The sequence below is a fragment of the Engystomops pustulosus genome, chromosome 2, assembly GCF_040894005.1.
Source record: "Engystomops pustulosus chromosome 2, aEngPut4.maternal, whole genome shotgun sequence".
Taxonomy (NCBI): domain Eukaryota; kingdom Metazoa; phylum Chordata; class Amphibia; order Anura; family Leptodactylidae; genus Engystomops; species Engystomops pustulosus.
In genome coordinates, this window is record NC_092412.1 from 53246965 (window position 1) to 53361239 (window position 114275).

A 114275-nucleotide genomic window follows, 5' to 3' on the forward strand; every position below is an offset into this window, starting at 1 on the left:
CCTGTACTCCTCCGTTTGTTCCTGTTCTCCCACCCACCCGTTTAGTTTTGTTCCCTTTTTTTCTTTTTTCCTCTGTTTCAGTCTAGAAACCGCTAAACCCTCCTCCTCCCAGAGCGTCACGACCCCTGACCTTCTCAGCATCTCTCAACCCTCCACCCCTTCCTCTTCCAATGCTGCCCCCTCTCTGGTGAACGCTTCCACGACCGGGGGTGGCGAACCATCCTCAGCCTCCACCTCCTCTTCCTCCTCCTCGGAAACACCTTCCAGCCTCCCTAATCCCTCGACTGCCCCTTGTGTCTCCAATCTGCTTGACATGAAACCCGTCCCGCTCCTGGCTCTAAATGTCGTGTCCACAGCCTCTACCTCATCCTCTGCTGCTCCTGCCTCTGCCGCCCAGCAATACTCTAAAGTGAAATCGGACAAGCAGCGCTTCTCTCCTTACTGAGTAGCCTGTGTGGTTTGGGTTGTTCTAGACACCGGACTTGTACATGTAACACTTTAATTTAATTGACTGTCTCTCACCTGTTGGATCTACTGTAAATCCCCTTTTTATGCTACAAATTGGGCCATCTAATTGGTGGTCAGTGTGCAAGATCTGGGTTACTATTGCTAATTTGGAAGGTAGTTTCCTGCCTCTCTGTGCATATTTTACCTTACTAATAGTGTTAGCTGTTTTATGGCTTTGATCAGCATTCACTGTATTTCAATAAAACAGCCAATAGTTTATTGACAAACCTTCGTGCGAGTTATTTCTGGGCAGTCTGCGTGGTGCACATCTTTTATATAGGGATTTGTTATCCTGTGGATATGCTGGAATGTCTTAGATGTGGTTTACACTGTATTAAGGACCCATCAATGTAGAAGTGGTTGTGCGCACGTGGCTGGTTGTTACATCGGAAATATGGCTGGCCACGTATGCACTACCCCCCTCTACATTTACAGTGGCTTTGGTGGGAAAATCCTCTAAAGCTTTGCAGGGGAGTTTGGTCAGGAAAACTGTGAGATTGCAGGTTCTGTCCAGGAAATACAACAAGCAATCACTGAATTCAGTGATCTGTCTGGTCTGAGAAACTGGGGCATACAGCAAAATAACATGAACAAGTCATCATACAAGTTTTGGCAGCACATTCTTGTGTCATGTCTCAGAACCAACAATTGTCTACTCGGGTATCTTGCCTGCAAAAACTAAGTGTTAGTAATGTGATTACCGGGGATTCCTACTCAAACCAGTGACACCAGCCTCATAAATTGACTTAATATCATCAGACCTTTACCAATATGATGCCTCTTACATAACAGTATATAGTAAGTAGTTATAGTTTATAGTTAGAAATGTCTGAACTTCCTAACCTTAATGCTTAAGTAGAAATGCCTTCTTTTGGGTTATCCATTAGTAGTTAAAGGACAATTGCCATCAAAATCGAGCATTAACCAGGGACACTAACTCCAGGCACTGATGCTGGTAATCTTGTGTTATTCATGGCCTCCTTCCTACTAATATGAACTCATAAAATTATGCTAATGTGCCTGGCAGGATGGCTATACAGGCTATTGTTCTCACCCTGCTCCCTCATTACTTGTCCAGTGAGCACTTCCTGTTGTATTCTCAGAACTGAGTGAGCAGGGGGAGGCTGAGTCCGTAAGTTTGTATAGCTCTTTGCGCTCATTAGCATAATTTTAAAGGTTAATTTTAGGAGGCCATGGATAACAAATAATTGTTGCAATCTTTATATTGTACCTGGTTTATCACAATGAATTTTAATGGTAGATTTCCTTTTAAAGATGATGCAGATTGTGCAGCCATTTACAGGACACTAGATACAGCCTGTAGGTGGGTGTATGTTTACAGAATAAAGCAGTCCTACTTTATTTCTAAACTGCTTACAAGTCTTTGCAGGATTATAAAGTCAGATATGATGGGTAATCCTTCCCTGTTGGTAAATGTTACAGGACTTGTTCATTAGGGCAGTGCCATTGGGGGTACAATGGCAGAGACCCCCCTACTTATTGGTTGCAGCAGTGTCCTTGACTGGGACCTGTGACATGAGCCCGTCATAGTCTCCCAAGGGAACCTGATCACTTCTAGGGCAGAATATAACCTATAGACTATAAGATGCAGCTATGTGTCGCTGTAAGTCTTGGTGTTCATACAAGTGCAGGTGACTGCTATATATGGAGAGTTTGTAATTGGCTTTGTACTAAATCTGTTCTGTTCTTTTGTTTAGGCTTTCTTCAGAAGCTGGTGGCATGGGAAGCAGTTAAACATCTTCCAACATCTCTTCCTCTGTTTAGCTCATGTCAGTCTGCATAGCCCTGCAAACAGCTTTTTTTTTCATTTTTTTTTTTCTTCAGGTTTTAACTAGTTTGCAAATTTTCAGTTTCATCGTGCTTTTCCTCATCCACTCGTCAACTTTTTTTTTTAATTAATGACAGAATTTTAACTCAATTTGTTTCTCCTTTTCCCGCTGTTAAAACCTGCTGATACAGATTTTAGTTTTATAAAAGTTTGTCCTGTTGCCTATATATTTTTTTTTTTTTATTTAAGTCACAATGTAAAGAGTGGGGTATTAAAGGCATTTCAATTTAGTTCTGTAACGTCAGGAATTTTTCAGAAAACAAATAAAGATGGACTGAAATTTTGTGTGAGCGTCTTTTGTAATAAGCTGCTCCACGCTTGTTGTGCAGGAGCTTATGTTCTGCAGATAATAGTTATGATTGACTTGTATAACACAGTAAAAGGGTAAGTAAATATTAATTCTTGTGACTGCAAACTTTAAAATAAATTTCTAAACCAAATTTGTTGGGTCATTTCTGTTTCTCTAGGGGATTCTGCACTCTAGCACAGGGGACCCTCGCCTAGTAGAGAAACTTGTGGGTACAGGTCCTATAAAGTGTTGCATTCAATGCTGTCAGGCATGGGGCATACAATTTTATACCTGCACCACCCATTCTTTGAGAGCTCTAATAACTTTCGTGTTACTCTATAGCAGTGATGACTAACCTTTTAGAGCCTGAGTGCCCAAACTGGAACCAAAAGTCACTCATTTATTGGAAAGATCCAGCACAGCAATTTAAGCAGTAATTTATTTCTCCTTGTTCTTTGACAACTTTCAATCATTCAGCCTAATAACGGCACCAACGCAGTTGAAAGGAGGAGGGCAAATTCATCTATCAATGTAGGAAGATTCTGCAGGAAGATTCTTTTAGTCCTGTCTGGTGAACTTCATGCTTGGGTGATGGCCTGGGTGCCCACTGAGAGGGCTCCGAGTGCCACCTCTGGCACCCGTGCCATAGGTTCGCCACCACTGCTCTATAGCATTAAGTGAAATGTATGTCCGGGCTGGGCTAGTGCTAAAAATCCAGCTGGCAGGTTGCCTTAATCTCCATCCTTCCAGCAACTATACCTAAGGGACTTTACCTACATTTACATGGAAGTGTTCCCTCACCACAGAAGATCTCAACTCCAGACAATTGTGTAGCCTGTGGAAGCTGGCCCATATGTCTGCACTCTTTGTACTGGACCACTTATGGATTGGGCCGAGTCCTTGCATAATACATGAATATACCTTCCGATCTGCTATGTCATTGCTGGTAGTCTAATGGCTTATACACTACTGATTCTGACATTCAGCAAGATGGAAAATCCTTGTGAATGACTGCTGTGGTTGGTGCTATATTCTGCAAAACTATTGCTTTGCAGTAAAATATATATATATATATATTTATTATGAGCAACCAGACCCTGCAGAGGGTCTAAAATATGCAGTCCCCGGGTTATGTACAAGATAGGGGCCATAGGTTTGTTCTTAAGTTGAATTTGTATGCAAGTTGAAACTGTAGTTCTAGACTTTTTTTTTTTTTTTTTGCGCCCCAGTGACAATCTGAGTTTTCAAAATTTTTTGCTGTAAGGGGACCAAGGATAAAGCTTCATTACAGACTCCTTACAACTGATCATTGCAGTCTGGGACTATAGTAACATCCAGTGAGCTTCACCAGAGGTCACAGGGAGCAGATGGGTCAGTCTTTAACTATGGGTCATCTGTAAGTCAGTTGTCCTTAAGGAGGGGACTGCCTGTATATAAAAATGAAGTTTAAATCACCCCCACTTCCTCAGATCACATGTAACTATCATAAACATGTTAGGTATAGTTGCCTCCCAAAATGCCTTTTCTATAAAATAAGACTATTCCTGGCCATGAACACTTATGGAAAAAAGCACCCAAATTGGCACTTTTGCCATTTTTCCATCATTAACACCTTCACTCTCTGCGACGGATGTGTCAGCCAGAGAACAATGAAGAGCGTATGAAGAAGGCTGAGCCATCTTCATACAGAGATGGGGCTTTGCTGCAATATGCAGCAAAGACCTTCGCTAACCCATTGCAAACAGTAAAAATCACAAACGCCATGTCCTGATCTATCAAAATATAAAAACAAAAATTTAGCACCCAAATCAAAAAATTTTTATAAAAAGTGATCAATGTTGCCCAATCCTCAAAAATGGTAGCAATGAAAACATTTGTCTCATTTTTCAAAAAATGGTGCCTCAAACAGCATCAGATGGTGAAAATTAGAAAGCTTATTATAGTGCAATAAAACCTATATAAACTTTGTATCACCGTGATTTTACCGAACCAAAGAGTAAAGCAGAGGTGTTTGGAGCCCTGAGTGAAAGTAGTAAAAACTGAGCCCCCAAGAACGTGATGCAATTTTTCCACACTTGGAATTTTTTCCAAGTTTCCCAGTACACTGCATGGAATAATAAATAACAATACTTAGAAGTAAAATTTGTTACGCACAAAATAAGCCCGCACACAGCTCTGTGCACAGCAAAATGAAAAAGTTATGGGTTTTGGAAAGTGGAGAGCAAGAAATGAAAAATCCTGTGTCCTTAATGGGTTAAATAGTTGAATAAAAAATGATCGGACAGACTTATGTCCCAAATTTATATAAATTAAAACGCCTGCGCATACTGCAAAAAAAAAAAAAAAAAAATAGTGAAGAAGTTATTGGCCTCAGAATTTGGCAAAATGGCAAATATATTTTTTTTGTACAAAAGATTTAAAGTTGTTTTTAAATCTACTAACACCTAATAAAACCTATATGAATTTAGTTTCCCTGTATTGTATCGACCCAAAGAATAGTGGTGTCATTTAGAACGCGGAATAAAACCCGTAAAAACAGCCCACAAGCAAACGTTGCAAATCTTGATTTCTCTGCACTTAGAATTTTTTCCAGCTTTCCAGTGCATTGCATGGGATATTAAATGACGCCAGTATAAAGTACAATTTGTCTTGCAGATAACGGGCTCTGTGAACGTAACAAAAAAAGTTAGTACTTCTGGAATGAGGGGGGAGTGAAAAACAGAAACAAAAAAAGGGCTGAGTCCTGTAAGTGTTAATACACAATGACTTGATTTGGCTACTTTGCCACACCACCAGGCATCTTGTGTGAGCTACGGATTATCTGTGTTGGAGTAGAGCGCGTAGTGGGCCTCGGAGCTGTTCACTGTTCAGCAGAAATGATGGCTGCTTATGCTGCTGGGGGCGTCAAGATTGTCGCCATGGGGAGATTTATCATCAGGTTTCTGAGGTAAAACTGTTCTAGTAGCCCATGGAAACCAATCAGAGCTCAGCTTTCATTTTATAAACAGCTGTGGGAAAGTGAAAGCTGACCTCTGGTTGGTTGCAGTCCTGCTCTAAGAAACCTATGATAAATCTGCCACCATGTGTCCTGTAAATACTGTATTGTCCTATATGTTGGTCACTGCACAGTGACAAGTCCCTACTACCTGTAACACATCATTAATCTACTTATTGGGTGACATTTATCATATGATGAAGGTCCCGTCATGGTGGATGCATCAGGTGGCTTCCCAGGTCATGTCTGCCGTAAAATTGCACTGTAGCTTGCAAACTTTCAGGACATTTGCTTGGAGGCTATAGCTAGTTCATAGCTGTCGGCAGCCCCCCTTATACCCACTTGTGGTGGAGATAGGGGAAATATTTGCAATTACAGTCAGTTCTCGGGTTACGTACAAAATAGGTTCTTTCGGTTTGTTCTTAAGTTGAATTTGTATGTAAGTCATGTATATTTTATAATTGTAGCTCCAGAAAAATAATAATTTTTTTTGTCGCATTGACAATTGGATTTTCAATTTTTTTTTCTGTAATAGGAACAAGGATTATCAATAAAACTTTATTGCAGACACCATAGAGCTGATCATTGCAGATTGGGACTAAATTAAAGCATCCAGAGAGCTTAATTAGAGGTCACATCTGGCAGAGAGGTCTGTCTGTAACTAGGGGTCGTCTGTATGTCAGGTGTCCTTAAAGGACACCTGTCATCAGGTCTCTGTCACTTGTCCTGTCACTACTACCTGTTGGAGCAGCTCACAAGGATCCAATCACAGCCTTTATCTTGTTATTTCATACATTAATCATTGTAAAATCATCTATTTATTATGTAAATGAGGCTGGTCACATGGTCAGAGGCAGTGATGTCACCGCTGTTACCCCTCCCCTCTCCTCCCCCTGCTCATGTCTGTGTGTAATGTATAGTAAAGTATTGCTGGTGTGTGTGCTGCATCTGCTGACATGCTGCATCCTCCTAATACACAGAGACACAGACATCAGCTATACATGAATCTGACATGTTCTGCTGTAACATGGCTGCATCCTGAAGCTGTTGTATCTCTCCTAAACACACACACAGGCTGCAGGGGGCGTGGCCACCAGCACCAGGAAGCACATCATTATACAGCCTCACATCATTATACAGACTGTCAGTCATGCACTGGGGGTGTGGCTGTGCCTCCCACTCATGAATAAGCTGGACAGCTTGAATATGCTAATGCTTCATTGGACATTTCACAGGTCATTTGCATACAGCTTTAGGACCTCATTGCTTAGGTTTACAGGCATGTAGAGGGACAATGAAGGGATAGAGGCAATGCTCTCTAATGGCAGTTTATGAAAATATATTTAGTTTAGGGGGGTTATTTTGCATGACGGGTTCTCTTTAAGTAGGGGAGCGCCTGTACTGACAATTCTCCAGTAATTGTGATTATTTCAGGGTTTGTTACACTGAAAAACTTGCGTAACAAACTGATAAATTTGCCTTACAAAGGCAAATAGTCCTGATAAATTTTCCCCTACTGTCCATATGTTTTAAACCAGATGTGCATAAAGGACGACAACAACCCCATGTCACCGAGGTCACCTCTTTGGGGAACAGCTGCTGGATGCTTCAGAAGCTCGAATGGAGTGGCCTGTACTTCCTCCAGACATGAATCCCATTGCAAACCTATGGGGTCAACTGAGCTAAGGTATTAATCACCACTTTTTTGGCATTAAAAATTTGTAACAGTCCATCGTACACCTGGCTATTCACCGTAGAATGGAAAAAGTTATGGGAGTCAGAAAGTGTAAAAAAAAAAAGATTTTGTACAAAAGATTTGAAAAATTTTAGATTTGAAAATAAAACCTACATAAATTTGGTATCTAACTGATCATACTGAGGCTAAGAATAAAGAAAACACAATGGTGCCACCAGGAGGTTGAAATTATTTTGCAGAAATCAAACCCTCGTACATTATTGTAAACTGATAAAGTTCTCGCTTTTTGAAGGAGGGAAACAAAGAATGGAAATACAAAAAAAACTGAAAAAAGCGCATTGGCGGCTAGGGCTTGAAGGTTTTACTCCCATACCGTAAATGCAATTTGTAGTTACATTCCAGTCAAGCTCTTCCCTCTTTATTCTCTCATTCTCGGAACCGCGTGATTTACCGTGCGACAAGACACCTGCAGATTTCCATACTCTGAGTTGACACTCTCTTATTATAGCTCCTAACATATGTGCCACTATATTTAGTTGCTTTTTGCTGCTGCTGTGCGTGATCTTAAAGCATTGTTTAAATTTTACTGAACTCCAATTTATTTGTTTCTCATTACTATTTTTATAACCATTTTTTTAAACATTTTTTTACCTGTTTATTTTTTTTACAAAATGTCTTTGAAACAGAAGTAAGATCAGTCTGTAGTAATGTAACCTCATGTGCATGTCTGCAAATGCGATGTATGACACATGATACATTGTCAGCTCTTTCCAGGAATGACTCCTCTTCCCGGTAGCAGGGATGACTCACCCTGCACAGACCGCTGCTGCATACTTAATTACACTATGTAGAAGAATCCAGCTTATTTGTCCATGGATTCCCAGCATTGCCATTTTTCTGTGACGCATTTCCCAAATTGTCACATTGGTGACACATTTGTCCCATTTTTGAATATTTTGCAGTGTCTGTTCACAGTTGTTTGCCACCTAGCTGCAAAAGTGATTGTGTCGAATTTAGTCCCAAAAAAATAGTTTGAAAAACAGATGCCTTAGCTTATATGTTTAGACAATTCATAGGAGAAAACAATGACTAGCCTACATCTTTGATGCCAGCACACACTGTTTATTTCCTGCACTGCTTGCTTACATGCTGAGACTACAATTCCCATAAAGAATTGCACAGCAGGCTGTTTGTAGGGAACTCCTCCTCCCTCCCAGCTCTTGCAGTGAAACTGTACTTATGTCCCACTCATTTTCTGATACCTTCTGTATCAGATCATTTCATCGGACTCCCTTTCTCATTGCCCTGCTGAATGATAGAATTGACCATCTGAGGTATGGGGCAGAGCTGATATGCCTCTTATTTCAGTCCACAGCTATGTGATAGAGGGCAAGGAGAGGATGATTTATACCAGCTTCTTGATGTACCCCTCTGTTCTGAGTCAGGGCATGACAGAAAGTGCTAAAATAAGGGCCATGAGAGGTCACATGAAAAGCTGAAATTGACATAGAGTCTCAATTTAGATTTTGGACACATTGTGGAGTAAAATATCAAAATGAAGTGGGGCCAATGTCAGAATTTGTCAAAACATTACAAAACAGTTCAGCGTTGCTTCGCAAAGGAAGAAGGGAGTCCTTGCATCATATATCACTATAATGCTCGGAGTCCAGTAAATCTGACCAGTGCACGGTCCTGTGTGACTACTGAAGACTGGTGAACGAGGGGTTTGAGAGAGACACTGTCCATATGTGATTGGTTGAAGAGAAAACAGTCCCCCTCAGGAATTCTCTTCAGCAAGGGGAAATGGAGGGTGAATATGCTGGCCAAAGCTTAGAGAAATACAGTGATCAAACTGCATTTGCATTTGAATATATGGTGAGACATCTTTATAAATAGAAAATGGAACTTTTCAAGCATTGAAATGAACAATATGGGGATAGTTGGACAGCAAGGGGAAATGGAGGTGCAGATGTGCAGGAGATACATGAATATGCTGGACAAAGCTTAGAGAAATACAGTGATCAAACTGCATTTGCATTTGAATATATGGTGAGACAACTTTATAAATAGAATATGGAACTTTTCAAGCATTGAAATGAACAATATGGGGATAGTTGGACTGCTGTCTAATAGTTATAGTATAATTTAGTTAGTATGGGTTAGTTTAAGTGACAAGTTCACTTTAAGTTACTGAGTCCCGAAGGTAGTGACTGTAAAACTCCAATACTAGGGATGGGCCACTCACAGAGTGTGCTTATTAGTCGGTATATTATCCCAAACTAGCTTGCAGATACGGGAGGAGGGATTGTATATGATAATATATGAAGGCTTTTAATATGGCAATTCTTTCCTTCTGTGAAAAGCCAATGACTGCTTGATCTAGTATCTAGTGGCCCATTCATTCACAGTCATTTTTGGAAAACTGTAGTTTTAGATGCATTATTTTGTGCAAAAACCAGAAGAATTGGGACCTATAGCAGAAGGACAGAAGGATACCCAACTGATTGACATAGTACTTTCTTGGTAGAGTTTCAGACAAGTATGATTTATAGGGGAAGATTTACCAGGACTTGTACGCCAGTTTTCTGGCACACAAGCCCAAGAGAATAATTGGAATTTCTAGTGGACCACTAGTAATTCATTTGGGATACAATGGACCCCCATTCTCTTGATCTGTGGGGGTCGCTCACCAATCAGTACATTATCCCCTGTCCTGTAGATAGGACATAACTTGTTGTGACCTGAATACCCCTTAAATGGTTTATTCACATGTGGCAGACATGGTTGCCAAAATGTATTGGACTGTACCAGTCAGTGTCAGCTGGGGGGTGTAATTGGTACCATAACCCATATTCGATGTATTTCATATGTGCATCCAGAAATAACCATTAACAATATGGTAAGTAAGACAAGTAGAAAATAAAACACAGGAGGCTTCTTATTTTAAATACAAAATGCTTGATCTTTAATAGGTAATGTGCAGGGACAATTTCTGGCGGCACCAGGGTCCTGCCATTATCATAATACATACACACTAAGATGTACCAGTCTGGTATGGAGTAGCACTGTGGATGTAACATGTCAAAGGTCTCAACCTCATGGGGCGTGTGTACAAATCTCTTAATCTGTTCATATAACGTCTCTTAACTTGAAGAAGCAAAACATGTCCGAATAGTACAAGACAGGGTGCAGTCACCAGAAAGGATGCAATTGTTGGTGCAGATCTGGTTATTGTGGTTCTCCTCTGGTTACTTATTAAACTACTGATACAGATCGGAGCTAACATCACAGATCATCAGCTTGGTTGATATGGGTGACAATGTAATTTCAAAAAATATCGTGTCCCCTCCAAACTATAGAAGCAACCAAATTGTGGGCTTCACCAGTATCTTATGAGTACACTAGGAATTATAATCCTCAAGACCAGAACCATAATCATAGTTCTGGGGTACAATATGTCCACCTTGTGATATGTGAAGTTATTAATTAATGGCTAACATCGGTTTAGCCCATAAAATCTCTGATTCGGTTGCGTCCGGTCTACTCGCATTCCAACCTGGAATGCTGGGAGTTGTAATCTTGCAAAAGCTGTAAAGCCACCAGTTGGAGCCCCCTTATGTTAGTGTAATGGTCAATAACAATCCTAAACAAGCACCTTTGATAGTAAAAGAAATAACATTTGATGTGAGCTAATAGAGGGTTACCTCCGTATAACATCTATCATTTCAACCTTCATTTTATGATATAGATAAGTGACGTCATGCACCTGCAGACCAGGATTCATGCCCTGCCAGTCTACGCTCCATCCATACACACAGCACATAAGATCTCTGTAGAAGCATTGGCTAGTACATGCTGTGATTTTCATCTCTTGTATACCTCCTCTTTGGTCTGCAGAATAAATACATTCTTTAACACGTTAGGTTCTAGTGATAACCACGTCCTAGGTGAAAGGTCTCTTCTACTTTGTTCTAAATACATATTCTTTCAACCATACTGTATATTCCATGCAAATGGCATTTCTCAAGGGAACCATGTCAATATGTCACTTTGGGGCTACGTATGGCTTTCGGTAGAGATAGCTGTTATTTACACTAGAGCCTGTGATCCGCTTATTGTATTACCTATATATTGTGTTACTGCATTTATTACAAACTATTTAGCACTTGTGATAATATAAAGTGGGTCAACTTAAAGGGTTGTCTCATTATTAAAAAAAAAAAATCCAATTAACTTGGTAAAATATAGGAAGGAATCCTTCATCTATTACCCATATCAATTATTCAGGGCAGAAACTAGCTACAAAGAGTGTGGTCTTGAACTGCTTGAAGACAGAAGACGAGATAAGTCGTCTAAATTAACTAGCTGTTACGGCATTTAGACGATCTATATCGTCATGCAGTTAAAGAGGTCTTTCCATTTCAGCAAATAAATATTATTGTTTGTATGATGAAACTTTATAAAATGTTCCAATACTCGGGTCCTCTGGTTTCCTCCCACACTCCAAAACATACTGGTAGGTTGATTAGATTATGAGCCCCATGGGGACAGGGACTGAATTGGCAGGTTTTGTACAGCGCTGTGTAATCTGAGTGCGCTATATTAATAAAGGAATTATTATTATTATTAATATACTTCCTGTATTAGTTCCATGTGGTTTTCTAGATCTCTGCTTGCTGTCAATCTATAGGAAACTTCATCATTTATTTCCATTAGGTAGAAATGTGTCCCACATCATATGATGTCAAGTGCGTGGCTCATTATATCACATGGCTCTGATTACTCTCTGTGATACTAAGGAGCTATGCACCTGTGTGACATCACATGACCAGGGACAGATTTCAATCCAATGGAAACAAACCATTAAGCTTTCTATAGAATGACAGCAAGCAGAGATCTAGAAATGAGAGAGGAATTGATATATAAAGTATATTGGGAAATTGTATAACTTCTCATTGTACAAACAATAACATTTATTTGATGAAACAGATATACCCTTAAAATACCCAGCATATCCATGCATTGCAAGGATAGGCCAGTCATTTTAATGAGACCTGTGTTAGGAGGACCCAGCATGTCCATGCATTACATGGACAGACCAGTAATAAATAAGAACTGTGTGATTCCTCATTGTTCCTGCAGGGGTGCTGCAGGGAAATGAGACACAATTGATCACTCTGTGATCTGCTTCCTTTTCTGGAATTGTCTAGTTGTTTTGTTAAAAGCAGACAACCAATTTAAGTAAATAAATTAATCAAATAATTACATTTAAATAAATTTACATATTTCAATAACAAAAACTGTAATTAAATTCTTCTTTGATATTTAACAATATTACATTATAATCATATATCCAAGAATAACAAAATCTTTTTCTACAATGTATATCCATTTTAGAGCTGATATGGCATGTAACGTGTTTCGCTGGAATATGTTCTTTAGAGTTTGATGTATCTAAGTATAGCTAAGTATAGATCCAATAGTAAAATGCAGTCTTCAATGTGGGTCTGATATGCAGTCATTATAAATGTCATCAACATCCTCTTATTCTGAATTTGAAGAAAATCCTTTTTAAATTCCTTAAAGCGCAACCGTCACCAGGAATGTGATTTTTAGCTGGTGACAGGTTCCAATAGCCTATGCTGTGCTGATAAAAATGACTGTCAACATTCTGAATCATTTCAGTACTTTATAAAACTTTATTACACATTACCTGGTTCCCTGCTAGCATTGTGTGGTGAGTCCCGAAGGAGGCTGCAGCCTTTTTGTGTGCCTTTGTCAGACTACTTTCCTCCACACTCATCCAGCACCCAAACCCCTCCAGTCTTCCTGTCATGTGGATTGCGCAGGCATAGGAGGGAGGGGGATGGTGTGGAGTAGATGCTGAATGCATGAGGAAATTAAAAAGATATTAAACTCATATAAACTGCTGCAATGATTCAAAATGCTGACAAAGTCATTATGTTTTACATCAGCACAGCATAGGTTATTGGAACCTATCAGCAGCTAAAAAATCACATTCTTGGTGACAGGTTCACTTTAAAGAGTTGTCATTCTGTATAGGTGGATGTGTGTTTCTACTTTGTGTATTTCCAACTTTTCATACATGTAGTAATGAGCAAAATGTGATTACTTTGTAGATTTGGCTAATGTGATAGGTGTTAGTTAAATTGTGACAAGAACATACCACCCAACATCTGTATTCCTATTGGCTGAACAATTTTTAGTCCAACCTAGGAACAGTCCTAAACACCTTTTAGGCATATTTGTACAAATCCCACCTACTTTGAGCCCCATTTCATGGGACAATCCTACAAAAAGTGGTATATTTGGAAGGCATGCATCTATACACAAGTGATATAATTCTAGTTAGTGGCTGACAACCCAAAAATCCTACAATTCAGTTACATCTGTTTTTGAATTTTATATAGATGTTTACTAGGGTTAGCTGTCTATCCATTGTAAGCAAACCAGAACCTTAGTCTGAAGAGAGCATTATGATGATCAGGTCGATAGACCAATAGCTTGGACCGATACATAATGGACACAAAATGGCCGCCCCTTTCAGTTTTTCCCCTCACAGGGATATTAGGGACTACATTATGGAGTTTTTTTTAAATTGAATAGTTACTTACATTTATTTATGTACAGTTTGTCCATAGAACCATTATGTAAGACAGCATATCTACATATCTTGTCTTGATATCCTTTTTGAAGTGAGTGCTCTGATCTGTGATTGCTACAGGTCTGCACAACAGAGCTTTTGACACATTGGGGGACATTTATCAGGGCTTGTACGCTAGCTCTGATATCATAATTCCTTATGAACCCCCAGCAAGCAAGCATGCATGGAGTGGCATGAAGTAAGGCATCCTGATGTACCTAGGGCACCCAAGTGGTGGGACTTTCATCATATGCCCCCCATAAATGTCCCCCATTGTGTGCGACTATATGAAGCCTCAGCATTGTATAGAGGTAGAGTTATTAAATGTTAAACTGGCCATACATACTACATTACTGTTAGCCAAATCTACCAATTTTGGTACAACCAGCCATTGTATAGGGCTTTGCTGACTATTCCCCTAGAAAAGATGTTGAGAAAAATTTCGAGTATCTTACTTACTACTACATTTCTGTAGTACACAGGGAGGTTGGCCAAACAGGTATTCAGGCAAAAACCATTTAATATGTATGGCCAACTTTACTCTGAAGGTCCATATAAGGGTTTTATATAAGGTTAAAACCCTTTGTATAACCCAGCACAGTTTGTTATTTCGGGACTGGAGGGAATTCTCCATGTAGATACAGGCAGTCCCCGGGTTACGTACATGATAGGGTCCGGAGGTTTGTTCTTAAGTTGAATTTGTACGCAAGTCGAAACTATATATTTTATAATTGTAGTTCCAGACAAAAAAAATTTGGGCCCCAGTGACAATTGGAGTTTAGACATTTTTTTGCTGTAATGTGACCAATGATTATCAATAAAGCTTCATTACAGACACCTTGCAGCTGATTATTACAGTCTGGGAAAGCTTCACCAGTCAGAGGGGTCTGTCTGTAACTATGGGTTGTCTGTAAGTCAGGTGTCCTTAAGTAGGGGACCGCCTGTATAACCTAAATTAGCCAAAATGTTTTAGTAATAATGGGGAAAACTTTGGAGAGACCATTACAAAATACCATAAGCAGCATGAAGGATAATCTGTGACATAATCACCAAGCAATCGCACCCTGAAATCTAACACCTGCATAGAAAGCAATGGAGTCACTAGTTTAATGGCAGAAAGTCTGGATTCAAATGGCCATAATATGTCTGTATTAAATGGATCGTTTTACATCCCTATCCCTTATGTGGGTCTAATGACTTGAACACATGAGAGCGTCGAAGCATGGTCTGTATAAAATGTATTATGACAGTGAGAATCTCATTCATCTTTAATTTAAAGTCTATAATTAAAATAACCAAATAGCACAGGATTGTACATTCATCTAATCTTAAACCTCCTAATAAAATGTTCTATTCATTAATATGTATGCTTAGGTGTAATATGGAAACCACATAATTGAATGCAACATTGAGGTCACCCTATCTGATCTTATTAGTTTAGGGTGATGGAAGTAGCTAGAAATCTTTCATTACGATCTAACCGCCTCCATGTGCTTCCGCCTTTGTATACAAATCAGCACTCTCCTATGGCCTACATATATATCAGAGGCATAGCACCTTAAATGTCTGCTTCCTTTAGCACCCTTTGTAGAAATTTGCTCTGTAACCAAGTTCCTACATAAAAGCCTCACAAACCATCTCTAACCCTAAAAAGCATCTTGCAAATTATACCCAGAAGTGTACATAGCTAAGTGGCAGGAAACTGCTAGGCCCCAACTACCAAATATTTGATCTACTGTCTATAGAATCTGTCTCTTTGTATCGAGAGGAGACATCTTACCGGCCTCTTAAGGCTCCAGGGCCTGGGTGCAACCGCACTCAAGTTACGCCCCTTGCTAAGAGGTGAATCGTAATTTACATTGCACATTGTAATTTACATTAGTTCCTCATAGTGCCACAATACAATGAAACCTCTTTGTGAAGACTACCCACGTATCCATATTTGTTGGTTTCACCATATACAATCCATAATACCCATCTTCTTTGCCAAGACCACCCCATTTTCGGTGCACTTTTGGCTAGGCTTCTCAAAGAGGCGTCTCTGTATTTATTAGAATCTATTTAAGATGGGGACTATCGGGTCTCGTCCACAAAGTTTCTGTTGTCATGGCTGAAGGGTATATACATCTGTGAGTATAAATATTTCTAGAGAAAAAAAATGGATGTCAATTTGTGGTTTAATGCAAGGCTGGTTTACAGAGCGTAGCACCAATGAGAATCTGTCACAGGATGTCTATAGTACAGTGTGACTCGTAAGACATTTTATAAAGGACCGATAAGACATAAGGTCCATTTCTGTTTATATAAAAGACATGCTTCTAACAATCACAAATTTACCTATTTCAGCACAAAGTAAACCCGAGGCAGTGATCTGTGTAGGAAGCTCTGTCTGCCTCTAAATCTATAGTAGGATATAGTAGGGAGCCACATGGGGTTAAAGAGCAGATTTGTTCTTCATGCATAAATACAGAATAAGGGCTATTGAAGCTCACCTCATGTATTATGGACCAATAATTTGTGCCTATTATTCGTTGTGCCCCTTTTCGTAACCTGGGCGAGTCTCCTGTCCAATCTAGGTGAGTTCCTATACATTATAACCTCTTATGGGTTAAAACTTCCATTTATAAGGCCAAAACCTGAGCATTGAAAATCCTCTTGGTTGATCAGTGAGAAAAAACTTTGGTTCTTTGAGTAAAATACTGTTCATCAAACCATAGTGAGTATCGTAGAACCAGTTCTAGAAGCCACTAGAGACATGTCTCCAGTATTGTCCTATGTCTGTACATAAGGGACCACCTGGCATGAGCAGGAAATACTCTGAAGCCCTTATCATGATGATATATTCTTACGTTGGGTTCACATGTTGAGATTCACTTCATTGACACCATTGCACCAACCTGTGCATGCCCTTTCTGTGATGGAAACTTGTGAACCCGACTGTAGAGAAATTACAGTAATTTTTGTCATTTGGTTTTATAACCACCTAGTATTACCATACCATCACTAAGATTTTATTCACCAGGAGAGAAGATAGAATTCACTAGCGTTGTATTTAAATATAGCACAAATGCCCCCCCCCCATATGATCTCTGCATAATGGAGGCAGGTCAGTAGATAATGATCCTTATGATGTCATGTCATGATCATCTTACAAATGACATCACAAATCACTTTCTGCTTTGGTATAGGTGTTAAATATAGACTTTTTGTATGACAGCATTGTACAGATCAATGTGTACAAACTGGTCAACTCATGGAACATGACTGGTAGTGATGAAGAATGGGACCTGCAAAAACTAGTAGACAGCCCTTTTAGACGATTGTTTATAAGAAGACCAACCAATCCATTAGGAAGACTGAATCTCAGAAAAATCACAAATTCTGTATTACTAAGTGAGATTGTAAAGTGTATGGGATATGCAGGTCTCCATTCTCTTAAGGAGATGTGTATACTGCAAGGAACCTTCTGAACGTATCCTGACTACAAGGCATACCCAGGTTTTATCATCCCCCAAAAGAAATATACTTAATCGACATCATGTTTATCTATACGAGAAATTACAAGACACCTTTTCATATCAGATCCGCATGCATTTCAATTGTAAGGTGACCATACCATTCATAGGACTGTTATTTCCACCAATTTCCATCAAATATATGGGGATGTTCTAATTCTTTCCCAATGTCAGATATTAGGGGAAAGAAAGGTCAAATAGGAGATTAATCACCATTAGAGGTGTCCTACGGCAGGCTATTCCTTCTTCCAAAATGAGAACACATGCATGCTTGGTGTATGGCCATATTCAACATTATAAGCAAGTTCGGTAACTCTTCTTTATCAATCTCCGATTAGAATTGCTATATAAACAATATATTGTGCTGTAAAATGGCTCAGCATAGGAGCTTAGTTACTTAAAGGTAAATGTGCACTGTGCAAAATTAGCTGTGGGAATATTTACCCAGCACATGTTCCTAATACTTGTTGAAGCATACAGGTAATTGACCTTGTAGATGCATACCATAGATTCCCAAAATGTTGTTTGGTGATGGGTTTATATGATTCCTACTAAATCGGAGCATAGACAAAGTTTAGTGATTAGTTTAATGATTGTTTTGGCTGTTGCACATCCTTAATGTATTATACGGCAATTTTTTGAGCTAGGAGAACATGGTGACATAAATATGTTACGTCATCTCATCTGATATTGTGACGTTCATATGTTAGTTGCTATTTAGCCCTAAACTTATTGTGGGATATTTATGAAGATCTGCATTTTCTACCCCAGTCTTTATATGACCTGCCACTAGGGGGCATTTTATCATAATTGGGGGCAAAACATGTGGCTGTCCTCGAGCAGATTTTGATAAATCTCTACCAATAAGACTAGGGCTATACAATACTGCAAAAAAGAGGAGTTTTTGTTTTTAGAAATTTTATGCAAATATTAATGCCCCATAATGATATAGTAAATGTACATCACATTGTAAAGTTCTGTTCTGCACAGTGACTCAATAACCTGCCTTTAGTAACTAAGCTCCATTACACTTAACTCCATTAAATGCAGTCTGAATAACATTCTAGCATGCTGTCTTTCTCTAAAGACCCTGAAAATCTGAAGACTATACCATGTGGCGATAAGTCTTACATTTAATGTACAGTATTGAATCAACCAATTTAAAGCACTTCTAACCCAAAAATACGGGTTTATTTCTTTATCCAATAACATTCACAAATCCACATGTAGATGTCTTAAAATAGTAGGAAGGTTTTTTTTGCCAAGTGCAACTAGAGTAAATAACTTTGAAGGTCTCACAAGTGACATATGATCAGGGCTCCATATATATGTGAACCTGCCGATCCTGATGGTATAAAAGACTTCTTAAGTATATGGGGAAGCCTCCTAACTATACCAAAGGCCTCATGCACACGAACATGTGTATTTTGCAGGTCCAAAGGCACATGAACGTTGCTTTTGGTCCAACTGCTATCGGCCCTTCGCCCGGCCGATGTCACCTTGACATGAGAGGCAATCACCCTCGGATCTCCATAGTGAGTGACTGCCCAAGCTGAAAACATAGCAGTCGGCACATTCATGGCATGGTGATGCACAGTGAATACACCCTGTCATGAACATGCCCAATAGAAACCGATGGGGTCGTGAGTTAGCTTCTGTTTGTGTGGCTAGCTCAAGGTCAAAGCACAGGGTAGTGTGCATGAGGCTAATGATGGTGATGAGGAAAGGAAGGTCTAGCTATGTTAAATTTTATCATGTTTTATCCTTTGTTCCATGGGGGATAAACTGCTTCCAGAAGCAAGTAGCAAAGTCCTTACTCCCCTCTCCCCATCTAATGCAATGTATACTTGGCCAAACCAAGAGGTCATATGTATGGAGTTTTGGAGGACAACTACTGAAAGTACATGGGCATATTCACAATTTTTATTAATTTAAAATAAAAAAATCCAAATAGTTTTTTGTTGAACTTCTGGGGCACCTTTGTTGTGTTTGGGTTACTAGGGAACTGCTGGAGTCTTATAGGTGACTTAAATGGGTATTTCAATAATGACATGGGCATGGAATAAATATCTGGAGGGGCCAACAATTTATGAAGTGGTAACAGATCATACAGAAAAAAAAACATATTTATGGATATTAAAATCTTTTTGGAATTAAAATTCTTAGTAGTTATTTCGGGGTTGTTTCTATTCTTTTTTTAAACATATAATGCATTCTCTGTGACAGGTCTCCTTTTTCAGAAAACTGATATCTAATATACATCATATCCGTATAGTGCGCTAGCATTCATGAGCTTCCATTCATGAGATCCATTTCTAGGGATACAATGGAAAATTGAGACGCATGATTGTGAATCTCATAGACACATCCTACAACAATTTGTGAATGTTACAAGATGGCATCCTATTTTGGATCACCTTTTATTTTAGGGGTAGTAGTGCTTTAAGTTAAGTTACACAGTGATTGAACCATCACGACTTGCACAGTGACATTCTACAGACCTGACATGTGGTTCAACAAGAACTGGAGGTAATTTATGAGATTATACCACACCACCCCCTGCAGATATTTGCAGAAAGGAGGCGATTACATCAGTCTGAGCCTTTAACCTCTCACCTGCCAGTACAAAACAGATAGCATTACAGCATAGTAGTCTCTCCTTGGAGTGCAGGCTTATATTTCCAGTGCATCCAAACCTTGATCCCCTGCTAAGTGAGCGGAGACTGTGTGTGTTGTCATTGGGTGTGAAAGGGAAGTGTAGGTCTGCAGTGTGGCTCAGTCTATTCACATATTATGTATTATATTTATAGATTATATTTATATAAATATTTCCTTTATATACAGTCAGGAGGTATCTTTACTCTGGCATCATGACGTCGTCGCAGCCAGTGAATGATCAAGTTCGGTGCTGTCACAGTCGGAGTCATCGTAGAGAACAACATTCTGAAAAAAAAGGGGGAAAAAGTTATATTTACCACTTTTTATGCTGAAGAATCAAATCCTTATAATATTTATTGTATCTGATATATGTTATCTGTTACAAAGAACCTGTCAGCAGAAATTAACCTAATAAACCGTTTCCAGTATGTTGTCAAGCAGATGAATACCTTCCAGATCATACTTCTTTCATGGTCCAGTGTTGGGTATCATCCGGGAAATGAACTTTGAAGTGAGATGTAAATTGGTTGTTCGAAGTAAAAGAGAAAGATAGTTTACCACTAAAGTACAGCTCTCCTTGACACTTCTCTGGCCCTGCATCTTAGGACATCACTAACCGGCTCTTTTGAAACCTGTTGAATGATGTCAATTTTAACAAAGGTGTTGAGGTGGGGAGAGCACGACTTCAGTCTACAATCTATACAGTTTGTATAAACTGGAGTCCTGGGCTGACGAATGGCAGATGAGGTTTGATGTGGATAAATGTAAGGTTATGCACTTGGGACGAGGAAGTGAAAAGTATAATGATGTAAAAATTGGTAAATTTCATGGTAAAACATATGAAGAATAAGACTTGGGGGTATTGGTGGTGGTAAACTTAATTTTTGTGACCAGAGACAGGCAGCTTTTAATAAAGCAAATACAATTATGGGATGTATCAAGAAAGGAATAGATTGTCATGATAAAGATAGTTTTGCCCTTATACAAATCCCTGGTCAGACCACACATGGAATATTGTGTACAGCTTTGGGCACCAGTGTATAAAAAGGACATAGTAAAACTGGAATGGGTGCAGAGGAGAGCAACCAAGATTATTAGGGGAATGGAGTGACTAGACTACAAGGGCAGATTAAGTTTTTGGTTATTCAGTTTAGAGAAAAGACGACTGAGGGGAGACCTCATTACAATGTACAAATACCTGAACGGACAGTACAAGGATCTCTCCAAAGATCTTTTTATACCTAGGCCTGTGACCAGGACAAGGGGACATCCTCTACGCCTAGAGGAGAGACGATTCTACCATCACCATAGACAAAGGTTCTTTACTGTAAGAGCAGTGAGACTATGGGACTCTCTGCCGCAGGAGGTTCTTATGGCTCATAACTTGAACATGTTCATGAGGAGACCAATGATATCACATCTTATGGGAATAAAACTTTTTGTAAGTAGTTACTGTTGATCCAGGGCATTATTCTGACTGCCATATTAGGGGTCTGGAAGTAATTTTTCTCTGCTTTGGGCCAATTGGTATCAGCCTTGCAGCCAAGCACGGGCATATGATAAATAACATACTGCCAGTTTTATATTGGGTCAGTTTCTGCTGCCAGGTTCCCTTTAAAGACATAATCAGTAAATATTAATGCAAAATCATTTTACAGTGCAAATCTTTAAATGTGCATAAGTTTTTTTCCAGTGGCTATACCCTCAGAAGAAGAAGGTAGAAGGTGGTTGTGTACTTCCCTATAAGGACTGACTATATATTAATGTATATGTGAAAGCAGGAGTTGACCCATTGTAATATCACTTTATGTTGAGCCTGTTACACACACTGTATTGTATATTCTTTGTGTTTTATTTTCCAAAATAATAAAAACAGAATTGTAAGAAAAAATGTATATGTGAAAGCATACTGGGGTCTCACCTCTCCTGCAGTCTGCTCATTGCTGAGCTGAGATTTCACTTTCTGGACAACAGCCTCTTTCTCTGACAGACCGTCAGACTGGGTCAAAAGATCCAGTGGAGGTTCTGAGCTTTGAGAAACAAGATCTTCAGAGCGTTCATCAGGTCGCTCATCTGTATTGGTGCTGAGCACATCTGGGGTGACACTGTGGGACAGATCTGTGGTGTTCCCTTCTTCGCCATCTGACAAGTTTTCAGAGCTTGGGGACTGATGTTGAGACATCTCTGCTTGCCACCTGCACAAGAACACAACGTCCAATCATTAACTGTCTCATATATATGTGAAAGTGAAGCTTCTTATTATTATTTTTATTAGTATCATGTTCCATTATTGCCCCCATCTATTTTTCACCAGGAATAATTAATAAAAAAATATAAAATAGTTCTCATCCACCAGCTTGACACATAGGGGCAGATTTACTTACCCGGTCCATTCGCGATCCAGCGGCGCGTTCTCTGCGGTGGATTCGGGTCCGGCCGGGATTCACTAAGGTAGTTCCTCCGACATCCACCAGGTGGCGCTGCTGCGCTGAAGTCCGCTGAAATGCACTCAAGTACACCGGCCTATTCCTGGTGAAGGTAAGTGCAAGCTCCGCGACACTTTTTGTTTTTTAAATACGGCGGGTTTTCTGAATCTGTCGGGTTTTCATTCGGCCACGCCCCCGATTTCCGTCGCGTGCATGCCAGCGCCGATGCGCCAAAATCCGATCACGTGCGCCTAAATCCCGGGGCAATACAGGGAAAAACGGCGCAAATCGGAAATATTCGGGTAACGCGTCGGGAAAACGCGAATCGGGCCCTTAGTAAATGACCCCCATTAAGTGGGGTCACTACTAAAAACCAGAATGAGGGACGCAGATCACCAATGCATTTCACCTTCAGTCTATGGAAAAGTAAAAATGTACCTTTGTCTCCTCTCCAGCTCTAGTTCACTATCCACTTCTCCTTCTTCCTCCTCTGATGATACACCTCGTTTCTAAGGGACAAATAGACATATTGGGTCAGATTTATCAAGCAGTCTGAAAGTCAGAATATTTCCAGTTGCCCATGGCAACCAATCACAGCTCAGCTTTCATTTCACCAGTGCTCATGAATATTTTAAAGCTGAGCTGTGATTGGTTGCCATGGGCAATTGGAAATATTCTGACTTTCAGACACTTGATAAATCTGCCCCATTATTCTATCATACATACAACTTCTATGGATTATGCTTGGCAAAAAATGTTGGAATATAATATACTTTAAGATTTTAGAAGTTTTTCTTTCCCTTCTCTGGATCCAAATTCTTTATCATAAGGTCTCATGCACAGGATCGTGTAATGGGGCCAAGTGAGAGACGCTTTTTATTGCTGCTAACACATGGCTGATTTTACTTTCTATGTGCTTATGCCAACTGCCTGCACCACAAATTATATTGCAGGTCCTATCCCTGTCCGTCCTTGTCAGTCAATTTCTATTTCACCGGCCAATTTCAGACGGGCAATAAACAAGGAATCATGTGCACAAAACACAATTTTCCAATATGCGTTCTGTACTAATTCCTCACAGTTTTATAGATCTCTGCTTGCTGTCATTCTATACAAAGCTTCTACTTTTACTCCCAGTGTACAGAAATCTGACCATGGTCACACAGGTGCACGGCTCGTTGTCATAGAGACTAATCAGAACTGCGTGTTTTAACGAGCCTTGCACCTGTGTGACCATAGACAGAATACTCTAGTAAATGTAGAAGCTTTCTATATAGTGATAGCAAGCAAAGATCTAGAAAACTGTGAAAAATTGATATAGAAAGTTTATTGGAAAGTTGTATAACTTCTTATAATACATATTTTTAATACATACACTTTTATACTACATATAAAAATGTTTTTTCTCTCTATAGTCTATCCAGAGTACTATGCAATATTGAGATGTATTGGGGCCTATAAGTACCTAGATGATCCTAAACAAAGTACATTTTTAAACAGCTTTATTTCAGGCTGCATGAAATAAAGCGACAAGTGTCGATTCCACAATTTTGCTTATTTTCTGACACTCATGCCTTTTTTATTCTTTGTAGCTCAATTTGGGAACAGCCTTTGAACCCCTTTTTTGCACTTCTAGTTTCCCAACACTCTCTTTTGTGTGCCTCTTAATGAATATGGGCACAGGACCACTGGCGGGGGTAATTTTAAGACTAATAAATTCCCCCTCAATTGGTTTTATAGAAGCCTTTAAGGTAATTGAAAACAAATCCAAACACTTTTATACACAGTACCTTCCAAAATAGGTAGTAAATCAATTTTGGATAGTTAAAATTTAATAATTTTGTATACTGTTGTTTCTGTGTTACTGCATTTGGCTTAAGAGTATGATGTACCTTGCTTCACAAAACATTGATTTCTGTTTTGTGTCCCTTCTGTTTTCTTTCATTAATTACATATATAATATTAAGAGAAATTGTTCAACATGTAGTCTATTCTGCAAACATACTAAGCATACTATAACCAGGCATCATGTTATAGGGCAGAAAGAACCGAGTGCATTCTCCATAGTGTCCTATCTGCAGGCAGCATCTTATAGTGCAGAAGCAACTGATTAGATTGTACATAGTGTCCTATCTGCAGACAGCATGTTATAAGCAGAAGGAACTGAACAAATTGTACAGTGTCTTATTTGCAGGCAGCATGTTATAGAGCAGAAGGAACTGAGTAGATTGTACACAGTGTCCTATGGGCAGCAGGGCCAAATCTGCTGTGAGGCAAGATGAAAATCTTGCCTCAGGCGGCAGAATGTAGAACCCTTTACAGAGCGGCGAAATTTGCGATTTGGGAGCCCGTTGACGCCCGAATCGCCCCCCAGCTTAATAAATCTCGCCTGTCTCTTTAAGACACAGGCGTGATTTATATGCGGAGCGACACACCGCCTATCTGGCTGCTGGCGTCGCTCCGTTCTATGCAGCAACACAGGCGGCAGATGATGAGAAGACCGAGCAGCATGCTGTGGGAGCACCCTGCCGCGAGGGGAGTATAAGTTTTATTATTTTTCATGTACTCTTATTAATTAAATGTGGCTAATAAGGGGTGAATACTGATATAATGGGGTATGGGTGGAGAGGTTTCTGTATATATTTATATTATTTATATGTGGCCAGAATCGTTTAATACTGGGGGGAGGGGGGTGCTGCATATATTATATGGGGCCAGAATTGTTTTATACTGGGGGGTGCTGTATATATTATATGGCGACTGAATCATTTTATACTGGGGGGGGGGTTGGGGTGCTGTATATATTATATGGGTCCAGAATCATTTTATACTGGGGGGTGCAGTATATATTTTATAGGGCCAGAATCATTTTATACTGGGGGTGTGCTGTATATATTATATGGGGCCAGAATCATTTTATACTAAGGGGGGTGCTCTATATATTATTTGGGGCCAGAAGTGCCTTAAGCCCATAACAGCCCAATCTGACCAGAAGTCCTGGGGAACAGACCATGCAAGTCTTAAGGGAAAAATTAGGAAACAATTGGAGTAAAATTTTAGGATAAATTTTAAAGATATTCATAAAATAGCTTTCTTTATTGGATAAACAACTGGAATTTACTTTTTTACTTTCTTCACAGACATGCCTTGGATATTCGGGAACACTATGAACGCAAGTTACAGAGAGCTAATACAGGCAGTCCCCGGGTTACATACAAGATAGGGTCTGGAGGTTTGTTCTTAAGTTGAATTTGTATGTAAGTCGAAACTGTATATTTTATAATTGAAGTTCTAGACAATTTTTTTTCTTTTGTCCCAGTGATAATTGGAGTTTCAAAATTTTTGCTGTAATTGGACCAAGGATTATCAATAAATCATCATTACAGACACCTTACAGCTGATCATTGCAGTCTGGGACTATAGTAAAGCATCCAGAGAGCTTCACCAGAGGTTACAGTGGGCAGAGGGGTCCGTCTGTAACTATGGGTTGTCTGTAAGTCGGGTGTCCTTAAGTAGGGGACCGCCTGTACATTGTATGTGGAACTGAATTCACTGATGCTGCAGCTGGAGTTGAAGGAGAGGGAGTTGCTAAGGTGAGTAAGAAATATATTTGACTAGGGCAGTGGTGGCGAACCTAGGGCACGGGTGCCAGAGGTGGCACTTAGAGCCCTCTCTTTGGGCACCCAGGCCATCATCCAGCACAAAGGTCACCATTAGTTTACTATGTATTTTCTGCACTATAACCTGCCTGCAGATTGGACTAAATTTTCAATATGACAGGTTCCCTTCAAGGTTCCTTTTAAAATATCAATTCTCCAGATAATTCTAACTAGATAAGGAATGTATTTAATACATTTGCTTTTTTATAGTATCTAACGTCTTACCTGGCTTCTGGTTACCGCTGCTCTGTATAGCATCGCTGCTGGTGTCAAGTGTTGCCCCCCTCTAGCTGATCTGCTACCAGTTGCCCTCCCTGATGGGGATTCTGGGCTTGGAGGTCCAGGTAATGAACGGACTGGGGAGCATTCAGCACTTTGGCTCTCTCTACGAGCTTCTGCCTCCAGCGGGGTGCAAAGCAGGTCTGGACTGGAGGAAGATAGGGGATGTGGGTCACGTGGAGGTGGTTGACTCTGAGGAGTAGGCTCGGGAGTCACAGCTGCCCTCAAATTGACCATGTCTTTTGCTTTTCGATAACGTGGCTTTCCCCGCCGTCCTCGTCCTGGAGATGGAGGTAATTTCTGGCAGCCAGTTGGAGTTGATGGAGATAAGACAGAGTCGCCTTTAGGTAGGAGGGCTTCAGATTTCAAGATGTCTGGTCTGTAATAAAAGAAACCATGTATGAGATAAACATAAAATGTAAAACAGGTGCATTTTTAAGACACTTTGTACATTTTACCTCTTTCCATGTGGAGATAGTTTCTGTGGCACATTTCGCTTTTTAATGAGTTTTTCCACAGTGCTTGATGGCCGAGGTTGCTGACGCAAAAAGGTAGGATATTTCTTATCAATGACCTGTTCTCTCCTGCAAATGAACAAAAACTTAGATTGCTATTTCAGATAAAATAAATACCAATGTTCAAGAATAGAAATCTATCTCTGTAAATACTCTAAGTTACCCCCTAGTCCAGTGATGACGAACCTTTTAGGGACCGAGTGCTGAAACTACAAGCAAAAGCCATATATTTTTCACAAAGGCCAATTAAAAGTAACAGGTTTCAAACGTATTGGCCCCCTGAGGACACCAATAGAGAAGAAAGAAGGAGAAATTTGTATTATTATTGTAGTTTCGCTCTAAAGTCCCCTTTACCGGATGAATCACAGGTCCAGAGAAGAGGCTACAATGATAATCAAGCTATGTCCACACCTCCTTGATTCAGGTCTTGAGTCCTGAATGGTGACCTTTGTGCTGGATGATGGCCTGGGTGCCCAAAGAGAGGGCTCTATGTGCCACCTCTGGCACCCGTGCCCTAGGTTCGCCACCACTGCCCTAGTCAAATATATTTCTTACTCACCTTAGCAACTCCCTCTCCTTCAACTCCAACTGCAGCATGAGTGAATTCAGTTCCACATACAATGTATTAGCTCTCTGTAACTTGCGTTCATAGTGTTCCCGAATATCCAAGGCATGTCTGTGAAGAAAGTAAAAAAGTAAATTCCAGTTGTTTATCCAATAAAGAAAACTATTTTATGAATATCTTTAAAATTTATCCTAAAATTTTACTCCAATTGTTTCCTAATTTTTCCCTTAAGACTTGCATGGTCTGTTCCCCAGGACTTCTGGTCAGATTGGGCTTTTATGGACTTAAGGCACTTACAGGGCCCATAGCCACCCAAGTCACCTGTCAAGTTTGATACTACCCTTTACATAATAAGGTGAGGAACCTGAATCCTAGCACTCCTCACACATCTGACAAGGCTCTTCCAGGAGCCTTGAAGATGAAAGCCAACTAAAGGGATCATCCATTTCCAAGAATTTTTGTTTTGGTACCATATGTGATCGAACCATAAATACAAATTAGTCTACCAGGGGGCCCACAATTTTCACAGCACTCATGGTCATGTGAAGGATATACATCTTGTAATTTCTATTAGTCTTAGAGGGATCAGATGCCTCAAAACAATGATGGAAGTTTTTGAAAGTGCTGTTTGCCCCATCATATTTATGAAAATATTTTTTATTTTAGGACGCATCTTCTAGACCCTAGTGTCAAGTGGTTTGTCCCCAAATAAATTTAAAATTCTGCTTTCTCACCGAAGCTCTTCACGGCGTCTTGATATCAGCTCCTCTTCTAAACGTTGTAAACAGGTTCCTTCTGACTTTATTTTCTCAAAATGAAGCCGCACTTCATCCCGCCACTCAGCCTGAGATAACAGCAGAACAAATAATTGAAATGATCATGGTATAAATTGTTATCCCAATTAATAAATTTGAATTTCCGCACCTTAAAGCAAATCTACCATTTGATTTGATGCATTATGAATCAAACATACCTTGAGAATGCTGTAGCTACCCTGATGCAGAAACATATCTTGTTTAATACCTGAGGTGAGTGGTTTTGCTGTAAAAACTATTATAACATTCAGGACCTTGGAAAATCTGGATTCCATTCAGCCTGCTGTTGATACATACATTACACATGGAGCTTCCAGAACTGTCCAGATAGGACTAATCAACCTGAGCTGGATCACTCGTACACAGCAGCTGGGGGATGGTGCAGCGATTGATTACTTCTGCCTGTCAGGTCCAACGCAATGATTACATCATTCTCTGGAGCAGTGCATTCATAATGTAAGAGAAGAAGCGCACAAAACTGACAGAGCCTCATTATTATCATTTTATAATTGTTTTTTTCAGCAAAACTATCACCAGCTCAGGGATTAAACAAGATATGTTTCTGCATCAGTGTAGCAACAGCATTCTCAAGGTATTTTTGGTTTTCCTTTAAGACACTGATTAAGTGTATGGCTGTGGTCACTTCGGTTGTAACTAAGACCACAGCTCTGACCAACGATGATGGCAAATAATGAAATACTATTGAAGTAAATCTACGCCATCATTGGCCATCCCAAGTTGGCAGAGCCCTGTCCGCAATTAGCAACCAGAGAGTATGACCGTGGCCTCCTTTATTTGACCTATCGCTACGGTATCTACAATTTTTAGGTGACCCAATACCAGCCCATTTCAATACACAAATTGTAAGTAAATTAAGATTGATTATGGGCGTGATTAGTAAATTCTGTAAAGAACTGAGCCTATATCTATGTTAAGACCCAGGTTAGTATTTGTGAAGACCACCAGTATTACCTTATATAAATATTCGAATGAAACTAGGAAGTCACCTCTGTAAAAATGGGTCTCAGGATCTAATTGGAGAACAGAGGACTAGGAGATTTTTTAAGGGCTTTCTTATCCAGGTCCAATTACTAGTAATGGTTGGTCTCCAGATCTTCAGATGCACGTTATAAAATGTTTACCTCTAGATTTATAAGAAAAAAATGCATACAATATTTAGCAAAGACAAAAATAGTGGCTAAAAGACAAAAATAGACCTTTTAGGGTGTTCCAATTGAAAACATTTTACAGTGCCTAGTATACTTATACTTATTCAAAGTGAAAACCATTATGGTGGCAAATTTAAAGTAGAGACCTCTGTGGAGAGTAATATACTCAAGTAGTGTAAATTCTGGGGTTTTTCAGAATTTGTCATACACATGGTTGGTCCCTTCTACTAAAAACAGCAGGTTCCACTGATAATAATCTTATGTGTATGATCACATTAACAATGTATGTATTGTGTATTCTGGACCAACTATTTACTTACCTGAGACTGGAAGTAAGTTTCTTGTGGGGTGGATAACACATCAGCAGAGGCAATATCAAGGTGAAGCAGAATTTGCCTAAAGGAAGGTCGATTCCTTGGTTTGCTGTTCCTGAGAAAGTCATAAGAAAGTTGAGCATTAAAGGGGTTCGCCACTTTACCACAGTTTTTTTGAAATGTGTGTGTGTGTAAGTTTGGGGGACATGATATTAGGTAATTTATCAATTAAAAGTTCTGATCGCTTTTTTCATATGTAAAGTGAAGCCTTCTGTCTTTTACCTCATCAGACAGACATTCCTGTCCATAAAATGGCCGCAGATGGAGGGTCATGTGATCTCTATCTGTCCATGAACAATCGCCAAGCCAGAACCTTAGTCTTATATTCATGAATGCTATCATAAGGTCCTGGCAAGGTGGTTGCTCATGGACAGATTAGATCACATGACCCTCCATCTGCGGCCATTTTATGGTCAGGAATGTCTGGCTGATGAGGTAGAAGACAGGAGGCTTCACTTTACATATCAAGTAAGCAATGGAGAACTATTACTAGATTTATATTGGTAAATAACTTAAAGGGGTTTTCCCACGAGACAAGTTAGGCCCTACTCAATGGATAGAGCCTAACTTGCTGATCAGTGGGGGTCTCAATGCTGAAACCCCCGCAGACCGTGAAAACAAGTGGTCCGACGGACCTCTCATCGCTCCTAAGACTAATGTAGCAGACGGACGCGCATGACCGTTCTGCTCTTTTAATCTCTATGGAGCTGACGGAAATTGCTGAGCGCCACGCTCACCGATCTCCGTCAGCTCCATAGAGATTGGTTGCACCCCTCATTTTCACAATCTGCGGGGGGTCTCAGCAAGTTAGGCCCTGTCCTGTGGATAGAGCCTAACTTGTCTTTATGGGAAAACCCCTTTAATATCCTGCCCCCACACTTACACACAAATTACAAAAAAAAATAAGGTAAAGTGGCCAACCCCTTTAATTCACCACAATAAATTTAGAAATTTATTCGTATAATATATTGTATATTTATTATCAATTTATGGTAATATTGAATCCAAATATACTGAAAAGTAGATCTGAAAAACAATATCCTCGGAGATCTAGATGAATAAATAGACCTAACATATAAAGGCCGCTACCCAGATAATCTTAATTCCGCTTGTGGGCATTGTAGTAATTGTTATGAATGCAGAAAGCTTAATTAATGCCCCTGGGTAACAATTAATGTCCTTGGATATGGAATAATGTTTTATTTGTGGCATGGAATTCTCTCCATGTGAAAAGATGATAATAATGTTCCTTCACATTATATACAGGAGGTATTATTCATATGCTAGTAAAAACCATAGTTTCACTATTAAAAGGGTTGTCTCAACAGAAATAATTCCACTTAAAATACAGTTTCAAGGATGATCAGCTGCAGGGGAAATATAATATGACACACATCTGTCAATCTAGTATAATGATTCCTAAATTGGCTCCTATAAAATATAAATAATAGTAAGTTTTAATATTCAGCACTAACCAGCATTGTCGTAGAAGGAGCTTAAATCCATCAGGACAACTAGATGGTACTGGAAGATGCAGACTATTGCTGCCAACACCCCATATTATAGCTGAAGAATCCACGTCTTTATAGGGTATCTCTCCAGTCAGAAGTTCCCAAAGCACCACTCCAAAAGACCTAAAAGTAAATCACAGAAAAACACAACTGATCAGTACACATCAATACCAAACATGTCAATTTTTAATATAAAGCACAGTAATAATTTTTAGAATACTGAATCTTAAGCCTTATAGGGGCACATTTAATTATCTGTCCTGCCCGATCCCCAAAACTGCATTGTCCAACCGGAATGCACATCTGCTGTGATTCACTAAGATCGTGCTCCCAATATGCTTCATGTGTCGCTTCCCCGCTCAGGTCCGCCAGAGTTCACCTTCTTCTTCCTGGTGTATGTAAGTGCATTGTCTTGCGACACAAATTGAATCTTAAATCCCGCACTCAGTCCGAATCAGTTGGATTGTCCGATGGCCCGACCCCCGTTTTCTGTCGCATGAAAGCCGGCGCCATGCCAAAATTTGATTGCATGCGCCACAATCCATTGTTAAATACCTATCACAGAGGCACAAATCCCAAAAAATGTCGGGAAGTCCAACGGAAATGCGATCCGCGGACCCTTAGTAAATAAGCCCCATAATCTGTTCCCATTAATATTGGTTAATTCCTGCATTCCTATAAGATCAATCGGGCAGTAGCTTTTCTTAGAACTCTGTGTTCATTTTATGAATTAAATAAAGTTCTTGGAGGTCAGGATACACATTCTGATATTGTACAATCTTTGCTAATAGAGACACATCTCTTGCACATGAGGGATGGTAAGAGGCAGCCAGTTGTCACTTAGTTCATACATTTACAGGAGACATATCAGAATAATGGCAAGTTCTAAGAAAAGATACAATAACATCCTAGACAAAGGACATCAGTGTCAGTTTGGTTAATGTGTAAAGCTCATCTTACTCTCCTTGTATGTCTGCTGTGAAGACCCCAGACAAACACACATGACACAGCTGCCTTCTTCAGCATCAGAGAAGAATGCCCCTATACTCTGACTCCTCTGCCCACCATTAGGACAGAGAAGCTTTTGTGCTTTGTCCTCTGTTATGGAGAACTGTAGTATCTGGCACATGACAATCTTTTGTCTTTCTTAAATGACAATGTCCTATGTTTCCTTCATATTTGGATGAAAACCCAAGAAGATCTTATTAGCTAAATAAAATACATGTCAGCCAGAAAGACAGCTATGTAAGAAGTCATCCACATGTGTGTGTCTAGCCTTTGGCTGAAGATGATGTGTCGCCCTTTGATGGGTTCAAGGAAAACATTTGAGATTCCTATGTTATGTTGTATTGTCTGGCTTAGAATGTTGTATCAAGTTTCCAGAGACAAAAATTTCTCATGAGTGCCAAAGGAATTTGAATGTTCTATAAAGCGGTTTGCACTTCTATATTTAATCTATGGTTGAAGATCACGTGATTTACTAATTTCCATAAATATACTATATATATCCCAATAGAAGGAATAATACCGGACATAAAATTATTGGTTAATATAATTAACAAAGGTACATTCATTTCCAGTCCTATAGACAGCCAGTGGTTCATCCTCTCTACATCTGTTAGCCCTTGTAAGAACTTGTAGGAGAAAGTGGTTCAATAAGTCAAGGTTGTGAAATAGATTATCATTTATGATCTCACCAGCGGAGAAGCTACAGGGAAAATCTTTGCAGAGCGCTTTGAGTGACTTTGTGTGACATACAATCCATTAGAGAAACAAAGGATCTGCGCTCAATGATTCTCTTCTCTCTTGTGCAGGGTCAGTAGGACAGGTCTCCCAGGGACAGAGAAGAGGCAGCTGCTTTATGGATTTATTACTTGCTTTTAGTGTTACCCATAACCTCTAACCCAAATGCAGGCAAAGATGAAGGGATGCAACGATTCAGCGTCTGCAAATATTTCTTTATGCAGATAACAATAATACCATTTGAAAAGGAAGATTGACAAAAGTCCATGTCATGAAATACATTGTACTACAATTTCTATTGTGTCCACAGTGCTGGTTATGTCATAAAACTGAAAAAAATCTTGAGTGCTTAATATAGCACTATATATTGGAATTAATTTACTAAGTATTCATTATTAATTGTCTTCAAATCAATGTTTTTTTTTTTAAATGTATTCATTGGTAAACAATTTTTTAAATGAATCTGCAGTACTATCTAATGTCCTGTAGATGGTGCTGCAAGCTTTATATACCGCACAAAGTCTCACTGCAGGCCATGATTGTATCTGATGTATAGACCTACAGATAGACTAACATACCATAATCGATAATTATATGCATATTCCATAAAATGTGTTCCACATGCATCATCTTTCAGAATGCCAGTACATGTAGTTTTATAATATTTGTAAAGATACAGCTGCAGAAAATGATATAAGTTGCTACTATAAAGAGAGCTAAGCTTTTGTGTCTAAGCTGCCCTGTGCTTCATACATTTGCTGTAACATATATTGTGTATATATATATATATATATATATATATGATTTCTGTGGGATAAGATATAGTTCATTTAACTCCATACAATTCAACACATCTTCATCCATATGTTGATGGCCCCTCCAGCTACAAAATATTCTGCTGTGTTGTTGTTGAAAAGCATGACCATACATAGAAAACTCTTCAAGGACACTCATATCAACCACTTCACTTTCCAGAGCCAACCACAAGCAACCTGACCTGATCCCAGACATCTCTCCTTTCAATTCTGCTGAACCGCAGTAAATCTCTATGTACATTCTGTTCTTACAGATACTGGTAAGATGCCTAGTTTATATACCTTGATTTAACCCACAGTTATTGTGATATAAAAGGGCTCTACTGAATTAAAAAGGCCATTGTAGCCAAAGCATCTTCTTTAAGTTGTTAGATATTTCAACAATGCCTTGATGTATGCAAAATTTGGGACTTTTTGCCCCTTTTGTGCAACTTTTTTTTAAAAAAATGAGTACATAAGGGCAAGGCAAAAAGCATGCCAGGGTGGGAACATCCTAGCCTGCCATATTACTATAACCTGCTTCAAAAAACTGGAACGGGTTCAGCCAAATATCTATATCAGACTGGACCTGATGTATGACTCATACACAGCATCTGGGGGATAGTGCAGCGATTGATTACTTCTGTCTGTCAGGGACAACACAGTGATGATTTATTCTCGGCTTATACTGGGCAGGACAAGGCTGGAGCAGTGCATAATTAGGATGAGAGGGGCAGCCACAGGGGTGGAAGAGTCTCATTATTATATTTTATTAAAAAAGATTTCTGCATCCGTGTAGCTACAGCATTTTCATGGTATGTCTGATTCATAATGCATAAAAGTAAATGGTTGATTTCCTTTAACAGAAGGGGGAAGAGACCTTATATCTTGCAAGTGGTGCAAATGCATCTATCAATCTTCTACATTATGGGGCACATTTACTTACCCGGTCCAGTCGCGATCCAGCGGCGCGTTCTCTGGCGAGGATTCGGGTCTGCCGGGATTCACTAAGGTCTGTGTGCCCGATATCCAGCAGGTGTCGCTGCTGCACCAAGGTCCGCCGGAGTTAACCTGTTTCTTCCCGGTGCATATAAGTGCTGATCTTGCGGCACAAATTATTTTTTAAAATCTGCGGCTTTTCCGAATCCGTCAGGTTGTCCAACGGCCACGCCCCAGATTTCTGACACCGATGCTCCAAAATCCGATCGTGTGCGCCAAAATCCCGAGGGCAATTTAGGGCAAATCCGAAATCGGCGGGAAACCCGACGAAAGTGCGCGATTCGGACCCTTAGTAAATGAGCCCCCATGTGTTTATTTTTTAAATTAATTTTTGGTTGTTTTGTTTATTCAATATAACAGTAAATATATAGATGGGGATTATTTATCATACTATGTCTCTCCCTCTCCTGTGCACTGGATATATCGGGAGGCTCCAACTTCCTGGCGGCTTTGCCTGTCAGCAATTCTATGCCAGGCCTATAGTTAGTGCAGAAGCGGGGGGCAGAAACACCCTGTGCCGGACCACTTTGTCACCGGTCATGTCGCCTTTACCACCAACCTTCATTAGTAAACTTTATAATTCATAGCCATTGTTCATTGCTTTCACACCCTTTACCCTGGCAGAAGAGGGTAAATAGTCGCAATTCCAGGACATGCTCCGAGAATTGGTTTATATGCCAGAAAACTGGTGTCAAGTCCCTGATAAATATCCAGTGATGTGTCTGTTCTACCGTATCTGCCGCTTCATGTCCTGCCCCTCATTATGAGTCATTTTGTAAATCTGATGAAAGAAATCTCTTCTTTGTCCACAGGAATAATCCCAAATCAAAGCCATTAGTGATTAATTTTCTGTAGGTTTATTTACAGCTCCTAATAAAATGACTCATCTCTGTCTTGATTAGACAGAGCCGGCAGGAGATGAGGTCCCATCTGCAACATGTCCTCGGGAAGATTATTTAGTGCAGATGAGAGCGTAGTGTGTGCGTGCAAGTATGTGCCCCTGTGTGCCAGAAGCGTGGGCTATAATGTGATGCTGCCCTATTAGGAGGGGTCATGCACAATGACAGATGGACACTAATCCCACACCCAACTTGTGGCTTATTTCCATAGTAACACTGCAGGCCCCGGTGTGTGCCAATAATAATGACCCCCTCCCCCAAAACCTCTCCACCATACACGGATTAACATGAACTGGTACTGGAGAAACACAATAAAGACATGAAAAGGAAGCGGGGCAGGGGCACCAAATATTTTTATAATAGTGGGGGTATATGGTGTCAGACAAAATACATACGCAATGCAAAAAATGTAGAATGAATAAAAAAAATTTGCTGTGAACATTTCATTTAACTGTGTGATAAATCAGTCTTCATAGCCTTCGTTTCAGGGGGGAGAATCAGTGGTGAAGCTTTTTTGTGTTGTATTTTGATGCAGTTTTTACGGAGCTAAAGCCATGAACAGCGAGGACAAGTATACGTCCTTCCACCTCATCCTTCCTATAGCTTTCTCTTTTCTTTTGAATCAACTCCTAGGTTTGGATTACAATACATACATCATAATTGTTAAAGAGGTGTTCCCATTTCAGCAAATAATTGTTATTGTTTTATGATAAAAAGTTCTACAATTTTACAATATACTTTCTGTATTTAATTCCTCACAGGTTTCTAGATCTCTGCTTGCTGCCAGTCTATGAAATGCGTCTGTGTTTGGCACTAGTGGACCATGGTCAGACAGGTGCACAGCTCGTTATATCACAGACAGTAATCAGAGGTGTGTGATATAACGAGCAGTGCACCTGTCTGACCATGGTCAGATTTCTGTCCACTAGTAACAAACAATGAAGCTTTTCATAGAATGACAGCAAGCAGAGATCTAGAAAACTGAATTAATACAGAAAGTATTTTGGAAAATTGTATAACTTTTTATAATAAAAAGAATGACATTAATGTGCTGTAATGAGAATACCCCTTTAACATAAAAACAATAAAATTTTACGTTTCTATCCTCAAAATAAAACCCTTGGTGTTTATCTCGGAAATAGAATAGTGCCGTGATTGGTCTCTACGGACGCAAAACACAGTTTACCTTGTACTCATTCATAAACTTTCCCCTGTGGGTATGGAAATATTTTGCCCAATGAGTATAGTGAGTCACAACCACTACAGGTGCAATGTCTCCTGGAGAATGGGAGCCTCCGTATGCTGCTATATTACCGGAAACATATTGAGATAACATTCCCTTTAAAAGTCATATAGGCCTCACTAAGGCTCATGTATATGTCTATACTGCACCTCTATATAGTATAAACACTCTATAATAGGCTACATGTTTAAGCGTAACCAAAATTTCCAAGTCATAAAATCAATAATGTTCGTGAAAATATTAAACTTTGAAAGCAGCAACCAGTGTATGTGAATCATACCAAAAGTACATACATATCAGACAAATATATAAGACTAAAGATAATTGAGGCCAACGTTTAACTCCTTAAGACCTGGAGAATATTTGGCTAGATAATTTAGCGCTGAAGAGTTAACCTCTGACTGGTGAAGCACTATCTGAGGGTGTGGGTGAAGCACTATTTGAGGTGGTGGGTGAATCAATGTTTGGGGTGGTGAAGCACTATCCGAGGGTGTGGGTGAAGCACTATCTGAGGGGGTGGGTGAATCAATGTTTGGGGTGGTGAAGCACTATCCGAGGGTGTGGGTGAAGCACTATCTGAGGGTGTGGGTGAAGCAATGTTTGGGGTGGTGAAGCACTATCCGAGGGTGTGGGTGAAGCACTATCTGAGGGGGTGGGTGAAGCAATGTTTGGGGCGGTGAAGCACTATCCGAGGGTGTGGGTGAAGCACTATCTGAGGGGGTGGGTGAAGCAATGTTTGGGGCGGTGAAGCACTATCCGAGGGTGTGGGTGAAGCACTATCCGAGGAAATGGGTGAATCAATGTTTGGGGTGGTGAAGCACTATCCGAGGGTGTGGGTGAAGCACTATCTGAGAGAGTGGGTGACGCACTGCCTGGGGACGGTGGTGCAGCACAATCTAGGTTGTGGTTAAAGCCCTGTCTGGTGGGGTTGGTGTTAGCAGAAAGCTTTGTTTGGAGGGGACAATCTGGGGGTTTGGAATGAGAGGAATGAACTGTGTAGAGGGGTTATTTTATAGAAGGGAGGCAGTGTGGATAGGGAGAGCAGGGGCTGCTGTATAATCAGGGGCACTGTATAGCATGAGGAGTTTTCTGGATAGCAGGGGGGCACTATATATAAATGTATATTGTGGGTTTTGCAGATGAGCACTTTATAGGAGGGGTTCTGTATGTAATTTATTAAAGAGGTACTGCATACATATATCCATGTGCCATTATACTGTAAGTAATTATGGTATCTTTAAGGGCACATCTGGATACAAATTCTGCAGAGATATGTTGCAGAAGGGGGAGTTATTATGAAGTTCTCTGCCTGATGAGGTAGAATTGTCACTACACTTCAAGAGCTTCTATTCTAGAGGGGGAACTATACAGGCCACAATATTGTGTGGGCAGAAATTAAAAAGACAGTCTACAGTAAGTCATAAGATATACTTTTGCTAGAATCACTTCTGCATAGTGTAAGTGCAGCATTAGTCTATGTTGAGGGTATGGTATTGGTTATAGTGAGGCAGTATTATTCAGTCATTATATAATCCTAACGCTCATGGTTTAGTGATATTAAGTCATTTGTAGAGGTAATGGTGTGGTTTTTGTACATCTGTATTACTTTTCTTTTCACCATAGGGTTTGTTCAATAAGGCCTCTTTCCCACTTGCGTTGCAGATCATATCAGGGTCTGAACAAAGTGCGATCAGGGTTTAGTCATTGAAACACTCACAGTGTCTCAGTTCTTCATGCCCGTTTTTCGGGTGTTATCAATGCATTTTCAATGCAGACAACGCATGTGAAAAAGACTCATGACTGTGGTCTATCTTTTCTATGGCAATTGGTCAGTGAAAAACGTATTGCACTTGCATGTGTCTTATAGTGAAATGCATTTTTGATGCGTCTCCATAGACTTGGTGCGTTGGTATGGTGCGTTTTTCATACACGTGACTTGCAAAAGTAGAGTATACTGAGATCTTCACACAAATTTAAAAAAAGGTTGTGTCCGGGAAAAAAATGCCTGACAAAACCTGTTGAACCTAATGCATCAAAATGCAATGCAAGTTGTGTATAATAGTAGTGGTACTATATGGCGGTAGAATATGGATATGAATATAGAGACCAATCAGTTCAGTCCACTGCAAAGTGGTTGATCTTGCAAAATGGTAGAACCCTGCTCTATAGAGCCATCATACAGGCCGTCCCCTACTTAAGGACACCAGACAACCCATAGTTACAGACAGACCCCTCTGACTTCTGATGAAGCTCTCTGGATGCTTTACTATAGTCCCAGATTGCAATGATCAGCTGTAAGGTGTCTGTAATGAAGCTTTATTGATAATCCTTGGCCCCCATTACAGCAAAAAATGTTTAAACTACAATTGTCACTGGGGCCAAAATTGTTTTTGTCTGGATCTACAATTATAAAATATACAGTTTGGACTTACATACAGATTCAACTTAAGAACAACCCTCCGGACCCTATCTTGTAAGTAACCTGGGGACTGCCTGTACAGCAGACTGTTTTTACATTTTTATGTTGCTTGCACCAAAACTTAAAAAAGATTTGATAGGTTTGGTGCATCTCCAAGTCTAAGGCCTCTTTCACAGTTGCGTTGCAGATCATCCACTTTGTAAAAAACTGACATTTCAGTTCTTGCTAGGAGTCATTAGCGTTTTTCGAGTTTTTCACACTTTTTTGTGTGCTTTCATTAAATTTTTAATACATTTTTCAAGCACAGACAACGAACATTAAAATGCAAGTGTGAAAGGGGCCGTACTTTGCTAAAACCCTTGCCAAATGTTTGTGTTTTTTAATTCTATCCTGCTATGTGCCTCTGAATAGGCTCCATGTTCACAGATCTGCCCAAAGTATTTTTTTCTAAGTTAAAATTCCTCTTTATTGCCATGCCAATATCCTGGCAACCTGAACGAAGAAGATACAGCACTTTCAAGGTCTGCTCGATGCGATAAAAAGTGGAATTTTTTCATGTTATAGGTGGCAGCTGTGGAAACAAAAAGTCATCTGAATGAATGAATCGGAGTGCACAAGCTGTATTGTTCTGTTTGCAACGTCCTCCAAAAAGGCGAAGAGAAGAGCAGAGAAAATTGAACAATATACTTTATGTACGGTATGTTATTAAAAAAAATCCTGCATTTGAGAATTATGCTAAAAACTCTTTGAAGGTGGTTAGGAGAGTATATAGCTATATATATAAAAAATTATTATTATTATTATTATAAGTAGGTAAAGGTAATGTTGGACTTGTGTCTTTTGGGCTCACCAAATAAAATGATAACCCCTAAGAATATGAGCCTAGTAGCCTTGAAATCGGGTTGCCTTCATATGTAATTGAAGATGGTGGCCAGTTGGCAAGTGGGCAAGTGGCCTCTGGTTCAATTCAACTCATAACCAAGCGCCTGCGCTTGTACTAGACAATGGGGTAGATTTACTTACCCGGTCCTGTCGCGATCCCGCAGTGCGTTGTCCGACGATGATTGGGGTCCGGCACGATTCACTAAGATCGTGCATCCAATTTCCTGCAGGTGTTGCTTCCGCGCCAAGGTCCACCGGAGTCCACCTTCTTTTTCCTGGTGCATGTGAGTGCGTGATCTTGCGACACATTTAGTTTTTTAAATTCTGCGTTTTTTCCGAATCCGTCGGGTTGTCCGACGGCCACGCCCACTGATTTCTGTTGCATGCAAACCGGCACAGATGCGTCACAATCCGATCATGTGCGCCAAAAACCCGGGGCAATTTGGCGCATAACGGCGCATAACGGAAATATTCTGGAAAACCTGATGGTATCGCGGTCCGTGGGCCCTTAGTAAATGTGCCCCAATAAAAAATCAGAAGCCATTTTGGTGGTCCTGGTTACAGAGAGAGTAATAAAAAAACCACATGGTATATGATAAAATAGTCCTTGTATCCCCTTCCGTAGCCCTGCTCCCTGTTTCCTGCTCCACAACACTTATTGGAAAAAATGACTAATATAATTAAGTGGAAACACCAAGTCTTGGGCTCTCTATACCATGCGCCTGGGCAACCAGCCAGATGTCTGAAATGTTATTTCTCCCCAAGGAGAGGATTTCCAAGACTGTTGCCTGTGAAGAAACTGCTGGCTTATGGTTAAGCAAGGCTTTCAGCGATCAGGATACACTGCATGAAATGTCATTAGACTAAGAGGGTTACACAATCGCACCCCTGCTGAAACATACAATAATTGTTTATTGAGTTCCACACTATGTCATCTTGTCTACACATAAGAGTAATCCCTCCACGTGTGACACCCAGATGTGACATTACAACAGTTTTAAAGATATACTGAAGATTTTTAAGACACTAAAAAGTGACATAATCTTAAATTGAAGCCCCTTACAGCAATCCAGATCCCATAACATGAAAGGGAACGACAGCTTGAACCAAGTACTTCACGCCAAGTAGATATATGGTGTACTTATGTGTTCTGTCATAGTATGGAAGCTATTACATGCACTCCACTGAATGATACAAGATGCCGTATCATAAGGAATCAATTTGTGGTTTTTATTGTTTTTTTTTAGAAATTTGTTTTGATGAATTTATTTGGACATACAGTTCTCTGGCATGTGGTGGATTACAGCCATTCCTATACAGAAGACTGAACACAATACCCAGAGGATTACATGGCAGATTAAATCCTTACCAAATGCTTGTGTACAAAAGGAAAGGAACATGAAGATGAGCTGATCCGGGTAGTGTTCTTGTGCAATTAGATATTAATATGTTACTGCACCACTTTCTATGATTCACCAATTTCCAGGAGACTCATTTGTATGTATTTCATATGTGTATTTAGGGAGACGTTGACTGTCCTTACGTGACTACTGAGGTGAATGGGAGTGATTTCAAGGACGAGATCTCCAACAAATTACTACATGTCTGAGGAAGAAGGCGTGACCTCCGAAACGTCACAAGAATCATGCGAGCGCCGTCTCTGCTAAGGAGTGACTAATGAAATGACCCGATGTTCTGCTAAAGAATACCTGTGAGAAGTCTCTACAAGCCACGGTGCAGTGAATCTCGAAAGTGGAATTGCATCTATGCAACCATTGCAAAAAAGCCTAAGGACTGCATTTGGAGGTATATCCTCAAGAAGTTATTTATAATAATAAGTCTTTTCTACATATTGTACCTTTTTGTAACTACTATGCTAAAAGAATTATATAAAGCAAAGAAATTTTAAAGAAATCTATTTCAAGTGGTTCGTTGTTTTGATTATATATCGATATTTCTGGACTAAATAGGGAGTCCAGTTTGTTCCACTACTTTTTCAAACTTGGTTGCCAAGTAATATTTATATAAGTACTACACCGTGGCCTCACTGTGCATGCGCTGTAGTTTTGCCGCTTGCGCAATGAAGCTGTGGTGTACTGCTTCGGCTTCATTGAAGAACTGCACAAGCACAGGGAGAACAAGGCATGGTTCCAATGTACCTCATCAGACTCATCTCTAGGTAAGTATAAAGTTTTTTTTTATAGCAGCCACGGAGGAACTTGGTAGAGGGCAATTTGGGACACTAAACCGCCTTAAAGAACTGTGGCTGGTTTGGTGTACCAAATCACCCTGACAGGTCCTCTTTAAACAGTGTACATATAAGACACTAATAGGGTCACCCATATTATATTTTCCCTGTTAAAGTTTGGTGTTTGCCTCTGGGAGCACCTTCAATCCACTGAAAGCTGGCAGCAGATGGGATATCACAGGAAGTCCTGTTGCCAGGGGTCAAGGTTGAAGGTAATTATAATGTGTGGGACCCTATTATGGTCTTACTATTATCCTGTTAAAGTTTGATATAAGTTGCCAACCCCTTTAAAGTTGTGGACAATGGCTTTACTCTTATTAAAAATAATTATTAAAAAAAGTCCCCTTTTTTAGAGTTAGATTTACCTTAGAGATCAGGGGGTCTTCAAACTGACACCCTTAAATTGAAATCACAGTATAAAGCAATGGCAGAGCACAGAGCAATAGACTCCTTGCTGTACTATTCAGTAGAGCTGTGCATTTTGGGACCCCCAGAAATACCAAATCTGTCCCTGTTGTTTCTAAAGAACTTTTATGTAACGCTGAAAAAGGCAGTCTTTAAAAAGAGGTGCATAAGCTGAAAAGAGAACTTCCACTTTACATATAAACTGGTATGTTTTTATATTACACACGTATGGGGGACGTATATACGTCCCCCATACAAGGCAATGGGCGCACAACGCCATACGGGAGCGGTACAGTGCCGCTCACGTGTGGCACCGTATTGTTCCGTAGTCGGCAGAAAGATAGGATATGTCCTAACTTTCTCCCGTAATATGGCGCTGCGGACATATATCACTATGGAGAGGGACGCTCACCCCCTCCTCCTCTCCATGGCGCCATGCTACTGTACTGCGGGCACACGTCTGTGTGAATGTAGCTTAAGGGGTATTTGGGTCCCACTGGTTTCAGGTCCAGCTGTGGTTATTACCCTTGCATCCCCTACACCTACAACTGTTTGTAAATTCCGAGATCTGTAAAACTAGGGGATTTATTTCTTTACAGCATTTGTAAAAGTAATTGAGGGGCCTGTGAAATTTTGGGGGCGGTTAGTGGTAGCTGTGCCGCTCACAATATAATAGTGATAGAATCTACATACTGGATACTAAGCTCTAAGAACCCAAAATGATCCAGATTTCCCAGTCTAGTAAGGGAATTAAGCAGGAATAGAGATTGTTGGTAATCCTAAATATCTGGCCCCATAATACGAGACAAATCTGAAGCACAGTATTTGCTCCAGTAATTCAATGACCGAGGAGCAATCAATAAATTCCAGACACTGAAGTTTCCAGACCCTGTAGATCCTTACAACAGGATTATACTGTTATTTGCTATGGTGTGCTTTGTTGTGACCTATATTTATGCCCAGAACAGTGGAATGAACAACAACATCCTGGTAAAATCCAATCCAAGCATGCTACAGATATACCTTGCTACATACATGTTTTGTTAGATGAATAAAGTATTGGATTTTCATAGAATGCTGTTTTCTACTGTTTTTTGAGGCGCAAGATCAGATCCAATAGATCCTATGCTTGTTGGTGCTGCCTTCCGAATTTTTTAGGCTTTATTAACCTCCATCATTTTGAGATTTTGTATTGGTCTTTCTTATAGTATCTCTTACAGGTTGTAACATGTTACTATATATTGATGTATTAGATTATCTTACCGTAGTATCCCAAATGTACATAGTAGAATATTGTGTGTATTTTTAAATGCTATTCATAATTATCATGACAGTCTGCAGTCATTGGTAATGACACATTGACAATACAACATTAATCATGATACATTGTCCACCTACCAGATGTCCACCTTTTCAGAGACAGGCTCATTTCGTATGACCTCTGGTGCCATCCAGGCTACTGTTCCCGCAAAAGACATTTTAGTGCTCTTGTCATTCAACTCTTTTGATGTACCAAAGTCTGATATTTTAACCAGGTCATCGTAGGTGATCAGCATGCTGTACACAACAGAAGACTTAATATGTCAATTGGCGAATTGGACAATGTGTTCTACAGATTAAAGGCAGGGCCAGTGTTAGGGGGCAGCAAACTGGTTATTTTCCCAGGGCTTCCTGTCCTAAAGGGCCCTGCATGTGGACTTTTGTGGGCAGAGGATGCAGAGGATACCCGGGTGAAGATGCTTATCATCTACTCCTGTCTATATATCTATTATCTATCTGTCTAGTTATCTATCTCCTATAATTTGGCTATTTCCTATCTATATATCTATCTGTCTAACCATTTATCTATCTAGCTTTCTATCTATTTATTATCTATATATCTATCTAACAATCGATCATCTATCTCTCTTTTATTGTATCTATCTATATCTCATATCTATCTTTTAATATCTATCTAGCTATTTCTATATAATCTACTTTATATTTATGCATCTATAAATCTATTATCTATCATCTATATATAAATCGATATCATCTTACATATTTATCTTCTATCATAAATCTCCCTATCATCTGTCTATAAATCTATATCATCCTTTATATTTATATTCTATCATCAATCTCCCTATCATCTGTCTATCTATAAAATTCTCCTACAGTCCCATATTACAGATTGTCTTACCCTACTACTGTGTGTAACTACAAAGTGTTATTATTGTGCATGGATAAAGGAGTCTCTTACTGACTGTGACTGTTCATAAAATAGTTTTATTTTAGATGCAACCCCTTTAATCAGGGTCGGTTTTAGTAAAAGTGGGGTCCTGGGCCCAGAACCCCACTTTTTCTTAAACCGGCCCTGATTAAAGGGGTTGCATTTAACAACCCTTCTTTTATAGAATAAAGCAAAATGTAATGAAAGGGTAATAATATGCTAATAGGCATAGTACTTTAACCAGTAAATGCTTAAAGGGCTTGTCCTAGAGTTACAATTAATGGCCTTTACTTAGAATAGCTAATTATTTTAGGACTGATTATGGTCCAATACTCGGGCTCCACGATGATCAACTGGTATTAGTGAGTATATGGAAATGAAAGTAGACAGGTCTGTATGCCCTATAGTGGCCATGCTGCGTTATTGCAACTCAACCCCCATTTACTTAAAGATGGATAAGCTGTTTGGTGCAGGACCTGGATGTAGGACGCTATCTTCAATTAATCCTAAGAATAGGCTATAAATTGTAACTCTTGCTTCTGAGTTCCATGGGGAACTGCTACAGGAGACATTAATGGGTTGGACAGGACCTCCAGAATAAGGAGATGATCATCCCAAACAAGTGTATGACCACCATTATGTACAAACAAGTATAGCTAAAGCTTCTTCAATATATATGCCTCAATCATTGACATAAAGGAATACCAGAACAAAGTAGAATTCAGACTAAAGTGGTTTGGGTTATCATTAAAGGGTCACAAAAAATAGCAATTAATTAGGTGTCATATGTGTCATATTTAAAGCTACAATGTATAAAATTAGCATCTCAATAGTTGTCATGGTCTTAATCACTTAAAACGATATTCCCATCTGGGCATTCACATTTTATTTAATTCATCTGCCACATATAGACATTTCTTCAATTACATGTTATTATAAAAAATATACCTGTGTGAAGATAATTTCCTTTAAATGTTGCAATGTTGTCCCTTAGAATCAAGATAGTTATCCTTGGATACGACTACCCCTGGACTCTGGCAGCAGGGGCCAGACATACACTATTTAGTCCTGCTCGAACACCATGATTCAGTATTCAGGACAGATGTGGGATAAAAGGTAACTTCTGATCATTTCATATGCAAAAAAACTATTTGTTTCTTTGCACAATCACTCCAGCAGAGATGGTCGTATCCAAGGACAACTGAATTCATTTTCTAGGGGACTATGTGCAAAATTATCCTCACACAGGTACATTTTTAATAACATCCAAGAAATGTATCAATGGCATGTGAATTAAATGTAAATGGGAATAGCCCTTTAAGATCAACTCCCCATAATTCAGGTCTAAATAATTCCTCTGCCCATATATATAAATAAGATATTTAACAAAAGGCACTTACTTTGGGGACTTTAAATCTCGATGAATAATCTTGTGGAGATGCAGATAGTTCATGCCTCCAGCAATCCCCATGGACCAGTCCACTAACAAAGATGGAGTGACTTTCCTTCCAGCACGAAGAACTTCATACAACTGTCCTTGAGCACAGAACTCCATGAGGATACAATAACAAGGAGCCTGGGTACAAACACCCCTGTAAGGGAGGGCACATGAGAAATGGAATGGTATAATTGATTAATTATTTTATTAGCAAAAAGAATAAAATAGTAAAATCATAGTAAATGTACAACAAAGGGTCCTCAGTATTATATGGGATGAATACAATTTGATAATACATCTTGTAATTACTATATTTGTATTTTATGGCTATTATTCCTTATTAACAACCATTGATCATCATCTCTGTTCTCAGCTACTAATTACAGTATTCTCTATGTAGCCGTGTGAAATGGGTCATGAAATGATCACTTGGTGAACGTTCTATTTCACTCTTGTGTTTATAACACATGATATTTCAGTCCATCCTTCTATAATTCATCTGACTGTAACACTTATGGCTTGTTAGATACAGAATAAAAGGATCTATAATTGGGACAATAAAAAGAGTTTATGTTTGGAACATCCTTTAGTCTACCATATCACCAGGTTATAAAGTAAAGCTATCCTCCCCACTGACCCTAACCCTCCTTCTTATTGCAGTGCTGAAATTAAAGCGGTTGTCCTCTTTCAGGAAATAATTGATATTGTTTGTGTAATGATGAAAAGTTAAACAATTTTCGAATATACTTTCTGTATCAATTCCTAATGGTTTTCCAGATCTCTGCTTGCTACCATTTTATAAGTTCCATTGTCCTGTGGACAAAAAACGGTCCATGGTCATGTGATGTCGCACAGGTGCATAGGTGCACTGCTTGCTATAACACGCAGCCCTGATCATTCTCTGTGATATAACGAGAAATGCACCTGTGTGACATCAGATGAACAGGGATATAACGAGCTGTGCACCTGTGTGACATCACATGACCAGGGATATAACAAGCTGTGCACCTTTGTGACATCAGATAAACAGGGATATAACGAGCTGTGCACCTGTGTGACATCACATGACCAGGGATATATCGAGCCGTGCACCTGTGTGACATCACAGGACCATGTACCTGTTTTTATCCACTGCAAGTAAACAGTGAAACTTACTTTAGAATGATGCCAAGCAGAGATCTAGAAAACTGTGAGGAATGGATACAGAAAGTATATTAGAAAATTGTATAACTTTTCATTACACAAACAATGTAAATTATTTGGTAAGAGTGGACAACCGCTTTAACCTTATAACTTAGGTATTTATGTGCTGTCATATAAAAAAAATATAACTTTTCAACTTTCTACCTATGTTTGGTGTATATTCCAGACATAAGAATAAGTCAATTAGCCATAATGTAGGAAAATGGCTTCCTAAACCCTATGGATCCACTATTAATTGCCAGTCACTCTGTATGTTGTGTTTTGTAAAGTAAATATCTACTAGTGATAAAATTATATCTCTGCAAACAATTACAAAGGAATCAGATGTAAAGTGTGTTGTTATAATGCTACCACACAGAGGAGCTGGCATCAATGAAACAGACTGGAACTGGGCCTAACGCCAGTATTATTCTTCCATCATGTCATAGACACAGAGGTCCAGAACACTGAGATTCTATGGCAGAATCTTCATGTAGTAAAAGCTGGTGGTACTCTGCAAGGTTTCTTTTGGCTTATAAAATCTCTGCCAGATTGAAGAGTCTGCTCCTGCAGAGTAACTATTTTATTGGACAGAGAAAAAAAGATGACTGGAAACAAACTGTGAGCAGATCCAGCAAACACAAATTCGTATTCAGCTTTCAGGGCTATTAAACAAAGCCAACACATTTTGCATAATAATTAGAGATGAGCGAATCATCCAAGATTTGAGTTGCCGTATTTTTCAAAAGATTTGGTTCAAGTCCGAATTGAAACAATCTAAATTTATTGCTCCTGGAAATCCTCTTGCTCGTCCCCTCTCCCTAAGCTCTGCAATAAATTATTCACTAGTTGCCATTTTAAAAGAGTCATTGCAGGAGAAGAAGAAAGTGTGGCAGTGGAGTCTACATAGGAGCCTTAAACTTGTCACTCACTTGAAGGTGATGATATTGGGGTGCTTCAGTTTGCGGAGGTGTTTGATGTCTGTCTCTTTTATGTCTCTAACTTTCTTCACAGCAACTTCTTCACCATGAAACTTTCCAAGGAAGACAGCACCTTGGGCACCACTGCCCACCCATTCCAGATCCTGAATCTCCTCAAATGGGACTTCCCAGGATTCTTCTAAGGATAAAGACAAGTCTGTAATATTTTTGAAGTTAATGAACACAGTGAGCCTATTATAATTTTAATAATCCAGTAGAATATTGAGATAAAGTTGTAAAGACTACAAAAACATGGCTGCTTCCTTCTAATAACCACGCTACATCTGTCCATAGCTTAAGTTTGGTATTAAAGTTGTGCCCTATTCCATTTAACAGATCTGATCTGCAATAATATACACAGCCCATTGACACCACTGGCGCTATAACTTTAAAATATTAGCTATACCTTTGTGCGTTTTGTAGAAATTGTAGTCCAGTGAAGTTATTTAGTCTTAGTAGCTATATATTTCTTGATTGACTTTCATACATTTAGGAAGCTTCACTTAACATAGTTAACCACCATAATATGAAAATATGAAGTATTGGGGGCATGTCCCACTTGGCTTTTAAAATAGCTGTAATATTTTAAAGACCACCACTAGTGCATAACATTTCTACAATGACTCAGAGCACTTTAAATGGTCTCCTACCTTCTTGTTGCTTGTGTTCGGTGGAATATGTTTTACCAATCATAGCCCAGACTGGCCTCAAACAGCCAAAAAGTCCACCCAAGAACCCAACTCCAGCCTGACATTGCATACGACTATCTCCAAGTGCACGACATGGCCTGTCATCTCCAGGACCACCGGCTGCACCTCCACCACCTCTATCCTCAGGTTCTTGTGGATCTTGGGGTACACTGTGTGTAAGGGGAGATGAGGAATCATCATGTGGAAGTGTGACTTCTGTTCGCACCATATCACGTAAAACGCATTGTGTGGGGGTCAGTTCTTGTTCTGGAGTACAGCCAGGTGGTGTATCAATTTCCAGACGTCTTATTGGTCCATCTGAGAGAAGGCTGGCAAAGGAGGGTGAGGGGGTACGGGTTTCATGTAGACATGCCATTATAGTTCATAGGAAATATATGGAACTGAGATTAGAAAGTTCTGTCCAATTCTTGAGGTTAAGCCTGTAATGAAAGAAGAGACATAGGTATTGTGCTAATGATACACAAATAATTAGCGCAATAAATAAAGTCAATATAGTACAATGACAGGACTGCATACAGAGAAGATATATTTTTTATACAAATTCAAATACAGTTTGTAAAAACTTCTAACCATCCTGTTAAATATTTAGCAAAATCCATTAGCTCTTTTTTAAAATGAAAAGAAACCCTGGCACTCCGACATGCTCAATGAAAATATTGATGTAGGATATAGGATAATCTGTAGACTGGTTGGTTAATGTTTTTTGACCTTCATGATTTATATATAATGTCCACTTACTTGCTCTCAGACAGTTTCTGAGACCATATGGAAATGTTGAGCCTTTAAGACCTGTTCACACAGTATGTTACTGTATGGCATCCACTGTTTCTGTGGTGTGGTGCTGGTGGGGCCCCCGGGCCCAGAGCCATGCGGACTTAGCCTTCCTGTATAGGTACTGGCAGTGGCGTAACTAGAAGCTGATGGGCCCCAGTGTAAAGTCTGTGCCAGGCCCCCGACTATAATGTATGGTTTATAGTACTAGTTTTCTCATATAGGAAAGTGACTCCATAAGGGCCCCCTAAATCTCTTGGGCCCAGTTGCGACCGCACCCTCTGCTGCCCCTCAAGTTACACCCCTGGGTACTGGAATGGTTCTGGGTCCCTGCTAGCTCTGTGTTGCAGTGACGATGGATACCATGTGATGCTGCACAGATTAGCATGGGGACCCACTAAAACAAGGTCGCCGTGAAGTGGTTAGTGGGATTATGCAATTTGATCAAAATGTAACGAAGAACCTCATTTTGTTAATGTAGCATAGCAGCAATAAATCATTGGATAATGTGTGTCCATGTGCGGACCAGCTCTTTCTCTCTCCCAATGTTGGGATATTTTCTATAATATAAGAATGTATTTTTTTTGCTGTAGATAAGGATTATTTACATATATGCACTAAACTTTATACTGACACATGTCGAAATAAAGTTTTGGGCTTTGTTCATATGAGTGTTATAGTAGTCCAAGGCAAAGAAAATTGAAACATAAATGGAAGCCCTTGCATTTAGTATAAGTTGCAAACTTGCAAACATGAAGGTGTACCATCCGCCAAGCTTTTGCAACCTTTTTCACACTTTTTTGTGTTAAAAATAATGTAAGTATGATGAAAGGTAACCTCATACATGAAGATCTTTGTCAACTGATACTATATTTATCAGTGGCGTAGAGGCCATGAAATCATCACAAATGCTAGCTTATTGCTAGCACTTGTGATTATTTTGCCCTCTCCGCCACGGCCGGCCGGCCGGGAGTGGGCCGGCAGGGGGTGTTACTGTCCCCGCACTGGCGCATTCACTGCTGCCGGCGACCTATTGTGCTTCTCCTTAATGGAATAGAATAGACCACTAAAAATCCCAGAACACACTTTAATTTCAGAAACTAGAGGGAATAGGACATATCTGAGAACACCAGCAAGTAATGGGCAAGAGACATTTTTGAAACATGGCCGCTATCTTCAAAGTCGCCATATTGAATCAAAGACAAATCTTTCTAAAGGTAAAGTGACATAGGAAAGAAGACCAGAATTGTTTCATTAATTCAATTGCCACAATCAGATTTGCAATATCTCTTGTGGTTCTAAAGTTCAACTACAACCAGGGACATTCCCTATGATGCACAGCTATTTGACGTGTTGTCCATGGGGTTGAACACAAAGCTAAAGTTGCTGGATCCATTCTTCATGAACCTTCATTAGACTCTACAGAGAATCTCTGTGCTGATAACTTTTGGCGCACAAGTGATTTAGATAATCAGATTGGAACAATCCATTTTTGTGACATGACCACTTCATGTAGAAAACTTACCCCTGATCCAATTTGGTAACTTTCAAGATGGTACCCATGTACTGAACATAGCCTAAAAGATAGGTCCTCTCCCCCACTACTTTTTAGGGTACACAACGCACAATTTTTAACATAACTCTTACAAACAAAATTGTGATTTCAGAAATTTGCACACTGCAACAAAACAATATAATACAGTGAAAACTAGACATTATTATTATTATATTGACATCTTACCGTAGCGATGCAAACGCCTAAATGATCAGTAATCTAGGCGTATAATGCAATCTTCAGGGACTCACAACAAAAGCTAATACCACACATACTGGCATAAGCCTCAGACTAGGGAGACAAGCACTAGAGTATTATTTACCTCATAAAACTAATGCCTGTAATTCTGTGAACAGTAATGCATTCTTAGTGCAATTAAACTTACGCGAAAGCTGCATAAGAATAATATACTGTAAATGTTGGGGTCAGCAAGGACACTGTCCTGGGAAGTGGAGGGGAATCTGATTTCACTAGAACTGAATCTTAGTGATAAGTGAGGCACATTGTACACTAAGGGGGTTACACTTTGTTGATGATGTCTCTCCACACTCCATAGCTTGTAGGTGGCGGAAAGGGGAAAATAATCGCAGTACCCCTCCACTTCTCCAGCCAGCCATATGCTGCGCCTAGGTTCCAACTGGCCATACGCTGGCCTAAATTGCAGGTTACTGCCCAGTAGGTAATGTGTCCCGCTGTAACATATCTCTTAAATGTCTCTAGGTGAGAATACCTCTTTAATATGGCAAGTATGTACATACTCCTCCCCTCTATTCCCTTCCCCTAACAGGAGACACTGGGGCACATTTACTTATCTGGTCCGGAGGAGTTCTCGAAAGTGCATTTCAATAAGTGCGTTTCAATAAGATCGTGCGCCCGATTTCCTGAATGTGTCGCTTCCCAGCTCAGGTCCACCGGAGTTCACCTTCTTCTTCCCGGTGTATGTAAGTGCATGTTTTGCCATACAATTTAAAAGTTAAATCGGTTTGTCGGAACATCGTACGGCACGCTCCCCACTATTTGTGTCTCATGAAAGCCGGCGCCGCTGTGCCAAAATCTGATGGCGTGCCCAAATCCCCTTCTAAATGCCTTTCCCAGCGACGCAAATCCAAAAACCTCGTAATATCCTACCCCAGTGCGGTCTGCGGACCCTTAGTTAGTGTGCCCCACTGCCTTTTTGGCAATTTGGTTTCACAATTGTGACACTGATTTGTTCTATTTACAGCGCGCCAAATACATTAAAGCCTTGTGTCACAAAACACTGCCAAAATTGGGTGCCAAAAAAGAACACCTTGCACCAAAAATAATCAGTGACCCCAAAGTGTATGAACCCTATTGATATCTGGTTATGGAAGATGTTTTTAAACCTTACCCCACCTTTGGGTTCTATTCTATTCTTCAGGTCCAACCAATGTTCCTTTGAATCTTACTGCTATAATCTTCAGTTATTACATTCTCTGTTCCATATGAATCTATAATCAGAATGGATCCTTGCAATGGGGTATATACCACATGAGAAAGGCAGAAACATAAAGCTAAAAACAAAACTTTATTTTAATGGATATAAGCACAGATTGAGGATCTAACGAATTAATCGGCATTCATTTAAAGGGCCTTTACACTGACTGATGTATACTGTATAGGGAATGAGCAGTTATACATCTATATCTAGCTTATGTATTGTCATCAGTACATCCCCTCTGCTGACGCAAACAATAATTTTGCATATCAATACAATATTTGGCCAAAGAACAAAATCCACTACCCTGTGATCAGGAATTAGCTTTTTTGCTCTCCTGATCATTTGACCATTTAAAACAATCATCAATGATTCCAATATAATAGATACAGGAATCCTGTCAATACTTTCAATGGGTACCAGGAAACAAAATACGTTTAATTGCTTTTCAGTTAAGTATATAAGATGGCAGGTTTACACCAGGTGAACTACAAAGCCAAGTGGAGTTAAAAATAAGTACCATTCTGGTGCTAATATCTTTATTATAGGGGATATCCAGAAGTACACATCTCATCCTTATTCCCATCAGTAGCACTGAGCTAGAATAGACAAAAGTGCTAGCATGGTCAGAACAACATAGCAGGTTCTAAATGTAGTCATACATACATGGTCTTTCATTCAACTAAAGCCACAAAATGTAAAAGATGGATGGAATTTGGCGGTCTATTCACATGCTGGCTATTATTGTACATATAGTCTGTGAGGTTACCTCTTATTAATATCGCCAAGCCAAAATTTTTTTGGTCTCTGTGACAATTAAATTTTAAAAATGTTGGGTTGTCATAACAACCAGGAATAACAATAAAGCTTAATTACAGACACCTGTGATAACTGTTATAGCTGTTTATTGAAGCCTAAAGCTAAAGTACAGTAAATTATCAACATCCAGAGGTCTGTTTGTAACTACGGGTCGTCTGTAAGTCGGGCGTTCTTAAGTAGGGGACCGGCTGTACTTTGGTTTTCTTTGCGAATCTCTATTCCGATGTGACAGGTACCATTTCAATGAGTTTATCCATTTAGTGCAGGGCAATAACCCAGCAGATTCCTGCACCTACATCATTACTTGCCAATGCAACTCATCTACTGATTGACATAAATTGCATCCACTATCTATAGTGCCCTGCATAACTGTCTATTCCTCCTAACCCTTCGCCTGGACCTCCATACCCTTTAGCTAAAATATGCATCTACACGTATATATATATGTGTCGTGTATACATAAAGTATTACATTCCACTCTACAAAGCTTAGTTATATCCACAAACCCTCTGCACATAGAACTAAAATCTACACTACCTGTAGAAAGACAGATGCAGTGTTTCAGCCCCATAAAAGATTATAAGAGGAATTAGTCCCACGAAGATACAAAAAGGCAATATCTCATGTATAAAGTGAATCTGTAATATGATTTGTCCATAGAACATCATATCCAGCAAAATGATACAACTCATATAGAAATCTACATCTGCAGTATAGTTATACAAGCCGTGCTCTCCATGGTGCTGAAATCATCACTGTTTCAATCAGGAGCTGGAGTCTAGACAAATGCTTTGCTATGTAATCTCTTTAAAACCTACTATAGCACTAAACTACACATACTAAAACCATCAGGGGTTCTTAGATACACAGCATGCCTGTGTGCATTCAACTATGTGTTATGTGCAAATTTAGCTAAATGGGACCTAAAGACAGAAGGGTATGAGAATGCCCTGGAGCTTTACTATATACAAAAAGTACAGTGCATGGAAATCCATAGCAGTGCATGTGAATCCAGCTAGTGGAAATACTCCACCAGTGCTGCCCTCCCCAGCTCTCAAATCCCCATTACCTCATCTAGAGACCCTGAGCACATGCTAGGGTAGAATGCACAATTTTATTGAATAGCACTCAGATAAGACTAGAAGCAGATGTTATAAAATGTAGAATTTAATGGTGAATGGGATGGAAGTGGGGACTTGATAAATATATATTTTATGTGTTTATGTATATTCTATCTACAGGACCCACTGCTGTGCTGCTCTCCATGGGCTAGTCAAATCCTCAGTATTAGGAGGAAACATACTAAAAGATTATTTACTACAATAGTACAATGAGTATACATCATATTCATGAATACACAATACACTGCTTCAATCCTAAGATGGGTTATAGAGTTTATTGTATTTATATTTTAGTACTATTTAGTGATGCCATTCCTGAAACAACATACACAGACATTTAGAAGAGTAGAGTAATGTACCCAGCAAGCCAAGCACCTGCTACCTCCTACTCACAGTGATCCATTCACATGGCAGAAATATGCCTGCCATCTGCACAACCCCAGGCAGCTGCCCATAGAGGGCCAGAGTGGGTAACACACGTTCAGTACCAGGACAGACTTGGCACTCTTGGGCACACTTGTGCTGCTTCTCTCCTTAACACAAGTCAAGCAAAAAACAACAATGGCACTGCACACGTACAATGGGTAGAGGGTTATAAAAAGCTAATTACATCACCAGGAAAGGAGTAAATGCTCATACATTAAATATACTCAGGGATTTACTGTGTCCCTAGTTTATGGCTGATGTTTACATTTTCTTTATGAATACAGAGAGATATTAATATGAGATTTGTATATTAATATTGATTATCTTACAGGCATTGGTTGTAATGTTGTAGATGAGGACTAATAATGCATGCACATGTGAGGTCTGTGTACTCTAAGCTCTATATATACAACATATGCGGACAAAACAATTGTTATGATAAAACACCGCAAATAGTCATAGAGGTCAAACAGTATCCTTCAAGGCGAATGTATCATTATCATCGTACAATAAAGGTATACAATTTAGAAAACTAATACTGCAATATTGTACATTACAAAAGACGTCACATATACAATGTGTTGTTCATAATTTATACATGGATGGATAAATAGATAGATGGATAAAATTTGCTCTCCGTACAAACATACAATATGATGCATAGTGCACATATACATTGCAGATCATAACATTCTGCTTAGAAATGATGTATACATGCTTATGCATCAATGGATATATATATATACAGTATATAATGTAATGTATGTGAACCCCTTTTTTTTTTTAATTCTTTATTTATATAGCGCACACAGGTTACGCAGCGCTGCACAAGCATGTGAAATTGGTCCCTGTCCCCAATGGGGCTCACAATCTAAACAACCTAACAGTATGTTTTTTTGAAGTGTGGGAGGAAACCGGAGTACCCGGAGGAAACCCACGCAAACACGGAGAGAACATACAAACTCTTTGCAGATGTTGACCTGGGTGGGATTCGAACCCAGGACCCCAGTGCTGCAAGGCAGATGTGCTACTCACTCAGCCCTTATTGATTGTACATCACATTGGAATGAATGGTGCCCTATAAATGAATATATAATAATAATAATAATAATAGAATATGCTCTCCGTAATTTACAAACATCCAGTATAAAGCACAATGCACATTGCACACCAACATTTCAGATATACATGGTATATACATGGGTTAGCCACAATTTATGCATGTATGAACATCTAGATAAATAGAGATGTAATGCATATTGCACATATACGCTGCAATATAGCATTTTGTATATACAGGGTATATATGCATGGATGAATAAATAGACATATGATAGATAGAAAAATAGACACATGATAGATAGATAGATAGATAGATAGATAGATAGATAGATAGATAGATAGATAGATAGATAATGCTCTCCATAAATTACAAACATCCAATGTAATGTATAACTCACATATACATTGCACACCATAACATGTCGCATTTAAATGGCTATACACATGGGTTGTACAAAAATTTTTGCATTGATGAACAAATAGATACTGTAGATAGATAGATGTATATAAAGTATGCTCTACGTAGTGTGTAAAACCATTCTACATAATGCATGTTGTACACCATAACATTTAGCATTTACATGTTATATCAATGTGGTGCCCACAGTTTATGTGTCAATGAATTGAGATAGATAGATAGATAGATAGAAATATAGATAGATGCTCTCGATAATTTACAAACATCCAATGTTATGCATGACACACATTTACATTGCTCACCATAACATTTCACATATACCTGGTCTGCCCACAATTCACACACAATTGAACAGATATATATATATATATATATATATATATATATATATATATATATGAGTATGTGTATGTGTAGCATGCCTTACATAATATTCCACTATAAAGCATAATACACGTTCCCTGCATGCACACTTTAACATTTCACATATATACATGTGTTGTCGATACATACATATGTTGCATAAAAGCTAGCAGTCCCCAATGTACAGAATCCACACATCCAGTGAACAGAATTTGTCGTATATTATATGTGTACCTATACATGCTATAAACAAACAGCACATCAGTCCTCCGCGAGGGCTCACATTTAGTTACTATAGGTGTATAGTAAATAACACATGCATGCTGCATCTTTTCTAGGTCAATGTTGATAAACATACCCTCCTCAGTATACACAGGCTATTCCACATGCCATCTGCAGCGTACATCTATACATGTATGATGCAATGGCTGTACAATACAATCACACTGCATTACCACTGACATCATATAGCAGTACCTGATCATCCAGTTGTGGGGGCACAGGATCCTTCCCAGCCAGAGTCTCACATCCCTAGTGCAGAGATTGCTTCATCCCCCTGCATGGACACACACACTGCCCACCCCAAACTGTAGGTGTAATCCATTTACCAGCCGTCTCTGGTGCCAAACAATCAAATCCTCTGTGATGTATTTATGGTCTTTACTTCACTTCTGAGATTCCTGCTTTTCTCTACCTAGGCTCTTTATTGGTAGGGTTCAATTACCTATATGCAATCTCCCCCTATAGATCTAATGTGCTTTTCACGTACATAGAGGTATAATATAATGTGATATATAGTATGGATAATCTAGTATATACTTAGCGCATTGCTGCACCTGCTGCTGTATATTATTTCTCATGCATTGCTATGCTGTCAGTCTTGGACCACCTTCCTGACAAGGTTTAGTTATACGCTATTTTATATTTGCATGATGACATTAATAATCAGCAATGTGTATACTATATACTACGCATGTCCAGTGCATCCCCTGTCCTTACATGCCCTGTACTCTTACCCTTGGCACCGGTCGGCTCTGTGCCATGTGCACACATGTGAAGAATTCAGCCCCTGAAGTGAATGTCTCCAGTACCTGTTCCTTCTCTGTGGTTTCTTTCCTGTGTGTTCCTCACTCCCCTCCTCCTCGTTGTTTTCCCTCACTACCTCCCCCTCCACCTTATTATTTTATCAATTGTGCCCCCTCTGTTATCCCTAGCAGCCAATCAGCAGCTCAGTCAGGATGGAAGTGGCACCGGGCAGGGAGGCTGTCTGGTCCCTGGCTCTTATCAGGATGGCACATCTTGGCTGAAGGTGAAGGAAAGAGAGGCAGCTGTGTCTGCACCCCTGACATCACCATCTTACAGGACCGCTGTGTAAGAGGAGGGACCTGGGAGAGGGAGATGGTGGAAGGAGGGATAGAAGTGGAGAGAGGAGGAGGAGAAAGGCTGATGGAGCTGGGAGGGAGGGAGAAGGCTGCGTTCAGCCTACGCTACACACAGGTCTCATTACTTACGAGTTAGGGAGAGGGGGAATTTTTGGAGTGGAACTTGGTTATAAAGCCCCGCAACATTATACACGGTCACTGAAAAAATTTCTGTGCAAAAAATTTACACATTCTTTTAAAATCTCTTACATACTACTATGAAAGTCAGCAAATACTACAAAAGCACATATTGCTAGTTTTTATATGCGGCACATTTACTCATATTTTCTAGACATCAAATTGGATAATGCTAGCTAAGAAAATGAATCTCATCTTTACATGGTCTAGTCTAAGAATATGCTATCTATTAACTTACACTGCACCGTGAAAAATGTATCCAAACCAGATAATACCACATAATACATGTGGTGAAAAGCTTAAAAGGGTTGTCTGAAGGTTTAAAAACATGGCAGCTTTTTTTCCAAAAACAGCTCCTGACAATGGTTCGTGCTGGTGTTGCATCTCGGCGGTATAGATATGAATGGATCTTAGTTGTAACACTATGCACTAGCCATGGCCAGGTGTGGAGATATTTTTGGAAGAAAGCAGCTGTGTGATAGGTAGCCATGTGGCTACCTATCTACTAGGGGGTATGTGCTGTGGCTAGCTCTCTCCTGGGGGGTATGTGCTGTGACTATATGTCTACTGTGGGGCGTGTCCTATGAATACCTATCTACAGGGGTTATGTTCTGTTGCTACCTATATACTGAGAGACATGTGCTGGGCTACATATAGTATACACTTTATATGCATTGTTAATGCATTTTGCACATTATGTCATATGAACACACCTTTAATGAATAAATTAGGGGTGCCGTATATAATCAGTTCAAAGGGTGCAGTGTATTTAATAAATTGGAGGTGCTGTACTTGCTATAATTCATTCCAGGGAACTGTGTATAGGAGAATTAATTTATAAAGCTCTTATATGCAATGTGGCATAATAAAATAAGATGAGAACTAAAGTGTGGGGGGAGGCCCATGAATGTTATCAGTCAGGGGCCCCAAAATTCCTTGTATCGGCCCTGATTATAAAGTCTATAAGGGTTGCTCCATTTTGCTTTTTCCTCTGTTCCCATCTTGTACTCTTATGAGTCACCCCCTTATAAGACTTGTTTGTACCCCTTCCTCCATAGTATAATTGAGTGGCCTAAAACAGATAAAAGGAGAAGGCAAAGTAAAACTAAGTCCAGTAAAAACTATAGCAGCAAGAGAAGAAAATCCTCTGCAGCTCCAACCTGCAAACTAGTAGCTAATGACATTGACTTTAAATTCTCTAGATAATCCAAAAAATAATCCATTAACTTGAAGGAGTAGCTATATACGTAAATGTCCTGAACTATGAACAAATTTATGTTTTTTGTTTTTTTTTATTCCTTTACAGAAATTATGCCTGGCACATGTTCAGTATTGCATTATAGCCCTAAACAAGGGTATATAATGTACTCCATTATAGCCTAAACTGGAGGTAGACACATTACCAGAGAATTCAGAAGCCAGCTGGACAATCCAGAAGCATATTGAAGCAGCCAACTTGTAAAGACACCAATAGAAAACAATCTAAAGATGTGTGGGTACATTGACATTCTAGTAGCAGAGCTGACGGTGCCCCATACAGATACATAGCCCACAGTTTATGGAGTCATAAAGGGAATCATTTCACCAGCTTTTACCAAACTAAACCAGCAGCCCTGTCACATAGGGTATGATATATCCTTTCTAACATTGCCTCTTTTATGTCAAATCTCTTTAGCTATATAAAAATCTCCTACGAAATCATGTAAAAAGAAGCAGAAAATTGTCTCCTGAGTCATTCTTGGAGGCTGTAGGAGGAGAATTAATGTAAAAGCCTAAACCTTGGTCTCTATAGCAGAACCACGGTTCTGGTATCAGATTAAAATAGAATCTCATCATTAAAATCGCACCAGGCTTCTTGTTCTGTAAGCTACAGAAGCCTCTCAGCCTGACTCTTCTCTGGCAAATAACAGTTTTCTGCTCTATCCCACATGCCTTTGGGGGAGATTTTTTTATAGGTAAATAGGTGAGATTACACATAAAAGAGGGAAAGCATATATCATACCCTTCCTGAGGGTGCTAGTAATTTAGTGGAGTAAAAGTAGAAGAAAGGTTTTCTTTAAAGAGGATCTGTAAGGGCGATTTGGGACACTAAACAACCCACATGTCCATATGGACCTATCCCATCTCTTGTGCTCCCTGTGCCTGCCCAGTACTTCAGTGAAGCTGAAGCAGAACACTCCGGCTTCATAGTAACCACGGCACATGCACAATGAAGCCAAGGTGTAGTACACTGGCTTCACTGCGCAGGGGTGGAGAGCGCTGGACCAAGGTAAGTATACACATTTTTTTATTTTAATAAAAGAACATTGGGACTTGCTAAATGGCGATTTGGGACAGTAAATCACCAGTCCATTAGGACGTGGGTGGTTAAGTGTCCCAAATCACCTTGACAGGTCCTTTTTAAATTACAAACACATACCGTAGATTTACTTTTGCATTCTCAAATTCCAACGGACACAACTTTTAACATTTTTGGTTGAGGTTTTGCTTTTCTCAGGATCTCAGGGCTGAGATAAAATACCAGAGACAACCTGGCAGAAGAGTGCCACTGTTTCTAGAGTCTTCTTCAACGTTAAAAAAACGAAACCTCCAAGAATATCTGTGCTTACTACACTAATTACATTCTACCTGCAAACATTTACTTTACTCGATTTAGCTGTCAAATACCCAATGTAAATATATAATAAACAGCATGTGGCATAATGGAGTGAGGTGTGGCACAAGGGATCCAGCCTGGCACTTCTCACATGCCACTTCGTTGAAAACAGCAAAATAACAGATGTTGTGGGAGTAGTTATTATGGAGGGAGAACAACCCTTCTTATATAATATAACGCGATGATATAACTTTACGATGTTCACATATAAAACTTAATAATTCATGCAAAATAAGCTCCAACTAATACTATCATAGTATGAAGTAAATAAACTAATCTGTATTAAAGGTTCATATGACGTCAATAACATTACTCCAAAGAGCATTGGAGAAGCCTCCGGAGGTTGAGGTGTGAGAAATCCCATGTACATACCTGCTTTTATATTGTAAAGCCATGTGCCTGAATCACTGATAGATAACTATGGTCACTAACCCGGATTTCCATCATTATCTCTATTGCACAACTGCAACTCTTAGTATGACCTTACAGCCTGGAGGTTGTAGTATTGCAAAATCTGGAGCCACAAGATGGAGACAAGTGACATGGTAGCAGTCCATGAGAAAACCAGATCTGGTCTGGTTACATTTTACATTTGATGTAGATCCCCTATTTTCCCCTGGGCTCTAAGACAGGGCGGCGCCAACACCGGGTATACCTGGGCAAGTGCCCGGGCCCAGAGCTACTGGGGGGGGGGGGGCACACAAGGCTGTACATAAGGAAGCCATGGGGGTGAGGGGGGGCTGTATCTAATTAATCTGTAAGGTGTGAGGGGGCTGTTTGCTATGATAAACTAGGGAACAGGAGACTGTAGCCAACCAAGATATGGGTATACACATATGACAGACTAATGGTGTGTTCATTCAAAGATATTGCAGATTCTTAGATGCGAAAATTACAACTAATATAGTTGGTTATTACATCTACATTCACATATCTGATCATGGCTGATCATGTGGAGTGTGACATTGATAATTAGAGGTAATTCTTCATTGGTTACAGACATGGTCACAAGTACCATGGTAGCAGACATCGCAACTTGTACCTGCCATAGGGCCCATCACTACACATGAAGAGCAATTAGTAACGACTACAGACAATGAAAAATTAAACCCATTCCTATGTGCTTTATTTCTTCTCTACAACATTACATGTTTGGATTATTACTGTTATCATTATTCCTGTGTGTGACATAATAATATGTTTTTATCCAAAATTCTATTATATTGTACACACGCTTTATCACTATACTAGGGTATGTATTACCCCTTCCCTTTGACATCACTGTGTATATTATCCCTGTTCTGTGTCATTGCTGATTGTCTATACTTGTGCCATGACATCACTGTGCACATTATTCTACTAGCGTCACATTGTCACCATATGCCTTATCTATGTATTGTGATATCGCTGTTTTAAGTATCCTTAAGTATGCACTTATCTGTGTATTGTAACGGAGCTGTTGTATCTGTATTTTGGCATCACTGTGTGTATTATCCCTGTATTGTGACATCATTGTGTAAAATATCCCTGTACTGTGACCTCATTGTGTGCATTATCCCTGTACTGTGACATCACTGTGTGTATTATCCCTGTACTGTGACATCACTGTGTGTATTACCCCTGTACTGTGACATCGCTGTGTGTATTATCCCTGTACTGTGACATCATTGTGTGCAGTATACCTGTACTGTGACATCACTGCGTGTATTATCCCTGTACTGTGACATCGCTGTGTGTATTATCCCTGTACTGTGACATCACTGTGTGTATTATTCCCTGTACTGTGACATCACTGTGTGTATTATGCCTGTACTGTGACATCACTGCGTGTATTATCCCTGTACTGTGACATCACTGTATGTATTATGCCTGTACTGTGACATCACTGCGTGTATTATCCCTGTACTGTGACATCGCTCCGTGTATTATCCCTGTACTGTGACATCATTGTGTGCATTATACCTGTACTGTGACATCACTGTGTGTATTATCCCTGTACTGTGACATCACTGTGTGTATTATCTCTGTACTGTGACATCACTGTGTGTATTAGCCCTGTACTGTGACATCACAGTGTGTATTATCCCTGTACAGAGACATCATTGTGTGTATTATACCTGTACTGTAACATCGCTGTGTGTATTATCCCTGTACTGTGACATCACTGTGTGTATTATACCTGTACTGTGACATCATTGTGTGCATTATACCTGTATTGTGACATCGCTATGTGCATTATGCCTCAACTGTGACATCATTTTGTGTGCAAGCTGTTTACCCCGCTCTTGTAATGTCAATACGTGCATTATCCCGGCTCTTGTGACATCACTGTGTGTGTTATATTGAACTGTGATATCACAATATATATATCTCCGCTGTTGTGACATCACTGTGTGCATAAAGTCAGCTTTTGTGTCAGCACAGTGTGCATGATTGAAGTGCTGGGACATTACTTTGTGCATCCCCTGTGCTATTGTGTGCATTATCCTTGTACTTCCATCATTCTGTTCCTTATTCGTGTACCAACATTATTATTTGTACTCATATAACCGTAATCTCATGACGTTGTGTACTTGCTGTAGAAATTGTTATGGAGTAGTTTTGCACCATTCCAAATTTTCCCCATGGTAACGTCTTATACCCCTGATCAGAGATGTATTGTGGCTACTGGTCATCTGTATCAAATTTTTTTATCACCTTCTTATTAAATGCACAAATCAGTGTAACTTCCATAGAAAACATATGCACCCTTTCGGGGTTTTTTTCAAGAAAAATGCTCAAACTTTCCCTGACAGAAGGGCAGGGATATGTAACCCTTAACTTTCCATTTAAACACAGTGTTGTGGGTATTATTGAAGTAAGGCTTGATGCATACACTAAAGCACATGTGTGCACAAACACCAACGCAATGGGAAAAAATAGAAACCTAGTGATAAAGGTGTGACTTGCCTACTAATCAATTAAGATCCCAGCATGCTTAAGGTCATGAATAAATATGCTGAAAAGCCCTGGCTAGGAGGCTCATCTGTAGCTGGAATTGGAAATTAACTTCGTGAAGGGAAATAATGAAGCCTAATAATCACCAGTGGACCTGTGAGCTGCCAACTGTTGGAAAACCACAACACTAAGTAATAGTAATAGCTGAAGGTGGTGAGTGTATGTTGGCTTTATAACAACTGAGGAGCTAAAGAATAGAATCCACTAATCCACTGCTTACAGCCCAACACCGTGTAGGGCGTTAGCGTTTGCCAGAGAGCAACAAGATTGTCAAATTTTTACATTGGTGCCCTGTGCTCTTCGCGAATGAAGGCAGGTTCACCCTGAGCATAGGACAGACATGAGTATGGAGTTGCTGAGGAGAACAATCCTCCAGCATGCCCAGTTTGACTGTGGGTAAGTAATGGTGTGGAACTTCTTTGGAGGGATGCATTAGCTACTGGAATGAGATCCTCAGACCCATTGTGAGACCATATTCAGGAGCAGTGAGCCCTAGTACATGAAAGTTCTAGACCTGTCAGCATTGCCTGTATGATGACAGCATTGATGCTATGGACTGGCTTGCCCTTTCTTCAGACCTGAATCCAATCGAGCACATCTGGGACATCATGTCTCGTTCTATCCCCAACGCCACACGGCATCATAGACTGTCCAGGATGTGAAGGATGCTCCAATCCAGGTCTAAGAGATCCCACAGTTGAATTATAGGCTTCCTCATCAGGAGAATGTTAAGGAGCCTAGAGAGGTCATACAGGCACGTGGAGGCCACACACGCTACTGAGCCTAATTTCCTTGTCATGAGGCAGTTCCACTAAAGTTGAAGCAGCCTGAAATTTGATTTTAAACTTTGACTTTGAGTATCATTCCAAATCCAGACCTCCATGGGATTTCATTAATTTTTATTGATCATTTTTATGTTTTATTGTTCTCAACACATATCACTGTTTAATGAATAAAGAATATTGATTGATATTAATATCTAGGATTTGGTATTTTAGTGTTCTTTTTATTTTTTGAGCAGTGTATATATTGATGACCTTCCCATAGATAGCTGATTCTCAATGCCTTATGCACTGCAAGCTACATAGAACACGTATGTGGTTGCATAGATTCTTTCTATGGTGTCCTGGCTGGGCCAGTTAATTGAAGCTCACTCCACATTTTCTTAAAGATGGGATAAGTTTTTTATTTTTCAGTTGTCAGACCCACCTAAATGATGCACTACAATAAAAAAAATGGAGGACCTTTGTTTTCATGTATATGTCTGGGAATTATCCAGGAAGTTTTATTCCTGGTCCACATGCAACATCTGGCTGTTTCATCCCAGCAAAATACAGAGCACAGATCTGGAAGCAGTTGCCTTAGTGATCTTTGAAGTGGCTGAAAGTTGTAACCATAGACATGGTTCCAATCCACTTCAATAAAAGTCAATCACACCATTACAGCTTCAGGGCCATTACACAGAGCATGGAGCCAACTTTCTTTGGCCGGAACAGCTGTTCAGTTCAAAGCCCAGGGGTTGGCCTCTCACCTTAAAGATATTGGTGACCCATCTTGAGGATTTATTAAAATCCATGTACAACCCCATTAAAGATCTACAGTTTTTTTTTATTACTTCCCATCTAATTCAGTTAAGCTTTTTGTCTCACACTGAAGTTATGAGTTTTATTTTTCATATCAGAACTGCTGTATAATAAGCAATGTGCAACATGTATCTAAGCAACACATGAACTATGAAGACTTGGATGATGCATTGTGTGCTTTCAATGTCAAGAGATGTGAGAGATGAGTAATATGTTAGCAATGAAACAATGATAGGCACTGTTTTCAAGGAAATATGAGAATAGGTTTACATCATGTGGGTGTGATGGATCCCAAATGTGTTCTGCAGGTAATTAAACTTTATTTATATTGATCTTTTTATGGAGATTATTTTAACAAAAACACATGATTTATCCCAAAAAGCCATTTTATTAGGTTAGGCTGGTCTATACTTCAAGAAACTGACTCTCCATGCTTCTCCTATGTAGAAGCTGAAGGTTATAGACTACAACTGGCCAACTCAAGAGAAAGAATTTCTATAATTAATGTACCATAGAATAGGGTCAGAATGTTGTGTAAATGTAACGTTATGTATTGTAATGTGTCTGTACTTGTAATGTTTACCTTTTTGTGTAAAATCAGTAAAACTTTAATAAAAAAAATATCTGGTGTAAATACACATGGAGTTATGTTTAGGTGTACAAACTGCTCATCATGTAATCACGAAGTAATAACAATGGAGCTTATTTACTAAGGGTCCCGTGGACGCACTTTCGTTGGACATCCAGACTTTCGTTTTAAGTAAATGAGCCCCAATATGTTCTTCAGATGGGATTTTGAACGATGAATATATTCTCATTGTCAATTTTTGATTGGAAAAAATTATTTTCACACTATGGGTTATTTGCCATGGATAACAAATATAAGATTACCACAGTCACAATGTCTTGTGTGTTTATCCATGCTTGATTCTGCTAGTTTTCCTTTAACTACAGTACCTGTATTTCTGGTTTCGAAGGACACAGAACCACAAACATGATATAATCTGATTTGACACCAAAAGCAAGTTACTAGGTGCTATAGAGCCCAAGATAGGGGTCCCCCCTGCAGCCTCTAAACTTAACTCACAGTCAAATATGACACTTTTCTGCTTATTTTCGGATGACTATGAAGTAAACGGGTGAGATTTTAGAGAAAAGAGGGAATTCTAGAAAGGCTGGTAGTTTAATATATGGTGACCAGTTCCCTTTAAGATATCCCTTCTCAGAGAGGTTTGTCATCGTGATAGATTATCTGTAAGCATTTTTATGATTATGAGAAGCTGAACTACATGAGTAAAGTAAGTTTTAGTCTAATCAATCTCCAGATATAAAAATAATCATAGCGCAAAGTGAAGTTCTGTCATTCTGTTTTGCAATTGTCAATGCAGTCAATTACAGAAATAATTAAATAAAACAGAAATGAGATTATAAACCATTGCATCCATAACTGGCATAGTTACCTCTGACTTCTATCATCGATAACACTGTACCACCATATTACCACATGGCTTTACTGTATTTAATGATAATAATGCAGCTTTGATCTTTATTTCGGATACAAATATGGTCTGTGCCCTTCAGTGTAGAACAAGCCGGTGACAGACATGCTCCTCTCTGCCTGAGGACATACTGGATTATATCTTATTTAACATCCATTGTAGATTAAGCCTGGGAGATGAGTGTGTGGCAGGTACAAGGAATTAGCGGTAATTGGATTGCATATTTTACTCAGTTTAACTGTAACTTTTGAATTGGACTGGAAATGAATTTAAGATCTTGTCCAGGTTACATACAAGTATCAAATATAAACCCTCACCCTTTCTAGCCTCTTAAAATACAAACCTTGGATGGATGTGCAATTGACATGACTAATAATCAAAAAAGTAAGGAGTAATGGGACTCCCACTGGAAAATTAGCAGATAACCTAAAAAGGATCTTCATAGTCAAAAATGTTTTTTTTTAATAATACACTCACCGGCCACTTTATTAGGTACACCATGCTAGTAACGGGTTGGACCCCCTTTTGCCTTCAGAACTGCCTCAATTCTTCGTGGCATAGATTCAACAAGGTGCTGGAAGCATTCCTCAGAGATTTTGGTCCATATTGACATAATGGCATCACACAGTTGCCGCAGATTTGTCGGCTGTACGTCCATGATGCGAATCTCCCGTTCCAAAACATCCCAAAGATGCTCTATTGGATTGAGATCTGGTGACTGTGGAGGCCATTTGAGTACAGTGAACTCATTGTCATGTTCAAGAAACCAGTCTGAGATGATTCCAGCTTTATGACATGGTGCATTGTCCTGCTGAAAGTAGCCATCAGATGTTGGGTACATTGTGGTCATAAAGGGATGGACATGGTCAGCAACAATACTCAGGTAGGCTGTGGCATTGCAATGATGCTCAAATGCTACCAAGGGGCCCAAAGAGTGCCAAGAAAATATTCCCCACACCATAACACCACCACCACCAGCCTGAACCGTTGATACAAGGCAGGATGGATCCATGCTTTCATGTTGTTGATGCCAAATTCTGACCCTCGAGAATCTCAAGAAATCGAGACTCATCAGACCAGGCAACGTTTTTCCAATCTTCTACTGTCCAATTTCGATGAGCTTGTGCAAATTGTAGCGTCAGTTTCCTGTTCTTAGCTGAAAGGAGTGGCACCCGGTGTGGTCTTCTGCTGCTGTAGCCCATCTGCCTCAAAGTTCGACGTACTGTGCGTTCAGAGATGCTCTTCTGTCTACCTTGGTTGTAACGGGTGGCGATTTGAGTCACTGTTGCCTTTCTATCAGCTCGAACCAGTCTGCCCATTCTCCTCTGACCTCTGGCATCAACAAGTCATTTCCACCCACAGAACTGCAGCTCACTGGATGTTTTTTCTTTTTCGGATCATTCTCTTAAACCCTAGAGATGGTTGTGCATGAAAATCCCAGTAAATCAGCAGTTTCTGAAATACTCAGACCAGCCCTTCTGGCACCAACAACCATGCCACGTTCAAAGGCACTCAAATCACCTTTCTTCCCCATACTGATGCTCGGTTTGAACTGCAGGAGATTGTCTTGACCATGTCTACATGCCTAAATGCACTGAGTTGCCGCCATGTGATTGGCTGATTAGAAATTAAGTGTTAACGAGCAGTTGGACAGGTGTACCTAATAAAGTGGCCGACGTGCAAAGTCCGACAGAAAACTGGCGCACAGCCTTTGGTAAAAGCACTGAGTTAAAAGTTGGCAAGCTGTACACCACTAGAGGGAGTTCATCTCACTGAGCTAGAATTAGGGGTAGCTGACTGGCAACTCTATGGCAATCCATTACATTACAGCTTTAGGCCTAATTCACACGCCCGTCTGTGGTGATGTTTATGTGGCCGCATATTTGCGAACACATGCTCTATCTTTTACCGCGTGTGCAGCCGTGCACTGCTGTTTTCTATGGAGGGGTCACCTCCTTCTCCTCTTTAGCGCATAGCAGTATGCGTGCCCAGCAGGCATACCGTCGTGTGAATGTACTCTTAATTTCAGGTCCAACTGTTGAAACCTAAAAGCAGTGCTTATTAGTTGCTAGTGGCAACAAAGACAGTAGAGAATTTCACACACTTAATCAAGGATGGGCCGGCCCACTACAGTACCAGAGATTTCTCCTATCGGCCCAGGTTCTCACAGTAAAAATAGTCATTAAGCATTACTGAAGACACTGTAGCAAGGCTTCAAGTGAATAAACCATCTTGTTTCTAACCTGGGGCCCAGGTCTAACACATTATAATGAGCCCCAAATATCATGTGAATTGATCAAGCACTTGACACTGTGATGTATTTTTTATAGGGTGTTTCACAAATATGAAGGATTATTAGATTTTATTGATGAAACATCATTATGGATGGATGGAAGGTAGGTCCTCAAGATCATCATATACAGTGTCGGACTGGGATACCTTGGGCCCACCAGTAAAATCTTCCACTGGGGCCCACCACAGGTATAAGTTTGTTACATGATATTACATATATTAATATAATCATATAAGTACAGAGAATAGTTGAGATGCTCTATGCTAAATATGTATATGTATAAATTACGGAGAGGGTACCTTGTCCAGAAATACTTGTGCAGGGCCTGGGGCCCCACCTAACTTGGGGGCCCACCGGTGGATCCACCTGTTAGCCTGTGGGCCAATCTGAGCCCGATCATATATGTAACTTACATTACAATTCTGATGAAGACAGTTTCATAAATATCCCCCACAAATCTCCCTTTGTTATGGATTTAACATGGTGGAGGGGATTTCAGACTTCACAATGTAAATGGTAAAAAGACCAAAATTTGGATATGTCTTGGACCAAAATTCTGTTTCTCGTTGCACAGGTCTGTATGAGGCGTTAGTAAAAAGTTGGTTTATTGGCCATATTCTCTGTGGTTGGTAAGGTTGCATCTTGACCTTGGATGTCTGTATACATTACCTGACGTTGGAACATTTAAATTTAATTTTCTTGTTTCCTCCACACTTCAAAAACCTTCCCTAAAGGACTACCTATAAAATGGACCATAAGTTGTGTATATCTTGAATAGAAAAATTTTGGGTCGCTCGCGAGGGTCTGTTCATTGGTTCTATATAAATAATGGGTAGCTGGCATCAGCTTTACTGATGCAAGGATGTTGTTTGAAAGCATATTTCATACAAAGAGGCGTAACCCGGCGGGAACTGGCCCCAAAGCTTTTAGGGGCCCTTAAAGTGTTTCTACCCCAAGAGACCAGTTCTATAGATGATACCTAATAGTTGAGGGACTGGTACAGATTTTTCACTAGGACACAGGCAATGCCTCTGCTTCTTATTATTATGTTCGACATTGTCTTTGGGATGATGATCTCAGTAAGGACCTGGGATTACAATGTGCTCATATATTCTGTTTATTTGTGGCTATAAACACCTGAAAGATTTATAAAAAAAAAACCTCCTCCATCGAGCATCTATCTTTGTAAACGGCTTGAATTAGACGTATGTGATTTGTTTGAGCGGTGTGTAGAGCTCTATCTCCTGTGGGACATCATGTCTCCTGGCTTCTTTCCTGTAGGTCACATGATTGCCTAAAAGCGAATGCACAAGAATATTATGGGATGGAGCACGCTGCGGCGTTGCCAAGGAGACGCATCCTAGCAGCAGTGCATGAAGTCAGAGCTAAAGATAGCTCTGACAGCACAGAGACAGAGATTTATACTATGTGTGTATACTGGTGCCTTACTATCTGTGTCAGCATCCTTCTAGGGTTAGCATCTCAGCTCTAAGCGAGTCATGCTAAATATCTAGAATTCATAGAAATATCATATATTAAATTCCCTAATATAAATGCATTCTGTCAATTGACTTAGCATCCAGGACATTTGTCTTAAGACAACATGGGGAGCATTCATTATTGACTCTCCCACAGTTTTTATGTTGTTTTTCCCCCCCATGCTGCTCCTGTTGCATCTAATTAATGAAGTGGGGTTTTTTGGTGGGGGGTTGGGGGGGGTCACAATTTTTGGCACACTCTTAGAGCTACAAAAACTGGTCTATGGAGTTTTATTCACCTTCATAAATGTGGAATTGCTTTTGGAATGCCTGAGCCATATTTATGAACTATTGGTACCACAAAGAATAGTTTTCCTGACTCTCATGACTTTTTGGGCCGTACAATTTAGGCACACTTTTCCTGCACTTATAGGTTACCAAATGTGGAGTTCATTGTTTAGTCGTGTGCCAATTCAATAACCCCTTCCACCAAAATCTTACATCCCAGTGTAAATTACCGCAAAATTTGTGTGCCAAAAAAAAGGGACCCGGAGCCAAAATTGTTGAATACCCGCCCCCCATGCATTTACCCAGCCATGTGCTAGATATCTAACACTATTAGGGGCATTTATTATAATCTTTATGCTAGTTTTTTGATGGCCTTGGGCCCATAGTTGCTTTTGGAATATTTACAAACAGTAGTTTTCCGGTTCTCAGTCCTTTTACTTTTTTTCTTCGGACAATTTGGGCACAGTTGTCGAATCCCTACACGTTTCCTGCACTTATAGGTTCCTGAAAATTTTTTGAATGTGTGATGGGTGCAGTTGGGCGGAGCGTGTGACGTGCTGACGAACAGCCAAACAGCTGTACAGGCGCCTGGATCATTGGCTTTCGGTCCTCCTCTCTCATCGGAGGCAGCTAGGCTCGGTATACCTGTGAGTTGCTATATCTGGGAAAGAGGGAGCACATGGGACGGTTGTGGCTGGAGTCGAATCGGGTGGTCGGTGTACTCTCCGGAGCTGATGGGTTGAGACTATCCGAGTCACATAGCGGTCCCCCCCAGTGGGAGAATTGAAGCCTTGCTTGGTGAGCCATGAGCCGTGGCCTGACAACGTGGGTCTTATACGTCCCAGTGTGGTTTCTCACCTTCATGAATGTGGAGTTAGTTCAGACCATTTTTGGTCATGTGCCAATTCATTAACCCCATTGCACCACAATCTAACATCCTAGTATAAATGACATCACAATTTGTGCGTCTAAAATACAGATGCTATGGGGGATATTTATAATACGCCGGCACTCGTGCAAAGTCGCCGGCGGCAGTGAGTGGGGTGGCGGATTGGGGCAAATAATCGCTACCAATAAGCTAGTGTTTGCGATTATATCAGGGCTTCATAAATATGCCCCATATGACACCATGAATAAATGTCCCCCTGTGACTTACCTGAAATGCTGGAAAAAAATTAGGGTAAATTTACTAAGCTAAATGAACCTAAATTCAGTAAATGCCGCTAATTCTGAATATTTATGATGTTGTTTAAACAGTCTCATGGTTTTTGCCAGTATTGCAACTTAGCTTGATTCATCTTGATTTAGCTTAGTTGAAATACCAGTACAAGCTATAGTCAGGTGTGGCGCTCTTTTAGCAGCCATGTCTTTTAAAGTAAACCTACCATCACGGATCTACCTAATAAGTTAGATCCAATGGCAGGTTTCTTTACTAGGAACAAGTCCTATACTTTATTTCAAAATCTTGAGTGGCCGATATCCTGATAAAAAGTTTATTTTGTATATATCCAAATAACATGAAGAAGCCCCATGTCCCAGTAGATTATTTGTAGCCCTCCTACCCTATCTTCAGGCCGAAAAGATGATGGGTCTGAGCATGCACAGTAGCCCGGGCTTGGGAGCCAAGACCCCGCCGCCTTGAGAGTCCGCTCATGCACAAACTCATTTGCTTCTCGGACAAGTGTGCGCTGAAGATAGGGTATGAGGGCAACAAAGAGGCTACTGGGGCATGGAGTTCCGCTCCACGCCCCAGTACGCCCCTTCATATAATTTGCACATTTACAAAATATATACAAGATATCGACCACTCAAGGTATTGAAATAAAAAGGTATAGGACTTGTTCCTAGTAAAGGAACCTGCCATTGGATCTACCTTATTAGGCAGATTCGTGATGGTAGGTTTCCTCTAACCTCCAAAGCGGGCTGTGCTTATATAGCACGATTCCAGTGGAATTTACAATCTATACTCTCTACAGATTTCCCAATTTTATTAACAAACCAATCAAACCTTTAATAAATGTTTGGTGTGTGGGAAGAAACCAATGAATCCAGGGCAGCACACAATTAAGTGGTACGCCCCGTCCCCCCATATATACTGGTATGTTTGTATGTATGTGGTATGTATATAAATATGTCCATGCAGAGAAGTAGGCAGCACTCCAATGTCCAAGTCACAATAAAAGGTAAAGTTTATTGGATGTGTAGCAAGCCTTGAAAAAAGGTGTAACACACTGAAATATGGCCACACGTACAATTAATTTTGTAACTGCGACTTGGACATCAAAGTGCTGCCTGGTTCTCTGTATGTATTAACTAATGCCTGGACCTCTGGGCTTTGCATCCCTCCTCTTACACTGTGCAGACATGGACTTTCTGCTGCTCTAAATATGTCCACATATATACCTATTACAAATTACATTTAATAAAGGTCCCACTAACATTATACACTAAATCTGTTTGTATACTTCATATAGTTACTATATTTGTACAACATCATGTACCATGTTGCACACCCCAACAGCAAACCGAACTGGGATGAAACTGTAAAGTAGAGAGTCTGCCCCTCATACTTACAGCCTGGATGCAGACACTTTCCCTCTGCCATCTGTGTCTAGAAACCAGCACTGCAGCATGAGACTCGCTCTACCTATGTGTACATTCTGCTGTGAGATCGCTGCTAGGGACTTTTAAAGAAGCACAGACATTTAGGGCAGCAGATTTACTAACACCCTGAGGCCACTGCCTCAACTCGCTCATGGTAGATGCAGAATCTATAATAGATGCAAGAATGTATTTTGCTCCTGAGTACTAGAGAACCCTCTATAGTCCCCAGGCTGTAACACAAAAAGCATCCCCTTTTACACCAGGGTTGCAAAGGAACAACAGAAGTATAAATTTGTGGAGCTGATTTTGGAACCAATCACTTATAACTTAATTACCAGATACCTATTTGACTAATTTTGTTACTGATAAAATTTCCCGTAGACACAAGGATAACAACAAAGTCTATGATGATTCAATAGGAAGAGGTGGCCAGAGATGTTTAGGGCCAAATGGCCGTCACTCTAGATTCCTATTTCTCCCACTGGCTTTGTTTTAGACAGACATATTAAAAATTGGAAATCTGAACTATAGGTTACACTGATCACCAAATGGGAGCCACAAATGCCTCTTGAGCAGTCCTCCATTTCTATGGAATTTCCAGGACAGCTCTCTCCCACATGGAGTCTTTATCAAGCATTTTTCAAATTGTGGGTAACCCACTATTAACTGTAGGTCTTTATTCATTCCATAAATGCCAAATTTTTGTCCCAGATGAAGATATTTTGAGTTGAGTATGGGGTGAGTGGCGAGCTGCATGACATTTTGCATGATACCAAAAAAGTCTTATTGTAAAGGAGCTAGGTTTTCCAATTTCACACATCATACCAAGGAAAACGGGTTCATTTACTCTATTGTGTTCACTTAGGAAGCAATTGATGAATCCAGCTACATTAGTGCAATGGACAACTATGAGAGGAGAGGTGGCACATGTGGCACTCCTGTATGGCAGAATTGTAAAGTTGCACTTTACCATATACAAACTATCCTTGTATTCTCCTACCTATAATTTTGTGAGGATGTTAAAGATGAAGTCTAGTGTGTAAAATATCTCTGTCTCAGTATGTGGCTTCATTTTCCAGCAGCTGACATCTCTGCTGTCTGTGATTTTGCAGTGCACTTTCAGCTGATGGGAGGAGATTTTACTTCTGTGACTCACTGTTCCCTCTACATACTGCATAGAGTTCTATGTTAATCTAAAACCTCAGTGAACTTTGGTCTTGACACTAGCAAGATCGAACTCATATACATTTCAGCAGATTAGGAGGGAAGGGCGGAAAATTATACAACCTAAAGTAAGTGAACAAGGGATCAGTTTAAGATATATTACAGAGTTTCTTGTAGTCACTTGTACTGCTGATTAATGCAAAGTTTGTTGAAAACGTAGTCACCTTGAAGGCTTTAAACAATTCACCAATACTTTGGGTTATTTTAATAGCGATTTTAAGCAGTACCCCATCATTTCTATAAATACTATGAAATAACTACTATTAAAATATCTCCTATAAAACAACTGGGTAACCAAAGCAACTTTGCGTTTCACATGTTTCATCAAAACCATTTTGCATCAAATCTTGTGCTTTCACATTCGCACATTACTGAACTCTAGTAGCCTAACATTGGTAATAACGTGAGCTGCTGACTGTAATTATACACGGGCACCATACAGCGGCTACATACTTGTGCCCATCACTGTGTCAGGAACTCTATGTAAATCCAGGGGTTGTCGGTGTATAGCTCCTTGCAAAAAGGGTTTCCCAAATATTTCCATTTTGCGCCAAATTGCCCCGGGCTTTTGGCGCACCCGATCAGATTTTGGCGCATCGGTGCCAGCTTGGTGCACACAACAGAAATCGAGTGGGGGGGTGGGGGGGCAGGCCATCAGACAACCCTGACGGATACGGACAAACCACAGAATTTAAAAAAGGATTTGTGTCGCAAAATCAAGCACTCACATGCACCGGGAAGAAGCAGGTGAACTCCGGCGGACCTCGGCGCAGCAGTGACACATGCAGGAACTCGGACGCACGATCTTAGTGAATCGCAACGGACCCGAATCCTCGTCGGACAATGCACCGCGGGATAGCGATGGGACCAGGTAAGTAAATCTGCCCCAATATTGTATAAAAATATGGAGACGCGTTTCGTAGCCTGTACCAGGCACATCATCAGTCCAATCTCGGCTAGCCAGTAACCCCCACCTGGTCACCAACCGGCTCTTGGACAACCCCTTTTAAAAAGTGCTACAGGAGGTGTGAAGCCAGAGCCTGGAAGGTGACGCCCCAGAGCACTTCTGCTTCATTAACATATTTTTACAACTTTATTTTGCAGTGGAAAGGACCCATAAAGATACAGACACAGCTGGAATAGGGGCACATAGATACACATGTTATTGATGCTGCTTTATTATGCCCGAATGTGAGGGTAGATTTCATTTATTGCAACCTTTAATAAAACAGCCTCTTTAAAGGTGAGTGTGACATTATTTCAAATTATATTTGTTATTTGGATTTGTGTTTTCTGCCACAAATACAACACATTTAGTCATTACCTCATTTATCACTGCTAGCGTTGGCACGGAAACTGTATGTGATTACCAGGATACATCTTCAATGGTTTTAGGCAATTTTTTAAAATTGAAAACTCACATTTTAGAAGTTGCTTCTGTGACTATATAATCTTTAATACTATAGTATTTCATAATACACGTTAATCTTTAATATGTGGTCACAGGATGATACTTTTACATTAATCTTTATGAGATTGGAGGTCTGACACCTATTCCACACTTAGGTGTCAGACCACTTATAAAGTGATGAGCTCTACTTCCGCTTCATAAACTTGTGATGCCCATTTATCACATGAGCAACTGTAGAGAATGATTCAGAGCTGCAATACCAATATAACATGTGTGTCACTGTTCTTGATAGAATCTATAGAGGACACACAATGTCTAAACACCTTGTTATACTGCAGCACTTTATAAAATTGTCTATCTACGGCACTCCCAAATTTATCGCAGAGTGTGCCGACAGAACTGTCTCCTCAGTGCAAGACATACAGTGTACAAAAAAAAAATAAGATTCTCTGGTTTGATGAGACAAGGATTGAACTTTTCTGGACCACAGGATATTTAAGACCAAAGGGTATGTATGACCATGAGATATGTTTGCTCCCACATATGCAAACCTCTTCCTGGGCTGGTGGGAGAAGGAGGTAGTGTTCAGTGAACACATGGACAAGTGGACCCACAACATAACACTTTGGCTACGATTTATAGACGACGTGCTTATTCTGTGGAAAGGCACTGCAGATGAGTACAAAGACTTTGTGGCCTGTCTGAATGTTAATGAAATAGGGCTATTTCACATCAGAATTTCAAAAACATCAGATTACCTTCTTGGACCTGATTATCAAGAAATCAGACGCAGGCCTTTTAACCACCCACATGTACAGGAAACCGACAGCGACAAACAATTTACTATGGTGGCAGAGCCACCATCCCAAATCGCTGTTAAAAGGCATACCAAAAGGGCAGTTCTTGAGAGCTAGAAGGAACAACACACTCCTTCCAGACTTCATCTCTTCCTCAAATGATCTACATCGGCGATTCCGCCAACGGGGATACCCTGATTGGGTATTACGGAATGCTTACCAACATGCACTTGGCACAAACAGAAATGACCTTCTAAATCCTCGACCAAAAAACACTACGGAATCTCAGACCCAAATAATAGGGACCTATGATGCAGGACACAAGATGGTCCGACAAACTCTTCAAATGTTCTGGGGTATTCTCCAACGAGACCCAGACATCGGTAACTCAATTGGTGATGTACCACAAATTACTTTCCGTAGAGGCAGAAATTTAGGTGACAATCTGGTACATAGTCACCTTATGCCAATCACTAAATCGACCTGGCTTCCTAAACCCCCTCTAGGTACCTTTAAATGCAAAAGATGTCAGAACTGTAAATACATTCGAGAAGGATCCAGCTTCTCCAGTTCCAACACCGATAAAACATTCTCCATTAAGAAGTTTATCTCCTGCAGAAGCACGGGAGTGATTTACCTACTTACCTGCAGTTGCTCCATCCAATATGTCGGGAAAACAATCCGTGAGTTACGTACCAGGATAGGAGAACACATCAGAGATATCATTAATAAACAAGACACCCCGATTGCGAGACATGTTTGGGAACATCACCAAGGACGCCCAGAAGTGATCAGTTTCCAGGGTATAGAAACTGTAAACCCTCTAACTAGAGGCGGCGACTATGACAAATTGGTGTGCCAAAGGGAATCCCGATGGATTTTCACTTTGGGCACAGTGAAACCAAGAGGGCTAAATGACCATGTCCCATATGCCTGTTTTATATAAGAGGTTTCCTTTTCACCACTACTGGACTTCTACTTTCTTTACTTTACCATATAGATTGGGTCACTCGGACCATACATGCCAAACTTTATATATTTTACAGTCTCCTATGAGTAACCATAAATCTATACCCCTGGGTATCACTGTTGTATGGATACATCACATTAACATCTTGATACCCAAATTATACAACATCAATAACAATACAATGCACTTAGTGATCCCAAACCTCCTACTGTCGCATTGTACAACATGATATATTATTGACCATGTATACAACCAGTTGAGTCCTTCAGGCTTTGAGTATTGTTTATTTAGCACCCAGTGCCATCTCGTTTTATTTAACCCCATATCTTACCTGCCATATACGAGAAATCCTGCTTTTATTCGTCTCCATAGCAATAAGACACATGATCCACTGATCATGTGACTACTCACGTGACACCATGTGACGCGTCCCTGTGACGCGGTGCGACGCGACACATTGGTGAGATGAGTCCCGCGCGTCATACAGATCGAGGAACCCGGAGAAGGTGGGTAATCCTGATCCTGGCACGCGACGGACCTTAAGTTGGATCAGTTTCTGATCAACTTGGAGCCGGGTTTTACATACGCCCCACCGTCGGTTCCCGGGAAGGGGCGGAGTTAACCACTTATAACCCCCAGCATGTAGCGGCCGCGTGACGGCCTGTTACAATGCCAAGGGGGGGAATGCTAGGGATGTTACAAATTATCTAAGAATTCCATCCTATAAGAATAAGCACCTCTGAGGACGCATCCTAATGCAAATGTTGGGATGCAGAAACGCATTAGGTGTAACTAGCAGTATGTGTATATAAATGAGGCCATCGTCAACCACTAGTGCCTTTACTTAGGTCTACTGTTAGCCACTACGAGCACTTTACATTAGACCACTTGTGGCTCGCACAATCGGGACAGTGCAATACAATTCCCATAACAGGGCTGTCCTGAAGTTAGGACCACTATACTAGTCCAACACTGCTGGCCAATGCCTGAAAAGTATAATTGTTTACATAGGACTAGTCCTACATGTTTTAATGATTTCTATTAATAAAATTAGCATCGTCTTTTAAACGTTTCCAGTCAGGCAGGACCTTCTTTTTGGTCATTTAAGGGTTAAAAAGCCTATTTCCTTAGTAGATCACACTCTTGATTAGCGATGTTGCAAATGAGACAACCCTACAGATTCTACCCAGTACTACTGTATATGCTTCTAAAAAGCCTATAGACATCTGATTTGTAAAAGGAATATTTTAACCAATTTTTACAAAATTGTATTGTACATATAGTTATCATATATGGCATTATCTATCAGATTATTTCATATGAATCCATTTTATAGAATCTATCCACTGAGCTGTGATTTTCCAGCAGCTTCAGCTTAGGAAAGCGGCAGAACATTTATTCCTGTTCTGTGGTCAGAAGGGTTAATATTAGACGTTCAATGTTCCTGTGCTCTTAGGCTTCCTGTCTACTCACAGAAACCCTGCAAATTTCCCCCCATGCACAAACAGCAGCCAATCAGCTGCCCTTCCAGCCCACCTCCACCAATCAGAGGGCATTACACATGAAAACAGCTAACTTTGCTGTAGCCTGATTGGTCGGCACATGAGGGTTCTCAGTGCTGATTGGTGAAGGCCGAGCTTGGCACAGGTGTTGCTGGGAGATGTTGGGAGGCAGAGCGATGTCTCTAGTCAGACATGAAAAGCAAGTTAGAAAAAAAAAAAACAACAAACTTCTTCATCATTATATGCCCAGCCCTTATTCTCACACAATTCTTCCCTGCGACACGTGAATACTGCAGTGCGACCCTTATACATTCACATAATACCACCAGCTCAGCTATAACCTTACATAATAAAGGTTTATTCCCCCTTCCCCCCAGGGGATCAATAAAGTTGTATTGTATTGAATATAAAACAAGTATAATAATACTAATATCTAGACTATACACTTGTGATGTCACAATAATGCAGTGATGTCATAATTATGATAAAGTATCCAATAGACAGATCATTGTGGTACTATGATTATACAGGGTTTCTTATTACTTCTCTTTATGCCTGTACTGGGCAGGACAGATATAATGCCCTAGATACATCTTCTGGCACACACTGCATGCTGCTTCTCCTTACACTAGTGCTGTACACAGCGTCTATCCCACAGCCCAGCCGTATATATTCCTGCCCATCTCACCCCATGTTACTGCAGTGCTGAATTCTGCCCCACAACACCCCTGTCCCTTATCCAATTACATTGGAGCGCTGTCCTGACCGGGGTGTAAGCCATAATTCTTAGTATGGAACATGTCTCCACCTAACCCATAGTGCTGACTGAGGCACTCAACCTCTCCAGGAAGAGGAGGATATAAAGATCGGTGTTCCTCTAATTTTGTTATTAGTGCAGCTGCTGGGACTGCAAAATAAAGCCAAGCAGCAAATCATCCACGAACATCTGCAGAGCATTACCCAGCCGACACTTTTTCTACAGGACGGAGCTGCAGATCTGCACTATATCCACAACTTACTGAAGTGGCCAGAGTACTGGCATCAACTAGAGCAGGCGGACACCTGTAGAGAAATCCATTAACGCCAAACACATTACAGATTTGTGATTTTCTGTCTGGATTTTACACTATGCTTTTGGGATAAAAATAAAAATAAAAAAGAATAGAAAAAAACTTGATTAATCCCATTGGGAAATTGTTTTGTGCATCATTACTCCAGTCAAGGCATGAACTGGATAGGGAAATGTATACCTATATACTCGAGTATAAGCCGACCCAAGTATAAGCCAAGACCCCTAATTTCAACACAAAATCTGGGGAAACCTATTGATTTGAGTATAAGCCGAGGGTGGGAAATGCATTGGTCACAGCCTCCCAGTATATAGCCAACAAGCCCCCTGTACTATATAGTCTGCCAGCCCCTGTAGTATACAGCCTGCCTAACCCCTGTAGTATACAGCCTGCCCAGCCCCTGTAGTATATAGCCTGCCTAGCCCCTGTAGTATACAGCCTGCCAGCCCCCCTGTAGTATACAGCCTGCCCAGCCCCTGTAGTATACAGCCAGCCAACCCCATGTAGTATACAGCCTGCCTAGCCACTGTAGTATACAGCCTGCCCAGCCCCCTGTAGTATAGAGCCAGCCAGGCCCCCTGTAGTACACAGCCTGCCCAGCCCCTGTAGTATACAGCCTGCCCAAATCTCATCGACATGAAAACATGTAGATAATCACACCAACAGGATTATGGTACATTACAGGCGGTAACCTACTTAAGGACACAACGACTTACAGATCACCCCTAGTTAAAGATGGACCCCTCTGCCCACTGTGACCTCTGGTGATGCTTTACTATAGTCCCAGGCTAAAATGCTAATAATACAGGAAGTCCCGTACTTAAGGACACCCGACTTAAAGAATACCCCTAGTTAAAGAAGGACCCTTCTGCCCACTGTGACCTCTGGTGAAACTCTCTCAATGCTTTTTTTTAGTCCCAGACTGCAATAATCAGCTGTAAAGTATCTGTAATGAATCTTTATTGATAATCCTTGGTCCCGTTACTTCAAAAAAATTGGAAACTCCAATTGTCGCTGGGGCAATATACAGCTTCAACTTGCATACAAATATAAATTAAGAACAAACCTATGGAATCTATCTTGTACGTAACCCAGGGACTGCCTGTATATGTAAATAAATACAATAAAATATAACTTCTTACAAATGTAATTTATGTGTCCTTTCTCTATTTAAAGTATGCACTGACAAATTTCCTGGCACATGTAATACTGACCCATATTCTCCATTATATTGATAGAGGCCAAAGCCTCTTGAAAGAGTCTGCTTTTCTATACAAACAATGTTTGATATGTTGGAGCCCCCTGGAACTAATTGTGTAAGGGGACGCATAGTGTCCCTTATGAACTCTCTCACTGCCATAGTCCTGCAGTTTTTTCTGGCTGTACCTACTTAAAGGAAATCTGCCATCCAAATCCTTAATGATAAACCATGGACACTTACTTATAGATCAAGGCACCGTGACACCGTGAGAGAGAGCAGGCGGTTGGGTGAACATTTTGCTCATTGTAACTGCCTGTGAAACTGCAGCACTGAGCGGCGCCAGAGCCCTTCAGGTTAATTAACATAATTTGATACTAGTTAACACTCCAGGTTACTAGTATATAAGATGCTATGTCACCTGAATATATATGTTTAGATGAGAACAATATTTTTGTTACAGTTATACTAAATATTCTTTAACAAAATGTTACATAAAACAACATGTATACACACACAAATTGTGGTCCTAATGGCCAAAATAACCACATGTACAGCACTACAGAATATGTTGGCATTATATAAGAAAATAAGTAATATTATTTTATATTATTCATGATTATATCTTGGATACAGAAAAAGCCAACAATGTAACATATGCAAATAATGTAAGTTTAAAAGGAAGAGTGAAAATTCCTGGTCACAAAATTATGCAGACACATGATAGAAAAAATTGTTATGCATTGAGGACAAGGATAACTAAAGGATAAGTTGGGCGCATCACAGTCAATAGGATGGAACCTGTGCAGTATGTAGAGAAGTACATTAGGGAATAGAAGGATGTGACGTGAAGTTTGTCGTCTTTGCAAAGTTGAGTTTCTCTAAAAAGACATTGCTCTGCCTCCCAACATCTCCCAGCAACACCTGTGCCCATATACTTTGCTACCAATCAGCCAGTAATAGCTCTATACCTACCAATGGAATAGTGTGGGTATTGGCTGATTACTGTACCAATGGCATATCATTGGTGAGACAGGTCTGTGTGCAGCAGACGATTGGAGCTTCTTATAGAGGGAGGTATTGCAGGGTTTCTGAGAGTAGCACACAGCACCCAAACATTATAAATAAAAGATGCCTTCCAGCCAGCCGCCTGCCTCCCCATGGGCTGACCTCTGTCTGACAACACTCTGGACAGAGACGCTCCCTGCCTCTCAACACGAGATGGGGACAGTCTCCAATGAGAGCGCCTAGGGGTGTCTCATGGAGCCAATCCAGACTACTCCTGCCTCACCCAATCCTGGGTTGCAGTCAGGCAGCACCGTGCACCTATCAAACTAATTCTGGAACATAATTGGAAGGCTGGTGAGGGTGTTGTCTGGTAGGAGATGGGTGGGGAGAATATACGTATTCAATGGTCCGAGGTAATAAATGAGAAGGGGAGGCGAGAGTGTGTGGGAACACGTGGACAAGAACAGCAGCACGCTGTGTCAGCATCTTCGCAGTAAAGAACTGCCTAGGTTACACCATGCTGGGAATCGAAGAGTGTAGTCTGATTTTTGGAATGTCTTTACCGTATACTATCACATACTCAGTATATCACTGTATATAGCGTGCTCATAGGTCTGTAAACGACTCCCAGCATGAGGATGTCTGTGCATAAATCGTATCTGCTCATGTTCATACATAAGTAAAACCACGGGTACCAGCGCCTGCTGTAAGTCTCTGCTATGTGCATGCTCCTTTTATATTGTAATCTCCTGTGTTTTGTTACAATACACATTGTACATGTGTGTGTAAAGGGGCAGAGACAGGTGGACATTGGACCTAGACAAGCACAACAAGAACAGATCCACTTTAGCTAGAACATAGGAATCAATTTGCAACATTCATCAACATCCAGGGTTAGTGCATATCTTGGATTCTGACATATTTACTCATCCTTACAGGACAGAATATATTCAATTTGAGATTTTGTCTGGAGAAGAATCATTGTTTGGCTAGGAGAGCTTGTACAAGGACCTGACATCCTCTGTGTATGTACTGCGATTCTCCATTATGACACTGTCATTCTGAGAACATGTTAACATATTGTAGACAGCATGCGGTTCTTGAGGGAAAATATCTTTTTAGTGATTTGCTTTTATTGCGGCACTTTTTATCACATCCTTCCCTGTAGATGGGCGCATTTAACGATATTCCATGAAGTCTCATCTTCCGTAACAGAAACATTCTACTTGGCAGCACATGCGGCCCTCCTGCTGCGGCTCTGCAGTCTTGGAATGACAACCTGGTACCACATTGCTATTCACATTCTAGAACTGTAAAAGAAAATAACCGTAGCTTTATGATCCCCTGGGATTTAAAGAGATGAGATGTTTTGGGCACAGTTAGTAAATGCTTGACTGAGAAATTTTCCAAGGCGGACCCTACGTCTTTGTCTGCAGGGAGAAAGCAGTCTAGTATAGGAGCTACTCTGTGTATAAATGAGGACATTTGTGGATGTGGTCAAGGTGATTGTTTTTACTGAAAATTATAAAGAGCGAAGTATGGGAAGTGTTCTACGCCAGTGGCGGGTGAGTGAGACATGTAAACAATGCAGAGAGTGGAGAGACAAGCCATGCTGGTCCCAAAACAAGGAAAGCTATTACAAAGTTCTTCTATCCATATTTTCATTATTATATACACTCACCGGCCACTTTATTAGGTACAACATGCTAGTAACGGGTTGGACCCCATTTTGCCTTCAGAACTACCTCAATTCTTCGTGGCATAGATTCAACAAGGTGCTGGAAGCATTCCTCAGAGATTTTGGGCCATATTGACATGATGGCATCACACAGTTGCCGCAGATTTGTCGGCTGCACATCCATGATGCGAATCTCCCGTTCCACCACATCCCAAAGATGCTCTATTGCAGGGGTCTCAAACTCGCGGCCCGTGGGCCAACTGCGGCCCGCGGGACAATATTTTGCGGCCCCCACCTGCATGGAGAGGGCAGGCCGCGCTGCATGGAGAGGGCTCACGGGCCGAGCCCTCTCCATAGCCGGTAAGCCTTTGCTGCATATTGCAGCAAAGGCTTACCGGTAACACCCGCGATCGGTGCTAGTACCGATCGCGGGTGTTTTCACAGCGATGGCTGCCGGCAAAGCTGCCGGCAGCCTCAAAAAGATAGCGGCGCATGGGCGCCGCCATCTTACCTGGGATCGCCGCTCCCCGTGACGTCATCGGGGGGCGGCGATCCGTCTCCATGGTAGCCTCGGGTCTTCCGAAGACCCGAGGCTATTTCGTTTTAACCCCTTCATTACAATGTGCTGATAGCACATTGTAATGAATGAGGAGGAAAATTCCCATATATTGCCATACTGCGGCCCAGCCTTACCCAGAATCTACCTCCAGCGGCCCCCAGGTAAATTGAGTTTGAGACCCCTGCTCTATTGGATTGAGATCTGGTGACTGTGGAGGCCATTTGAGTACAGTGACCTCATTGTCATGTTCAAGAAACCAGTCTGAGATGATTCTAGCTTTATGACATGGCGCATTATCCTGCTGAAAGTAGCCATCAGATGTTGGGTACATTGTGGTCATAAAGGGATGGACATGGTCAGCAACAATACTCAGGTAGGCTGTGGCGTTGCAACAATGCTCAAATGGTACCAAGGGGCCCAAAGAGTTCCAAGAAAATATTCCCCACACCATGACACCACCACCACCAGCCTGAACCGTTGATACAAGGCAGGATGGATCCATGCTTTCATGTTGTTGACGCCAAATTCAGAACCTACCATCCGAATGTCGCAGCAGAAATCGAGACTCATCAGACCAGGCAACGTTTTTCCAATCTTCTACTGTCCAATTTCGATGAGCTTGTGCAAATTGTAGCCTCAGTTTCCTGTTCTTAGCTGAAAGGAGTGGCACCCGGTGTGCTCTTCTGCTGCTGTAGCCCATCTGCCTCAAAGTTCGACATACTGTGCGTTCAGAGATGCTCTTCTGCCTACCTTGGTTGTAACGGGTGGCGATTTGAGTCACTGTTGCCTTTCTATCAGCTCGAACCAGTCTGCCCATTCTCCTCTGACCTCTGGCATCAACAAGGCATTTCCACCCACAGAAATGCCTCTCACTGGATGTTTTTTCTTTTTCGGACCATTCTCTGTAAACCCTAGAGATGGTTGTGCGTGAAAATCCCAGTAAATCAGCAGTTTCTGAAATACTCAGACCAGCCCTTCTGGCACCAACAACCATGCCACGTTCAAAGGCACTCAAATCACCTTTCTTCCCCATACTGATGCTCGGTTTGAACTGCAGGAGATTGTCTTGACCATGTCTACATGCCTAAATGCACTGAGTTGCCGCCATGTGATTGGCTGATTAGAAATTAAGTGTTAACGAGCAGTTGGACAGGTGTACCTAATAAAGTGGCCGGTGAGTGTATATATATATATGTGTGTACAGTATGCAATTCATGTATTTGCGTTAATACAATATAGAGAGATTTCTCATGTCTAAGGTACTGACAACAAAGATTTTGTGGAAAATGTTTTTTTTATTTTAGTAGGTAATACACTGTACTTTTCTGTTTCTCACTAATTTAAATATATCAGCTTTCACGTGGTCGACTATGTTCTATGTTTATATTCAGAGAAAGAAACAGGTCTGCCCAGGACTGTCTATTAAAGGGAACCTGTCATCAGAAGCCCTTTTTCTGCCTCCACCATTTCCCCATAGAGAATAGTGTACATATTACCAAAGAGTTGGATTTTTTTTCCGAAAAAAGATATGTTAGATCAAAGTTTACCTATCTGTATGCAGTTCTTCATTCCTAGTCCTATGGGAGTGGCCAGGGAGGAGGGTTGAGATGTGATATGATATTTTGAAATCTACCATCAAAATCAAGCATGACAAACCAGGGACACTTACTCATAGATCCAGGCACCGTGACTGGGGTAATCCTCGTATATGTGTTAACCATGAACTCCTCTTCCTTCTAAAATAAACTTTTAAAATTATGCTAATTACTCTGATGGGCTCCTCCGGGGGATGCTTTCAGAGCCCCTCAGTGATGTGTTTTCACTCACTGTTACAATGAGCAAAGCAGGTCTCCCCTCCCCCTGTATACAGGCAGAGGGAAGAGGTAGATAGCAGGAGGAGGGTGATATATGTTCTGCTCATTGTAACAGCCTGTGCATCTGCAGCACTGAGGGGCTCTGGATACATCCACCAGAACTTTATACGGTCATTAGTGTTTAAAAGTGCCAGGATCTATGAGTAAGTGTCCCTTGTTTATCCATGCTTGATTTTGATAGCTCTACTTATTCTGTTTAATAGAAATTTACTATCAAGAACTGCTGTTCATCCAATGTTCTACTTTAAGTTTGTCCTCTAAATGCATATTATCACATAATGGTTCCTCTCATAATGCTATGAGTCAGGAAGGTGAATCAGACTCTTTCAGGGGATTGCCCTTGTAGGCACACAGAGTCTTAAAGGAAACCTACCACTTGTAGTGGCAGGTTTCTGATGGAAATACCGGGCACCAGCTCAGGGTGAGCTTATTTTCGTTAGTGTTTTAAATCGCGGTTTAAAACGCTTTTTAAAACTTTATAGCCGGCGCAGGCAGGTACGCGCTCGGCGCTTACCATGCGCGCGGCTCTCATTCACTTCCTATGTAGCCGCGCGCACGGTAAGCGCCGAGCGCATACCTGCCTGCGCCGGCTATAAAGTTTAAAAAGTGTTTTAAACCGCGATACCGCGGTTTAAAACGCTAACAAAAATAAGCTCCGGCACCAGCTCACCCTGAGCTGGTGCCCGGTATTTCCATCAGAAACCTGCCACTACAAGTGGTAGGTTTCCTTTAAAGAACATTGATGCGCTGCTGAGAAATCTGGGTAATTCTGGTGCCCGACTTTCAAAAAGCCTTGAGACATAACTTTGGTTAACAAATCCAACCTGTAATGTTTTTTAAGCAGGAATAGATATCCAACTTTAGACAGCACTGTTTCAATGTCATTGTATCTCATCTGTACTGTGTAGGGAACTGCTTTGGCTAGTTAACAGGTCATACAGGTTATTCCAAGTTTTTGCCATATAACCACAACTGTAACAGGGATGGGGCAGTAACAATATTAATTATTAGCTAGCAATAATAACAACCTTTTTGCCCTATACTGATGGATTTTCCTGGTAACCTCACAGTTTTGGGTAAGCAATATATAATAACCATCTTCCTTTTCTATATTAGCAGTAAGAGAAGCCTAGAGACGCCTCAGTGTATACAGGCAGTCCTTGGGTTATGGACAAGATAGGTTCTGTAGGTTTGTTCTTAAGTTGAATTTATATGTAAGTTGGAACCGTATACTTTATTATTGTTACCCCAGACAAATTATTTTTGGTCTCTGTGACAATTGGATTTTTAAAAATGTTGGGTTGTCAGAACCAGGAATAACATAATGGGGGTCATTTATTAAGGGCCCGATTCGCGTTTTCCCGACGTGTTACCCGAATATTTCCGTTTTGCGCCGCTTGTACTTAAATTGCCCCGGGATTTTGGCGCACGCGATCGGATTGTGGCGCATCGGCGCTGGCATGCGCGCGACGGAAATCGGGGGGCGTGGCCGAACGAAAACCCGACGTATTCGGAAAAACCGCCGCATTTAAAAACCGAAAATGTGTCGCATAAGGACCGCTTACCTTCACCTGGTCCAGCTCGGTGCATTCCGGCGCGATGAGTTTACTTTCAGCGCAGCAGCGCCACCTGGTGGACGGCGGAAGAACTACCTTATTAAATCCCGGCCGGACCCGAATCCAGAGCGGAGAAGCCGCCGCTGGAACGCGAATGGACCGGGTAAGTAAATTTGCCCCAATATCTTAATTGCAAACACCTGTGATAACTGTAATAGCTGTTTATTGTAGCCTTAGGCTAAAGTACAGTAAATTACCAATTACCAGTCCGTTTGTAACTAGGGGTCGTCTGTAAGTCGGGTGTTCTTAAGTAGGGGACCGTCTGTACTTACTGCTGAACTGAGTTCACTGTAGGCAGACCTATTAGGTATATGGTACAAGGTGAAAGGAGAGTGCACAATGCATTGAGACACTGGTGGCAGGGCCAGTCAGAAGGTACATACAAGGCATTATGGGACTTCTAGGAAACTTATCAAAAGAATGAATACTTTATGGGTGAATCTGGGGATAGAAATAGCTACATATGTCTATAAAAAGGTACATCTGTACAATAACATCAAATGCAGGTGAGCTAAACACATTACACATACAATCAATTAAAGGAGTTATTACACTATAAGCAAATATCCTAATCCACGGGATTAGTGCTGGGCTTTAAATGGGCTGTCAGATGATTGCATGCCACGCAGGACTTCTATAGGACTTCTGAAAATAGTTGAGTATCTCTGCTGGAAGTACCATAACAGTGAATGGTCTAGTAACGTGCATGTGTGACTGTGTGATGTGCATGTGTGACCCCCTGTGATAGGGGTCTTTTTATGGTTTTAGTGTTTATTCCTGTGACATTCATTTTAATGAAATTTATAAAAGAAAATGAAAACCTAAGCATGCAGCCGCTCTGGTATTATTAGATGATGGTTGTTTTCACTGGCTATGGAGCTCAAGATTTCCCATTTACAGGAGAAGAATTTCTCCCTGCATAAATTAGGAATAGAAAGTAGGAAAAAACTTGTGAGAACATTATCCTGCGAGTATAACAATGTCAGAATACATAATCTATGTTGTTTACACTGTAAATGTACAGTATACATATACACTCTGTACACTGGGATATTGGTAAATGGCTCACAGGACATTTGGTACATAAAGTTTATTTTCACTGGGATTCCAAATCAGATTCTACCCCACTAATCACCCCAGATACCCACTATTACTTTGGGGTATTACTTGGGGTATTACTTTATACAGGCAGTCCCCAGGTTACGTACAAGATAGGTTCTGTAGGTTTGTTCTTAAGTTGAATTTGTATGTAAGTTGGAACTGTCTATTTTGTAATTGTAACCCCAGTCAAAATTTTTTTGGTCTCTGTGACAATTGGATTTTAAAGATGTTGGATTGTCATAAGAACCAGGATTAATAATAAAGGTTAATTACAGACGCCTTTAATAACTGTTATAGTTGTTTATTGTAGCCTAAGGCTAAATTACAGTACATTACCAACATCCAGAGGTCCGTTTGTAACTAGGGGTCGTCTGTAAGTCTGGTGTTCTTAAGTCGGGGATCACCCGTACTATGTTCCCTAAAATTGTTTGAAACCAGTGGTTGGCTTTATGAAAGAATTCCTTTTATTTACCAACTATTGCAATAAAAGAACTATGACTCTTTAAGGGGCATTCCTATGTCCATAAGCGCCTCCTCCTTCTCCTATCACCTTATACTACAACTGAAGTCCTGGCAGAGTGTTATATATGTTATGCCAGTGCCTTCTGAAGTAAATGTTCTTTCTGAGGAGCATCCTACTGTAAGTCTCAACAAGCCTCCATTCACACACACGTATGCTATGTGCGAGTCGGGACCCAGGCGTAGCATACTTATGACTGGAAAGGTGAGCGCTCCTCACCCCTCCCCTCTTCATAGGGAGACATGCAGCCAAGGTGTAGGTACGGCAAAAGATAGAGGAATCTCTATCTTTTTTCTGGCAATGTCACGGTATGCTGACACGACATGTGTGCTCACCGTACTGTGCTGTACACAACACACTTCTATAGCTGACATATGGCCGCCATATACGTGTGTGAGAAAGGGTCCTCACAGAGAGAAATGTAAGAAAGTTAGATGAATGACTTACACGAGCTGTAAACTATTAAAATAGCTTAATCTTTAAGCTTTTTAATGAACAGCAGGGACAAGTTGAATAGGGTATAACTAGAATACACATGGTTTCTCTGTAGTCTGCAGCCATGAAGACTAAAAAAGTCAACATTCTAGCTATGTAATGGATTTTCAATCAAAGCTTCATTCGGTTGTACATTATTTATTTATTGTTGTAAATCAGTTTCAGAGGTGGGACATACCCTTTAAATTAGACTTGCAAATTAGTTCTCAATACCCCACAGGAGCCATGGGTTGAGGAGCTTTATTAATTCCTGTGTTAACAAGTCTTTTATTGGCCACTTCATTACTAGTCGACATTTGTCACTGACATAATGACAGCTTCACTAGAGGCCACAAGCAGCCTGGCTCCTAAAAAAATTACAATACTTTGCCCCGGAGCACCGACATAAAACACTGTAAAAAGACGGGGGACGCAATTAAAATTTTTTAGAATTGCTAAAATCAGAGGGGGAATTGTTACATGTCACATTCAGACACACACATAATAAAATGACTGGCTTATGTGAATTGCGCTAATAATTGTAGCATTCAGCTACATTGACAACGGATCTGTTAGGGTTGGGTAACACTGAAGACAGGGGATAGTGTGCCCTGAGCTTGCCCCAACCTCTGTCCCTTCCTATAGCCCCCCCACGCTAAACCGTGGGGCGACTACTTGAAGACTCGAAATACACTGGATAAGTGTGGGAAGGGAAACACAAACAGAGTGACAAACATAAAACACAAAAGAATGGTAAACTAGCCGGAGAGGGTACAGGGTCAAAAACTAGCCGAGGTCACAACAACACATATACAGAGCAAGTCAACCTAATGCAGCGAGCGAGTGATGAAGGGATTTCAAACACTGGCACAGGTGACTAGTGAAGCTGCAATTTATGCAGCCAGAACTCCACATCCAGAACCTGATAGGAGCTGGATAGCTTCTGGGAATTAACCCCTCATGGTGCAGAACAACCAGGCATCATGCAGAGGTACCACAAGTCCCAGCAGTTCCGAACACAACTCCTAGACAGCGCAAGATCTTAGCAGCCGCTGCCCCTGACGAGAGGTGAAGTTTGCGCGGATACGCGCCGGGGGTCGGAGAACGCTGCTAGCACCAGCAGAAGAACCAGAAGTCCCAGCATTCTCCCTAGCGACCCTGACAGGATCAATTTTATTAATCTTTATTTATATAGACCCTTTGGCTATAGTGGTTACATGCTACCTATATGTTTCATTTTGGAAATATTTTTGCCATGTATGCATGTCTGAAATCAACCCTTCCAGAAGAACATACAAGACTCTCTTCCTTCAGGTCTATGAAAATTTAATTAAAAACAGAGAAATCTTTGAACAGCCTCTTCTCCATTCCGGCTGCTCATTTAAATTCCTCAGAAGGCGCCATGTTCAGCCCCAATATCACAGTTGTTACATTTGCTGTAAACATAACCCTTTAAACATGTTATTACAACTAGAAATTTAGCTAGACAGTATAAGGATTGTACTCAGAGTAGAAGAAATGAAGGAAATTTAGTTGGACACCAATATAAGACTTCTTGGAAGATCTGACTAGCCAGGAGGGTGTTCAGACGTAAATCACATGCATGTACACATCATATGTAACCTTTTATACTATCTAGGACTTGTGATAGGTTGTCAATATTAGATTAGTGGGGATTGATCTCTTGGCAACCTTCGGCCATTTAAAGGGGTTAGCTTACTCTAGCAGCATTTACTAATGTTGCAACTCAGCCCCATTCACTTGAAAAAGCTGTAGTAAGTTTAAAGAGATTGCCCCACAGTAATAAAAACTTTACTGGTGGGCTTGAGGCTGTCTTCTGACAACTTCCGTCACCAGCGACTGACAGTGGTGCGGAACACCGAGAACAATGAGAGAGGTAAGTATAGGTTTATTTTTTTTCACAGTCCGCCTTCCCCAGGTCCCCAGTAAAATTTTTATTAATGTTGGACAACCCCTTTAAGCCACTGCTAAAAGTAGAGAGGTGTGCCTGGTACACAATGATGGGAGGTTGTTCCTTCTCAAAAATAAGTAGCTCTGTTAAAGCAGGCACGCAGTCTTTAGACCCTTGATTTAATCACTTGCCTGCTCATGCTGCATGGCCCTCAAAAGCATTTTTAGAATCTGCCCTTTCCTTACCATGGAATCCTCTAAAACACTTCTATTACTAAATGCCAATTTACAATTTACTGTATCCTGCAGCTGGCTTATATTAAAGTCTAAAGGTTAGACCAATGGTTTTTGCCAGTCACTATAATGATAACTTCTAAATACAATTTAAAAAATTGATCAATTTGACCTTCACAGCTCTACATAGTGCCATAGTGCTGTACAGGCAGTCCCCTTTTTAAGTACACTCAACTTACAGACGGCCCCTAGTTACAAACATACCTCTGGATGTTGGTAATTTACTGTACTTCAGCCTGAGGCTACAATAACCAGTTATAATAGTTATCACGGGTGTCTTCAATTAAGCTTTATTGTTAACTTTGGTTTTGATGACAACCCAACATTTTAAAATCCAGTTGTCACAGGGGCCAGAAAAATTTTGGCTGGAGTTACAATTATAAAATATACAGTTCCGACTTACATACAAATTCAACTAGAGAACAAACCTACAGAACCTATCTTGTACATAACCCGGGGACTGCCCGTATCAGAAGTCTGAAGTCTTCTGACAAGTTGCATCAATTCCTGTGAATGTGCTATTCCAGACAATCAATCTCAAAAACCTTTCAAAGTTTCAAACGTCTCCTAAATCATGTGCCTTAAAACACTACCTCTTTAAACTAACCCTCTCTGTCTACTCCACCCCTCTTCATTATTTTTTTATGTCTGACGAAACAAATTTTGAAAATGTAACTAATCTTTCAAGTCGATGGGGCAGATTTATCAAGCTATCTGAAAGTCGGAATATTTCTAGTTGCCCATGGCAACCAATCACGGCTCAGCTTTCATTTTACCAGTGATCATGAATAGTTTAAAGTGGAGCTGTGATTGGTTGCCATGGGCAACTAGAAATATTCTGACTTTCAGATAGCTTGATAAATCTGCCCCAATAAATTTCTAAAAATGGTCAGATTTTCATCCAATCCACAAGAAATCAGACCATATATGCTCACTATTGAAGTAATGTGTAAGAATGAGAAATGACACAAGGAAAAGGTATTGAACAAATAAAGAAACTGAGGTGCAAAAAGCCATGGAAAGTCATGACACTGGCTAAAATCTGTCAGTAATTAGAAAGCAATCCAGCCACTTAGTAAGAATAATAACAGCTGGTTCAACTGATGCCTACAAAAAGCATCTCATGATGGGTAAAACCAGTGAGCTGTTTCTTTCCGGTTTCCTTGCTCATTGCACTAAAGGAGACAAGTATTATCTAGGTATAATTAGCGGCTTGAGAAGTGCGGAATTCATTTTGTACTGCGAATGTAATGCTAGACAAGCCAAAGTTATGTGTGTATATGCCTTGAAAGCTTATATTCTGAAATCTCACTGTGACTCAATAACAAGTCTATGTATGTTGACACTAATTACTTTTAATAAAAGTTTATTGAACAGAAAACCAGTGAGCTGTCTTAATACCTTTGCAGACGTATTGCAGAACATAATGAGGACATTGGTTACAGAAGATTTTCTGAACTAGTGAACTACTACTGATGGAGCAATAATACGAAAATAGGAAGAATTTCCATTATCTGGCCAAGAGCAGGACCCCCCAGACGAAGGAGTGAAAAGAAGAGTTGTCCAAGAGCCAAGAGCTCCAGAAGCTGCCATGGGTTGTATGCATGCTTACCATAGAAGAGCTTTTGCTGTGAATTAGATGGGTTGTTGCAGACATCTGATGAGAATTTCATATCGATAGCATATACAGTACATATACAGTATATATTCCTTCCTTATGTAACCAATGATATGTTAAGTGCTATATAAATAAAGATTATTACAGGCAGTCCTCGGGTTATGTACAAGATAGGTTCCATAGGTTTGTTCTTAAGTTGAATTTGTATGTTAGTCAGAACTGTATCTTTTATAATTGTAGTTCCAGACAAAAAAAAATGTTTTGCCCCAGTGACAATTGGAGTTTCACATTTTTAGCTGTAATGGGACCAAGAATTATCAATAAAGCTTCATTATAGACACTTTACAGCTGATCATTGCAGTCTGGGACTATAGTAAAGCATTCAGAGAGCTTCACCAGAGGTCACAGTGGGCAGAGGGGTCCGTCTTTAACTAGGGGTATTCTTTAAGTCGGGTGTCCTTAAGTAGGGGACTGCCTGTATTACTATTAGGTGGTGAGAGACAAACCTTGAATACAAAAAAAAATAGTTTAAACAGAATTTTCCAATATTCCGTTTATTAAAACGTAGCTTTGAAGTCATGTCTGTGGCCCTCAAGCAAACTCCACATCCCAGAATGCAAGAGTTTAATCACTGATGATTATACTATCTGTCAGAGAACCAGGTTTGTAAGATGTCCCATAGCTCAGCTTACATATCACTATGTATAGGACTGCATAAAAATTTGCCAATTCAGTGATATGCGTAAATGTGTCTAGTGATAAAAACAGCTCTTCTTCATCTACTTTAAATGATTTAGGTTAAGCAGTAAGACAATTTACGTATATAACAGCCTATACAGTGCAAGAAAATAAGAACAAAGCCATGCTGGGAGTAATCGATTTATTATGTACCCCCCCTCATGATCCCCAGCTTACAAGAGATCCTGGCTGGTGTTACCTCATCTCGCAGGGGGAGAGTCTACCCCTCCTGGCAGTTTTAAGCCCTTCTAGTCTTTCATATTATCTGTCACTTAATGTTTTCTTACTAATAATCAATTTTCATTGATCCACTCCTGTGAGTGCTCAGCATTTTAGCCTTTAGACATATAAATCCACATAAATTATTATCTCCACAGAGACATACCACTAGCCTCGTATACACGTAAATATAAAGCTAGACATACCGTCATCAGTTCACATCAAAATAACAAGAATGCTACACCATCAGCATTGTACACAGTCGCAGAGTGTATGCTTCCAGATCTGCCAAGCAGGCTGACAGTAATACACATAATAAAACATAAAATGCACTTTAATAAAAACTCATTATTAGGGTTTCTTTTGCAGACAAGAAGAAATTACTTTTATATGCCGCCATATGGTGCCTAGTAAGTGGGGGGGGGGATTTATCTAGGTTGGACACAAAGGGGGGGAACTCATTTAAAATGGCATTTTGAATGCCAATCTTAAACCTACCCCCGCTGGCGCTTCGGTACCCATATATACTAAGAGGCTCCGGTCTATTAGTAAATATGGGAGCAAACTTCTCCAATTCAGGCCTGTAGACCAGTTTTTAACTGGTGGTGTTATTTGGTAAAGTTTCTCCTGGTGTGCTGGTTGTTCACACCCCTGCCTACCCTTCGCCCACCCAGCTCCTTGCTTTCCCCTCTGGCATGCCCTAAGTAGGGTGCTTGTTGGAGAAGCCAGAAAACTGGTGGAGAAGTCATAGTGAATCTCCCTCATTGTGTGCCAGTCTTGATATCCCAGGCTTTGATACTTTGAGCCTCCATCCTCGGTTGCAGGGCCGGCTCCAGGTTTTAGTGGGCCCCTGGGCGACAGAGCCTTAGTGGGCCCCTCCCCCTCTCCCTGCAGACACACTGAACCCCCCCACCCTCCGGGAAAGAAAAAAGAATTCCCCTTTCCTGGTTCCCCTGGAGCAGCGCCTGCAGCTGTCTTCGGCCTGGGCCCCCCATTCGCGCCGGCTCTGAAGCCGGCACACGTGATCCGATGACGTCATCATGTGCGCCGGCTTCAGAGCCGTCGCATACCCTGCGGAGCGCTGCATCGTGGGAACCGGGACAGGTGAGTTTTAGATTCTGCCTCTATACTGCGCTCCCGACCAGCGCAGCATAGAGGCAGAAAAGTGATCGATCCGGATGGTGATCAATTGTACCAGTGTCTTATAGCGACACTGGTACAATTGATCCGGGGGCCCGAGTGGGCCCCTCCAGTACCCCGGGGCCCCGGCACTTGCCCGGGTTGGCCGGGTGCTGGCGCTGGGCCTGCTCGGTTGTGTGCCCAGATGAATTCTATGAAATATCCTTTTTCGCATAGATTTTTGCTATAACCTAAAAAAGTAAATATTATAAATGCGCAAAACCAGGGCATGCCCTGACCCATCCTTTACACTGGCCCTCCATGCACCATCATGCCAACTTGGAATGTAGGTAGCGTAATGGGGAAAAACTTGCAATTCCTTCAACTTTTTTATTCCTTGTGTAGCTGAAAACTGGTGTACAAGGAATGATGAATGCCACACCAATGCTTCTAGGAATGCCTGACAAATATAGCATGTGTCAGAGAATGCTACAATTTATTATAGGATCTACAGGATAGTCATGGTCTTATCACTGGGAACGCTAACAATTGGAGAATGAGCATTAGCGGATTATAACATGGGTGGTTACCTAGGGTCCAAGGCATTTGTAGGGTACATAACCACTAAGTTTGATGCCATAGATATAAAATGGAGAAGCAACTCCAGCCCTCTACTAATCATACAAGTGTGTTGACTTCTGACACACATGTATAAAGCAACCTTTCCATAGGTCCTTAAACTGCAGCACTGAACTGGAACCAACTTCATTAGACTTTTAGCTATAAAGTAAACTTTACTCTGGTACCACAATAAAATGAGATAGGAATTGGGGAAAACATTTTCATGTAGCCCAGACCCCACGGTTTAACCATTCAAAAGTGTATCATTCTTAGTGACAGGAGGTGTACATATATATTTTTGAATAGCCTGTGCGCATATGTTTTTGAAGAGCCTGTGCGCATACATTTTTGAAGAGCCTGTGCGTATACATTTTTGAAGAGCCTGTGCGCATACATCTTTAAATCTGTCCACCAATTAAAAAGAAATATCCCCCAGTAGTGTAAATGACATTTTATTAGGCAAGGGGGTGGTAGGCTTTGATTTTCTCTGGGACCCTGCCTCTTAATACTGTATGAAAATGGAAGGTTACCGTCCCCTGGACTAGTACAAGCTACGGTAAGTCATGTATAAAAATGGAGCTATAACATGCTGCAGTTTAGAGACAAAGATTAATGGATCCTTGGAAGAATAAAGGTCCCATCTTCTGCAAATAATGCCACATCTGTTGATGAGTTGACTCTGGGATATCTACTGGGAGTTATTAGGCTGAGCTGCAATACCAGATACAATCCATGGACAAGTGTGGCAGTGTTTTGGGAGGATTGCCTGTTTATCTAGTCTGGGGCACCTACCAAACTAGTAAAGTTTTCTGGTGATTCATAAAAGTTTAAGACACTTTCCAATGAGACAGTCTCTCAATGTCTACCTGATGGCTGTGAATAGAACTTTTGTTTAATTATATGGACAGCAAAACAAATTACTTTCTTCTAAAATTCCAATGAATTTCATAACGAATAGCATTTTTCTTAAACACCAGCATATGTCAGTGACACTCTCGCCAGGATCATCCCATATGCAGTCCATTGTTATACACTGTATAATGACCCTGTTACACGGTCCTAAATAGAAGATTCATGCAGATCCATATAGTGGCTACAGAACAAAGCCATACAATGGGAAAGTAACATGCGGTACTGCCGCCTCCAGATACTGCAGCATTAAAAGCAGTGCTGCCCAATATACATACTGCATTACAGTGCTCAAATAATTCCATCATGTAAAGTAAACCCAAAATAACAAATGTTATATCAAGTCTAAAAACAATAAACATAAGATTCATGGTGGCCCCACGGCTCAGGTGCAAGACGCCCTCTTTCGCAGGGGCAGCTGACACACACACCCCTTATGCCAGCTGTGGCCAACACATGACACAATGTGACAACCATTATCAAACCTCCATAGACTCATTGCTGCTTTCTAATAATCAATCACGCATAAACACAAACACGTACACGTTGCTACAAAGCTTCCACGTTCCATACATAAGTATTTGTACACAAAGGTATAACATAGGCAAACAAGAAGCTTGCATGTACAACTCCTGGGATACCACACCCCCCATTCTAGGATGAGACTATACTGCCCCTTCCTGCCTGAACATAGAATTACAGTATGGAACTAAAATAGATACAATGTCTATAATGTATATTTTAAATGATGAAGAAAATAAGATGATACAGAGTTTTACTTTATCATTGCCTGTTGTGTTGCCGATGGAACTATAACAGTTGCCACTCCAAAAGAATATAACTTGCCCATATCTGCAACTGTTTTACCTTCATCTTCCTTCCTAGTTTCATTTCCATAGATGCACGTACAAAAAGCCCCATTCGTAGACTTCTGTCTGTATTATCTGAGATTGTCAGGCATCCTTCTACATCCACCATGCTGCCCATCTGTTCGGTTTAATGCTGCTCTCCTTCCATTTTGGTGCATCTAATCAAAGCTTGAGTCCATTTTGTTGTATCCCTGTACCTGGCTATGATGAGTATCTGGATCTAAATCAATTATTCCATATTGTCTTGTAGATGTAACATTGTATTTGATATATACTGTATATATTCCTGCTTTTCATATCATGTGTTTCATGCATTACAAATCCAGATCCATCTCTCCTTGTACCTGTGTATATCAATGCTAATGTCAGATATCAAGTATATGTGTATTGTGTGCCAATGTCAGGAAATATGTATCTGCACTGTCCGCCTGTTCCTATGGCAGACATACACAGTCATCTTTAGGGAAAAGGCCTAATGCTAAATATCAGAGACTCCCACACAATACACCTGGATTCTGCAGCACGTATACAAAGTATATGAAATATCAGATGAAACATTGCTAAATCTAGATCCAACCAGCTCTGGCGTGTTGCATAGAGGCTATATATAAGAGGAGATGATGACAGGAGGAGGCAGACATACTGAATACATTACTGCAGATTATACGTGCAAGCTACTGTATTGCATTTTGCAAGATGCAGCATGAAAACATATTATCCATTACCTTAATCACAGCAGTCTACAGCGACGTCGTAGTCTGTCTTTCCTGCTCTTCTCCTCGTTTCTTAGCCTTACACAATAGTGCAGGAGCCTACTGTCCCCAGGGCCTCCTGTCACAGCTTCTGCATAGTCCCCATCTGGCTAATTGTAGTCTCTGGGAGATAGAGGACTTGAGTAAAGTATGAGGGGGATGGGGATGATGAGCCCAGAGACCCTTTAATTCTCCCCCTTGAAAAGACTGACAGAGCCCAATGGTGCACTGCTTTGATGCTGTGGGGGTGGGTGAATGTAGGAGGCTGAATCTTGTGTTGATGGAGAGAGAGGAGGGTTGTAGACTAAGATCCTCCTATTCCTCATCGCATCCCCATGGAGGTCAGTCACGCCCTGATCTCAGCACCACACTGGCTTTAGCTTAACCCTCTTCAGCACCAAGGACAGCGGTAATACAGAAGGGGGATGAATCTTAGTAGCCAGCACCTATGGATGTTAGACACTTTGTAAAGCCTCTATAGACAATTCAGCTTCACCGATCACCAAAATCACTGAATAATAATAATTCCTTTATTTATACAGCGCACACAGATTATACAGCGCTGCACAGAGTTTGCCAAATCAGTCCCTGTCCCCAATGGGGCTCACAATCTAATCAACCTACCAGTATGTCTTAGAGTGTGGGAGGAAACCGGAGGACCCGGAGGAAACCCACACAAACATGGAAAGAACATACAAACTCTTTACAGATGTTGGATGACCTGGGTGAGACTTGAACCCAGGACCCCAGCTGAATCATTGATATACTGTAGGTATTACCTTATCCCCTGAAGAGTTTCCACATATAGGGACACATGACTGGTTCATAGTATTTTTTATGAATGAATTACATTTTCCAATTATAAATGCAACAATTTTATTTTTACTCCCATTTGTCATGAGCTGAACTCAAAGATCTCAGACTATTTCTATGCACACAAAGGGCATTTTACTCTGAAATATTGTTGACAAATCTGTCTGTGTAGGCTACATTCACACGGCCATATGGTGGACATATATATGGCCAATGTATATACGCCATATATACATCCCCCATTTGCAGCACCGTACCGTCCTGTAGCCAGGAGAAAGATAGGGCATGTTATGTATGCCGTGCGCCACCCTCTCCTCTTCTCCCTGCGCCGTGTGCCCACTGTGCTAAGGTACGGCAGGCACAACGTTGCGTGAATGTAGCTTTAGTCTGTTAACAAGATAATCCATCCACCTCACAAAACAAGGTTCTGATTGGACACATGATTATTGCCCCGGTGGACCTTATGATGGCAACAGTAGAAGCCCACCTTAAAATGTGCAGTTTTACTGTATATGGGGGTCTTGGGGTGGACAGAAAACCAGTCATTACCTGGTGAGACAACCATGACAGCCTCAAGCAGAAAAAAAAACCCATCTCATTCAAATATAGTTGGTCAACATGTCAGGCACCATTGAACGCAAACCTTTGTCGACTCAAGTCAACAAACTACAGACATAATCAAATACCCAATGAGGACGATTAGTAAAGATAGATAGGCTTCTTGTACTAGGAGTAGCTCTCCAAAAAGATGGTTTGATGTTCAGGTCCTTAAAGTAGAGAGCTACCTATTCCAAATTATTGGATAGGTAAATTTTCAAATGAATGGTGGAAAAAAAATCAGGTGAAGAAGTATGGTGTGATATCACAGATACTCTCTTGTGATGCTGTCGGAATCACAATAATAGTTTATTAAGTGGTCAACTCCTTCCAGAAAAGTACCGTTCCCTTCATCAGGTCCAGATACCGAAAACATTGATGTTATGAGGAATCCTTATATTTACAAAGGAAAATTAGTGTTTCTTTAGCCTGGCGGGCACATTGCTGTGTGATACCTCGCTAGGCTAAAGAAACACATTGTTCACTTATTTGCCTAATAAATTGTTATAGTCACCTTCAGACATAACTTATCCCACCAGAAGCACCTGAATTGACCTGATGAAGCGCCTGCAGTAAGGGTGCAAAACACGTTGGCATTTACTCTTATCCCTTAATAAACCAAATTGTTGTCACCCAGAATTTGAGTCGCTCTGTGCCGTTGGAACGGCCAGAGTACATCTTTTTGTCTTCCTTTGACAATCTTGTCCTAGGGTACACCTTACCAATAGTTATGTGAAATTGTTATTGTGATTCACACATCAGCACACGAGAGCAGCACGTCCACATCTTTACCTGTTTTTTTTTCTACCACTCAAACATATCGGGCAGACATTATTTGTTTCTGCAAACTGATTGTTGCAGCAGCTGTCTGGGTAGATGGTCTCATACCATCATGGAGGATAAATCCTGGATTTTGAGGTCTTGGACTGGTTTGGTTACACATGATCTAAAGTTGTGAGGCCAGATGGATGTATCGGTACCTCCATATTCTCTGGCTTCTGGAAGTGAAATGAACACTCAATTCATGTCCAACAGTTCTGGTGGACATACCTGCAGTCAGCATTCTCATTATGGCCGTAGTTTGCTCTAGGGTGCACAACACAATACAATCGCCCACAGGTGAAGTCAGGATACAGTACACCTCACATTATTTTGTAGGCAGAGCACATTGGTGGCCAAAGCCGAGTGAATGATTCCTACTCATTACATCAACTCAGATAATGACAGCAAGGAGAGATTTTGACATTTTTAAAGGAATTCATGTAGCATATAAATGGCAAATTCGTGTAACCTTTCAAAACAAAAACACAACATCTCTACGTAAAAACTGTGAAAGGTGAAAAGCGAAACCACAAGTGATCGATGCATTCGAGATACCAGTAATCCAGAACAAGAAAGGGTTTGGTTACAAAGCATCAAAGGTCTTAGCTCTCTGTAATTTGATCTGAGCAGAAAATGGTCTAAGTGATTTGGAGTCAGATGAGACCAACGTTAAGAGAGGCGGAGGGAGATTGTGATGGTGGATCCTTTGTCTGTCAATCACCAGTAAGCCCATACCGCAAGGAATGTGACCATCACAAATACTCACATGATGACAGCTGATCCACAATAGTTACAGAGTTTCTACCTTACCCATGGCAAATTCATTCCGCTCCTACACTTGTATCACTATGTTAAAGCTATAATCTATTTGATCTGTTTACAGAAAACTTAATTAGTATTTTAACCACCTGCAGGGGATGAATGGTAAAGCAGATCCGAAACGCATAGGGTAAAAATGAACATTGTTATTGAGATTACACTGATTAGCAGTATGAGTCATTAAAGGAAGTTCTCCGCAGAACACACACAATTCATAGCTAGTAATTTAATTTACATTGAGTAAATGTGTCTAAAATACTACAACGATCCCTGAACCCTGGCTGGTTAGTTATAACCCAGGATTTTCAATTAGAGATGTACCCACTAGGTCACATTAACAGATATCCAAGGAGTGGTCCTGAATAGAGGGTAAACATATGACATATCCAAGTAAATTGATAATATAAAGGACACCAAAAACTTTTTGTATTTATTAAAAAATAATCCATATACATGGCTAGGGAAGAAAATTGGCCCTTTAGTTGCTTTTGGGATTCCTGTTATGAAACTTGATTTAGAAATTCTGTCTTAAAAGGATTGTGGTGACAGTAAAGTCTTATCCAAAGGATAGGGGATAAGTGTCAGATCACTGGGGATTTAACCACTAGAACCCCTAGAGATCGACAGAATAGGAAATTCTTCCTGGAAATGAAGCATTCACAATTGTGCAATTTTATGGGGCGACTTCTATAAATCTGGTGTGTTTTAGATTGTAACTACACAGTTGAAATCTGCCACATGCGTTCATGTATTAAATCAATGACCATGCATTTTAAAGGGAGTCTACCAGCTCCCAAACCACCCTACAATTAAAAACAATATTGTGGAGGGCACAATATAAGCTTTCCAGACATACATTGTCTGTTTTCCAGTCATTTTAGGGAAAATTACATTTTTATCTTTAGTAACATTTGTTTTGCAGTGCGCTGAACCATGTCTGCTGGTGGATTTCGAAGCTGCTCAAAAGCACCCAGCACCCCCCTTTACACAATAATTGACATCTCTTGTAGAAATAAGGTGTAAAAAGAAGAAATCTGGTGCACCTGCAGCCGTGGTCCTGCCCCCTGGTGCACAGATTATTTGCATATAGATATACAACTGGAAATTTTCTACAATGAGAGAATTTTTGGAAACTGTAAAGGTATGATTGGAAAGCTTATAAAGCACACTATACAATGGTGTTTTTCCTTGTGGTGTGATTTGGGAGCTGGTAGACTCTCTTTAAAGGTAATGGTTTCTGAATGAAGAGGTAGAACTAGAGCAAAGGTGGTAAACTGGCTAGGCATTTAAAGGGTGAGAACTGCACCTTTCAGTATTAAATTTTATATTACCATCTCAGAAAACCTATTACAATATTGGGTTGTTTTTTCAGGAAGGCTTTAACATATTAGCCTGCTTTGCAGGTTTATATATACCAATGAACATAACATTGACTAAATCATTTATGTTAATCCAGGATGATTTAAAGGGGTTAGTGACTTTTCAATCAATCTCTTCCATTAAAAATGGAATATAGCCTCAGTCTTTCCCTGTTTTCACCATGCTACCCTCTCACGCACTTTGTCTCTCTTCTCACAATCCATCCACATTGACAGAGGGAGTGGGATGAGTCATAACTCTGCTGCCGCAAATTCTTCCTACTAAGCAGAGCTCAGGTATGTAAAGAAAGAAGCATGGAAGGTCTGCACATAGTAAAATTAGTAATTAGGACTGCTGAATCACTTAATAAACATTCAGGGAATATCCTCAAGGCAGTAGAGGCACATGGGCAATTTATGTAAAACAGTTGCCAACTGCTTTAATCTTAAGGCATTCCAAAATGTTGACTTTCTGTTTATACATAGTGGTTTATGTTCCCCTTCTTGGCAACAACCTTTTAATGGAATGTTATCATATGTATAGAAAAATAATCTACCGTAATCCAACTTCATGTCATTGATATTACAGTAGTTGTTTATATCTATTTTAACTTTTATTAGTATGTTCTATTTTCAAGAATGTGATATCTTGCATTTTATTCTTCCTCTTTCTAAGGTAACCAAGTTTAATTCCTATAATTCCCCAGCCAAGACAATGAATATGCTTACTTTTATTTCACCAGGTATTAAGAAAGCATTTATCTAAGATGATACATTGTTAATAATAGTTCTGTTAGTTTCTTTGTCAGGCGATGCCCACTTAACTTAAGTGTTATTGACAGTTTTCTTAAGAAGAAGCTTTGCCAAAGGCTTCACTGAGATGTTTATGAGAACATAGTGCTAACTTATCTCCACCAGAAATACAGCTAATCTTAATTTAATTTGCTTCTTAAAGCATCATCGAACAATTGTTATTTTCTGAATATAGTGTACTGCATGATCACATTCCCAATCTACTTTTTCTTCATACTATGCATCATATCATGATCCATAATCCATGCACAATTATTCTGAAATTCATATAGATACCTGGAAAAAGATTCAATACTTGCTGCTACAGGGCCCGGCCACCCATCTGTCACACTAAAGAATGGAGGATTTGCACTGTTATATACATAATATGCTGCACATTGTACCACATAAGGCTGCATTCACACAGCTGTTGTGGGGATGTATATCTGGCCGCATAGACGGCAATGGTGACCTGGTGGCGGCACTGTACAAAGGGAAAGGGTAGAGCATCAGTGATGGGGTAATGAGGTTTTCTCTACCCATCATTGGGAGCAGGGCCCCCATTCTCCAGATTGTTAGTGTCCCACTCTTGTCCGGATTGTGGGGGTTCCAGCAGCCAGACCCTAACTGATCACCTACTTATCAGCTAGATATTCCATTCCCAAGATGGCCTCTGCCAGTGCAGTTAAATACTCTATCATTGCCCTGCCTGTATTATTCAGTCATTTTTTCTGTGAGGGGAAGACACAGGCTAAGACTGGCCCACAGGTAAATCCACCGGTAGGTCCCTGAACTAGGTGGCCCCAATGGGTACTCCTAGTCGTACTCTCAGGCAGGATTCAGTTAGCTGGTTTATGGCCATGCTCTCAGAAACATAACTTTCCAATACTAGGGATAGGAAGAAAAGTGTTGGCCACTTTCTGAGAAAGGCTCCTGTCTTGCATGAACAGAAGACTTAAAAAGCATTCTCTCCCAGGTCACCAAGGCTCATCCATTCCCGAAGTGATGCAACTATCCTAGCTTTCATGGAGGAGTAAGTACTTGTACCCATATGTTTATTATGTACATGCTGGTCAGCTTATTATATCGTCATACTCGAAGTGTGGAATAAAAAACCACAGATTTGGATCTCTTAATCGCTAAGATGCAGGAGCACCACTCTGTGAAAGGACCGTTCTTTTGGATTGCTTCATGCTTGCATTGACCTCTATGAACCTGTATACGGGAACAACACTGATCCCAGTCTACTGGAAAAAGACATCTAGGCCCGGTTTTATCAATTTCCATATGGTAATAGTGGGATACCCCCAACTTAATACCCCTACATATTGTAGGTGTAGCTTGAGACCTTCAAAGCTGTAGGCTACTGGGCACTGCCAAAGTGACTGACCCCTTAGTCCTCTTCCTATAATGAAGATTCTTCGTTTGTGTTCCTGGCATCAGTCTGAAACACCTTCATGGTCATAAACATTATCACCAAAAAATGGAACAATGAAGATGTTATCAAGAGAGAGCAGCACACACTCATAGTGGTCAGGGACTGTCCATTGTACCAAAAATGTAACAAATGGGGGTAAAAACTGGAGTTAAGATGGCTGGTAGGCCTCATGCCCAGATTGTTGGCTGCTATAGTTAGGGTGCCAAAAATCCATTCTCCCAATGGTGCCATAGATCCTAGTTTATTGATAGATAAGGATTTACATTTGGATGTTCTCAGTTTATTCCTTCACATTCTGCGGAGCTGAAATTGTATGTGGCCTCCAGTTCAACCATGGACATAACATTGACCACAGGGAGCAGAACCTTTCTCCTTCTCCCTGGTCCTGCAGTGACCAATTCCCCATCTCCTGTATTACCGGATAGATTGTGATTACTGGAAAGCACAGCCATCATACACCATACACTCCATTTCCAGCAATTCTGAAGGCGGAATATCTGCAGTGGCCAAAGCATAAGAGAGCATTTCAACTCTGGGCCCCGTAAGAAACTCCTTGCTCAGGAATAACTCCTATGTTCTGGTTATCTTGTTCTGCACTTATGAAAATGTTTTCTTCTTCTCAGGTGTATGAAACATTTTGGGCTATGAAGTCATCCATGACCATCTGGGGCGTATCCACTATACACACAGAAATCCTATTTAAGGTGTTTTCCCATAAATTCAAATCCACAGGATAGAGCCTAACTTGCTGACCGGTGGGGGTCTCAGTGATGAGACCCCCACAGATCATGAAAACAAGGGGTCCGATGGGGTCCCAGGTACCTCACTCAGACCCCTCACCGCTCCATGAGAGTAATGGAGCAGATGGCCGCTTCAATTTTATCTAGTGAGTTCAGAACCAATAGTCACATATCCCGGAATTCACCTCAGTAACTTCCGGGTAAGTACTGCAAAGACCATACTACTCAATAGGTGTGAGGATTATTGGTAAGAGCAGATAGCCGTAAACCCAATATGTTCCAATTAAAAACAAAGTTTTATTACAAAGAGATTCAGTGCTGGAGGATGTGTGGTATTATTTTTAGACTAAAGAGATTTATAATCCAGTATCTGCCAATGTGATGAACCTGGAGCAATGCAAGTCTCAGTTGCAAACCCCTTTCTCCCCCAGTCTAAGGGCTAAATAAACCATAGGTGCTGGGCCCATGAATCGTGCATGTGCACCAATCTGAGATCGTAGAGCTTAGAATGTTCAGGCCCCAATACTGAATAAAGATGTAATAATACATAATGTGTAAGCAGCATCTACAGCACTGTACATGCTTGGATTGGCCCACAGCTGAACAAGTAAATCCACCAGTGGGCCCCTAAGCTTGGTGGGACCCCACATGAGTTGTGCAAAACCTGCTAAGTATTTTATTCAGATATTATGCAAAATACAGCATTACAACTACCCTATAATAATGATATTGGTGGATTAACTAGAAAACTCAAAAGTTTATTTTTAGAGATACTGTAGATGCATTGATGACTGAGATATCCCATAAATATATAGCATAGCTAGGAGCCTTCTGGTTTATCTGGAAGCTTTGTAGGGGCTTCATCATACACCGGCACATGATAACTGTTATTTCTATCAACATTTTCATGGGAATCTTCGTTTATTTTATAAATTATTATATAATTCATTATGGTTGTTATTATATATTATTTAATTCATTATGGGCCACATCAGCTTCTTTTCTGCTTTTTCTCCTGTAGTGAGCAGTGTATCTGAAAGCATACAATTATCATCTGCACTGATTTTTCACATTTCAAAGGGAACCTGTTATCAGGATGTTCACCCAATAACAGGTTCTTTTTTAATGCTAATTTCCTATCTGCTTTTATAGTTAATATTACTGCTTCCACTCACTTTAAAAGTGGAGTTGCAAGAGTAGTGTGAAGACAAAGATGTTGACTCTGTGACTCATGCAGGTTCACAACTAATCAAATAAAAATACAGATTGGCCTAAAGTACCGTATATACTTGTGTAGAAGTCGAGTTCTCCAGTACAAAAAGGTGCCGAAAAACTCCACCTCGGCTTATAGACGAGTGTATAAAAAAATTTACTTACATACTCACCTTCCGCGGCTCCTCCTTCTTCTTCTTTTCCCTCATAGCAGATCTGGCAGAGACACATCCATGTGCTCTGCCCCGCCGGCGCACACTATGATATCATCAGAGGCAACAATGCCGCATTTTAGTGTGACCCGGTGGGCAGAGCACAGGGATGCGTCTCTGCCCGATCTGCTATGAGGGAAGAGAAGAAGGAATATGAGTCATAGGAAGCATCATTAGGTGAGTATGCAAGTTTATTTTTTTAAACACTGCGGGGCTGTAGGACATTTCATTAGGGGGACTGCAGAGCATGACATTATTTGGGGTCTGCAGGACATTTCATTATTTGGGGGGCTGCTGAGCATTTCATTAACAGGGGGAGTTTCAGGGCATTTCATTATTTGAAGGGATGCTGCAGTAAATTTAATTACTGGGAGAGGCTGTTGGGCATTACATTACTCAGGGAGACTTTGACCAATGCATCTCGCACCCTAGGTGTATACTCAAGTCAATATGTTTTTCCAGTTATTTGTGTGGGGTCGGCTTATTATACTTGAGTACATACAGTACTATAAGTGATCCTATACTTAACAAATGATACCTAATGGGGTATTTCCATCTGGGCATTCACAATTAATTTAATGCATTTGTCATATGTAAACATTTCTTCAATTGGATGTTATTAGAAAAAATGCCTGCCTGACCACATGGCTTCAGCGTTCATTACCACAGGACGGCTGTGGTGTTATGCAGTCACTCCCGGACATTTCATATACAAAAATCTTTTGTTTCATTATGCAATCCCTCCTGCAGAGGTGGCCGTATCCGAGGACACAGTCTTATTTCTAAGGGACCATATGACTACATTTATGAGAAATTATCTTCACACAGGTAAAAAAATTTTAATAACATATAATTGAAGAAATGTTTATATATGGCAGATTAATGAACCGGAATGTGAATGCCCAGACGAGAATACCCCTTTAGGTATCATTTGTTAAGTAAAGGATCATTTATAGATTGTTTATTTTTCGCCTGGTATCACCAAATATGTGTGGACAGTAAGAATAACTATATCAGATAGTTATTCTTACTTTGTTTATATGCCGACAACTTTATATTATACCTACAAGATACACCCAACACTGTGCCCAGGGTAATGCACGCTATTGACGAATTTGGGAAATGTTCGGGGTTACAAATAAACTGGGAAAAATCACAGCTGTTACCCTTGGATCCAGGAGTTAGGGAAAAAATTCTTGGTCAAAAGATCTCGGTATACAAAAGTGGCTTTAGGTACCTTGGTATCCAGGTCTCCAGGGAGTTGGACAAATTTGTGGAGCTGAATTTGATCCCCTTATTGGGTGCCATTAGGGACAAAATACACTGTTGGGACAGGCTACCCCTTTCTAGGTCCGATAGAATAGGTCTCATTAAAATGATGTTGTTGCCCCAAATCTTATTTGTAGTTTCTGCAAGTCCGGTGTGGATAGAGGAAACATACTTTAAGGTTATTGAGCAATGTAGAACGATCTAATATGGGGTTGTAAGAAAGTCCTGTGAAACTGAGTTATCTATACCGCCCACTTGAGGAAGGGGGATTGGGGATACCTTATATTTTGGGCTACTTTTTAGCTGCACAAATTACCAGATTGGTAAACTGGTAAGACAACTCAGCACTTCTTATGCTTACCCAATCCACAAAGCGGACAATGAGATCAATTTTTGAGATACTGGAAAGCGGCTCATTGGAAACCGGAACCCTTAAAATTGGGAGATTTCTAAGCTTTTAGGGAGAGGATGGGCGACCTTCAAAAAATTGTTGGGAGTCCACGGCTTTATAGATGCGAGACCTTTATGGGGAAACCATTTGATTTCAGAACTGATAGAATTACCCGACCACAAGTTTTGGGAAAAAAGAGGGGTTTGTTATGTGTCACAATTTATTTCAGGAGAGGGATTTGTTGAAGTACACGGTCTTGGAAAAGGGGATTTTTTGAGATACGGCCAAGTAGCACTAGGGGATTGTAGAAAAAGAAGGGGGTATGGCGTAAGAATAGTATTGCATGACTGTATACAGTTGGTAATATATAAATATAAGGAAATTGATTTATAAGATTTATAAGTACCTAGTAAGGAGAAAAACACTGAATATTAGACATAAAGCACAAGACATCTGAGAGAACGTAGTTGCAGATGAAGACAATGCTCTGCTAGTATGGAGCAGAATTTATAAAGGCACCAGACACAGTTCTTTGGGGTGGAACCATAGATTAATACACCATTGTATTTTATATATGATTTACTTTTCACCATCGCAACTACACAAAATGAGGGTAAGAGTAGATGATAGATGTTTGAGATGTGGAAGGTAATGGGCAAATTTCTTTCACGTCATCTGGTCCTGCCCAATAATTGGAGTATTTTGGCAAAGGTTTTTACTTATATCTCAAAGCTATTAGAAATAAGAATCACTCCAACTATACGAGTGGCCATCTTGGGAGACATGGAGGGAAGTGGACTGGATCCACGGGTACAGCAATTGATGCACAGAGTTATTCATCTGGGACAAGTGTGTATCGCTAGAAACTGGGGGAACGCGGAAGCCATCTCCAAAGAGGGGTGGATTAATTTAGTTAACAAAATCAAGCAATATGAGAAAGTCTGGTACGCAAAATGGGAAGAAGTGGGTAGGAAAAAATGGGAATGTATTTGAGGTAGATGGAAACCCATATCCTAGGCAAAATGATCTTAAAGGTGAACCGGGGGAAAATTTTTTTTTTTTTCCTTGGGAGGGGGTAGGTGGTTTAAAGAATCGGAGGAAGCCGTGAAATGTCCAAGAAGGTTATGAGAATAAAAGTAGCACGGCTTGTATATTTACATACTTATATGGTATTATTTGTAAATAAGATGTATGAAAATGTTTTGCAATTGCTGATATTGATACCAATAAAATTATTGCTTTTATAAAAAAAAAAAAAGAATAACTATATCAGACAGTCTATTAAATGATTGTTCACCAAAAGATTGTTCGTTCAGTGGCTGATAATCCATCAATCTACTTCCAACTAGTATGTATGGACAGTTCAAGGTAAAGATAAGTAACATGTGAATACACTCAGTTTAACATGACAGTGAATCATCTTACCATATAAAAGGAGTGGTGTCAAACCCAAGGAAAACATTGATATGTGACAGAAGGGATCATAAAGCTACAGCTGCTCTTATACTGCCCTCTAGGAGCCACCTGAGTTATGTGTAAGCAGTAAATAAATTATTTCCTATAGTGTAGTAATAGAAGAACATACAGGCCATTAATGGATAGTACACGGATTCCTAGTGGTCCATTAATAGCTATACTGCAAATACGACCAATACAGAAGGAATCCATGTACATCCATCCAGATCGCCAGGAAAACACGCAAAAGTAAAATGTACACGCAAGTGCTGCTGTTCCGAGAATTTTATTGAACACTTCCTGCCCAATATAGTTTGTCCTCTAGACGTTGCGGTGATAGACTGTTGTTTATAGCACCTTTATGATATAAAGCATTTGGCGTGGTAGGTGATAGCTGCGCTATTTATCAGACACAAGTTTAATCTCTTTGATTGACCCATAAAGAATTCCAGGAAGCAGTTAGAGAAAGACATGGCCCCTTAAATGTAAAGATTTTAGTGTTAAGCAGCAGTGGAGGATTGATGTCCTGCTCGGTGCCGGTTTGGCACCGGATTTACTGGAGTTTGAAGACCTGATCAGAATTTATTGGACCTGATACCATTTTACAGATGTGTCTGAAAATCTATGGGCTTTCTTGTGCTTTTACAAAAGGCTGCTGATGCTATCAAGTAATTGAACTTGGTATCTGGTTTATTAAATTGTCAATGTCATGATTTCTAATGGCATTTGCAAAGTAAAGAGGATTAAATCTACCTTTGACATTTTCCATTCTCATGAGCACTCTCTGCCAAGATCAAGGTAATTCTTCATCTGTTCCTCCTCCTGTGTGACTGAAGGTGTCCTGGTGTGACCAGACGGCTGCTTGGCATCTCTAAACAAAATATTGCCTGGGTTTGTTCGTAACTACAAAGAATTACCATATTCTGAGGAGAAAATTTTGGTTGAATTGACCCTATAGGCCAATAGTAATTTTTCTCATATTTAAAATGTATGTTATAGTCACAAAACTAGGTGCAGTTTGCCTGTTAAGTGTGCAGGGTGCGCCACATTCATGAATTGTGGTGCCCGTTCTCAAACAGAGTGCACCAACTTTTTTGGTGCATCTTTAACATAGAGGTTGCAACACAATTCACAATGCGACATTGCATGATAAATGTGGCGCACAGTCCGACTGTGTACCAGAGCGCACCTTTGAGCACAGAATTTTTGGTTGCGTCGGGTATAGTGCAGCCGCGACATAAAACTGGTGAAGAGGCTTTAATAAATGTGGGCAAATCTCATACTGTAAGCTCTTGTGAGCAGGGCCCTCACTCCTATTGTTTCATAGGTCTGCATGTATATGTCCCCTATGATTCGTAAAGCGCTATGGAATATGATGGAGTTAAATAAAGATTATTATTATATGTGCAAACAACTTTCACTATCCACTTTCACAACAATCTAATGAAGCTGTTTATTTACCTGGCATGTACAATTTGAAAGGGGAGAGCTTGACTTCAGCGCAGAGCTGTCCAACTTTATACAACAATCTTGCAGATTAAGTTGATTTCCTGGATGCTGATGGTGTGACCAACTTGAGTGTTTGTGATGGTGACCCACCTAAGCCACCGATTGTCTAGAACTTGATTCACAACACAGAATGTTAAGTGCTGCTGGGACCAGGAGTGATGCTTAATGGTAGGTATATCCTTATCATGTTTGCAGACCCCAGAAAACC

General features: G+C 40.4%; 2 protein-coding genes across 9 annotated transcripts in view; one reads left to right on the plus strand and one right to left on the minus strand.

Moving 5' to 3' along the window:
• Positions 1-2636, plus strand: part of PCBP2 (poly(rC) binding protein 2) — a 20020-nt gene extending 17384 nt beyond the window's left edge. For 5 of the 7 annotated variants that reach the window (XM_072134639.1, XM_072134640.1, XM_072134641.1 and 2 more), the window contains one exon: positions 82-734. In XM_072134639.1, coding sequence (XP_071990740.1) covers positions 82-445 — 364 coding nt within the window. In that variant the 3' untranslated portion in view covers positions 446-734. Of the gene's footprint in view, positions 1-81; positions 735-2225 lie in introns of those variants that run through there. The other 2 variants (XM_072134644.1, XM_072134643.1) reach the window with 1 other exon arrangement.
• A 7644-nt stretch (positions 2637-10280) lies between these two features.
• On the minus strand, positions 10281-100924 carry MAP3K12 (mitogen-activated protein kinase kinase kinase 12). 2 transcript variants are annotated; one of them, XM_072134629.1, is made up of 14 exons: positions 100614-100924; positions 49581-50059; positions 48883-49069; positions 46731-46922; positions 44517-44675; positions 31451-31609; positions 29922-30030; positions 28352-28461; positions 27612-27728; positions 26996-27121; positions 26484-26916; positions 23038-23108; positions 22095-22368; positions 10281-20458 (listed from the first exon to the last, which is right to left on the minus strand). In XM_072134629.1, the coding sequence occupies exons 2-14, from the start codon at positions 49993-49995 to the stop codon at positions 20384-20386; spliced, it is 2427 nt and encodes an 808-aa protein (XP_071990730.1). In that variant the 5' UTR covers positions 49996-50059; positions 100614-100924; the 3' UTR covers positions 10281-20383. The 2 variants fall into 2 exon arrangements, with proteins under 2 accessions (XP_071990730.1, XP_071990731.1); XM_072134630.1 differs by lacking the exon at positions 100614-100924 and adding an exon at positions 58109-59000.
• Between the last annotated feature and the right edge of the window lie 13351 nt (positions 100925-114275).

Bases quoted from the DNA above. Each gene is read 5' to 3' on its own strand.
- MAP3K12 (XM_072134629.1), bottom strand. From the start codon at position 49,995: ATGGCATGTCTACATGAAACCCGTACCCCCTCACCCTCCTTTGCCAGC. The intron at 46,923-48,882 runs GTGAGTGACAAG...CCTCCCTTACAG, and splicing joins CCCAATATCATCACCTTCAA to GGGTGTTTGTACCCAGGCTC. The intron at 28,462-29,921 runs GTAAGTAAATAG...CTGTTATCTCAG, and splicing joins AAACTTACTTCCAGTCTCAG to GCTGAGTGGCGGGATGAAGT.